Genomic DNA, 105,464 nt, shown 5'->3' with positions numbered 1-105,464 from the left:
CAACATTGCACGACAGGGCCTATGTCAAATGGTCAAATTACCGGTGGCTCAATCACGAAGCGTTAGTACTGGTTAGGGGTGGAATGATTCGCCTAATAGCTGTGTATTAGGAATTAATGTTTTGCAGTCACGAAAGCTTCAAATCTAGAATTAATGTTTGGTATTTGTCGTATCCAGTGGGTTAATGTCAGCCGTGTAGTCACTCCAGGTGCTACCATTGACCACAACGTTGGCAAAATAACGAATTCCTGCATTCAGGAGCGACCCCGACTCGTTGCAGTGAATCACATCGTTCCATGTTTTTCTCTCTCTCTCTCTCCAAATGATTAACCAATATCTTCCCAGCTCTTTGTCGCAAGTCAGATGTTTCGTGTGAGCGAGCGGGTTACCGCATTGCCCAAAACAAATACAAATTGATTAGACCCATCGGTGAACACGCAAGGACACGTGGCAGCTGGGCCCTCTCGTAAATCGGTGACGCCGCCGCTAACTCCGAGACCTCGGTGAGTCCGTGGACTCGGTGAGTCCGTGGACTCGGCGAGTCCGTGGGCTCGGCAACCTCGCGACCAAAAACAAATGCAATTGGAGTTTTATTTTTGTCGAGATTCTCTGTATTCGTGACAACCACTGTTCCGTTTAGCCAGTTGGTCGCCCCGTTATCCATGGCGGTGCGTGAGCGGCAGCAGCATCAGCAGCAGCATCAGCAGCATCAGCATCAACAGCATCAGCAGCGACAACATAAGCACGCAACAACATCCTGCGTCAGCAGTTCTCCTGCTGCGATTGTCTCACCTGATGACGGTTGCTTGTGTTGCGATCGAAACGTCGTGATCTATTCATTTTCTATCTACGTGACTTTACCGAAAGAACCAAAGAATAGGGATTTCCAGGCGAACATCTTCAGGTCAGAGAGAGAAAGCTTTCTCCCCATCTTCAGGTGAGAGAGAGAAAGTTTTCTCTCTCTCTCACCTGATGCGGTTGCTTGTGTTGCGATCGAAACGTCGTGATCTATTCATTTTCTACCTACCGAAAGAACCAAAGATCACGACATCCGAATCTTTTTTCGCTGCGTGTCTCACGCCACCGCGGTTCGCCTTCTGCCCCTTCCGCAGCCGACATCTTTGCGCAGAACATTGGGCCTGCCTGGAGGGGCGAGCAGGGCACCTTCTTCGGCATGTTCTCCATCTTCTTCCCCTCGGCCACGGGGATCCTGGCGGGGGCAAACATCTCCGGCGACCTCAGGGTGAGATCCGTCTCGGCGGGAACTCCGGCGCACCGCGCTCGATACACGTGCACGGACGAACGCATGGACGCGCAAATGTACGGACGCACGGATGCATGAACGCGCAGATGCACACAAGAACGCATGGAAGCGTGAACGCACAAATGTATGGATGCACGGATGCATGAACGCGCAGATGCACACAAGAACGCATGGAAGTGTGAACACACAAATGTATGGATGCACGGATGCATGAACGCGCAGATGCACACAAGAACGCATGGAAGTGTGAACGCACAAATGTATGGATGCACGGATGCATGAACGCACAGATGCACACAAAAACGCATGAAAGCGTGGACGCACAAATGTACGGATGCACGGATGCATGAACGCGCAGATGCACACAAGAACGCATGGAAGTGTGAACGCACAAATGTACGGACGCACGGATGAATGAACGCACAGATGCACACAAGAACGCATGGAAGTGTGAACGCACAAATGTACGGACGCACGGATGCATGAACGCGCAGATGCACACAAGAACGCATGGAAGTGTGAACGCACAAATGTACGGATGCACGGATGCATGAACGCACAGATGCACACAAGAACGCATGGAAGTGTGAACGCACAAATGTACGGACGCACGGATGAATGAACGCACAGATGCACACAAGAACGCATGGAAGTGTGAACGCACAAATGTACGGACGCACGGATGAATGAACGCACAGATGCACACAAGAACGCATGGACGTGTGAACGCACAAATGTACGGACGCACGGATGAATGAACGCCAGATGCACACAAGAACGCATGAAAGCGTGGACGCACACATGTACGGACGCACGGATGCACCGACGCAGTGTCAGTTTTGTCATCGAAATTAGTGGCAACAAAATTTGGCAATTAAGGGGGGGGCGGGGCTTTTATTTTTCTTCGTCAACGATGGCTGTGACGACGACTTACGACTGCTAACCGTCGAAGAACAACTCACTGTGACGGGATGACGTTTCACTGCAGTATTCTGACTGGAGATGCAAACTGAGATAACTTAGTTACGTCGCGAGAGACACAGAAAAGAACACATTCCTGCGGAGGGAGCTGGTAGGAACGTTGGGTTGCTCGGTCAATGGCCAGGGTCAACGGCGGCGTGGTGTATTCCGCAAATATGGCCGACTGTGAGGGCGGGCACAAGCCGACGTGAGTAGGTTAAACGTTGAGTTTTCTAAGGGCACCACGGGGTGACCAGCCCCTCCTCACCCAGCCCCACCCCACCCAGGCCCACCCCACCCAACCCCACCCCTCCCACCCCCACCCCACCCAGCCTCTCCCCACCCAGCCCCACCCCTCCCATTTTTGGATGCACGACGGACGGACGGAATTGCACGCCACTCTCACACCAAGATTTTATGACCAAAGGGGTTTGAGTCGAATGTTTCACCGCTGTAGTCAACGAGTCTCGGGGATAATAAAGGCTTTTTTGGGTTAGATCGCGTAAGTATAGATGTTATCGTCGCCCTCCAACACCCGACACGGCCAATTAGTACGGGATTTGTCACGTAAACAAAACGCCAATTAGCTACTACTTCAGCCCACCGGCGTGTTGGAGAGTAAATCCACAACATTTACAATTTGAGTTGTCCCGTGACGTTTCGCTGGTAATTACATCCAGCATCATCGGGCGATTTGCCAGAATAGTGAAGCAAGCCACGTGCTTCCAGTCTCAAACAGAGATGCAGGGTGACGTCATCACTGAACCCATCAGGTGCAGAGATCAGAGGCGGAGGAGGGGGGTTATTGTAATCATATAATAGATTAGCAATCAGTTCATTAGTATGTGTTTACTCTATAAGGAATTGTAATTGTAAGATGTATTGCTTCATAATACGCTTCCAGGCCGCACTAAGCCTGTAGCTGTCAGGGCGGTTAAAATTATTGATATTTCTCTGTTTCAATGGATTCTCGAATTAGTCTTGGCCAGTAGTAATTAGTTTCACACGACACTTTCAAGTTATCAAAATTAATTGAGTGTCCTTGTTGGCAAGCATGTTCTGCAACTGCCGACAGTTGTGTTTGATTTAATATATAAATCTTGATGATGATATCAGCTACTTCTGTGAGCATATCATCACGTGTCACCTCTGAAAAAGAGCTCATAGTGGGCTTTACATGGTTAGTAAAATTGTTTAGTTCAGCAACTCAATTAAATTCACAGACTAAGACCCGAGGACAGTCCCGGATTGGCGTTGACTCGACTAAGTCTCTGACTGAAATAAATATTTCTAATTATTACTTCACATTCGCCTCCCAATTAGAATGTACACTGTTCTGCAGCTTGAAGTTGTGGCCGTGGTTGTAATTGGCAACTGGTGTTACTCCATTCTTGTCAACCCATACGCTTTAGCCGTATTCTTGCACAGGGAAATAGAATTGTTAGGTCTACACGGCGTACTGCAGTTTCAATGCGGGCAAGAAAGGGCACGGGGTGACCAATAAGGTCTGAATTTGTCTGCAATAAGGTAGGCACTGGTCAGGGTTTTACAGGTGTGTGATCGCTAACGGAACTTCACCCTAACAATCTGTATGGCTACAGAAGGTTGGGGGGGGGGGTCATCGGCGTTGACAGGTATGTGACGTTGAACCCCGATTGTGGCTTTTAAGGAGCCCAACATCGCCATCCCCAAGGGGACCATGCTGTCCATCTTCTGGACGACCATCTCCTACCTGGTCATATCCGCAACCATCGGTGAGATGCGCACACGCACACACACACGCGCGTACACCGGTGTCATTGTTCCACAGCAAGGTTAGTGTAAAAATGGAATGTGCTGGCAGGCACATGCCTTCTTATGTTACGACGTCACGGGGGGCATCTGTACACGTGACCGCTAATGCGCGTACCCCTCGTCTCCAGGTGTCTCATCTCGTTCACGTCACTTTCTTCTTCCCCACAAGCTGTTGACCGCCACGTCAACTCTCTTCACCTGTAAATGCGAGTTACTTAACGATCGGGAACGGGGCCGAACGGCGTCGTTTTGGCACCATTGGCTTCCCCACAACGTGGCACTAATTGTTTGTGTTTAGTTCGTTGTCCTTTCCCCGCACCTCCGATTAGCACGGTTGGCTACGTACGGTGCGAAAGAAGTTCAACACGCGTACGTGCAGGGTCACCGCGGTGGCGAGATGTTAACTACCTCGCCTGGTATACAGGAGGTCGTGGGTTTTGAAAAAGAGCCATACAGCTCAGTAAGCCATACTGCTCCCTCGTGTATTTCGCTTATCACATCGCTCTCAAAATTATTCGTGTGTTTTTTGTTTCTCTGATGTATCTATTTATAATATCTTATTCTTTAAATCTATATATTTTTTTTCTTGTTGTGTAAAACGTTCCGAGGCAATCTTTTGGTGTAAAGGCGCTAGAACAAAAAAAATGAACGCAGGTAGATTTACGTCCCGTTGAGCCATAAACTCAGCGGACCCTTGCGCTCAAACCCCTAGGTCGACTCAGCCTAAAATAACAACCTTGTGCGCTGCGTAAACATCGCCCACTGGGGAGACAATGGCGGCCGGGTGGACGTGGTAGGCTGGCCTTCATGGGTGCTGCTCGCTAACAGTCTGTAAAGGCTACATGGGGGATCTTTCTCTTTGTAGTGAATGCATCTGCGATCGCTGGGCACTGCTCACTGTTCTGGCCGGGGGGAGGGCGGCGCTGTTTGATGTCCAGAAGGTCGTGCACCTCGTGGAAGTTGAGCCGCAACTGGCTCAGCAGTGTGACCATGCAACAACAGGGACACGCGGGCACAGAGAGAGAGATAGAGAGACGGAGAGAGACGCGCCAACGCACAGAGGAAACGACCGTCACTTTGTGTGGTTCTAGATTTGAAGCTTTCGTGACTGCAAGGATTCATACTCTTAGGTTTTTTCGGTAAAGTCACGTAGGTAAAAAATAATAAAATTAAAAGTTAATAATGGGAATAAAATAAAATAATAAATCACGACGTTTCGGAGGCAACACAAGTCTCCGTCATCAGGTGGGACCGTCACAGCTAAAATTACTGCATCAAGCTTTCGTGACTGCAAGGATTCATACTCTGTGACGGTCCCACCTGATGACGGAGACTTGTGTTGCCTCCGAAACGTCGTGATTTATTATTTTATTTTATTCCCATTATTAACTTTACATTTTATTATTTTTTTACCTACGTGACTTTACCGAAAAAACCTAAGAGTAGTTTGCGTGGTCTCTTTTTCTTTTTGCCCCTCGCGCAGCGTCGTGCGTGATCCGCGACGCGTCGGGCAACGTGAACGACACCCTGCCGGAGGGGGTGCCCCCGGTGCCCTGCGTGGGTCTCGGCTGCGACCACGGCTGGAACTTCACGGAGTGCACCCTCGCACAGAGCTGCCCCTACGGACTCATCAACAACTACCAGGTGCGGGGGGGAGGGGTGGGGGGCCCTGACCAGCGGCCAGGTGCAGCCTGGGGCACACTCACTCTCCCACCTGCGTCGTCGCCGTTTGTATCCCATCCCGTTGGCCTTGATTGATTTGGAGTAAAACATGTAAAAGGTAAAAGGTGCATCCCTGCAATTCCCTGCACGCGCGCGTGTGTATGTGCGCTCGTCGGGAGCGGTAGTGTAGCGGGTTCGCGCGCTGCGCTACGAACCCGGCTACTCAGAGTTCAATTCCCCGCTCACGTGCCCCTTATGTGAACCAGACCCGGGCCTCCCCTAGGTCGACTCGGCCTCAAATGAGCACCTGGTGCGATGCGTCATCATCAACTACTAGGGTAGAGACAAAGGCGGCCGGGCGAGGTTCTGGCCACGCAGCCCCTTTCGTGTGCCGTGCCGGCCTTCATAGGTGCTGTTCGCCGCTAACAGCACCTGCCCCAACAGTCTGTCACACGGGGATCTTTGTTTGTGCGCGTGCGTGTGGACCCCGTGCGCGCCCCACAGACCATGGGCCTGGTGTCGGGGATCGCGCCGCTCATCACAGCCGGGATATTCGGGGCGACGCTCTCGTCCGCGCTGGCCTGCCTCGTCAGCGCTCCCAAAGTGTTCCAGGCAAGAGCAACGGGAAATGGGCGGTCGGCAGCCAACGCGCACCTGTTGATGCCCCGTGTTCCATCGGCGCATCCGAGCCGAGCCAGGGCCACGCGCGAGGCCAAGCCAACGCGCGGGTCTGGAGGCGCGGGTCGTTTTTTTAAAATCCTTTATATTAAGTTCGCTTGCTTGCTTGCTTACGACCGTGCAAATCTTTCAGCCGTTTTCTAACCCACTTCCCGTGATCCAATCGAGCTGACATTTTGCACACAGACTCGTTGTGCGTGACAATTAATGTTCGTGAAAAATTTTTTCAAAAATTTTACACTTTTTAGGACAAAAATATTATATTTAATTACCAATTGCTTAATGGTGCAATGCAATCGTCTGACCCATAGGTGGCAGCCATCTCAAGCCAGAGGACGAGAGGAATCTAGCCGCCACGCATATAAAGGATTTATAGTGAAAAACTTTGTTTTTACGAGTTATACTTGTTTCCCCTGCTGCAGAAGCTGAGCCCGTGCCGTTGGTTCATAGTTGGCAATGTCACCCTCCCCCACTCTCCCCTCACTTGCAGTGCCTGTGCAAGGATCAACTCTACCCGGGCATTGGGATATTTGGCCGTGGCTACGGCAAGAACAACGAGCCCATCCCAGGCTACATCCTCACCTTCATCATCGCCGTCGGCTTCATCCTCATCGGTGATTCCTCCTCTCCGCAGACACCGTTCGCGTTTATTTCGAAGGCTCGTCAACCGGCGTCGAAAGGGGTCACGCATTAGCACTGTCCGTCCGTCTGTCTGTCTGGTGGCAGTGCCGGATTAAGCTAGTGCGGGTCCTGTAGCCTATGATATGAAGGGGCCCTAAATAAACAAATAAAAACACAGAAATATTGAAACACGTAAATGTTTTACTTGCATAGTAAAGAAATTGTATTGTTTCATTTGCTATACAACCAGATAAGTCGTTCATAAAAGTTGAAGGCGGTATAGTACTATAGTAATAGAGCAAGTGCAGAATCGCTGAACCGGAATTGATAGCTTGAAAGCATTTAGCGCGGGGCCCTTTGAAGTGCGGGGCCCGTAGCTACATGTGTAGCTACTTTGGCTACTGGGATAATCCGGCAATGCCTGGTGGGTAACTTGAGGTCATGATAACTCTGGTAAAGATGATCCAATACAAATTAATTTTACCATGATGCGCTGTTGCTAATAGGGACTCGCCGTACAGAAAACTGGTCAAATAGATATTCTTAGGTTTTTTCGGTAAAGTCACGTAGGTAAAATTTTTTAATAAAAATTAATGAAAGTTAAATAAAAATAAAAATCACGACGTTTCGGAGGCAACACAAGCTTCCGTCTTCAGGTGGAACCGTCACAGCACGATAGCTGTGTTGCCTCCGAAACGGCGTGGTATATTTATTTATTTATTTTTCCTTTTACTTTTATTAATTTACATTTTTTACCTACGTGATTTTACCGAAAAAAACCTAAGAATATGAATCCTTGCAGTCACGAAAGCTTCAAATCTAGAATGGTCAAATAGATCCCAAAAAAAACCTGCGGGCACAAACGAGCGCTGAGAGGAATATTTGCAAATGTGCAAATGGTCGGAGGCAATGAGATTAGATTTGTGTCGCGTCACCAACTGTGTCGGAGCCCTGAACAATCCCACCTCCAGTGTGCAATGACATGTTGATGATCGAGTCATGGTGGCAATACCCCGGGCGCACGGCACAGGTGTCCCTCGCTCTACGCGGGTTCGTTCGGTTTGTGCGATTTCGCTTACTCTATTCGCCTCACATATTTCTACCCAAATGTTGCTCTACGCGGTTTTAACTCACTCTACATGCGGTCAGACGTGGGAGAAAATTGCGTGTGTGCTGTGCGTGCGTGCCGTGTGTGTGTGCTGTGTATGTGTGCTGTGTGTGCTGTGTGTGCGTGCTGTGTGTGCGTGCTGTGTGTGCGTGCTGTGTGTGTGTGCTGTGTGTGCGTGCTGTGTGTGCGTGCTGTGTGTGTGTGCTGTGTGTGTGCTGTGTGTGTGTGTGCTGTGTGTGTGTGCTGTGTGTGCGTGCGTGCTGCGTGCGCTATTTAGCAGGCAGCTGTCTTGCGCAGTTCCGCTTTGTGCACCCTTTTCTTAGAACGCATCTGCTACCGCATACTGCAGTGCAAACCTGCATTCATGAGGTTATCAGGACTGTTGATGTATGCATGTATGTTGAACTTCTTTCGCACCGTACGTAGCCAACAGTGCAAATCTGAGGTGCGGGGGAAGGACAACAAACTAAACACAAACAGCAGTTCTAAAGAAATGAGTTTTTAATCGAGATTTAAAAGTGCCATAGCTCCAGTTGCTTCCTACTATCGGAAGAGCGTTCCAGACGGCCGCAGAAGGGCATTTGAAAGCGCGCGACGCGGCGACCCGTCTTTGTTCGATGGGGCCAGCCAAAAGCCGCTGCTGCTACTGCTGTTGCTGCTGCTGCTGCTACTGCGAGGATGGCCGGAGCTCGCGTGACATTGTGTCCCGTCTCACCCTGTTCGCTGCCCGCCGGGGGGTGTCCCATACAGCCGAGCTAAACACGATCGCCCCCATCATCTCCAACTTCTTCCTGGCCTCATACGCACTCATCAACTTCTCCTGCTTCCACGCCTCCATCACCAACTCTCCCGGTGAGATGCGCAACGCAACACAAAGGTGCCGCGGGGTCACTTTGCGACGAGTGCTTGTTGCGTGCCGTGAGCGCGAGTGATTTCTGTCGCCAGGCTGGCGCCCGTCGTTCCGCTACTACAGCAAGTGGGCATCGCTGTTCGGCGCCATCATCTCCATCGTCATCATGTTCCTGCTCACCTGGTGGGCCGCGCTCATCGTCGTGGGGATTGTCATCTTCCTCCTGGCCTACGTCATCTACAAGAAGCCAGGTGAGCGGGGACCGTGGCGGCGCGGGCAATCTGCGCGCGTTTGTTTGCGTGTGTGTGCGTGCGTAGCGGGGCCAACTGTAGGAGGCACAGGTGGTGCATCGGCCATTAGTCATCTCAGTCAGTCGACCCGGGGCACCTGGGTCTGCCCCGTGGCCTCCTGTCGGTGGGAGCGTTCGACACTTCACGTGGCCTCAACGTGCACATAGCCTGGCACAAGCCACTAAGTGGCGGTGACTGAGACTATCAACGCTTCGTTTCATCACAGCCGCCTATTTATTCAGAGGTGCTTGCCTGATTTGCGGGATCTCAGCAGCGTCGGCTCATTGCTCTGACCTCTGAACCCAAACCCAGCCACCTCTCAAATACTCCCAGTTGTGTTTTCATTCCCCAGCCTTGTGGGTCTATAGACCATCACATAATCATCGAAACATCCCCAAACGAAATATTCGCAGAGTTAAAAATGAGAGAACTCACCGTACGAATGAGGAATTTAAATGAACGACGTAAGAAGATGATTCAAGCATCACTCCTTTTTTGATGGAATCGGTGCTGTTGTGATGCGCTTGGCTTGTGTTATAAGCGGTATGTTTCCATCGGGGTTAGCTGATGTGCAGTTTCCCACCGCCGCTGTCTCCTCCCGGCAGCCGTGAACTGGGGCTCGTCGGTCCAGGCCGGATCCTACAACATGGCGCTGTCTTACACCGTGGGCCTCAACCAGGTGGAGGAACACATCAAGAACTACCGGTACGTTGTTCGGGGGGTGTTCGTGCTGGGGTTGGGTTAGAACAGCCGTGGTGGGATACACTGAGCGTCCAAATCACCATCGTATTATCTTCTCTTATCGTCTATAGAGTCATATAGAGCCATCATCCTCATCATCAGTCCCTTAACTATGGGGGTCGTAGTGGAGCCATCAATTACTTTTTGCAATCGACCCTCTCCTCGTCTCGTGGTCTTTCGCGAACTGCACAACGTCTGCCTTTGGTCTCAATACAACAAAAAAAAGCCGCTTGGGAAATAATTTCTGCGGCAAAATCAACTCGCACCGGCCAACGTGGTGAAGTACGGTGGAATCATCCCCCGCAACCCCCTTGCATTGCGAAGGGACAACCCTGGACGCCACTTGCGTGTCGCCACCTACCAGGCCTGAAGCCACCGCACGCCACTGGGCCTCTACGCCTGTCCAGCAGCAGCAGCAACAGCAGCAGATAGAGACTGGCTGATGCACGATTCTCTGCCCTTGCCGCAGGCCGCAGTGTCTGGTGCTGACCGGGCCCCCCAACTCGCGGCCGGCCCTCGTGGACTTCGTCGGGACCTTCACGAAGAAGCACAGCCTCATGCTGTGCGGGAACGTGGTGTCGGTGAGCGTGCGCGGGGCCGTCAGCTGTGCGAGCATTTAAATAATCAATCGAGCAACTGCGCAGACAAAGGCAGGTGTTATAGGCTGCTTTGCAGGGCTACCGTGGCGGCCAGCGGAGGGCAGTAGCAGCGAAATAAATCGCTAGAGAGCGGCGTTCTTCATTGCAAGGCCCCGCGGGTCACTGGCGACCCATGGTGGCCTTTGCTGCGACCCCCTGACAATGCACAAATGTCATCTTCTTGGTTCTTTCGGTAAAGTCTCGTAGAAGGGAAATAATAAAATAATAAAAATAAAACATAATAAAATAATTCTCACGACGTCTCCCCGACAGACCTGGTCTTCACCTGAGGACGGCTGTTTGCGTTGTGGCCGAAACGTCGTGAGAATTATTTTATGATGTTTTCTTTTTATTATTTTATTATTTCCCTTCTACGTGACTTTACCGAAAGAACAAGAAGATGAATCCCCGCAGTCACGAAAGCTTTAAATCGAAATGCACAAATGGTGAAAACAGCCCCCCGCCATTATCGTGCTGCTGCTGTCAAACTCCCAATGGTTTCAAATTGACGTGGCGGCCCTTGCACACTGACGATGTTTGATCGGCGAAAGTGACCCTCTGAAAATGAGTGAAGAACGCCGCGTTATGGAGTACAGCACTGAACTGTGTGGCAACGTGTGCAGTACTATGTAAGGCGCCACGGTGGCGAGATGTTAACCACATCGCCTGATATACAGGAGGTCGTGGGTTCGATCCCGATCCCGATCCTTGACGCTTGTTGTATATTTGGAGTTTGCGTGTCTCTCTCTCTCTCTCTCTCCTGGTGATCGCGTGGATTTTTATCCGGATCCTACGGTTTTTCCCTCCGCATTTAGAATCAACATCACAAGTTCAGAGTATTTGGCTGCTATAAATGTCCACGTGGTAAGCAACTTCGTTGAGCTATCATTTGTGGCCAGGTCGCGTTTGAGAAAGAGCTACATAGCTCGGTGGGCCTTACCTGGTCAAATAAAATAGTAAATATTGTTATATATTCTTCCCGCCGTCGCGAAACTGCACCGACCAGCGCGGTAAAATAAAACCACATGACCCCCCGGTGGTGTGGGGGAGGCCCTCATCCAGCAGTGGAGTGACGAAAAGGCCCCCCCCCCTCCCGTGTGCCGCGTGCACACGGACAGCTCCCGAGGTGGCTCGGCAGCGGGAGAGCAAGCGGATCAGTAGCACGGCCCGGATCCGCGTCCCCACACTCCGCTACAAAGACAAAGATTCCCCGTGTAGCCTTAACAGACTGTCGGGGCAAGTGCTGTTAGCGAGCACCTATCAAGGCCGGCACGGCACACGAGGGGGGTGGGTGGCCAGCAACACGCCCGGCCGCCTTTGTCTCCCCAGTGGCGACGTTTTACACACCGCACCAGGTACTCATTTGAGGCCGAGTGGGCCTCGGCGAGACCCAGGACCGGTTCAGATAATCGTCACCGGTGTTGGTGGCCGCGAGCGGTAATCGAACTCGGGGGGGTCGGCCCGGTTCGTAGCGAACCGCGCCTCCGATCGGCACGGTCAGCTGCGTACGGTGCGAAGAAGCTCGACGCACGCACGTACATAACCGCTCGACACACGCACGTACATAACCGCTCGACGCACGCACGTACATAACCCCGCTGCACCGCCGCTGACCCCCACAGGGTCACGGCGGCCTAAAGCAGAAGGAGGCGAGCGTGGAGGGCCAGGTGCGGTGGATGGCCAAGCGCAAGATGCACGCCTTCTACCACACCGTGGCCACCAGCAACCTGCGCACCGGCACGCAGATGATGTTGCAGGTACGAGCGACTGCACCCCACCGGGCGAGTGCTCTAAACCCCGAGGGCTCACTTCATCGTTGTCCGTGATCTGTCCACTGCCGGACGAAGGCGTCCCCCCGCAAGCCGTCGACGTCTCCCACGGTGGCGCGACGCAACGGTCCATCGAGTTTCCTGCACCGATTTTGTCGATCCCCCTCCGTACCGCATCAGATGCGCTTCTGCGGCCGTCTGGAACGCTCTTCCTTCCGATATTAGGGAGCCACTGGGAGCTATTTACTTTTAAATCATCATCTAGATTGAAAACTTTTTGTGTTTAGCTTGTTGTCCTTCCCCTGCACCCCCGATTAGCACGGTTGGCTACGTATGGTGCGAAAGAAGTTCAACATACATACACTTGGGCACGCTCCCTCGTTAGGCTGCCACTCCCATTATGAGTCTTGACCACGGGCCACCATCCTGTGTGGTGACGCATGCTGTGCAAGCCGCAAGGCCACTTGCGTCCCTTGACAGACAGACAAACACGATGCATAGCCTGGGGCATGTCGTCCCCTCGTTTGCCTCAATGCGCGTGTTAACGCTTGTCAACGATTTTGCCACTTTTTCGGAGGGAATGTGCCGATAAATGATTATTTCGCGAATATCCGAATCTGTTCCAAAAGTGAACCAAAGGTGGAGCTGTTCGGGTCAGCGGTTGGGCTGGGGTTTGGAGCAGTCCGCCACTTTTCCCCATTGCAAAGTGTATGTTATATATGTTTTATATACAGGGTGCATAATTTGTTTTCTGGTAATTTGCAACATCACAAGAAATGTGCCTCTGGGCTCTGGAGACCACCTGGAGAAGATTCCAGGCACGCGTTGACAATGAAGGCGAACAAGTGGGAGACTTTGACTTTTTGAAGCTATTAACATCGCATTTGTTATCATGTTACAGTGTATTATCCGTTCTTTTTCCATTAATAACGATAGTCCCATACAAGTATTAACATTTTTTTGAAGGATCCTGTATATGTATGTTGAACTTCTTTCGCACCGTACGTAGTCAACCATGCTCATCGGAGGTGCAGGGGAAGGACAACAAACTCAACACAAAAATCAGTTCTCACGAAATGAGTTTTCTATATAGATTATATAAAAGTGCATAGCGTCAGTGGTTTCCTAATATCGAACGCAAGAGCGTTCCAGACGGCCGCAGAAGCACGCCATGCAGTGACCGTCTTTGTTCGATGGCTAGCCAAAGGCTGCTGCGAGGATGTCCGGAGTTTGGGTGATGATGTATGCTCCTTGATGAAATCAGCAAGGTGCTGTGGTTCATTTGTGGCGAGCAGTTTGCGCGTGACGAGTGCGACCTTATGTGATGTGTTCGTTCGGAAAGCCAGAAGCCTCTCGCGTCTCGCTTGCGTTCTCACTTCTAGTGGCTATGACACCAAAATGGGGGGAGTGCGGGGAAGAGTGGCGATGATGATGATGATGTCTTACAAAGTTATGGATTTCGTAGACGTCAAAATGTTGGCAATTGTGACGGAATCTCGCTCAATTTGCAGTGAAATCGTCTTCTGTAGTTTGCGGGGGGCAGGGGTTCGCTTTGTCCCTCATCATTAGGAATCGCAGGTGCAATAAGGAAATGTATTTCTAATCTTATTTGGAAACTACTAAAAATAAATGAATAAAGGCGTCCAGTTTGGGTGGGCCATTGCCCCCTCCCCCATGCCCCCCCCCCCCACAAACTCCGCACCATGAGTGAAATATCCTCGTGGCTGGCGCGGCAGGCCGCCGGACTTGGAAAGTTCAAGCCGGACGTCCTGGTGATGGGCTTCAAGAAGAACTGGAGCTCCAAGCACCCTCAGCAGATGGAGGATTACATCAACATAGTCCAGTAGGTGCCGCGGACACGCAACGCCCCGTGCGCGTTTGTCACCGCTCGGAGAGAGGGGATCGGGTCCACGTTTTCCCGCTGCGTCAAAGCGGCTCTTCCCCCCCCCTGCCCATCCCCTCTCCCTGTGTTCCGCAGTGACGCCTTCGACTTAAACTTCGGGGTTTGCATCCTGAGGCTGAAGGAGGGACTGGACGTGTCCCAATCCGCGCAGGCGCGAGGTGAGACCCACGAAAGCCTCTTGTCGACGGCTCCACGTTCTCCCTTCCTGCCTCTCCTTCGCGACGCACCCCAGCGGTCTGCCCCCCCGCCGCGACGATGCAACTCGGCCACCCCACCCCCGCCCCACCGCGTGCGCGTGTCCTGCCGGCATCGAGGGCCGGCGTAAAATTGACGCCCCCCAGCGCCTTTCAAGGTGCTTAGCGCCGACGACTCGGCCTGTTTTGGTGGGGAGAACCTCTGCGGCTCTTGCCAAGCCCGTGTTTGTGCTCGCCGACTCGTTTTTCACGGTTAGAGCCACACGGTGCGGCTGTGGCCCTAACCTTGTCCGTTGACATTTAAGGGCAGCGTTAGAGATATCATAACACCTTCGGTTCCGCCCCCCTCCCCCCCTGGTGAATCGGGCCGCCGGGACTCTTCTGCGGAAGCCATTTGGAGGGATGCAAGGATTCTTTGTCCTCTGTGCGTGCGTGCAGTCAACCCGGCGTTTAATGGGACGGAAAACGGACACTCGCACACCAACGGGGACGGCAGCGGCGCAGGTGGCGTGGCGGCTCGCACTCACGAGACTCGCGGCCACCCAGAAGGCACCGTCGTTGTGGTCGCACGCTCTCCAGTCAATGCACACGCTGCGCTCGGACCTTCAGCCGTGCTTCGCCGGCCAGTGCGCGGCTCGGGGAAGAGGGCGCCTCGGGACCGCTTGAGATGTCGCTCGACGCTCATGTGGCCGAAAAGAGAAAAAAAAGTAGCCGTATTTGTTCAGCAATAATAATAATTCGGCAATAACGATCGTGATTGTTGCCGATGATGATGATGACGATGCTTTTAGGGTTGGATTTATACAACCTCCAGGAAGAGGCAATGAATTGTCGAAATTCACGGTCAAGATTGATTCGATGTTATTTATAATCTCGCATCGCAGTGGAGGGGTGACATGGACCCCATTGGATACAGCATATACACATCTAAAAACACATGCAATTATAACCATGTTTCATGAGCTTCAGAATCGATATTAGTGAATCAATGCATCGTTTTACGAAAAACATAACGACGATGATCATGACGATGTTTGGGTGTCGTAGGAATTCACATTGCAATTTATGCACAGCGAGTGAAGCTCATTAGAACTGTGGCGTCCACAGTTCTAATCAAATTTCGATCCCTTTCCACAAATGTCACCTTATCGCCGCTCAGCAATGACTTGCGGAGACCTTCATCCAGCAGTGAATTGATCATGACCGATCACAATCAGGATGATGAGCGCTCACCCGGTCGTGAACCCAACCCCGAGCTATGAACAGCAAGGCACTGAGATCTCGCGACCAAATCGGGGCAGCCGGGTGAGCCACCATCAAACGTGAGCGAATTGATGGGTGCTGCAGTGGCTAGGAGATGTTAACTACCTCGCCTGGTGTACAGGAGATCGTGGGTTCGATTCCGACCCTGAAGCCTGTTGTATATTTGGAGTTTGCGTGTCTATCTCCCCGTGGTCGCGTGGAGTTTTCTCCGGGTCCTCCGGTTTATTTTTCCTCCACGTGTAGAAACGGGCGTTTGAGAGTATCTGGCTGCCTTAAATTTCCACGCGATAAGCCACTTTGGCGAGCTATCATTTGTGGCCAGGTCGCTTCTGAAAAAAAGAGCTACATAGCTCAGTGGGCATTACCTGGTGACGTAGAAAAAAATTCAACCGAAAAAATGAACCCTCTTTGCAGTCTGCCCGCCGCACCCCATTAACGCCCCCCCCCCCTCCCCCCCGTTGCTGTGTCCATGGGAACAGCCGATCCAGAGGCCGCAATCACAGACGCCCAAACGCCCAGCAGCTTCCAGGGCTCTCAGGGGAAGAAGTACGTCGACATCTACTGGCTCTTCGACGACGGAGGTACCGGCGCAGGGCGATCCGCGATCCGCAGCATCCCCGCGAGAGAGAGAGAGAGACGCGGCGACACAAAGGATGTTTCACGAGATAGCTTCATCAAGCTCGTTTCACCAATACGAAACGTCGTACTCAGATTGTAAATGTTGTGGCTTTTCTCTCCGACACACCGGTGTGCTGTACTAGTAACGAACTGGCACGTTCTGTTTACGTGACAAACCTTACTAATTGGCTGTGTCGGGTGGTGGCGGGTTTAACGACACATTTATATATTTACCTGATCTAACCCCAACAAAAACCTGTATTATGGATCTTTAGAGCTGTGTTTAGCGGGAGGTCCTTCTGCCAGCAGTTGCAAAGGCTGCGCCTTCACCCAATAAAGGCGGTGAACTGATCGGTGGTGGATCACCCTGCACCAACGGTTGCCGGCGGCATAGGTGTCGCCGGAGAGTTTGACCGTGCGCTCTGCTCGACGGGCTGCAGGACTGTCCCTCCTCATCCCGTACCTGCTGACGAGGAAGAAGAGGTGGCGGAACTGCAAGCTGCGGGTCTTCATCGGAGGCCAGATCAGCCGCGTGGAGGAGGAGCGCCGCGTGTGGGTTCCCGGCGACGGCACCACGACCGGACGCTCAATTTCCTTCGCTCGGTTTGACCTCGAGCGGAGACTCTTACGTCGCGCAAGCTCGAGCACCGGTCCTTATCCGGCTGCTAGAAATCCCGGCAAGTAGCCCGCCTGCTCCTTCCGCTGGGCTATGTGGAGACGATGACCAAATCCACCGGAATGCATCCAACCTCGCCAAGCCTCGCAGGGCAGGAGGCGAACGCTGCTGTGGTCGGGTCACGGTGCATGCGGCAGAGGTGGCGTGGGCCGCCGGGAGGCTACGGGGGGTGTCGGCAGATTTGGAGCGCATGAAAAAAATCCCAATTTGCTGCACTGACTTTCGATGCTCTGACACCTGTGCTCCCCGCCTTGGCCAACCTCACTGAGCAGTGTGGTGAAGTATGGTCAAACAACCACCGCCCCCCCCCCGCCCCATGACGCTACAGTATGCAAAGGCCTTTATCCAATAGTTTCGTTTTTTTGTGTTTAGTCCCACACTTCCGATTAGCACTGGTGGTTATGCACGGTACGAAAGAAGTTCAACATACAACAATAGTGGATTATAAATGGGTAATTTTTCTAAACCATTATTACAGTATTTTCAGCTAGTGATGCTCATTTTCTCTGTGTTGTTGGTGCGTCTCTCCCCATGTCTCTCTCTCTCTGTGCCCGCGTGTCCCTGTTGTAGCATGGTCCAACTGCTGAACCAGTTCCGGCTCAACTTCCACGAAGTGCACGTCCTTCTCGACATCAACCAGCGACCCCGGCCAGAACAGTGAGCAGTGCCCAGCGATCGCAGATGCATTCACTACAAAGAGATAGATCCCCCGATGTAGCCTTTACAGACCGTTAGCGAGCACCTATGAAGGCCGGCATGGCACACGAGGGGGTGGGTGATCAGCACCACGCCCGGCCGCTTTTTTGTCTCCCCAGTGGCGATGTTTACACACCGCACCAAGGCCCAGGACCGGTTCAGATAATCATCGCTGGCATTGGTGGCCGTGAGCGGGAATCAAACACGGGTCGCTGTGTTCGTAGCGCAGTACACTAACCACGACACTACCGCTCCCCACACACACCTCCGATTGAGCACGGTTGGCTATGTACGGTACGAAAGAAGTTCAACATTCATACACGCAAACAGCCATGTTGCCAGATCACACAAAGGGAAAAACTGCGAGACCCCCCCAATGAGCAAAACTCTCGAGATATTGACAACATCGGCACGTATATTGTTCAAAATCTACATTGACAGACTGGGTATATCAGTATTAAATAATTATAATTATTTTGCCAATGCAGTGATGTCGCGAAGGGGGACTCCTGTCCAATTCCCCCCCCCCCCCCCGCTCCCACCGCCCCCCCCCCGCCTCTTCATAGCGCATCACCTGGGCCCATCTGGTCCATGGGGCCAGGGGCAGTTGCACCGCCTACACACTCGATGGCTGTGCCACCGAGGCAATCGGTCACCCAAAAATGTTGTAACTGTCCAGATGGGTAGAAAAAACTATGAAGGTCGTCGTTCTAACCGTTACGTTTTCTTTCCCTGAATTTCACTTCGGTATTTGTATGGTGATGATGATGGTGGTGGTGGTTGATTGATGTTGGTGATAAATGACGATCACGATTGATGGATGTTTGATGACGATGATGATCATGATGAATGACTACTGATGACAAATGACGATAAGGACTTATTCATGATGACTGATGATCGGATGAATGAATGGATGGATGACGACGATAACACTCGTGCCGCGCAGCCAGAAACGCTTCGAGGACACCGTAGCCCCGTATCGCCTCAACGACGGCTTCCTGGATGAGCTGGCCTTGGAGGAGATGAGGAAGAACTGCCCCTGGAAGATTTCTGACGAGGAGATCCAGCGTCACCGCACCAAGGTACGCTCGGCATCCTCCATCCATGACCTCTGACCCCGAGAGTAAATCTCCTAATTCCGAATCCCTCATCTCCAGCACGTTGGCAATGTTGGTTGAGAACTTGACTCCCAATAGGAAGGTTAGGAGGTCAAAGCCTGGCTGGAGGTCAACTCGGCCTATCATCCTATCATCTCTCTGTGATCAATAAAATATGACTTTGTTTTTTAGCTATAACTCATCCACCAATCACTTTCCATTAACGTTGAACACTTACGGCTCCGATCTGCCATGAACCCCTGAGAACGAGCCGGACGGAGCAGGGCTTCGTATAGGCCGGGTCTCTCCGGCTCAGCAACCCAATAAAGTATTTCTGCACCCAGCAAACCGCATCCAGTATATCCCTCGCTACGGCCGTCGCTGCTACTACTACTCGTCACGTGCCAACTCCAGTCTACCAGCAAACATTTACTACATTTACTATGTCAGTGTGTAACGCGCGTGACGTCACTCCACGTCGACCAGCCCCCCTCATGAATAATCATGCGTGGGTGACGTCACTCCACATGGGGGGGGGGCGAGGCGCCTCCCCCCCCCCTCCTCAGCGTCAACTCACAACCCTCACTACAAAGGCAGAACCCTCACGTCACGCGATCTCCGTGACGCTATTGAGACATCAAAGTAAAAAGGACGTCATGATGAACAAGGGATTATAACCTTTAAATGAAATAAGTCTGTGTCACCGCGGCCTTACAAAATGCACACGAATGGATGCAATGCATAGGACTTCGCGGTCTGCTTTCGCTTGAATGTTTCAGATTTACTGCAATACGCCCGTCCTTGGACGGGGGCTATAGGCTCGTGAACAATATTCAGAGAGAAATTAAGCTCAGAGTGGAAGAAGCAGAAGTAAAAAAAACCCCAAAAATTCCGTGATCACATCAGTGAACTGATTTACGAATAACTTCCTTGTGTGTGTGGAGGTCGTAGCAGCATCCAGGGCATTCGACGGTTTGAACTTAAATCACAGTCCTGGAGCCGGGCATCATCAGCGTGGCCATAAAGCAAGTGTGTTGGTGTGTGTGTGCACGTGTAGCGGTTAGCGCGCTGCGCTACAAACTCGGCTACCTGAGTTCGTTTACCGCCCACGGCCAACACCAGTGACCTGAACAGGTCCTGGGCCTCACCTAGGTCGACTCGGCCTCAAATGAGTACCTGGTGCGGTGTGTAAACGTCGCCACTAGGGAGACAAAGGCGGTCGGGCGTGGTGCTGGCCACCCACCCAGGTGCTCGCGTGACAGCACTTGCCCCAACAGGCTGTTGAGGCTGTCCGGGGGGGGGGTATCTTTGTCTTTGAACGCGTGTGTGTTTGTTGACAGACGTCTCGCCAGATCCGGCTCAATGAGATTCTGCTGGATTACTCCCGGGACTCTGCGCTCGTCGTCGTGTGAGTGGCCACCACGATTTCTGGGTCTCTCTCTTTCTCTCTCCGCACCCCCCCCCCACACCTCAACCCCACTTGACCGCTCAGTAGGGAGCCATAAACTCACGGCAGGTCGCTTTCCAGTGGCATGGGACAATTGTTTTTGAGATGGAGAAACGCGCGCGGCCTCTTGACCCAGCTGAGAGAGGCTATTGTGGGGAATCCTCGCCGCGATGAAGAAATCAGTTTAATTTCAGTTTCATTTATTTGGTATAGCCCTGTGAGCCATTCGGCTCTTGAATCGGGTGCAACCGCAACAAATAAAAACATGAACAAGAAAACATCTTAAAGTGACTATGCGCAAACCGAAAAATCACGTGCCGAGGTGGAACGGGCACGTGTCACAACAACAACCGCCATGCGCCACTAAGTGGCGGTGACGACACCACGACGCTTGTGCCAGGCTATGTGCACGTTGAGGCCACGTGAAGTGTCACAAAGCACACTGCGGAGAGGGCCCGCTGAAAGCGGCAGGCGGCAGAGCAAGAATATAAGACGAATGTCGCAACCAGTCCTGGGGGCCCTCCCCTAGGTAGACTCGACCTTGAAACGACGACCTGGTGCCTGGCGTGGTGTGTACTCCACTGGGTGGCCCAGATGTCGTGATCCCCGTTTAATCCTCATTAATTTAACAAAAATTTGCACACCAATTTGGTGCGAAAAACAGAAATTAGTTAAGCAAAGGGATCCATTAATTAATAGATGCATGCGTTTAGACTACTTAAGATTGTTTTGCTGCTATAAATTTCCACGTGATGAGCCAATTCGTTGGGCTTAACATCTGTGGCAAAGTCCCTTCTGAAAAATAAGCTAATAGCTCAGTGGGCCTTATCTGGTTAGATTAAAAAAAGTTTAGTTTTAAAATGTTACTTTTCAGCGATTTGCTTACCGAACAGATACTTTGCACTCTTATCGTGTTGTTGTACTGTTTGTTGTTCTAACGTTCTGACCCCGTGCCCCCACTGGACATCTGTGAAAAATAACTTCATAGCTCATCGAATTTCTCCTCCAGTACAAATGTTCTGATTCTGAGTTTGGGGGGTTGGGGGGGCTCACGTCTGGACCACCCTGCAACACGCTTGCCGCAGACAATCTGTTACCAAGGCTCATATATACAGAGGGGGGGGGGAGTTTTGTCCGTGTCTTTTGCTGGGGGGGGCTCGCATCTGGACCACTCTGTAACAACCTGTTTTTGAAGCCTTCTGTAAAACAGGGAGAAAGTTTCGTCAGTGTCTTTTACCGGGAGGGCTCGCCTCTTCACCTCCCCGTAAATCGCTTGGGTGGGGGGCTTATTTTTCCTTGTCGTTTGTGTCTCTCTTGCGCTGTGAGCAGCAGCATGCCCGTGGGGCGCAAGGATTCGTGTCCCAGCGCGCTCTACATGGCGTGGCTCGACGCTCTTTCCCAGGACCTGCGGGCGCCCGTGCTGCTCGTGCGCGGCAACCAATCAAACGTGCTGACATTCTACTGTCAGTGAGGGCCCAACAACCAACCCAACGCACTGACATTCTACTGTCAGTGAGGGCCCAACAACCAACCCAACGTGCTGACATTCTACTGCCAGTGAGGGCCCAACAACCAACCCAACGCGCTGACATTCTACTGCCAGTGAGGGCCCAACAACCAACCCAACGCGCTGACATTCTACTGCCAGTGAGGGCCCAACAACCAACCCAACGTGCTGACATTCTACTGCCAGTGAGGGCCCAACAACCAACCCAACGCGCTGACATTCTACTGTCAGTGAGGGCCCAACAACCAACCCAACGCACTGACATTCTACTGTCAGTGAGGGCCCAACAACCAACCCAACGTGCTGACATTCTACTGCCAGTGAGGGCCCCACAACCAACCCAACGTGCTGACATTCTACTGCCAGTGAGGGCCCCACAACCAACCCAACGCGCTGACATTCTACTATCAGTGAGGGCCCCACAACCAACCCAACGTGATGACATTCTACTGCCAGTGAGGGCTCAACAACCAACCCAACGCGCTGACATTCTACTGTCAGTGAGGGCTCAACAACCAACCCAACGCGCTGACATTCTACTGTCAGTGAGGGCCCAACAACCAACCCAACGTGATGACATTCTACTGTCAGTGAGGGCCCAACAACCAACCCAACGTGCTGACATTCTACTGTCAGTGAGGGCCCAACAACCAACCCAACGTGCTGACATTCTACTGCCAGTGAGGGCCCAACAACCAACCCAACGCGCTGACATTCTACTGTCAGTGAGGGCCCCACAACCAACCCAACGCGCTGACATTCTACTGTCAGTGAGGGCCCTACAACCAACCCAACGCGCTGACATTCTACTGTCAGTGAGGGCCCCACAACCAACCCAACGCGCTGACATTCTACTGCCAGTGAGGGCCCCACAACCAACCCAACGTGGTGACATTCTACTGCCAGTGAGGGCCCCACAACCAACCCAACGTGATGACATTCTACTGCCAGTGAGGGCCCCACAACCAACCCAACGTGATGACATTCTACTGCCAGTGAGGGCCCCACAACCAACCCAACGTGATGACATTCTACTGCCAGTGAGGGCCCCACAACCAACCCAACGTGGTGACATTCTACTGCCGGTGAGGGCCCCACAACCAACCCAACGTGGTGACATTCTACTGCCGGTGAGGGCCCCACAACCAACCCAACGTGGTGACATTCTACTGCCAGTGAGGGCCCCACAACCAACCCAACGTGCTGACATTCTACTGCCAGTGAGGGCCCCACAACCAACCCAACGTGATGACATTCTACTGCCAGTGAGGGCCCCACAACCAACCCAACGTGATGACATTCTACTGCCAGTGAGGGCCCCACAACCAACCCAACGTGCTGACATTCTACTGCCAGTGAGGGCCCCACAACCAACCCAACGTGGTGACATTCTACTGCCAGTGAGGGCCCCACAACCAACCCAACGTGCTGACATTCTTCTGCCAGTGAGGGCCCAACAACCAATCCAACGCGCTGACATTCTACTGCCAGTGAGGGCCCAACAACCAACCCAACGTGCTGACATTCTACTGCCAGTGAGGGCCCCACAACCAACCCAACGTGCTGACATTCTACTGTCAGTGAGGGCCCCACAACCAACGCAACGTGATGACATTCTACTGCCAGTGAGGGCCCAACAACCAACGCAACGTGATGACATTCTACTGCCAGTGAGGGCCCAACAACCAACCCAACGTGCTGACATTCTACTGCCAGTGAGGGCCCCACAACCAACCCAACGCGCTGACATTCTACTGCCAGTGAGGGCCCCACAACCAACCCAACGTGCTGACATTCTACTGCCAGTGAGGGCCCCACAACCAACCCAACGTGCTGACATTCTACTGTCAGTGAGGGCCCAACAACCAACCCAACGTGATGACATTCTACTGCCAGTGAGGGCCCCACAACCAACCCAACGTGCTGACATTCTTCTGTCAGTGAGGGCCCAACAACCAACCCAACGTGCTGACATTCTACTGTCAGTGAGGGCCCCACAACCAACCCAATGTGATGACATTCTACTGCCAGTGAGGGCCCCACAACCAACCCAATGTGATGACATTCTACTGCCAGTGAGGGCCCCACAACCAACCCAACGTGCTGACATTCTTCTGTCAGTGAGGGCCCAACAACCAACCCAACGTGATGACATTCTACTGTCAGTGAGGGCCCCACAACCAACCCAACGTGCTGACATTCTTCTGCCAGTGAGGGCCCCACAACCAACCCAACGTGCTGACATTATTCTGCCAGTGAGGGCCCAACAACCAACCCAACGCGCTGACATTCTACTGTCAGTGAGGGCCCCACAACCAACCCAACGTGCTGACATTCTACTGCCAGTGAGGGCCCCACAACCAACCCAACGTGATGACATTCTACTGCCAGTGAGGGCCCCACAACCAACCCAACGTGCTGACATTCTACTGCCAGTGAGGGCCCCACAACCAACCCAACGTGCTGACATTCTACTGCCAGTGAGGGCCCCACAACCAACCCAACGTGATGACATTCTACTGCCAGTGAGGGCCCCACAACCAACCCAACGCGCTGACATTCTACTGCCAGTGAGGGCCCCACAACCAACCCAACGCGCTGACATTCTACTGCCAGTGAGGGCCCCACAACCAACCCAACGTGCTGACATTCTACTGCCAGTGAGGGCCCCACAACCAACCCAACGTGCTGATATTCTACTGCCAGTGAGGGCCCCACAACCAACCCAACGTGCTGACATTCTACTGCCAGTGAGGGCCCCACAACCAACCCAACGTGATGACATTCTACTGCCAGTGAGGGCCCCACAACCAACCCAACGTGCTGACATTCTACTGCCAGTGAGGGCCCCACAACCAACCCAACGTGCTGACATTCTATTGCCAGTGAGGGCCCCACAACCAACCCAACGTGCTGACATTCTTCTGCCAGTGAGGGCCCAACAACCAACCCAACGCGCTGACATTCTACTGTCAGTGAGGGCCCAACAACCAACCCAACGTGATGACATTCTACTGCCAGTGAGGGCCCCACAACCAACCCAACGCGCTGACATTCTACTGTCAGTGAGGGCCCAACAACCAACCCAACGTGATGACATTCTACTGCCAGTGAGGGCCCGACAACCAACCCAACGTGCTGACATTCTACTGCCAGTGAGGGCCCGACAACCAACCCAACGTGCTGACATTCTACTGCCAGTGAGGGCCCGACAACCAACCCAACGTGCTGACATTCTACTGCCAGTGAGGGCCCCACAACCAACCCAACGTGCTGACATTCTACTGCCAGTGAGGGCCCCACAACCAACCCAACGCGCTGACATTCTACTGCCAGTGAGGGCCCGCTGGAGTATGAATTATCGATAGAGGGGCGACGGGACCGGTGGGGGGAATCTGATATCGGAATGCAAATTATCTTGCGTACACACGCACGTACTTTAGCATGGTTGGCTGCGTACGGTGCGAAATAAGTTCAGCATACATTCTCAAAATTTAGTTATACTTAAAAAAACTGACGTCAGAATAACCATTGCCTTTTTGAATGAGCTCACACAGAATCGAGGCTATGAATGACAGAATAATCGAGGGGTTTAATCACCAAGCGAATCATTGATCGAGTAAATCCAAATTGGCTAGGATCACGTTACGTGAACCGCCTACCTTTTGCGGTTGGCCGATATCTGCATGATCGGCGATTCATCCCGCGCCCCAAAAAATAACTTAAATCAGCAGCAGCCCCGACCGCAATCGTGAGTGTATTCCAGCGTGAAGTATGGTAAAACGATCTGCACCAGCGCAGGAAAGCTCTCGTCTAGCAGTAGAGTTGCACAGATGGTGTGTGGGCACAACGCATTGTGCTATGAACCCGGCTTACCTGAGTTTGATATCTGCTCACGGGCTAACATCAGTGGCGAGAGATATCTGAACCAATCCTAGATGCACCTCCCTCCCCCTTCTTTGCCAACCTGCACTGACCATTGTGGTGAAGTATGGTAAAAAAAAACCACGTGCGTGACAGGATTGGGAGGCCTTCATCCATCAGCAGATTAACAAACGATTGTGAATTATAGCTGTGTATTTTCCGGTTGTGCCTCGTGTCCTCCAGCACAATGTTCCATTGCACGCGCTGGGAGCCTCTTCAACATCAGAATTTTTTTTATATTATGGGTAGTTAATATTCTGGATTCCAAAATTAAGTAGTTATTGTTTTCCCCATCACAGCAGTGTCTTTCAGAGCAGTGGGATTTTTCAGTACAGCGCCAATGCCAATCGAGTCCTGCCGAGATGGCCACACGTGTATCATGGTCGCAAGAAGCTCCCCCACATCTTGTCGCACGCACCACCACACGGGGGCTTTGTTCACGGAGAGCTTTAAAATGATGGTGCAGACAAAGAGAGACATTTATAGGTGTATGCTTAGTTTGTTTTGGCTTCAACTCTGCGTAGAAAATATAAAACAGATGGGCTAGCGGAACACGCGTCTTGGGGAAATGTGCCAATGCAAGCTGTTGGAAAACACGCTGCACCGTTTAGCAAGGCACAGCGTGGCTTTTAGATTGCCAGTACTGGTAGGTTTATGCTTTACAGCATTGAAGGCAAGCGCAGATGGACAAAATCCCCCCCCCCCACAACTCGACAAGTCAACTTTGGTGCCAACGTTGGCATGAGGTTGGAACCACTGAGCCAATGTTGGCCCAACGTAATTTCTAAATTTGAAAAAGCCAGCCAAGATCCCCGCACGAGACATCAGTTGTATTCAATAAATCACGGCACTGAATTAATGTGGGGTTGGTTCATACACAACCGGACGGTTCAACGTTTCGAGAACAAGTTACTTTATATTTGGTTCTTTCGGTAAAGTCACGTAGAAGGGAAATAATAAAGTAATATAAATATAAAACAATACAAAATTCTCACGACGTTTCGACTGCAACACAAGCAATCATCATCAGGTGTGAAATCCACAGCAAGAAAATGTTCTTACTGTGGATTTCACACCTGATGATGATTTTTCTTGCTGTGGATTTCACACCTGATGATGATTGCTTGTGTTGCAGTCGAATCGTCGTGAGAATTTTTATGTAATATTTTTATTATTTTATTATTTCCCTTCTACGTGACTTTACCGAAAGAACCAAGAATATGAATCCCTGCAGTCACGAAAGCTTTAAATAAAAATTTAAGTTACTCTATATAACTTCACCAAGCCTAACGTCACACGAGTTGAAATCACGTTATTTATGCAAAAAAATTGTAACGGAGGGGGGGGGGGGAATGTTTTTTGCCTTGTTGAAATGTTTTAGAATTACGTACAAGTTTGTCATGTTACCGTTGCTTTAAAGGACCACCCCATTGTAAACCCGCGGTGTCCACGTACACGCGAGTGATCCACCTGCCCTAATTTTGTGCGTTGTTGTTTTCTCGGCAGAATTAAATGTGATGAAAACCGCTGCATCATGTTGCTTGTGAGAAATGCATAAAAAAACACACGAAAAATAAAACGCAGCGAAGCTGCAACGTGTCTGGGTGATCTTGCCTCGTATGTATGTTGCACTTATTTCGCGATAAGAGCCAACCGCGCTAAAAGCTGTGGAGGGGGAAGGACAAACGAAGCACAAAACGCAGTTTGAAATAAATTATTTTCAATCGAAGTGATAAAAAAAAAAATTGCATAGCTCCTGTGGCTTCCTAATATCGAAAGAGCGTTCCAGACGGCCGCAGAAGGGCATCTGAAAGTGCGCGATTCAGTGAAAGGTTTTGTTCGAAAGGTTTGCCCGATGGGTTTATGCTTTGCGAGTTGAAACCTGGAGACACAAGTGTGGTTAGTGCGAGTGCTACAACCTCTGCGATGAACGACATTATTCCCAGGTTCATCTTCACAGCCGTGATCTATCCACTGCTTAACGATCGTCATCTCTCATGCCTCACGATGAAAAAAAAACAATCTGTTCAGCTCCTGCACGTTGGACGTTGTCTAAGACCACCTCTTCCAGTGATTGTGCTGCTCAAACCCACGGAAGCGAGATGTCGACTACCTCGCCTGGTATACAGGTCGTGGGGTTCCATCCCGACGCCTGTTGTATATTTGGAATTTGTTTGTTTCTCTCCCCGTGGTCGCATGGCTTTATAACCGGGTCCTTCGGGTTTTCCCTTCACATTATAATCATGCGTTGAAATGTACATATGCTCCACCACTTCGTTGAGCTATTGTGTTTCCAGGTCGCTTCTGAAAAAGAGCTATATAGCCAGGTGGGCCTTACCTGGTAAAACACATTCTTGCGAAGGGAGCTGGTAGGAACGTTGGGTTGCTCGGTTAATGGCCAGGGTCAACGGCGGCGTGGTGTATTCCGCAAATATGCCCGACTGAGGGCGGGCACCAGCCGGCGTGAGTAGGTTAAACGTTGAGTTTTATAAGGGCACCATGGGGTGACCAGCCCCTCCCCACCCAGCCCCACCCCTCCCACCCCCCACCCAGCCCCACCCTCCCCACCCAGCCCCTCCCCACCCAGCCCCTCCTCACCCTCCCCACCCAGCACCACCCTCCCCTCCCCACCCAGCCCCACCCTCCCACCCCCTACCCAGCCCCACCCAGCCCCACCCTCCGCACCCAGCCCCTCTGCTCCCATTTTTGATGCACGACGGACGGACACAATCATCCCCTGTGGGCTGGTGTAACCAGGAGGTTCCTAGCAGTATAAGTCAATAACTGGACTGTGTATGATCTCTAATCCACGTGTACCCCCCTTCCTGTGGCTCAGGAGTAAGCTCGAGGCACCTCGCCATGCTTGTCGGCGCACTCGTCAGCCATTCCCAGGCATGGCCAAGTGCATCAATTAAAATCGATTCTTGGGACTCCCGATACGCGTATCGAATGGTCCATGTGAACATTGATTTGTACACGTTGCGAACGGCCCAGGTAAAGCCTGCAGCAGCCAACGAGAAGCACACTAACATTCGTCACTTTGGCAAAACAAAATTATAATCTGCGAATCGAATCGAAGGCAGACCGTCACACTCGCCTACACCGACGAGATTATTTTTCCCATTCCATTGACATTCGGTTGAGCCGTAACCATCGTGACACGGAATAAATTGACAATTCAAGATTCGGTGAGCAATGTAAAGAAAGAACAGAGTCTCACACACCCTTTTACATTCCCTGCGAATAACCCATGTCAAACTGAAGCTTTTAATTCTTGAGAGATGGATTAACACCGAATTAAGTGGGGAAAAAACCGAAGCTAATGTCATTTTTTTGTGTGTGTGCGTGCACAGTCATTGGCGACGGGACTGATGAGACCATAAACTCACGACACTCGAGAGGCCGGTTTCAATCCACGCGCAAGCTGCCCGACTTTGACCCCAGAGCCTCGGCAACGCCGGCTCGGTAATCCGAGGGCAGAATTAAATCAGTGGCACAACAACAAAAACACCCACACTCCCCCCCACCATGTAACCTACATGGGTCTGTTGAGGCAAGTGCTGTTAACGATGACCTTAGTGACCCTAAAAACGGCGCCTAAACGGCACACGGCATAAACCACGAACAGAGCCGCCACGGTCTCTCCAGTTGTCTTCGCACCTGTGCCAACCTATGAGGATGCTCAAGTTCACATCGGAAATATAACCGACTTAAGCTTAACATGCAGGCTTTCGCGACCAATATCACCCATAGTACAGGTGTGGTTAGATCACGAAATGTCATTACACCCGCCACAACCAACTAGTAAGGTTCGTCACGTAAACAGAACGTGCCAATTCGTTACGAGTACAGCATCACCGGTGTGTTGGAGAGCCAAGCCACAACATTTACAGAGTACGACGTTTCGCCAGTAATTACAACTAGCCTCATCAGGCGATGGCCAGATTTGTGGAGAATTCCTCCAGTTTCCTCCAAACCCAAAAAACCTGTTGCATGGATGAATTGAGCATCATAATGCAGTCCCGTCGCCAAGGACAATGACCTCTCTTGCATCGGGAGTCAGTAATCACTTGGGTCATCTTACGGTGGTGGTAGCGTTTCATTCCTGTTGAGCTCCCTTGTGACGAGCAAGGGCTGCGTTTGAGCGACACCTTTCCGCATGGATTACATGCACAGCGGGGTGAGGGCAACTCCTGAGATTAAGATGCCACTGGTCGACACTGTAACCACTTTTAAGCTGCGTCTCCTTTAGCTATGGCCGGGAATTGAACCCCGGGTAGCTGGGTTTGAAGGAGTGTGCACAACACTGAGCCACGCAACAAGCAGTTCCCGGCTGGCTACGTACGGTGCGAAAGAAGTTAAACACTCAATTCGCAAACCTAAACTGAGAATTTTCCTACGTTCATTAATATGTAACAATAAGAATTCATTTACGCGAAAACGTTTTTTTTTTGCAGAATTGAAAAAGGATTAGCATAACCTTTTTACCCCCCACACCAAAATTGTATACCTGGAAACATTCTTAAACACAAGTGCCGTGTTTTTAATGCCGCACTTTTAATTCCCGAGGGAACAATCTACGTCCTGTTTTTGACAACAAAAATACTAGCCTTTACAAAAGCAGTGACATCAATGTGCAATTGAGCAGGTCACTTTGCCGACAGCAGCTCATGAGGCCGCTGGACACGAGATCAACACGGCAGATAACGAGGTCATTCGGCTCGCAAACGGCCCCCTGGTCTAGAACCGGTACGGCTTGGTCACAGCCAGTCGGGAAGAGTTCATACCAGAACACAGCCCTGCCATGCATGTCATGTGACGTTTCTATACGACGTCGTTTAACGTAGACACACTGAACTGCAGCAAATGTGTTCCGTCATCAGCCATGATGTATCCACTGCTGGATTAGGTCTCCCATCTCTCTCGGTCTTGAAATGCAACTAGCTCGCAGTTTTAATTCATGGATGCCCTCTCTGGTACAATATGCTCTACCCTTTGGCTGCCACTGCTCATCACGTCGTGATCTATTATTTTTATACCCACGTGACTTTACCGAAAGACCCAGAGTATGGATTCCTGCAGTCACGAAAGCTTCAAATCAAGATTGACACTGCTAAGTTTCAACCAGCCGGCTATCATCCGTTGATGCAATGTTTCTGCCCAAGTACACTTACTTTTTTAAGTCAACGATGCCTGTAAACAGGTCCATGTTGTGATCGGCGTTGCTAGTAAATGCGCAACAAGAAGAGCACGTACATCTCTGTGCATCGTTGTACACTTCTCAGCTTGTGGCTTTCTCTTTGCATGCCCATGAGGGAGGGTTGAACACAACTTTGGAGAAGTGGAATTCTTGGCATCTTCACAAACAGTCTCCCAGAGCACATCGCACAGCGTGGGTCCAGGTAACATTATGGCTCTCAAGCCTCTACAAGTTGACGATCCCAACACGTGTTACAAATGTGTCACTTCTGAAGACAGCCGATACACATGAACAGATGGACCATGCGCTTGAACACAATGACTGCTTGCATATACAAGTACGAGATTAATGCATCTAGATAAAAAATACGAGTCTTGTATTTACTGCCTTGATCTGCAAACAGAACACATATTTTGAAGGCAAACATCTATGCTCAAATCAATGTTGATTAAAGTTCAGTTTTACACAAACTTTTTGGTATTTCATGGCTTGCATACTTTAGCAACCAGAAAATGTAATCACCATCGCCAGTGTTTATACAACGCAGACATCTTTGGCATGGAGTAATTTCACAGCACTGAAACAGTGGAATCAAGCTGTGCATTAAAAAATATGCGGCCCTTTTGACAATCCACTGCTGGATTGACCAAGCAGCGTGAGTCATGGAGGTTGTTTGACCATGCTTCATATTACTGTTTCATTGCTTTTATGGCTTTATATTGGTGATTTTTGAAAAGTTTTTCGGTTTGGCCATGTTTGTTTGTTGTAGTACAGAGTTAGACTGATGGCCTTAATCTAAGTTGTCTTGTGGTTGTTGTTTGACTTGCATCCCACTGGGATTTTTGCACACAGCGTTGGTGTACGGTGCTTTTTATGCAATATTTTGCTGTCTTTTCTTGGATTTTCTGTTTGCACATAGTCACTTTAAGATGTTTTCTTGTTCATGTTTTTGTTTTTTAAATCCTTTATATTAAGTTCACTTGCTTGCTTGCGTGCGTGCGTGCGTGCTTGCTTGCGTGCTTACGACCGTGCAAATCTTTCGGTCGTTTTTTAACCCACTTCCCGTGATCCAATCGAGCTGACATTTTCCACACAGACTCGTTGTGCTAGACAATTAATGTTCGTGAAAAAAAATTCCCAAAATTTTACACTTTTTAGGCAAAAAAAAATATTTTACATATATTCAAATAGAACTCATTCATGGCTTTGGCTGAACGTCACAGTATAAGAGCCCAGAGCGTAACCCCTCCACAGGCCGTGGCGGAGTAGCGCAGTTGGTAACACCCTCGCTTCCCATGCCAAAGGTCGCGGGATCGATCCCCGCGTCCTCCACAGGCGAATATATTTTTAAATCCTTTATATTAAGTTCGCTGCCACGCATATAAAGGATTTATAGAGAAAAACTTTGTTTTTACGGGTTATACTTATTTGTTTGTTGCGGTTGCACCCAATTCAAGAGCCGAATGGCTCACAGGGCTATACCTAATAAATAAAACTTGAAAACTTGAGGTGAGCGTGGGACGACGGGAATTGGAGGTCCTTCAGGGATCAGTCGAGATATCACTCTTAGCCATTTATGTTAACCGTGGCCAGCAATCAAACTCAAGTCGCCAGGTTCACAGCGCAGTGTGCCAACCACTGCACCACTCCCAACAATCTGTATCACCATGATAAAAACATGTTAATAAAAGTAATGTATGCCATCTAAACATAACCAATGTACACTAAGCGGGGGATATTTGATATTGCCAGCTGAAACAAACTAAATCCGGTGGAAAACAAAATGAAAAATAAAAGAACGGCCAAACTTGTATTCCCCTTCATGCCATATTAATGCCAGAATTGCCTCCTATAGGTTTCAAATTGAGGATAACCCCGCCCCCCACCCCACCTCCCGCAAGGAACTAAACCATGAAAAACTTGACAGCCAAGGTCACCACGACTTTGCAGCAACCAACGAGCACTCGCGTTTACGGGTGTTGGCGAGTTCCGCGTGTGCGGTGCGCACATGACGATATTTTTCAGCTCGTTTACGCAATTATCAATTAAGGCAAGGGAAGCGCGCCTGCGACAAATTGAGCTGCTGCACCGTCAGGCACCAATGCTCAACCTTTGCCTTGGGGACGTTAAAAGCCAACAAAAGCTTGAAGCACCCTATCCAGATAACATCGGGCTCATTGCAAAACTGTTTACGACGTACACATTTTCCATAGCCCCTAGGCACTGACATGCCACAACAATTGCTCGTGACCTTTATACATCACCATTTAACATACGCCGAGAACACATGTACGGAACGAACAAGCCGGTGTTTATTTTAATGAAACACAGGACGCGCGTGTATTGTATAGTACAAAAGCACAACTTGATGCCGAACACAGATGTCACACATGCGCACGCTGCCCCTATTAAACATTTACACGCTGCGCTCCCCCCACTTTATAAACGATGGCAATCGAGTCATGAATTGTGCGGTGTCCCTATCCATTGCAAAAAACATGGCAAGGTCAATTAGGATCTGCGGATGTTTTCATGCCTGGCTGCCACAGAACGTGCCAAACGGAAAATATTTTATATATATCATATAAATAAACGCCTGTGTATTTGAACTCTGCATGTTCTCCACCGTGGTCGCGTGGATTTTCCTCCGGATCCTCGGGTTTTTCCCTCCTCCACATTGAGAAACATGCTTTTAGAGTATTTGGCTGCGATAACTTTCCACGTGATAAGCCACTTCGTCGCTTCTGAAAACTAACTTTATAGCTCAGTGGGCCTTATCTGGTATAATAAAAAAAAATAAGTAAATAAGTTGAATCCAGATTGGCATATTGTACATAGTGACCAAACTGAACGGGCCGCATCCGATCAAAACAACAGGCCCTCTGCCAAGTTAAAATTAAAAAATATTCACAATTTATGGAAACTGATAACAAGAAGATTAGTGGCCCTAAATGGATAACGCGGGTAGGTTGTCTTGATTGGGCCCCACCTGAATGGATCGTGTGTGGATGGAATGAAATGTCCAGGTTGGGTGGCAAACACGAAGCCAAGGGCTGGGTCAGCACTGGGCTGAAGTCAGAATGTGCCCACCGCCACCCAGCACGCACCAGGCCCTCCTCTGCGAGTGAACGCCATCACTTCCTCTTATACCTGCCAGAGAGAAATCCAGCACACGTTGACGCAACGCGGCAAACACACCCTATCGAAGCTGGACTCGGCAGGGTCAGAATAAGGGGTCTGCCAGAAAGACTCCGAATAAAATAAATATGCAGCCCGACCGCTGTTTAAGCGCAAAAGCAACCGTGTGCAGTAGGACACGGTGGTCAATCCGTACGCCACCCCACACCCCAAGGGCACGGGGATCACCGATCGTGCTCCCCTACAGCTGCTGGTACGTATGTAGAACCTTTAAGAGTGTGCTCCTAATCTCAGCTCGTTACATGTATAAAAGACACCTGGGAGCCAGAAATCTTTCTGATTGAGAGGGGTCAAATACTTATTTCCCTCATTAAAATGCAAATCAATTTCTAACATTTTTGACATGCGTTTTTCTGGATTTTTTTGTTGTTATTCTGTCTCTCACTGTTCAAATAAACCTACCATTAAAATTACAGACTGATCATTTCTTTGTCAGTGGACAAACGTACAAAATCAGCAGGGGATCAAATACTTTTTTTCCTCACTGTACATAGGCAACTGCTCTAAATCGGTGGGGGGGGGGGGGAGGACAAACTAAACGGAAAAAAGCAGTTTTAAAGAAATGAGTTTTCAATCGAGATTTAAAAGAGCATAGCTCCAGTGGCTTCATAATATTCGAAGGTAGAGCATTCCAGACGGCCGCAGAAACGCATCTGAAAGCGCGCAATGCAGTCTTTGGGTAAGCACGCACTCTCGTTTAAGCACATGAATTTGCTATAAAATTGTAAAAAATATGTTAATGGTTATAAAGTTAGTGTTCAGTTAATAGTTATGAAGTGTTAAAAACATCTAAGTGTTGATTGAGTGTAATTTTAATTTAATATGATCATTTATTGTAAAAAAAAATATTTGCAGTCGGCCAGAAAAACTCCCATCATTGGAAAGGGTCTCTCCACCCCCAATTCGTATTGTGCCCTCCTACAAGCAGGTTGTCTCCATGTTCTCCAGTTTCCTCCAACACGAAGCCACCCGTTAATGTAAATGGACAAACATTTCGGCGAGTCTTAAAGACGGGGACACTTACCGTCCTTTGGACTTGAACTTTCCGCCCTTCCTGCGGGTGTCCATCCCGAGCTTCTTGCGCTCGTCAAACGTCGGCCTTCAATGCGACACGGCAGAATATGCAGAGACGTTAGCTTCATTCAATATTACTCTTGTTGGTTCTTTCATTCAATAGAGTTTCAACGGCCGCCAGAGGTCGCAAACGGGTTTTGATTCCTTACACGTACCCGGCCGCACCAGGGTCGCAAATGGGTACCCGTACCCGGCCGTACCCGTACCCGGCCGTACCCGTACCCGGCCAGGTACGGCTAGCCGGGTATCGGGTAGGGTACGGGTATCGGGTACCCGGTTGTGACCTCTGACGGCCGCGCCACTGACCTCCAAATGGTAGCAAACATAGGAAAGTGGCAGGTGATTTAGTCTCAGGGCCACGTGATTAGTGTTAACGGTCACGCAGACGACAAACAACAATCGACAAATCAAAACGTAACCCCTGCAGCGTGGGTTTGTTTAAAGAGGAGGAGGGGGGCATTCAAAAACACAGGGTGGTGGCACGGCACAGTATATTTTCAAAAAGATAAAATTTTAAACAAACGTTCAATGGGCAAACAAAAACCATAACAATACATAATCTGCTTTTGTCCATCCTTGACTGATTTGAAGCAGATGTGTACACGGAATATATTGATAAAGCTATGGGTGTGTGTTTGTCGAATAATAAAATGTCAAAAGTGATTTCCTGTCCAAAAGTGCATTGAAATGGTGCTCATCTTCATTTGACGGCCCTGAGCCAGTGGTGAAATTTCCACATTCCTGTGGCAGGCGACGAGTCCATCCACAGGACAACCGCTGCCGACTTCCCCGCAAACAATGGTAACCCATTTCATCGAACCAATAACATCATGGAGTCAACCTTCAACCAGGAAGTTGAACTCGCAAACCTTCCAATTGCGAGTCAGATCAGAATCAGAATAATTCTTTATATTGGAGGAATCCCATGAGCAACGACGCTCTCTTTCACAGATGTCCAGTAGTTTTCACAGAAGTCCAGCATGCGTGAGTGCCGTGTGAAACGATCGCTCACCCGGCGCGGTACTGCTTGAGGGCCTTGCGGCTCGTGTTGGTCAGCTCCCGGTCAAACGTGGCGATCTTGGTGGGGCGTGTGTCTTCTGTTCACCGTTCGGAAATTAAACAACGCCGGGGGGGGGGGGGGGAGGAGAGGAACAAAGTGGGCGGGAGGAGGTGGGGGGGCGGAGGAGAAAGTGGACAAGATGAGAAATGGAGTCATTTTAAGTTGCTTGCATCCTGAAATATCGCACGCGACATCTTGTGAAATGCGATTCCCAGAACATGTGGCTAAACGACGAAACGTACTACATATCGGACACACAATGCTTATCGTGTTATTTCGAAAAAGAAAAAAACCTACGCATTGTTGGGAGCCAATGGCTAATTGGTTTCCTGCGTGTGGACATTTTAATAAGCCGCAAAATACAACCACCACTCCACGCAGCTCTGACGTCCGTCCATAAACCAGAAGCACAAGCCTCTTTAGGAAAGTGCACCCCCTGCTGTTCCCATCTTGCCTAGCATCACAACTTCACTAAACACTTTGAGTGAGGAAATTAACTATGGTTAATATGCAAATTGCACTCCACAGCGTCAGTCTACCTCGATCTGCCCGAACATGAAAACCAATTGAAATCATGGACACACGACTTTTATTACACGTCAAATCAATGTGCTGCGGTTGCTTTGAGCTCTCCAGATGAATACAACCCGGCCTAGCGACACGAAAACTGTAACACGTACAACTCTTCTCCGTCAATCCACTGCTGGATGAGGAGCCTCCCCATTCCGTACGGGTCAACCGCGGGGGTTTCTTGACCATACTTCACCACGCCGGTCTGTGCGGGTTTAGTGACGATGGGAAGTATGGATGATGTGTGAAGTACAGCACAAGAGTGCATTTTCCCACGCTGCCCTCTGCCGCACACCACAGCCCCAGACAAACCTCCCCCACCCCCAATCCCGCAGTCTAAAGCCTATAACACCTGGCGTCCGGCACGGTGAGCTTCTCATGCGAGCACCATCAAGGCTCAACCTTTATAACGGCGATCTATTTCATAACAGCCATCCCATTAGTCGCTGCGTAGGCTAATAATCCATGGACCAAAACAGAATCACAGAATCGGAATAAATAATTATACTGGAGGAATCCGATGAGCTATAAAGCTCTTTGTCACAGATGTCCAGTCAGTATGGGGGCGGGTAAGAACGTTACAACAAAAAATACAACAAACACGAGTAGTGCAAAGAACAAAGGTAAACAAATCACCCAAACACAAACAACACTAAATCATCCCCCGATCCTACCAAGCAAAGCCCACCGAGGCACCAACTTATTTTTCAAGCAACCTGCCCACAAATGACAGCTCAACAACAAGTGGCCCATCATTTGGACATTTATAGCAGCAAAATGATCTAAATCTCAATGCATGTTTCTAAATAAGTCCAGAGCATCGGGAGGACATGGAGACATGTAAACTCCAAATATACAGCAGGCGTCCGGGTCGGGATCTAAAGTAGGACTGGGGAGCGAGCGGGCACGAGAAAGGTGACCCAACTTGCTCCGAAACCACTCTGGGTACTCACTCCTCCACCTCGGTCGGCGTGCAACCCAATGCACGGAGATTCACCGATCGATAAAAAAACCACCTTCAAGCCCACGCAACGGTACACCTATAAATTTGCACGTGTGAAAAATCGACAAATGAAAATGATATGTTCGATGTGGCGTTGTATTTACACCGATGGAGTCAACGAAACCGTCCGAATGGTAAAGCGCTTCAACCTTCGCCCAATGTTCGATGTCCGGAAACCAGTGCCGTTCAACGACCACTTTCTCGATTAAAAAAAAGTGGGTCCCAAAACGCTAGCATCTGGGTCTGGCTGTATACGTGCGTCTGCGCGGAGAAATTATTTCGCACCGTTACGTAACCAACCTTGCTGATCGGAGGTGCGCGGGGGGAAGGACAACAAACTAAACACGATAAAGCAGTTGTAAAGACATTCGTTTTCAATCTGGAAGTGGCTGCTGTCCCCCCTTGCCCTGCCCTTCCCGTCTTTCCGCTGCCCTGCATGAGCTGAACGCGCGGTACCTTTGGGACGGGGCAGGTCTTCCGGCATGACGCGAGCCCTCTTGGGCTTGCGGCTGCGCTTCATCGTGCGCTCGGCGTACATCTGCGCCTTGACGATCTCAAACTGGGCCCGGTCCTCTGGCTGCTCACGGCGGCCAATGCACACACACACGCACGCGCACACACACGCACACACAAAGACAAACCTTTAACAGACTGTTGGGGCAAGTGCTGTTTGCGAGCACCTATGAAGGCCGGCACAGCACACAAGGGGGTGGGTGGCCAGCACCACGCCCGGCCGCCTTTGTCTCCCTAGTGGCGATGTTTACACACTACTGCACCAAGTGCTCATTCGAGGCTAAGTCGACCTGGGGGAGGCCCAGATAATCGTCACGGGTATTGGCCATGAGCGGGAATCGAACTCGGGTTGCCGGGTTTGTAGCGCAGCGTACCGCTAACCGCCACACTACCGCTCCCCACCATACACACACACATCGGCAGACGTCGTCAACGGTCGGCATAACCAACGCAACTTACAGAAATAAAACCGGCGACTTGCGAAGTGCCCCAAAACGACAACATCATTAATCCCCCCGCAAGGTCACCGCAGTAGACTCTGGATATAAGGACACTCACTTTTTCTTGGGAGCAAGGCCAGCTGTGCTTCTATCTGAAGTGTGCTTGTACCAGAAGTTGCCCTTTGCCTTCTAACCCTCCATCAATGTACGGGAAACATGTGTTGCTAAAATCATAACTCTAGTTCTATAAGGCGTGCTTATATCCAGCAAATCTATTATACCCCCAAAAGGAAATACGTGACAGGCACTGATATAATAGACAGAAGGAATTGTGCATCGCTAAGCAATGTCACCGCCTGAGGCCATGCCGTCACCATAACATAATTTTTAAAATTTACGAAAATGCTCCAAACGGACGTCGGAAGGACAACATTAGCTTCTGGCGCGTTCTAGCAGACTGGCTTTGGCAGCGGGCGAAAACACCCTGGTACCGCCCTCAGGGGTTGAGACAACCCTAGTCAGGATGAGCAAATCTGAGGCCGGAATTTTCTGCTTCTGAAACTCCCAGGGGGAGGTGAAATAAGACATGTACATCGGGCCCTCAGGATGAACGGATACTCTGACCGTACTATCCGCCAAGCTGTCTCTCCCACCACACAGAAACAGCCACTTGAAACTCCGACCAAAACCATCACGTTACCATACATAGCAGGCGTGACCAAAAAGATCTCCAAAATTCTAAACAAACATAAGATCCAAGTCCGATTCAGTACAGTACATAAAATCCGTGATCTGATTCCATCTGTGAAGGATGTCGTTCCTGACTTACAGTATCCTGGAGTCTACAAATTGAGTTGCATTTGTGGTGATTGCTACATTGGAGAAACGAAACGTCATGTTTCTGATCGTGTCCGCGAGCACAAGTCAGATCTGAAACACGGCAGAACTGATTCTTCTGCCGTTGCCGATCATTGCTACAACTCGGTGGGCTCTCATGAAATTGTCTTTTCCGAGACCAAGGTTCTCTGCAAACCTCCCGGCTACCATCAAAGGTTTGTACACGAAGCCATACAAATATACAAACACAGACATAATTTCAACCGTGATGATGGGTACAAACTTAGTAATCATTGGAAAGATGTTATCAACCACGCAAAAAAGACTTAATTACACTTTTTTGGACCATCTTATTTGACAGGCACTATTTTACTTTACTTTACCGAGTGTTAACATCCCCAGTTATTTTTTGGCAGTGCTCTCTTCATTGTCCAGCCAGCATTGGTATAAACATGGGCATTTTCGTTCTTTTGTCTATCATGTGTATCAGACCTCCCCTCCCCCCTCTCTGTCCAGTGTGTTGGCGTGTACAGCAGCAACCTCGTCCAAGCCGTAGTCCATTGTTTTTCATTGGCTACCACATTCTGATGAGCTCCCCCCCCCTTCTCCTCCCCCCTTCAACTTGCTTATAAGGGATTACTTCTTGAATCATTGCCTCACTTGATGCAGCTAATTCGGCTGTGACGGTCCCACCTGATGACGGAGACTTGTGTTGCCTCCGAAACGTCGTGATTTTTGTTTTATTTTATTTTCATTAATTTTGATGTTTTACCTACGTGACTTTACCGAAAAAACCTAAGAATATGATCCCAGGGGGGCACCTTGTACTAAAAATGATGGTGACCATGGCCACACACGGCACGACCGACCGACCCAATTTGTAAATTTTCACGTTCTTTTTCGATTTAAAGCTTTCGTGACTGCAGGGATTCATCTTCTTGGTTCTTTCGGTAAAGTCACGTAGAAGAGAAATAATAAAATAATAAAAATAAAACATAATCAAATAATTCTCACGACGTTTCGGCCACAACGCAAGCGGCCGTCCTCAGGTGAAGAACAGGTCTGTCGGGAAGACAGCGTCTGAATGAATTTGCATATCAAGAGGAATTCCTCTAGATATGCAAATTCTTTTGTCAAGGCTCTCTTCCCCCTTCAACCCAGCTTAAATATACGCTCCAAGCCTGGGGTGTTTCATTCAGACGCTGTCTTCCCGACAGACCTGTCTTCCCGACAGACCTGTTCTTCACCTGAGGACGGCCGCTTGCGTTGTGGCCGAAACGTCGTGAGAATTATTTGATTATGTTTCATTTTTATCATTTTCCTTCTACGTGACTTTACCGAAAGAACCAAGAAGATTTCACGTTCGTATTTGTGGATGCAAGGAGACACCGTGCGGCGGCGTCGTCGTCGTAGCGACGGGGGGGGCACCGGGCCTCACCGTCTGCTGCTTCTTGCGAAGCTCCTTCACGTGCTCCTGACGTTTCTTCTTCCCCATCAGGGCTGTGTCGTACTGCTGCAGCGCCTTCTTGGCTAGGGATGGGAGAAGAAAAGAAATACATTGCAAGGGCTTCTAGATTTGAAGCTTTCGTGACTGCAAGGAATCATATTCTTAGGTTTTTTCGGTAAAGTCACGTAGGTAAAACATCATTATTTTATTTTATTTTCATTAATTTTGATGTTTTACCTACGTGACTTTACCGAAAAAACCTAAGAATATGAATATTGCAAGGGCTGTTTGCGAGAATCTAAAAAGGCCAAAATGGCGCACAACGAGACTGGCGAGGCCAGCGTAAGTGCCCGACCACCGATGTCGATTCCGGTGTTGATGCACCGCACAAGGTACTCTTCTTTAAGGTACAGGACCAGTTCTGATGTCACTCTCCACTGGTGTTAGCCGTGACCGGCAACTAAACCCAGGTCACCGGGGTCGTAGCGCAGTGCACTAAACACTACGCCACTGCTGCGAGTGTGCGTCATTGTAATGCATTCTTGGCTACACAAAAAGATAAAGATCCCCGGTATAGTTAGCGACACAGTTGAGACAACTGCTGTTGGCTCGCATCCATGAACGAGGCGGTGCTTGTGGCCAGGACTATGCCCGGCAACCATCGCCTCCCCAGCACCGATGTTAACGTAACACATCAGGCACTGGTTAAATACGCACGCGCGTGCCCAACTCTAAGATGACCTGCCAAACGAATTAATTAAAGATCAAGAGGTGAAGCGGCACATGCCGCTTATTATTGAAATTCACTGTCCTCAATTCAAACAGGTGGAAGCGCACTGCGTGGTGGAGCCCGTTCGCTTGTGGTAAGCATGCAGCTCGTGTTCGAACCAGCGGTGGCTCTGACGTGCGCTCACCCTTCTCCTGCATGCGCTCCTTCTTGGTCTGGAACCAGGTCCTCGCCGCCTCGTCCTGCACCGTTCCATCCAGCTGCTTCTGCGCCTTACTGAGCTGCGCCACCACACCAATCATCGTAACAATAATTACACTGGTCACACTTTTTCTGGCATAAGGTATTCCAACGGTTATAATGTAATTTTGGGGTGCCGATTCCAAATCTGGCATCAATTTTTGTCTATCACATCAGGTTTTTGAGATATCAAATATTGCATTTTCAATAAAAACTGCAGAAGAAAAATATTAAATAAATGTGGATATCTACATAAATTTATATTGTAAACACACTATCCTAAAAAGACAGCACCATATTTTAACACTAAAGCAGTCACTGACTCGCAACAACTTGCAATCATAGAGTTAATTTTGGGTAAAATCAATTAAAAATGGGGTATGCCAATAGCATAAAAATGAGATGTGATAGAGCAAATCTGAGATCAGATTTGGAATCAGCACCCTGAAATTAGTCTAAAACAGCTGCAAAAGTCCAGGCCAGAATTTTTTTTTTGTTGACCAGTGTAATCAATCTGCTTCTTCTTCGTATGGCTGGTGTTGATGTAGGGCAACAACGATAATTTGGACATGGATGTGGTCGAGCCAGATAATTGCGTCAAAGAGTCGCGGAGTGGTGCATCGTTGTGATGATGCCTCCGTTGTATTTGTGAATAAGGAACATTGAGTCGTGAAATGTTCCATGGTTCTAGTCTGGGTGACCCAGTCACGAACGCTGGAGAGAGTAATTATTTATTTTACATTTGTGCAAGTATCCACGTTCGTGACGATGCGATTTAGGGTTGCCCATAGGCTTCCTGGACAATGTTGATCATTATAATAATTCACAGCCAGGAAGCTGCTGAGGTGTACGAATTGGCACAAAATCAAATCAAGAAAAGAAACCTAAAAGGCGCAAGTTGTGTTACGTCCGTGAGGTTTTGCAACAAAATCGACAAGCACAGGGTTCCCATTCAGTTCTCCATTTAGCAAGGTCGGCTACGTACGGTGCGAAAGAAGCTCAACACGCAGACGTTGTAACAAGATTCCGTACCTGGTTCTCGGAGGCGCAGAGCTCTTTGTCTTCTCGCTCCAGGCGTAGCACTGCGTAGATGTCCTTCTCCATGTTCTCAATCTTAACGCGGAACTTCTCCACCACCTCTGCAGGTACAGACGCACGTTGTTGGGGCGATGCAGCAGCAGCGGCGGCAGCAGACAACCTGCCTCGCTCTGGAACTCCCTCCCCAAGTCACCTCCACCTGGTTCCGCTCTCCACTTCCAAGTCCCCCCCCCCTCTCAACTCCTTCCTCTCTTCAACACCGTGCCTTCGGATCCCCTTAATCACTTCCTTTCCCTCCTTCCGTGGGTTGGAGGGTGAGCGGGTGGGTGAGCAAGTGGGTAGGTGAGTAGAGAGTGAGAGGGCAATCGAGTGAGATGCTTCCTTTCTCTCCTTCCCTTGCTCACCCCCCCCCTCCTATTCCTCGTTTTTATATTTACACTCAGAGACGTATTTCTTATGGGTGCATTACTAATGTACGGTGTTTTTGTTCGCAGCTAGACCGATGAATTGATAACACTTAAAACAAATAACCCTCGTCAGCTGATCGAATATTCTACGGAGAAAAAACTAATTTTATTAGTCACTAAACTAAGTCTGAAAAATCAGATTTTGGGTACTTTGCCAGAAAATTAATAAGATCCGTTGATCAAAATATATTAGGCGCAGTTGTTACTATTTTCTCAGCATACGACCTAAGATAATCAAACTCGTATGGCAATAATATCTGGACAAACCACACCACCAAAGCCTTGACCACTTAAGCTTAAATGACCAAACTTTCACGAAACAATAACAAATAACAATCGGAATGTGCAGCCCTCCGTCGATCCACTGCTGGATACGAAGGCCTCCTGGGTTCCAGCAGTGAGTGGATAATTGAGGACGTTCATAGCCATCGGATTTTGGCTGGCCATCGAACAAAGACGGTGACCGCATTGTGCGCTTTCAGATGTGCATCTGCGGCCGTCTGGAACGCTCTTCATTCCGATATTAGGAAGCCACTGGAGCTATAACACTTTAAATCACCTAGATTGAAAACTAATTTCTTCAGAACTGCATTTTGTGTGTGTTAGTTTCTTATCTTTTCCCGCACCTCCGATTAGCACGGTTGGCTATGTACGGTGCGAAAGAAGTTCAACGTACATAAAAATCCACAATGCAGGGGGACAGCGTTGGAGGTTGCGGGGGGAGGGGGGGCAGGGCGGCGCACCTGGGGGCAAAACGCGGCTCTTGACGGTGGACCTGGCCTGCTTGACGATGTCCTTGAGGACCCGGCGCTCCGTCTCGCCGACGAGCGAGATGGAGCGGCCGGCGCGACCGGCGCGCGCTGTGCGCCCGACGCGGTGCACGTAGTGCTTGATGGTGCTCGGCATCGTGAAGTTGATGACCTGCGAGAGGGCGGGGGTTCGCAACGTCGGGAAGGCTTATTGCGCGTCGTGCCGGCCCTTTTCTTTGGGACGTACACGCTCACTCGGTCAACGGCGATGCATCCCAATCATTAATATCATCAACAAAACGATCGATTCCTGAATGGAATTGGGGACCTTGAAGCGTAATACTGCTCGGAGGGTGACACATTACACACCACACATTCCGAGTGACAGAGGCTCAAGAATACGAACACAGCTGCGGGAAAGGTTTCACGATTTACACCCCTGTGTCACGTCTCCTGCTTCATTGGTATCCAAGCCCTTTGTCGATCCACTGATGGATGATGGCCTCCCGTACACCATGTCAGTCATGGGGGAAGTTTTTTGACTGTACTTCACCATGCTGGTCAGTGTGAGTAGACCAGTAGGAGGGAGAAGGGGGGGGGGGAGACCACAGGGCCGGTTCTTGATATAGCTCGCCACTGATGTTAGCCGTGACCAGGAAACAAAACTCATGTGGCAGGGCTTGCATCGCAGTGCACTAATAACTGCGCCACTGCTCCATGCACGCAGTTAGATTTGTCATGCACACTCACGATCTGTAATGAAACACAAATCTGATATTGTGTGCACGGATCGCATGCAAACATCCGCGACGAAGAATTTCCAAATCCGGCGTCGTAGTCGAGACACGGATCGACGTTCCTCTCCGCCAACCGAGCGTTAATGTGGCACCTTCTTTCCCCAGCCACGAAGCGGTAAAGCAGGCACGGCAGGTAACGAGGCTCAGGCGCAAAATCATTTCTCAACTGCAAGCTGGCAACTTGCCAGCGTGCCTGAAGAAACAAAATGGTTTTCAGCGGTTTTTTTATTTTATTGCCCGCTGGGTTGCACGGATCAGAAACATGGGACTTTCGGGAGGGGAAAATTGAACAAGCGCTGAAAATTGCGCCAAGCAGCGCGGAGGAGGTTGTGGCCGCTTGTAATTACGCTGAAGGGAAGAGGATATACTTGGATCAGAGCATGCATGTCAGAAACATCAAATTGACTGTTAAAACAATTGGGCTTGGGCAGGTGATCTCTCATAACAGTGGCGGCCGAATAAAATAAAGAGGTTACAGGCTGGAGAAATTGTCTGCTGCGGAGATGAAGTATAGTAGGCCCTAGATGATTTTTTTACATCACAAGAACTGAGAGACGGCAACAACTTGGGAGAAGCCTTCTTGCCGTCGTTGAGAGATCAAGGCCAATGACGATAGTGATCTGGCTGGCGAAAGGAGCCGAGTCAATGAAACGAGGCCCTTCGGCTACAACGTGCCGCCGTTCATCGCCGAGCGGGATTGCCGAGCGTGCAAGATTAACACCTAGGACTACGTACGGTTTTGACACCCTCGATGTCCAGACCTCGTGCCGCCACGTCCGTTGCCACCAGAATGTCAATCTGATCGTCCTTAAACCTCCTGCGCAGAGCAACAGTAACAACAGACATTCCACTTTCATCTTGAACAATGATAAGACATCGCGCCCTACTAGAAGAGAAACAACATTTTGCAGGCCAGCGCTGTAAAAAATCTACTAAATTATAAAATAAACAATATTTTTTTACCAATTAAGACCCAATGAGCTACATAGCTTTTACTGGTAGGAACCACCTGGTTCCACCAGCCCACAGGGGATTATTGTGTCCGTCCGTCGTACATCCAAAAATGGGAGGGGTGGGGCTGGGTGGAGAGGGGAGGGTGGGGAGGGGCTGAGTGGGGAAGGGACTGGGTGGGGAGGGTGCGGCTGGGTAGGGGGTGGGAGGGGTGGGGCTGGGTGGGGAGGGGCTGGTCACCCCGTGGTGCCCTTATAAAACTCAACGTTTAACCTACTCACACCGGCTTGTGCCCGCCCTCACAGTTGGCCATATTTGCGGAATACACCACGCCGCCGTTGACTCTGGCTATTGACCGAGCAACCCAACGTTCTTACCAGCTCCCTCCGCAGGAATGTGTTTCAGAAGCGACCAGTCCACAAAAGATAGCCCAACGAAGCAGCTTATCATGTGGAAATTTATAGCAGGCAAATACTTTAAACGCACGTTTCTAAACACCTTGAGCAGCATCGGGATAAGCCACCACTGGGAGTCCCCTTGGCTAGGCCGTAGCATGGCAATGAAATGGTCTAGATGCGATGGCAAGGCACTTTGAATTTAAGTGCCCTATAAATTCAAATTCTTATCCTTAGTACTGATAACCTATAATGGTGGTGGTGAGAGGCACGAGATGGGATTGTGGAACTAAAGGACCTGGGGGTAAATTATAAATGAGATAAACTGCAATTACAAATAACAAGAAATAGAGATTGCAATTCATTACGAACTACACAATTGCATCTGTAACCGACCCCAGGTCTTGAAGCCAAGATTGAACCTGTCTGTCAACCCAGTCTGTGTAAAATTGTGCCATTTCATCAATAAAAACCGAAGGTTAAACCCACACAATGTACATGTCGAACTCTGCACGGAGGAAGAGTATTTCAAATAAATGTTCATGCCGTGCATGATGAGCTCACTAACTCTGTAACCGCAAGAGGAGTTGCATTCACCGAAAAGCAACAAACGCCCCCCCCCCCCCCCAATTCGTGATAATTCATCGGACCGCAAGGGGAACGTAATCGTTGCACATCCATTGCTCAATTGCGAGACATTTCTATCGTGTTTGTGTTTTTGAAAAAGGACAGGGGGTGCAGCGGTGCTGCAGTGGGTAGTGCGCCGTGCGACCCGAGTACGATTCCCGCTCACGGCCAACACCGGTAACGAAATTCTGAACCGGTCCTGGTCCTCCTCTAGGTCAACTCGGCCTTAAATGAGCACATGGTACTGTGTATAAACATCAGCATTGTGGAGACAAAATGCGTGCTGCTGACCACCCACCCCCTCATGTGCCGTACTGGCCTTAACAGGTGCCCGCTAGCTAACAGCACCCGTACCCGAACAGTCTGTTAAGGGCTATTCGGGGGTCGTCGTGAGCACGCACGCGCACGCATCGTGTACACGCGTTCGCACCGCAAGGCCTCCAGTCGCTGCGTCTGGGACAGGTTCCCGTGGAGCTCGCCCACACGCAGCCCCAGCAGCCCAAGCAGGATGTGCAGGCGGTGCGCCTGCTTCTTGGTCTGCGTGAACACCATCACGTGGTCCTGGAAGGTGCGAGTCAGCAGCGCTGCAAGCGGAAAACACCCAAAACATACAACACCAGCCACCGCTGTGATCACCCCTCCCATCCAATTTTAATTTACAATTAGTCGATGGAATCTAACCGAGGACCGGTAGTCGTTGACTCGCTCCATCAGATATAACCCAGCTCTACAGTCACGACGTTCGAAATGTTGAGTTACACGCACAAGAGCACAGAGCCCACCGCGTGGCCTCCAGGCCGGGCGACAGCAATGGACCGAGTCGTCAACCACGCCTGTAAATCAGCGAGCATTGAGCGGCACCTGACACGATGCCCTCGCGGTCTCCCTCCCGGTTGGGGCGGATTCGCACAAACTCCTGCCGCAGGTACGGGGCCACGTCCGTGTTGCTGTTCACGAAGATCTTCACCGGGTGCTTCAGCGACACCGCCGCCAGGTCCTGCACCTGGCTCGCCGAGACGCCGGGTCGGAGAGAGAGAGAGAAACGACACAGATCGTCAAAAAAGTTGTCGTTACGGTGGGCCGGGTGGCCGAGGGACGGGTACCGACGCCGCGTGGCACGGCGGAGTTGCCAAGTCGCAGAGTTGCAAACTTCAAGTGTATCTTAAATTTCTATTTAAAGCTTTCGTGACTGCAGGGATTCATCTTCTTGGTTCTTTCGGTAAAGTCACGTAGAAGAGAAATAATAAAATAATAAAAATAAAACATAATAAAATACAATTCTCACGGAAAGACAGCGTCTCATTCAGACGCTGTCTTTCCGACAGACCTGTTCTTCACCCGAGGACGGCTGCTTGCGTTGTGGCATAAACGTCGTGAGAATTGTATTTTATGTTTAATTTTTATTATTTTATTATTTCCCTTCTACGTGACTTTACCGAAAGAACCAAGAAGGTTCAAGTGTATCTTGTTCAACCGTGTGAGAACTCCAGAGACCAAGGATAGCTTAATTTGGAAATAGTGACCTGCGACCATTAGTCTGTCAGTAGCGGGCGACGATTGCTGTAGAATCCCAATTGAGTCATTTGCAAAGTCATTTTAAACCTGACGCCGGCACGAGATCGCCAGTTCTACGAGAACGACGCCGATCATTAGGATGCGGTGACGGTGGCCGGCCGCGTGGCCGAGATGAGTCAGGGCAGCAATGGAGTCAGCACTGCCGAGACCCTGGATGTGAATCCAGGTGCGATCCGTCCAGTGGTAGTGCAGCGGTAGTGTAGCGGTTAGCGCGCTGCGCTACAAACCCGGCGAACCGAGCTGGATTCCCGCTCACGGCCAACACTGGTGAGGATTATCTGAACCGGTCCTGGGCCTCCCCTAGGTCGACTCAGCCTCAAATCAGTACCCAATGCGATGTGAAACATTGCTACTAGGGAGACAAAGGCGGTCGGGCGTGGTGCTGGCCACGCACCGCCCCTTCGTGTGCTGTGCCAGCTTTCATAGGTGTTGGCTAACAGCACTTGCCCCAACAGCCCTATGAAGGCTATACGGGGATCTTTGTGTTTTATCCGTGATTAAACCGGGTTGTGAATTGTAACCGGTCGATGAAGTCTCAACCTGGCCGCCAACGGTTGCACGCAAAAATGAGGGCATTTTGCTTAATTTCGGATATTCCGGTATTCTCAGGTTGATTGTAAGGCAATTGACACTCTTTGCAAAGCAATTCTAATTACAATTAAGGCAGCATTAAGCCCGTAAATTATAATTACAATGTGGTTGCAATTCATTCCGTATTACACAATTACAATTGCAACCATCCCCAAATCTAATGCAGGATATAAAAAAAATGGTGCACCACCTGGTGTGGCATAAGATGGGATTTCAGAGGCACTTTTCTGACACCATGTTCTAAAAGTTGTTCTCGGACAAGGCGTAATGTTACACTGCTTCAATGTGAATATTCCGAAAAAATATAACTCTCATCATCTCAACACATGGCACCGATTGAGCACTTGGAATAAAAATTTGGGGAAGAAAAGAACCCACATTTAAAAAAATAAACCACTGCAATACCACCGACCCCACACATAGACCCATTTACTTGCAACAACAACAGCAGCAGCACCACCTGCTCCCCACCTGGTCGGTCATCGTCGCAGAGAAGAGCATCGTCTGCCGCTGGTGCGAACACTGCCGGATGATCTCCTTCATCTGCTCTTCGAAGTACTCGTCCAGCATCCTGCGCAAAGGGGGCGAGAACATCTCGCGATTACACCGGGGTGTGGGCTGGACACGCAAAACGGTGTCCGTGACTGCAATCCCCCACGACGCAAAGGCCGTAGTACTGCAAAACTGGGGCCAATTGCAACTGTGTAATTTAAGCGACAATACCGGTCAGCCTCGTCCAGGATGAGAATCTCGATGCTGCTCAGATCAAAGGACGGGCAGTTTTGCAGATGGTCAATGAGTCGGCCCGGCGTAGCGATGAGGATGTCGGGGCCTGCACGCAGCGCCGCCTCCTGCGTCTTGATGTCGAGGCCGCCTGCGTGCAGTGCAGAGGGGGGGTGGGGGATTGATCACAAATGCGCACTAGTCACACGTGGCCATCGCAACAGCTGCCGCCGACGACGGCGCCGGGGAAAAGAGAGCAGAGTCACGGGGACGAGAAAACCCGCGAACAAGAGAACCACACGTTCACACACGCAAAAAGACAAAGGTGCCCCATACAACCTTAACAGACTGCTGGGGCAAGTGCTGTTAGCGAGCACCTAAGAAGGCCGGAATGGTACACGAGGGGGTGGGTGGCCAGCACCACGCCCGGCCGCCTTTGTCTCCCCAGTGGCGATGCTTACACTGCACAAGGTACTCATTTGAGGCCAAGTCGCCCTAGGAATGGTTCAGATAATTTGTCACTGAGGTTTTCCGTGAGTGGGAATTGAATTTGGGTCGCCAGGTTCGTAGCACAGTGGGCTAACCGCTACACTGCCCACACACACAGTCAGCCTCATGCACGCACGAGATGCATGCACACACACCTTCTCGGTCTCATTCACAGAAGACGATGCATGTACCAGTATACACACACACTAGGGCAGTGGTGGGAAACTTATTTCCCAAGACTTCACTTCACACAGCATGCGGGCACACAGCTACCACTTCTAAAGGCTGCTCATACATTACAAATTTCTGTCAGTGTAAGAATCACAGCGACACTTATTAGCTCCTGGGGAAGGGTGGGGGGGGCTATATTCAACCTAGCAACACCGTTACAACTTTTAGCGTGTTTAGCCACTGAGGTCGCTGCAAGCTCATGCTTACACTCAGGTCGACACGCACATTATTTTTTAAAATTATTATCGGAAAACGCTAAGGTGCGCGTGTTGATGTGTCGCACTCCAAAGGTGTTGTAAAGTCCTGCTCGAGCCCTCACTCAAGGAAAATGTTCCACACCCCTGGGCTAAAGGTTTTTACATCAAGTATATTGCCGTGGTGTAATGGTCAGCAGCACACTGCACTTGCAATCCAGAGGTCGCCAGTTCATCCAATCTCCCAGCATGGCTTCATCTTTATCGCTTCTCAACGTATGTATGTATGTATGTTAAACCTTTGTGGCACCGTACGTAGTCAACCTTGCTAATCAGAGGTGCAGGCGAAGGGCAACAAACTAAACAAGAAAAATCAGTTCTAAAAGAAATGAGTTTTCAATCTAGATTTAAAAGTGCATAGCTCCAGTGGCTTCCTAATATCGAAAGGAAGAGCGTTACAGACTGCCGTAGAAGCGCATCGGAAAGCGATCGATGCAGTCACCGTCTTTGTTCGATGGTTATAGCCATCAACACACTTCCAAAGCACGCGTGCTAATAATGCGCAGGCCACCACAAAGTTATTTGAAAGGTCACAATCGGTGCTCAAGAGAGGAAGGAAGAGTTTCCCGGCCCCCGTCGTGTGAGGTCACGCACCCACGGCGAGTGAGCTCTGCACGTTGCAGAACTGCGAGAGCTGGCGCGTGACCGAGTGCACCTGGATGCCGAGCTCCCTGGTCGGCACCAGCACGAGCACTCGCGTCACGGGGGCCTGCCGCGGCTTGTACACGAGCCGCTCCAGCACCGGCAACATGAACGCCGCTGTCTTGCCTGCGCGCGGTCGGTGTTGGGCAGGGGAGGGAGGAGAGAAAGTGAGCGAATTGGCGGATGCATTATTGCACGTACCTGTGCGTGCGTGTTGGTGGGTGTGTAAGCGGGCGTTCGACACTTCACGTGGCCTCAACGTGCACTTGGCCTGGCACAAGCGTCGTGGTGACGTCACCGCCACTTAGTGGCGAATAGCGGTTGTTGTTGTTGTGTAAGCAGTATCCGAGAATGCAGACATGTTCCAATATTATCGGCCTGATATTTTTGACGCATGTCAAAAATATCAGGCCGATAATATAATGTACGTTGAACTACTTTTGCACGGTAGGTAGCCAAGCATGCTAAATAGGAGGTGGGGGGAAAGGACAACAAACTAAAACGAATTATTTTTATTATAATAATGACCAACGGCCGCTTTGTCAATTGACTGCACGATGACGGCCTCCTTGCGTCATGCGGGTCACGAGGGTTATTTGACCGTACTTCACCACGATGAGCCGTGACGTTTGGCGAAGATGGAGGACCACTGATGTTCGGAGAACAGTACAATGCAACAATAGATCAGGCTACACTGTCCTCTGTTGGCAACAATGACGCATCCCAAAAACAAGCTCAACAAAACAACAATTAGAATGTTCGCAACGCTCGCCCGCGCTTACCGGTGCCTGTTGCAGCGCAGGCACAGATGTCTTTGCCCAGGAGCCCCACGGGGATACAGGACTTCTGGATGGGTGTCGGCTGCAGGAACCCCATGCTGGATATCGCCTACGACACGCACACACACACGCGCACAGAGGTGCGAGACAAACGCAGTTGAACGTGGGCGTTTTGTAGGGAGAGGTTGTGCAGTGGTTCCCACTCTGCTCTACAGAGCCCGTGACCCCAAGTTCGACTGCCAAACACGGCCAGCATCAATACCGAGTCAGATCAAAAACTTATCCTGGGCTTTCTCCACGTCGACTCGGCCTGCATTGAAAAACTAGCATAGTGTGTAAACCTCAGCACCGGGGAGACAAAGGTGGTCGAGTGTGGTGCATGTGACATGCCGGCCTTAATAGGTGATCGCTAACAGCAATGCGCCAACAGTCTGTATGGCTAGACAAGGAACTTGATTTTTGTCTTGACACGTGAAATTGACAATTATACACCCTTAAGGATTAATTAAACACCGGCAACAAAGACAAAACAGCATGCCTGTAGCCCCATGTGTGTTGTCACAGCTCAGCATGCGGAGGTGCCTCTGACATAAAACAAATATTGTACGCGTGGATGTGAGATTGAAATGCAGCAGCAGGGGGCTCCGCGTGCAAGTGACAAGGAAGCACCTTAAGAAGAGGCCGAGAGAGGTTCATGTCCGGGAAGGTGATGTTTTTATCAACGAAAGGCGCATCTTCGAAGAAAGGCTTCTCTTCCTGCCAGGGCGCAACAAGAAAAAAAAAATCAGGTCAACCCAAGCGCGCAGATTGCATGACGTGCACCACATTCGAGCGCGTCTCTTCGTCGCTGTCTTTCCCTTTTTGTGCACAGTGAGGGTGCGAGACTGAAACATAAAACTAGGTCAGATGGCAAACTACCAAACGGAAGGGGTCCGTGTGCGGTTAATAAAATTGCATTCGTACAAACTCGGTGTGCGTTTATGTAAGTTTGCGTCATTATGGCTGTCACGCTGACATGAAAAGACCAGAACTCGGGTTCAAGGTTTGCTTGTTATGTACGTCACGTAAAACAACCGATTAAAAAAACGTTCAGTTTTTTCTTTCATAATTTGTAGAGAATATACTAATAAAAATGTAGTCAACTCAATTATCTGGGGTAATCGTGGGATGGGTGCACCAGATAAAACACGATTAATGCTAAACACATGTAAATTAGGATATGAAAATGAACTTAGTGTTTTCCTTAAGATGTAGAATTTGTCATTGTTTTTGTTTCTTAACTTGGTTACTTGCCAACGTGAGCATAGTTTATCCACAATGTAGATAATCCACCCAAGAATAACCGAGTTACCTGTAGTGTGTGATCACATAATATACGCTGTAATTAAGTGCAATGCACGCACAACGCGCTATGGATGTACTTACGCCTTTAAGCTTCTTTTTCTTTTTCACCTTCTCCTTTAAAACGTCTAAAAGAGTGAACAACACAACGAGAGCAATTAAGGTATTTCAACATCGGTTTTTCTCATCACAGTATTCAAGAATGAGCCTCTCCCAGCCACCTAACAGCCAAGCTGCTTGGGCAGTCTCGCAAATCACTACACATGAACCACCAACCGTCATTGGAAATCAGTAACTCGCTCCCATCTTCTCTTTTCCCAAGTTCTTATAATCTAAACTATTTTTTATTTTACCCGTAAAGGCCCACTGGGCTATATAGATATTTTTCGGAAGCGACCTGGCCACAAATGACAGCTCAATGAAGTGGCTTATCAAATTGAAATTTATAGCAGCCGTCAAAATACTCTAAACACATGTTGATTCTAAATGTGGAGGCAAAAACTGGTGGACCCAGACAAAAATCCATGCGCGACCAGAGGGAGAACACGCAAACACCAAATTTAAAGACATCAGGGTCGGGATCAAACCCACAAACTCCTGCATACCAGGCGAGGTAGTGCACACATGCCTAGCAGTGGCACGCTTGTCACCCGCTGCAGATGTTTACGGTTAGAAGTCAGCGGCCGCCCCGATTATCACTTTGGGTGTAGTAACATGAATCATACTGTGAGTCATCTGATTCACAGTGGATATTATAGATCCCCTTATGTCATTTGCAAGCGCAAGTCATTGCGTGCTGCTGGCATCATGGTCCGAATTTGTCAATTTCGAAAATTATCTACACATTACTCAATTGGGATTATAAGCGTGTAGATTGAACTTCTTTTGCACCATACTCAGCCAATTGTACTAAAGCCCCAGGTCGCTTTTGCAAAGTAGACTATTCGGGTCTCTTGAATTCTCACGTGGTTCAACAAAATAAACTTGCTCAAAGAACGTGCTAACTGTTACGTATTACAACTTTGCTCGTGTTGTTAGTTGCTGGCCACGTGACATTTTGGCCCTCTGCTCAGCAACGATGTAAAAAAAAATCTTAAGCCGGCGAGTCTTATTATTTTTAAAACACCCACCGGATTTCTGAACGTCATCGTCCGACGAGGATCCCGTCGCTTCATTGCCGCTCTCATCGTCACCCTCTTCGCTGCTTTCTGCTTCCTTCTCTCCGTTCTCCACATCCTTTGCTCCATCCTCTTTGCCTTCGTCTTCATCTTCCTTCCCTTTGTCGTCGTTTTCGGAGGTATCCTGAAGACAATCACACATTAAGATTTTTTTCACCCAGTATAATTACTTCAACGTGTAAAAAAAAAATCCAATTACAGAGCGCTGTAATTTACCTTTGCCATAACATTGCAAGATTATCATGTTACATCAATTGTAATAACACTGCAAATTTAAATTGCATCAAATATAAAAAAAACAATCATTCCATTAAAGAACATCACATTTGAGTAGACTTCGTTGCTATTGTGAATACCATTTAATGAGCTTACCGCTTTCTTTCTCTTGCGCCTCACTTCCGCAATCTTCTCATCCAGCGTGGTTGCGTGACGCTGTAACAGACACGCATATCACAAAACAATCCAAATATATTCAGGAAAACTGATTAAACAATTTTCACGACAATAAAGACGACTACTGACGTAGCATCAGAAGTAGTTCTCTAACGTCATTGTCAGCAGCCCGTTCTCTGACAAAAGCTGGTGTGCTACAAGCTGCCAACATGCCCAATGGAAGTTTGTTGCGGTACAACTGAAATTATTCGTAAAATAAACATCAAGAGACTCGTTGCATCAATCGACAAACAAGAAAAATGTGAAGAAATGTTTATTTTATTCAACTTTATAGTGTTTTTCTTAAAGAAAAATGTTACAGTGTATATTCCTTGCTGTAACGTAGGATCAGAAACACGGTAATTTATCAATAAAATTAAACCAAAGCTAAAAGGTATGGAAATAAACATTGATAATTGCATGCTTGGTTGGAATCACACCTCGAGACAAGATGAGGAACACTGCTTAAAGAGCAAATATGAATCACACATCACATTGACTTATGAGATGGAGCATCAAAGGCCGGCCACACACAACGCTCGAAGAGATGACTACTGGTGGTCGAGACTCGTAAAATAATAACAAAAGGAGAGAACGACGCCTGATACGACTAGCGTGGAGGAATGAACTTAACTCGAGTGCAATTTCTGAATGGATCGTTGCCTTCAAGACCGTGAGAGATGGCACCCGGCTTTGGAGGAATTCACTCAGCAGTGCGAAAGGGCATGGCCAACGATATCGCACATCGCTACAGCTTACATTCACTCGCAACGTAACACCTGAGACTGTGCGCAAATGCTCACCTTCTTTACTCTTTGGTTTTTTCGGTAAAGTCATGCAGGTGAAAACTAAATAAAATAAAACTAAATTGAATTAATAGTTGTTTTATTTTTATTTTATTCAATCAATTTAGTCGTTTCATTTTTATTTTATTTTCACCTACGTGACTTTAACGAAGCAACCAAAGAGTATGGATCCTTTCAGTCACGAAAACTTCAAATCTAGAACTCACCTTCTTCTTGGCCATCAGCATGATGTCCCGCTCCCAGTCAATGGCGATCTCCCCGTCGCGCTCCATGAACGCGAAGTCATCGCTGAAGTCGGCGCAGCGGCCACGCACCACCGGCTGGGCCTTCTTCTTTTTCTTCTTCACGACGGTCCCATCCTGGCCGGGCGAAGAAGGTGACAGGGCATGACAAGACAGCATTGCAGCATTCGATGCGCGCTTGCAAAAAAAGACAAGGGAGGTGCTTCACGCGGTCATGCAAAAACGACGTGATGTGTGCTGCAGGTGGCGCATGCTCGCCATCCCGTCACTTTGGAGGCTGCGGATTCGATTTTGTTTTTATTTTGATTTTGCTTCATTGCGGTTGCTGAGCACGGGCCCCAAAGGGGCAGAATGCCAAACAGAGGCATTTAAGTTGCGCAATTAGTTGAAGAGTTAATGCATTCCTTGAATTAAGCAAGGTACAATAAGAATTTGGGGAAATAGATTTGGAGGAAAAACCCAAAAAGAGCAATTAGAAAAAAAAATCGCTGGATATCACTGAGATTCGCGAAACTCCGAAACCTGCAGGACTGCGAATTGGCCGCGAGATGGCTGTGAAGCAAAACGGATTCGTGAATTCGTCTGTGCAGTTCTTTGAGCGCTCGTTACATTCCAGGCCACGGCTGTCGAGTGATAATTATATCCGAGCCGATTCTGCACCCCTCAAACCGGCAATGACCAGCGTGGTGAAGTATGGTTCCCCTTTGATCGGCGTGGTGTGGAGAGGCCTACGAAAGACCAGTAGCGACGATATAACGCAGAGTAATACTGGTAGGAACCTCCTGGTTACACCAGCCCACAGGGGATTATTGTGTCCGTCGTGCAGGGAGGGGCTCGGTGGGGAGGGGCTGGGTGGGCTGGGTGGGGAGGGGCTGGGTGGGGTGGGGCTGGGTGGGGGGTGGGAGGGTGGGGAGGGGCTGGGTGGGGATGGGAAGGATGGGGCTGGGTGGGGAGGGGCTGGTCACCCCGTGGTGCCCTTATAAAACTCAACGTTTCACCTACTCACGCCGGCTTGTGCCCGCCCTCACAGTCGGGCATATTTGCGGAATACACCACGCCGCCGTTGACCCTGGCCATTGACCGAGCAACCCAACGTTCCTACCAGCTCCCTCCGCAGGAATGTGTTTAAGATGACAAATTACGTCCGACACTCAAACGACGATGTAACTAATCATCTCGTGACAGATTCCCAACTTTACTTTGGCCTATATCCTCAACTAACGCAGCATCAATTATCGGTCGGTTACATGAACATTATTTTTGACTAACATGATGCGTATTACTGATCCGCTCAAACGAGACCATTTTCATTCTAGATTTGACCATTTTCAATAAGTGAACATTGCCAGCTTTACCACTAACCATATGGACACGCGTCCACGTTTCAGAGGCCTTACAGTAGCAAGCAGTAGGTCATGAAGAAGCCAAGCACTTGTGTATACTGTATGTTTATATGTAGTGTAGCGGTTAGCGCGCTGCGCTACGAACCTGGCGACCCGGGTTCGATTCCCGCTCACGGCCAACACCGGTGACGATTATCTGAACCGGTCCTGGGCCTCCCCTAGGTCGACTCAGCCTTAAAAGAGTACCTGGTGCGGTGTGTAAACATCGCCACTGGGGAGACAAAGGCGGTCGGGCGTGGTGCTGGCCACCCACCCCCTCGTGTACCGTTCCGGCCTTCATAGGTGCTCGCGAACAGCACTTGCCCCTACAGTCTGTTAAGGCTACACGGGGGATCTTTATATGTACGTTTGTGCAGTGTGTGTGTGTTGATAGGGTAACAATATGCGGTTGTATTTAGGCGCTATGCAAAGTGAAACTCCGTTAGTTTTTTTCTTCACCATCAGGATCGGCATACACACGAGAACGATGGGAGAAATCCACTCAATCGCGCAGTACGTAGGCCCACGCCAACCCAGTCGTGGTCTATCCACTGCTAGACGTTACCGCATTAAAAACCAAGTAACTCGTACAGTATAACCAACACACTAGCTTCACTAGTGGCTATGAGACGTTAACTACCTCGCCTGGTAGTACAGGAGGTCGTGGGTATCTATCTCGACCCTGATGCCAAGTATATTTGAAGCTTGTATTCTCTCTCTCTCTCCGCGGTCGTGTGGATTATTCTCCGGGTCGTCCGGTTTTGTTCCCCCTCCACATTTAGAATGAACATCACGGGGTGTTTTAGAGTATTTGGCGCTGCTTTAAATACTCACACAACGATGAGACCACCTCCGTTGAGCGCTACCACTTGCGATAGCCGAAACATAATCTACGGCAGCTCAGCGGCGCTTTTACTGGTACATTTTATTTTATTTTAACTAGTTTAGTTTTAGTTTAACACCAGCTAGACAAACCACCGCCACGTGTTTAAACTCCCCACCACGTGCATCCATCACGGGCCTTGCCGAGCCGCGAGCTCTCCCGCCGCCCGCCGCAGGTTGAAGATGACCGCAGTCTGCCTGCCCCCCTCATCACACGCACCTCGTCGTCGCCAGAGTCGCTCTCCTCCGAGGCGACTTTCACTTCGTCGTCGTCCTCGATCGTCGCGACGAGGTCCAAGTCGGCCATGGCCACCACTTCTTCGCGTTCACGTTGGGTGCACACCACGTGGCCTCGAAATCTATACAGCGCATAGGCGGGTCCCGGAACACACCTCCCCCCCACCTCCCCCCAGCCCCCACCAACCCCCACTACCCCCCAGCCCCCACCCACCACTACCCCCCAGCCCCCACCCCCCACTACCCCCCAGCCCCCACCCACCACTACCCCCCAGCCCCCACCCACCACTAGCCCCCACCCACCACTAGCCCCCACCCACCACTAGCCCCCAGCCCCCACCCACCACTAGCCCCCACCCACCACTACCCCCCAGCCCCCACCCACCCACCACTACCCCCAGCCCCCCCCACCACCCCCCTCCCCCCCACCGTGATTTGCTCAGCGCCGCGCCTCTAATTGGTTGGCGCTCGTCACGTGATCGAAAAAGGTGACCAACCGGTTGAGGCGCGTGGCGAGCGAGAGCGCGCCGCGCTTGTCCGTTGTGGCAAATGTAATCGGTGTGCAGACGGGTAAAAGTTCCCCCCTCCCCGCCCACTCTCACTGGAAACGCTGCATAGCAGGGGGAGGTGTGGTGGTGGCTTTTTTTAGTTCCGCGTGAATTAGTTCCGTCAACATCACGTTTGAGACATCAGTAAGGGTGGGGAGTTGTTTTGGAGGCTTGGATCGCGTAAATGGTTATCGCTAAAATAGCTATCGTTAAAATAAAAGCCAAATGCAGAAAACCGCCACTGTGGACGCATGCGCTGTGGAGCACGCCTCCACTTTTACCGCGAGAAATCTACTTTAGATCAACACACCGGCACACGAGATCGCATTGCCACATATCATCCACTTGCTTGACTTCCCGGCTTCGCCCGGGACTTGGATTCACCACGCCCGGCCGCCTTTGTCTCCTCAGTGGCGATGTTCACACACCACACCAGTTACTCGTTTGAGGCCGAGTCGACCTAGGGGAGGCCCAGGACCGGTTCAAATAATCGTCACCGGTGGTGGCCGCGAGCGGGAATCAAACTCGGGTCGCCGGGTTCGTAAACGTTGAGTTTTATAAGGGCACCACGGGGTGACCAGCCCCTCCCCACCCAGCCCCACCCCTCCCACCCCCCACCCAGCCCCTCCCCACCCAGCCCCACCCCTCTCACCTCCCACCCAGCCCCTTCCCACCCACCCCACCCAGCCCCTCCCCACCCTCCCCACCCAGCCCCACCCCTCTCACCTCCCACCCAACCCCACCCAGCCCCTCCCCACACTCCCCACCCAGCCCCACCCAGCCCCTCCCCACCCTCCCCTCTCCACCCAGCCCCACCGCTCCCATTTTTGGATGCACGACGGACGGACACAAGAATCCCCTGTGGGCTGGTGTAACCAGGAGGTTCCTACCAGTGTAAAGCAGCAATGCTGCGCGAAGAACGCCTTAGACCTGCAACACATTTGTTGTATTTCACTTTACCCGCGATCAGCAGCAGGCACACTCCGTTACGCTTCCGCACACGGGTCACACGACAGATGTGACGTCACAGCTCACTGGCCGTGCAAAATCTATGCATTATTGCGCTCCCCCCCCCCCTAAAAAAATACAAAAGTCTATTTTTATAATTTTTGCATGGTGTACAGTCTGGAAAGTATCCACATGGCAAATTTCAAGTTTGTTGCATGTCGGGAAGTACGCTAAACATTTAGGGTTAGATTGCGTAAATATAAACGTGTAGTCAAACCCGTCACCACAACCCGACACAGTCAGCGAGCAAGGGTTTGTCACGCCAACAAAATATTGCCAATTAGTTACGACTCCAGTACACCGGTGTTTGTGTGTGTTGGAGAGTAAACCCACAACGTTTACAATTCGAGTACGACGTTTCGCTGTTGATTACAGCCAGCTTCATCAGGCCAAACTGTGTATTTTCCCATTCCAATTTGACCCATGGGTTGTATTTGCTGAATGTTGGTCTCAATGTAAGTTCCTTCGCAAACAGCCCCACATATTTTATTGGCGCAGACGTCGTATCGAGGTTTTGAGTGCACGGCTCAAGGATCGCTTTCAGTTGAAATACCTTCACTCAAAAATGGGAAATGAAAACGAAAATGTTTTTTTTTTATCTCCGCACAACTCTAGCTTGTGAGTAACACACAGTGTTACTATACCCCGTGTCGGACAGGCACAAAGTTCCAAGTTCATTTATAAAACTGTTAACCATTTACTTTGAAAGGACACAAATTAAAACATCCACGCATCCGCTCACCTGCAGTTGCGAATTTTGAACGGCTGTGTTGTCAGCGAAGAACAGGACAGAAAAAAGCATTGCATCCATAGTTGCACTGTATATCCCCCCACGTCTATGCTCCCTACCATCACCAACCCACACTGACCGGTATGATAAAATATGGTCAAATAACCCCCGTGACCTCTAAGACATGGTGTGGGCCCTCATCCAGCAGTGGATTAACAGAGAGTTAGTACGCATTTTGGCGTCATCTGGTCCAACACCAATGGAGACTAGGCTCTAAGAAAAGCTGTCTCGGGTGTGAACCAATCAACTTCAAGGACAGTGCATATCATTATCATTATCAGAGTTGTTTCTTTTTGTTTGCATTTTGACTGCTTGTGGTGTGGTTATTGCAAACATGATGCCTTGTATAAAGGTGTCAGTTTTTTGTACCAGTTGAAAGAGTAAAAACCTATTACTATAACAGAGGCTTGTTGCGTGTACATGTGCTGTGATATGGAAGTGATGCCATGTCTACTTAAACAAGATAATTATTTTGCACAGGTTCTTTTCGAGTGGTTTTGCAAACTGAATTTGCTTTGGAGAAGTGACCTTGGTGCAGCGTACTGAAAAAGGAACCAGTGATCTCGTATTGTCGAGATATGATTGGAACAGGCTTAAGGCAACTTGAACTGCCGTGCTTGCATCCATTGTGACCAAGACATCAACAATACACATTTGTAGGCACTGGTAAGAGGTGACAGTAAGCTACATGCGATCGTTCCGATAGCTATCACACATTAATACACTGATTGTAACGATACAGTACATAAGTTATACGCATATCATTTTACACAATTAGAATCAATGCATTAGTATTCATGGTTTTCTTTAACGTCAATATCTATTCTTTATGGCAGCGGCTATCCAACTTTACGACAGACATCAGTGTACTTTTACAAATGCAGCTATTAGGATGGATGTTGTCTTCTTGTCTATACGTTGTGCTTTCAATTCCATACACATTCCTGTAAAGGTAATGACGGGTCTAAAGGTGTATAACATGCAGTGAACACATTGGGTGTTTCCCTAATAACCCTGAATAGGTTGTTTTTTTACTTTTCTATAAGCGTCTGTAAAATTTTGTACAAAAATCCCCAACCGTGTCACCTCAAGGTCATGGGGAAGAAGAAACTGGAGTCTGCTCCTTATCTGTAGCCCCAAAAAAGTCAAAGCAAAACTATTTTCAAAACAGCACAGTTTGAAAAAAGAGGTAAAACAAAAAGCAAAGCCAGGCATTTTAAAATTCACACCGTGTCCCTGTGCAAAGTGCACACGTGTGCAAACTACTACCCACACAGACAACTCAGTTTTGCCAATTGTACAAATACAATGAGGGCTGAGTACACGTTACATTTGAACACGTAGGCTTTCGCGACCAATATCATCCATAATAGAGGTTTGTTTGGGTTAGATCGCGTAAATGTATAAATGTGTCGTGAAACCCGCCACCACCCGACACAGCCAACTATTAATGGTTGTCACGTAAACAGAACGTTGCCAATTCGTCACTAGTACAGCACTAGTGTATAGTGTAGTGTACAGTAGTGTAGTGGATAGTAGTGTAGTGTATTATAGTGTATAGTAGTGTATAGTAGTGTAGTGTATAGTAGTTTAGTGTATAGTGTAGTGTATAGTAGTGTATAGTGTAGTGTATAGTAGTGTATAGTATAGTGTAGTGTATAGTAGTGCATAGTAGTGTAGTGTATAGTGTAGTATACTAGTACAGCACACCGGTGTGTTGGAGTGCCAAGCCACAACATTTACTCAGTTTGTAAATGTTGTGGCTTGGCTCTCCATTTATATATTTACGCGATCGAATCCAAAAACCTCTATTATACACAATCTTGATTTGAAGCTTTCGTGACTGCAGAAATCCATACTTTTTGGTTATTTCGGTAAAGTCACGTAGCTAGAAATAAAATAAATCACGACGTTTCGGGCGCAACACAAGCGTCCGTCATCAGGTGGGAAAGCATGATGCTCTATTATACACGTTACATGTTGTATTTACAATCTTAAGCCTCAAGACTTCAAAACAATGAACATACAATTTAAGCAGAGACCTTAATACCACGTCTATGCAAGTACAATTGTGCTTTCTGGCGGTGTGTATATAAAACTGCCTACTGCAAGTGATCAGCTAAATATGACGATAAATAAGAGGTTAAATTAAAGGATAGTTATCATTAACGTATTCTGGATTTAAAAAAATATGCAAGAGAAAAGCAAGATCTCAATGTTCCGACAAATACAGTGTACAAGTGCTGTACTGTTTTGGGAGTAAAGTGGGTTTGGTGGTGATGGTGGTGAGGGTTTGTGGTTGGGTTATGGAAATCCATCTGGAGTGCAGTCCACCAAAGTGTCAACAGCTAAACGTGAACAGGATATATATTTTGTGAAGGTGGAAAAGACAGTGCATGTTGCAGGTGTAGTCTCCTGTATCTGGTATCAGACTGGACCTGTGTGGAAACCGACAACAATTACAAACGCACAAGAGATCCCTGACGTGATACTTTGCATAACTTCCTTGTAAACGTTATTTTTTTGGTTTTGTTTGAGTGGAGAGACCCTATTTCTCTTTCCTCGAAAAATGGAATTCCGTGTGGGCTTTACAAAACCACAGCACGTAAGGTCACACAGAGCAAGCTGCACATATAAACTTTCACTCACATGTACAGGAAGATGTTCTCAGGCTGCAACACACATATACCGTACACAAGAATTACACGTGCCTTGGACACAGGAAAGATATTTGTTGGACACAGAGGCACAAGGGGACATATTGCACTGGTCGTGGAGACACAGAGGGGACGTCGTGCTCTAGGCCCACATGCAGCATCCGCATTTTGAGACACACACACAGAGACCAGGGGGCAGACAACCTTTGTACAGGTGACAGGGACAGACAGGACAACATCTATAGCGGAGTTTAACACGTAGGCTTTCGCAACCAATATTATTCATAATCAACGTTTTTGGGTTTAGATCGCGTTATTTATAAATGTGTCGTAACCCTCCACCACCCGACACGGCCAATCAGCAAAAAAAGTGTCACGTTGACAAAAGATAAATAGTTCACTGCTGCTGCTCTATTTAAGACCGGGAGCCAGAGCAGAGCCTCGCCATTCTGGCGAATTGCCAGATGAGGCTGGATGCAATTACCAGCAAAACGTCGTACTACTCAAAAAATAATAATTGTTGTGGTTTCATGCTTCAACACACTGGGTGGGCTAAAGCAGTGAACTATTTGTCTTTTGTCAACGTGACACTTTTTTGCTGATTGGCCGTGTCGGGTGGTGGAGGGTTACTACACATTTATAAATAACGCGACCTAACCCAAAAACGTTGATTATGAATCTATAGCGGAGACAACAAGAACCGCCAATTCGCCACCAAGTGGCGGTGACTTTGCCAGGGCGATCGCGCCAGGCTAGGTGCACTCTGAGGCCACGTGAAGTTGTCGAAGGTTCGCTGGCAGGAGGTCACGGTGCTATGGGTTGACTGAGGTGACTGGCAGAGGGCACATGAAGTACACACACAAGGCACAGCTGGACTGGACAGAGGTTACACAACCGTGCTGTAGAGACACACACACACAGATGGCCCAGTATAATTCACTGGTCAACAAAAACAACATTTTTTTCTGGCCTGGACTTTTGCAGCTGTTTTAGACTAATTTCAGGGTGCTGATTCCAAATCTGATCTCAGATTTGCTGTATCACATCTCATTTTTATGCTATCGGCATACCCCATTTTCATTGATTTTACCCGAAATTAACTCTGTCACTTATGATTGCAAGTTGTTGCGAGTCAGTGACTGCTTTAGTGTTAAAATATGGTGCTGTATTTTTAGGATAGTGTGTTTATAATATAATTTAATGTAGATATCCACATTTATTTAATATTTTTCTTCTACAGTTTTTATTGAAAATGCAATATTTGATATCTCAAAAACCTGATGTGATAGACAAAAACTGATGTCAGATTTGGAATCAGCACCCCAAAATTACATTAGAACCGTTGGAATACCTTATACCAGAAAAAGTGTGTTGACCAGTATAATCTTCCACGTAAAATTTGACAACCACTCACAACGTTAACGAAATTACCACGTTTTAAAAACAAAAACTAAGAGCAGAGGTTAATGAATAACAATGGAAAAAAGTGAAACTGTGGGCCAGGAGAGTTTACAGGTGATGTGTGTGTGTCTGAGTGGGGAGCGGTGGTGTAGCGATTAGCACTGCGAAACGTGGGCCACCAAACGAGCAGCGAAGGTTTATCTGAGCCGGGTCCTGGGCATCTCCCCTAGGTCGACTCGGCCTTAAATTAGTACCTAGTGCGGTGTGCCAACATCGTCACGAGGGATACAAATGGTGATTATTGCCCACCCTTGGCACTTGTCCCCCCCCCCCCGCAATAGTCTCAGCAAAGGCTATGCGGGGGAGCTTTGTCTTTGTGTCACCCGTTTCGCTTATCCATAATTTGTAGCAATGTGTCCTGCCCAAGCTTACTTTTATTTGTTTAAAAATAAATACCGTGTGTCAATACGCATGTCTTCTCTTATCCATACATGAACACTTTAATGATAATACTTCCAAGCATGCGTTGTCATGCTTTGCGCAGTTTCCTGCTTTTGTTCCATTTTTTTCTGTTTTCAATCCATAGTCGTGGAAGGTAATACGCACGATAAAAAAAACTTTCCTCTAAAAAGAGAGAGAGAGAGCGAGAGGAGAGTGGTGATGGTTGTGGTGATGGTGATGATGATGGTGGTCGTGATGGTGGTGGTGATGGTGGTGGGGAAAAGAGAGAGAGAGAGAGTAGGGCGAGGGGGGCTAGAGAGATAGGGAAGGGGTAAGGAGAGGGAGCAGAGCATGCTTCTTCGTGTTGATGTTTGTGTCTACGAAGAAAGTCGCACAGATTGATTTGGTTGCGCAATAGTAAAACACGTAAAATATTTCATTTAATAAGTAATATGTGGCACATTAGGAATGGATCACTTCCTAATGTGTGAAGGCCCTGATGTGCTGTGCATTGCATCAATGCATGGGTGTACAGCAGCATGTGATGACTGAGTCGGGCCTGTAGGTGGCTGGCAGGGTTAATGAATAACCGCACGTGTAGACCAGCCACGTGGTTAATGGCGTCTCGGAAGAAGTGCTGCGTCTAACACGCGCTGTTGCATTTTACAGGTAAAGGACCCAAAGGTTGTTTTTGATCGTTATATAAATGTTCTTTACTTGTTCTAGACTTGTCCTAGACTTTAAGCTTGGCTTTGAATTGTTCGTTTGTGATATATGCAATTAGAGGCGGTTTAGCACTGCATTGTAAAGGGATGATGCACTGTAATTAGTTACTGTCATTGTAATTCTCTAACTCTAATACTGTTTAGTCTATAACCATGCCCATGTACCCACAGTATGACTACTTGTAATGCTATTGAGAATAGAACACATGTAAAGTAATAAGCTGTACAATGGTGAGATACAGTACGTATACTGTACACATACAGTACATATAATGGGTGTAATATACCTATAAAAGTGGATGGTATAGATAGACATACAGCTTAGGATTAAAGTAATAGTCGAATAGTGATGTGCAAATGTGATTGTCAAAGACAAGGATGGTTTATAAGTAGTAGAATTTGGTTTAAGACAGAGGGTTCATGTATAACCGCACGTGTAAACCAGCGACATGGTTAATGGCGTCTCGGAAGATTTGCTGCGTGTAAACAACACGCTGTTGCATTTTACAGAGTGACGGTGCGGTTCTTCACAAGATTAATATTAACTACAGTAAATAAATGTGCTTGCCCTCGATTTGGAGCACCTGCCCACGTCCTTAATTTCGAGTGTGCAACAAATATTTAAAAATACTTTTCTTTTTTAAACACGCTTTAATGAAATGTACCGTACTAGTAGTAATGGCAGAACTCCACGACTACAAGTGACCCCGACGCTTGCCACAACGTAATAGACCGTGCTGATTCACAGCCAACGTCAGTTGAGCGTGGGCAATTAGAGCCAAGGCGAAACATAACATGTAAAAAATATTGTTTTACATTTCTTTGATAGAATATAGTATTGTCATCAGTATGACATAAGTATATAACGTTTGCAGTCGATACCACATTGGGAAGTGGCTTAAAATTGAGTTACAAGATTTGAGGAGACGACAACAACAGAGTGAGTTAATAGAAAGCGTGTAAAAAGATTGTTTAAAAAAATATTTTAATGATAGAATATAGTATTGTCATCAGTAAGACATAAGTATACGAAGTTTGCAGTCGATACCACATTGGGAAGTGGGTTAAAACTAAGTTAGAAGATTTGAGGATACAAGAACAACGACAACAACAACAGACAGAGTGAGTTAAATAAAAGCGTGTAAATAAAAAAAAGGGGGGGGGGGAGAGCACGTAAAGCAATGAAAAAAAACGAAACGATGAACGAAGCAAAGTGCCGACTAAAACCGAGCATCATCTTGTTTCCTCTGATCGTAAAAAAATAGAAAAAAAATAGAGAGGTGAGGGGGTGAGAGGGAGAAAGCGAAAGAAAGGAGGAGGAGGAGGAGGAGGGGGAGGAGGAGGAGGGGAGGAGGAGGAGGGAGAGGAGGGGGAGGAGGAGGAGGGAGAGGAGGGGGAGGAGGAGGGAGAGGAGGAGGAGGAGGAGGGGGAGGAGGAGGAGGGGGAGGAGGAGGAGGGGGAGGGAGAGGAGGGGGAGGAGGAGGAGGGAGAGGAGGGGGAGGAGGAGGGAGAGGAGGAGGAGGAGGAGGAGGGGGAGGAGGAGGGGGGGGAGGAGGAGGAGGGGGAGGAGGAGGAGGGGGAGGAGGAGGAGGGGGAGGAGGAGGAGGGAGAGGAGGAGGAGGGGGAGGAGGACGAGGGGGAGGAGGACGAGGGGGAGGAGGACGAGGGGGAGGAGGACGAGGGGGAGGAGGACGAGGGGGAGGAGGACGAGGGGGAGGAGGACGAGGGGGAGGAGGACGAGGGGGAGGAGGACGAGGGGGAGGAGGACGAGGGGGAGGAGGAGGAGGGGGAGGAGGAGGAGGGGGAGGAGGAGGAGGGAGAGGAGGAGGAGGAGGGGGAGGAGGAGGAGGAGGGGGAGGAGGAGGAGGGAGAGGAGGGGGAGGAGGAGGAGGGAGAGGAGGGGGAGGAGGGAGGAGGAGGAGGGGGAGGAGGAGGGGGGGGAGGAGGAGGAGGAGGGGGAGGAGGAGGAGGGGGAGGAGGAGGAGGGAGAGGAGGAGGGAGAGGAGGAGGAGGAGGGGGAGGAGTAGGGGGAGGAGTAGGGGGAGGAGGGAGAGGAGGGGGAGGAGGGGGAGGAGGAGGGGGAGGAGGAGGAGGGGGAGGAGGAGGAGGGGGAGGAGGAGGAGATGAGGAGGAGGGAGAGGAGGAGGAGGGGGAGGAGGAGGAGGAGGGGGAGGAGGAGGGGGGGGAGGAGAAGGAGGGGGAGGAGGAGGAGGGAGAGGAGGAGGAGGAGGGGGAGGAGGAGGAGGGGGAGGAGGAGGAGGGGGAGGAGGAGGAGGGAGAGGAGGAGGGGGAGGAGGAGGAGGGGGAGGAGGGAGGGAGGCTCCTCCCAGCCACCCTCTCCACTGCGAGCCCGTGACGTCGTGGGAGCTTTAAATGCCCTCGCCACCGCCTCCGTGACGTCCAGACAAGGCAAAGACACCACCGGCCTTTACGTCGCACAAAGAAGAGGAGGAGAACGAAAGAACCATTATCGTCACATCCTCGTCTATTTGTTGTGTCCCACATCATCGTCGTCGTCGTCGCCGTCACCAACCACGACCATCACCAAATCCGACGACCTCGCGCCGGTGTTGTCGTCTCGTGTTGTCATCCTCTCGGCTGCCTGCTGCTCTGCCCCCGCCCCCACACACACACAGCCACACACACACACACAGCCACACACACACACAGCCACACACCACCTCATCTCTCGTCGTCACTGCCACTTGGAGAAGCAAGCGAGCGAGCGAGGGAGGGGGGGAGGAAGAGACGCGGAGTGGAGCGGAGGGGGGGAAGTCACAACAAGCCAGGCCGGGAGGCAGCAGCAGCAGCAGGAGGAAGAGGAGGGAGGGAGGGAGGCTCGAGCTGACAGCACTGTAAGTGGCCCCTTCGGGCACACACACACACGTACAGACACACACACACGTACAGACACACACTGACAACACACACATACACACAGAGACACACGTACAGACACACACACTGACACACGTACAGAGACACACACACACATACACACAGACACACGTACACACACTGACACACGCACAGAGACACAAACAGAGACACACGCACACAAAGACACACACACACACAAAGACACACTGACACACGTACACACACTGACACACGTACAGACACACACACACACAAAGACACACTGACACACGTACAGAGACACACACACACACACACTGACACACGTACAGAGACACACACAAAGACACGCGCACACAGACACACACACATTCACAAAGACACACACAAACATACACCGGCACAAAGAAAAAACACACAAAAACATACACTGGCACACATACACACACATACACACACAAAGACACACTGACACACAAATACACACGGACACACATACACGCGCAGACACATACACACAAACATACACTGACACAAAGACACACACGCATTCACAAAGACATAAACATACACTGGCACACATACACACGCACAGACGCATACACACAGACACACTGACACACACATACATACAAAGACACAGTCACACACAAATACACACTGATACACACGCATACACAAAGACACATACATACATACAAACACACACAAACGCAGACACACAAACACACTGACACACAAAGACACATACATACAAACACACCGACGCAGACACAAAGACACATGCATACATACAAACACACAGCCGCATACACAAAGACACACACAAACAAACTGACACAGAGAGACACGCATATACACAAAGACACACTCACACGCATACACAACGACGCATACACACAAACAACAAAGACAAAGATACACTGACACACACACAACGACGCATACACACAAACACAGACATAATACACACGTAGAAATAGACACATACACAGACAAGCATACACTGACAAAGACACACATACAAAGACGCACACTGTGACATACATAGAGTACAAAGACATACACAAAGACACGTACACAAAGACACAGACACAAATATTTGTAAAACACACACACACAAAGACGACGTGTACTAACTAGCACAGTACACACACAAAGACACAGGACAGGCACACAAACACCAAGACATCAACAGAGACGTTGCACTCTCACACTTACCACAGACGCACATTTTTTTGTTTACAATAACAACAACAACATGCACGGATGATGGTGAAAGTGCTGTTGGCGAGCACCTATTAAGGGCCTTGCCCACAGCGACACACAACCCCGAACACCGCCTTTATCTCCCCGTGGCTGATGTGTCTCTACGTCGAGGCTGAGTGTGTGTAAGTCGAGGCTGAGTGTGTGTAAGTCGAGGCTGAGTGTGTGTAAGTCGAGGCTGAGTGTGTGTAAGTCGAGGCTGAGTGTGTGTAAGTCGAGGCTGAGTGTGTGTAAGTCGAGGCTGAGTGTGTGTAAGTCGAGGCTGAGTGTGTGTAAGTCGAGGCTGAGTGTGTGTAAGTCGAGGCTGAGTGTGTGTAAGTCGAGGCTGAGTGTGTGTAAGTCGAGGCTGAGTGTGTGTAAGTCGAGGCTGAGTGTGTGTAAGTCGAGGCTGAGTGTGTGTAAGTCGAGGCTGAGTGTGTGTAAGTCGAGGCTGAGTGTGTGTAAGTCGAGGCTGAGTGTGTGTAAGTCGAGGCTGAGTGTGTGTAAGTCGAGGCTGAGTGTGTGTAAGTCGAGGCTGAGTGTGTGTAAGTCCAGGCTGAGTGTGTGTAAGTCCAGGCTGAGTGTGTGTAAGTCGAGGTTGAGTCTGTTCACTCGCCACCGACGTTCGCTCTCCTTGGGCCGTGGAATCCAACTCAGGCTGGGCCGGGTTCCTTGTAGCGCAGCGCAGCGCCACCGTCGATTTACCACCAGCGCACATGAACGTAGTATACGCGATGTGATAATTGTTTACACCACGAATACTACGCCACTCGACAGCCTTAAAAGACTGTTGGGGCAAGTGGGTTGGGGGTGGATGGTGGCCAGCACTGCGCCCGGCCGCCTTTGTCTACCTTCCCAAGTTGGCGATGTTTACACCACCGCCACTAGGTACTCATTTGAGGCTGAGTCGAGCTAGGGGAGTCCTGGGACCGGTTCGGATAATTGTCGGCGGTGTCGACCGTGAGCTGGGATCGAACTGGGGTTGAACGGGTTCGTAGCGCAGCGCGCTAACCACTGCGCCACCGCTCCTCAATTGTCCACTAAACATGCACTACCTTTAACAGTGTTTTAACTGCTTCGATCACACACAAAGACACGTCTTACGAGGACAGGCTATACACATGCATGCATGCAAACGTTACAATACAACATTATACACGGGTACACACACAACACACGGTATTACCCATCCATGTATTGCAGACAAACGTACACCGAGATGAATTCACGTCCGGTAAGTGCATCGTTTGTTTTGACACAAGTAACCCGTACACGTGCCACCACATGTTTCTGTTGTGTATTCGTGTCCGTGTTTGTCCACGTGTGTCAAGTCAGTGTGTGCCGGTGTGTGGTGAGCATGGCACCTCTGCCAATGCTGCTATATGTTTCAAATATCTACGCTTGGTGTAGCACTGAATAATACTGTACCGGATTCAATGTCAGATGCAAAGCAATATGTATGCCAAACATGCACACGCGTGCAGTATATACAAGAATCGCACCTCCGGTTTGCACGGTTGGTTACGTACGGTGCGAAAGAAGTTCAACATACATGCACGTACACAACAACAAGACGACAAATACCGTACACAAGGACCCAAACAATACACAAATGCCGATGACAGCACAGCTGCTTAAGCACGGAAATAGACACAACACGTGCCATACACACACACACACGGGGAAGAACACATACTCATACCTGTCAACCCCTTATCACAGACCAATTCAGACCGTATTGGGTCACCCCGTGCTCCTTATAAATCTCAACGTTCATCCAACAAAATCCCATCACGAGAAAGAGAAACACAGACAAATAGACAACACATTGTTTTTTGCCCGCATTGAAACGGCTGCATGTCCCTGTAACACGAATACGGGGTGAACCCGTACGGGTGGTTGACACGGTACGTGCACACACGCCAACAGCATACACTGCCGACACGCAGAAGTGACGCGTACATGGCGTCACAGTCTCACCCAACACGTGCACTTGTTGTTGTTGTTGTACACGCGCGAGGAGACACGTGGGTCCCACCCCACGGGTCCACCCCACGTGGGTCCACCCCAGTCTACATCGTGTGCCAACGTCGAGACAACGTTGGCACGCGGTTGGACCAACGTTTTTCATGTTTGCAGGGGACACACGCGCACACACACATACAACATACGTCCACATACAAACATGCACATGGTAACATGCGCACGCATCGGTGCCATTGTGTAAACGACACAGTGGCAGATACACGCACTGACATGCACACACCGGTAAAGTGACATGACGACGTTACAGCTGTAGAAACTGACGCAACACACACACACACGAGGAAGCAGGCGTGTTCTTTGTTACACACACACACTTCTGCACGTGAACACCTTGACACATTGAAACACGCGGACACACATACACGGCCACCTACACAAAACCACATACACTGAAAACAGCTCTCCTATACAACAACACTGCCGCATACACCGACTCGCATGTATGCCACTCACCGTCGACACACACACGAGCACAAAGACCCATTGCCACATACAATGCAGAGTAAGCGCAGCTACTTACACACGTACATGTGCACACACAGCACCCAGATATACGAACAAGGAAACGGCCACGTCGATTCATAAGTGTATTGTCTACACACAAATACATGAGCACAAATACTGACACACATACACACCCAAACACACACACACACACGATCATAGCCGAGAGGAAGCAGCCGCGTCCATGCAGTAGTAACATATACACGTACATTTTTACACACAGAGAGACACAGATGTAGTCACAAAGCCACGGACTCCACACACACAAAGAGATGCTGTATATAGCCTGTAACAGTATCGTGGCAAATACTGTTATCGAACATTTGATGCTGAGTCGACCTAGGGGAGGCCCAGGACCGTTTCAGATATTCGCCACTGATGTTGGCCGTGAGCGGGAGTCGAACCCGGGTGGCCGGGTGCGTAGCTTAGCGCGTTAACCGCTGCACCACCGCTCCCCCTGTGTACCACACACACACACCACCACACGTTTAACACAGATATGCATGAGGAAACAGTCATCATACTGGCATACACAGTATACCCTCTCGGATGCATGTCACCCATAGTCCTCACACTCAGAAATATAGCCACAGACACACACACACTATGTATCACACACACACTTCCTAATACACACAGACAGCCACATATAACATGCTGGCCACAGACACGCACACTATGTATCACACACACACTTCCTAATACACACAGACAGCCACATATAACATGCTGGCCACAGACACACACACTATGTATCACGCACACACTTCCTAATACACACAGACAGCCACATATAACATGCTGTCCACAGACACACACACTATGTATCACACACACACTTCCTAATACACACAGACAGCCACATATAACATGCTGTCCACAGACACACACACACTATGTATCACGCACACACTTCCTAATACACACAGACAGCCACATATAACATGCTGGCCACAGACTACACACTTTGTACAAAGAAGCCCTGTATTGTCTTACAGACTGTCATGGGCAAGCGCTGATAGTGAGCACGTATGAATGTGTGTGCGTGCACACGCACGAAAGCACAATCACACACATCGCACACACACACATCCATACTCAGAAATGCACACGCTTAGCACATAACCTACGGGGAAGCAAGCACGTAGTGACATACACACATTATACTGTAGATTCCATGGGCCACAGCAGGAACTGGTACCACCTAAGAAAGCAAAAACTTCAATCGTCCCAGTTGATCTATACGGCTAACTCGAGTTAATGTCCCAATAGCTCCCCACTAATTCCAAGTGGTTATCACGATTCAATGTTGCTGGTCACGTTCGGAAAGTGGAACCGCTAAAAAGTTGTGCCACCTTTGTGTTGTACTGACAAGTGAAACATCTGGTCTGGGCTCATTGACTAATGCTGGCCACAAATGGGCGCATTCACGTCACCCATAATCCCAAAAAAAGGCAAAAACCCCCCGTATAGTCTTAACAGACTGTAGGGGCAAGTGCTGTTAGTGAGCACCTATGGAGGCTGGCATGGCACACGAGGGGGTGGGTGGCCAACACCACGCCCGGCTGCCTTTGTCTCCCCAGTGACGATGTTTACACACCGCACTAGGTACTCATTTGAGGCTGAGTCGACCTAGGGGAGGCCTAGGACCGGTTCAGATAATCGTCACTGGTGTTGGCCGTGAGCGGGAATCGAACCCGGGTCGCCAGGTTCGTAGCGCAGCGCGCTAACTGCTACACCACCGCTCCCCATAATCCATGCACACTGATACACACACACGCACAATAATAGCCGAATACACACAGTCACATGCAACCACTGGCCACAGGGAGCATGCACAACAAATAATGGCCACACACTAAGACAAAGAACTATAAATGTTACCCATAGTCCACACACAAACACACTAATAGTCTAAAACTCACAGATGCGCAGGCAGTCATTACAACCACTGACCACAGGAAGCATGCACACATACACTGACTAGCCACACATTCACACTGACACACACACACCATGGCTCCCGTCACCCATAGTCCACACCCAACAAGCACACGGACTCGCAGATAAGACACACATGCGGAAGTTGCTCAAAAGCTCGATTTTTACATTATTCTGTACCATATCGTCTACCACACTCCTAATGCAAACCTACACATATTCGCACCTCGCACGCGTAGTATATGTACATTAACATGTGTCGGAGCCAATTATGAAGTGTTAGTTCGGTTTTCTCATTGCTCCCAGGCCAAGAGTGTAGCGTTGTAACTTTCCTAAGCATGTACAGAACACACACTTGCTGCCGACGTCAGCTTCACATATACCCACACAAACCAACAGGATGTGTGTGCGTGTGTTTGCTTTCGTAACGCCCTACCAAGACGAGTTAAGGGGATTCCTACCGTGGTGTCACGGTCAGCACACTGGACTAGCGTTCCAGAAGTCACCGGTTCAACCCCATCTCACGACACGGTATTTGGAACGATGGCACGAATGAAGTTATTTAAATCCTCCCCACCTCTGTCCACCCACGAGTACAACATGGGCACACTGCAGTCATGCGAATGGCAAGTCGTGTGTGGTGGGGCAGAGTGTGGGTTATTCTACCCCTTCCAAGATGACGGGTTGATCAAGGTACTCTGTGGAGGGGGGGCAGCTCTCTAAAGTTACTCGTGGATGCCCTTCTGCTAGCAGAGGCATGAGCGAACAATTGCAGGGCTCCACATTTACCAACAAAATTTAAGAGCTCTAACCCTTAAGTCCAAAATACTTCTTCCTGTGTACACTGTAGTCCTGTGGGGGTTTAACTTGAACTGTAGCACTGCTGAGGCAGAAACAATTCAAGTTATATTTATCACGAAAAGGAAATACACATGCTGAAAATAATAAGCAACCTATTGGCCAACATGCCTTCAAGGTCAATATTTCTCATTGACATTCGAGCTGCACAACAGTCTTGGGCCAGATTCTCGTTCTTAGCAATCATCACAGAGCCGTAGGCATTCACACAATGCTCATCAGTAACACAGTTGTCATCTGTGACACATGTCATCTGCTGAAACAGCTATTTAGCCGGTCAATCCACTGCTGGATTGAGGCCTCCCGATGCCGTGTCACTCATGGGTGTTTTTTTTAACATACTTCATCATGATGATCACCATGGGTTTCGGGGATGATCCACCACAGTTCAGATATCGCTAGCCACTGATTTTAACCGTGGCTGGGAATTGAACTCGGGTTGTCAGGTACACAGCACAATGGCCTAACCACTAACACCACCACAACAACATTTTTTCTAGATTTGAAGCTTTCGTGACTGCAAGGATTCATATTCTTAGGTTTTTTCGGTAAAGTCACGTAGGTAAAAAAAACCTAAGAATAACAACATTTTTGGTACAACGCTAGTATTAATGACATTAACAGTAACAGTACGTTTGACTGAGTGTAGGTAGATATTTATTCATATTAAGATACACATATACATGTGTTCATGTATATGGGGCGGTTATAATAGGACATATATCGCGATATCTACCACCAAATACAGCCGGGGGAAAATGCGGCTGGATTTTTTTTTCTACAATGACCCCAAGCTGATAATGACCCAGCAGCAAAACATCCAATTTGTGTTGGTCCTGCATACGTGTGCGCGTGTGCCTGTGTGAACATCATTACGTAACCACTGCATTCCCCCCCCCCCCCCCCCGGTACTAACACGGGCTGGTGAAAGCGCCATGGTGTGCGTGTGTGTATGTGGTTGAGAATTTAAAATGGTATGTGCTCTATATGTGGGGAATGGTGAGAGAATGAAACGGAGTTATACGCATTTATCTGCGGGGAGTGGCGTCAAATGTCGTGACATTGTGTGAATTATTTATGACAAAATTAGACGTGGGATTTCATTGCAAAAATATTTTACTCTCCCCCTTGCTGGAGCTGCCATGCATTTAATTATTCATGTTCATCATTTGTACGAGTTGGGCATCGTGAGACGGAATGTCACATATTATTGTCATTTTAAGCCTCTCATAAAATCACCCAGAATGCACCCGATCTGAACAGATCTCGGGAAGTTAAGCAGGTTGAGCCTGAACAGTTCTCGGATGGGCGACTGCCATGCTAAATCAGGTGTTGTAGGCTACTGCAGGGCTACACGTTTGGCAACAGAGGGCCAATGCAGCAACATCCACTGTTGCACTATACTCTGCTAAAACGTCTATGCTTCTCCGCCTTCACCAACCGACACTGACCATCGTGAAGTGTGGCCAATTAACATCCATGCACACACCGACACCAATCTGCACTGTCCTGCATGGTGACCTGCGGTCAAATAATACCCCGGTGATCCGCTCGGCATGGGGGAGGAACCTCATCCAGCAGTGGACTTCCAAAAGAGCTGGACATTTCACATTGTGAGGCACTGCATGGGAGGCACGGTATGAATAATAAATTCTGATGAATTTATTATTAAATTATTGTCCTGCATGTCACAGTCAAAGTAGGTCTCCATCACAACAGGCAGACCATTTAAATGTGGCTATAATCTGGTTACGTGAAGCAAGTAAGATGTACGCATGCACCTCACTTGGTTGGCGTATTTTATTTAACAAGATGGAATGCAAGAATCTAAGCGAGGCATGTGCAATATGCATGACAGCCAACCAAACAATACAAACAATGAGAGACATGCGACCTGGCAGGATAAATCGAACGACCCAAATGTCATACCATACATGATACGTATCGCAACACAGACGACGATAATGAGTTAATGCACCGTATTGTAAAACTAAATAATTTCTCAAAAAACTTTGACCACCCCCATTTTCAGGCACAATGTAGATTGCACTTAATGCACATCGTCACGTCATTAAATGGTATGTCATCGGTGTTGAACTGTGTAGGATCATTGAATAAATGGCTGCCTCGAAATGCAGTACGGCAGTAGTACATTTTTGTATTCCGAACATGACATTACTCTAAATTGAGTAGGCGGCGGTGAGCGGGAGAGACAAAGCTTGCGAGAGAGAGAAAAAAAAACAACATCCACAATCCGTATTTCTTCTTAAGTCTTACGTAAGCCACAGAATGCTGTCATCCTCTGCGCCTGCGAGTCACGTGCAGCTCTTCGCATGCAGAGTTAAATAATATAATCGGAGTGTTAAATTACGCAAAACATTTTTTTCAAGAACACCATCCTTCATGTATTGCAGCGCACCTCGTCGCCTGTGCACACGTTCAACACACCGACTGTTGAATGTGTACACGGCGTTGAATCTTGGAACGTGGTGCTCTGGCAATGCCGGATCATTATAATCAAAGCCACCTGAGTCCATCCATTCTGCACTGCGCTCTGGGCTGGCCTTACGAGCGCAAAAATTCACATCTGCCAACGTGCAAGGCCCCTTTCACCGATTGCAGATGCGCGTGGCAGTCCTGTCAGGATGTCCCCCGGACAGCTGCTCTTTGTCCGTGCGCTGCTAGACGAGGGCATCCCCATGTCGCGCAGGTCGTGCAGGTCGTGCGTGGCGGTTGTCTGACCATACTTCACCACGCTGGTGAGTGCGGGTTGGTGGAGGCGTGGAGCTTCGACACGGGAGAGTAGAAGTACAGGAGCACAGTAGATTTTGCCACAATGCCCACCGCATATCCCTTGTAAGCATATCGTACTATCAATTCTCTCCTCTCTGTGTGCCATCTATAATACCTACACATCTGTGGCTATAGCGGTTTGACGGCGCATTGGTTTTAACACCGCGCTCATGAACCTGACTTACCCGAGTGTGACTCCCGGCCACAGCTAACATCAGTGGTGCATGGCATCTAAAGGGGTCCTGAGTGGCCCCACTCCACCAACTTGCGTGATATGGTCACACAACCCCCTTGAGTGACACAGCATCCAGCAGTGGTGTGACAATGCGCCAGCTGATTTACGTTATGGGTTATTTTTGTTTCGTGCAACCACATACCGTGCCGCAGTAGTTTCAGTGTGGTGTTAAGATCTGTTTTCCCACCCTCCCACCTTTGATGACTTGTTCAGCAATCTGCTTTGAAGTCGTCACAGCATGTGCTGCTGCTGCTGATCTACACACACACACTATATGCAGACAAAGTGAAAAGCCCATTCATTTCGACGTAAACCTACTGATTTTGGTAAGGACAAGTGCTGTTAGCAAGCATCTATCATACACAAGCCTAGACATGAATAATTGTGTCCTTAAAAGCTTGACACAACTACACTATCACGGTTCACTAGTCATGTACACTCGGTCAAATACAGGGTTATTTCTTTATACACGTGTGTGTGCCATCACACCCACCCATCTATGCATTGTGAAAAATGGCGTTTTTTCCACTTTTTAAATGAAAAACCGGTTTGTCAAAATACTTCCTGGGTCAAAGGCAAAGCCCCACTTGTTAAAATCATGGAAATATACCAAAGAGTACAAGCTGGGCGAACCAGTTTGTTAAAGTTGGCAATAATAAAGATATATATATAAAATTGGGCTTGAGTTCGTGTCGCAGCAAGTCGATAAAAGGTGCATTCGATATTTTCTGCAGGTAGGAAATAAAATATTAAATCGGAAAAAAACTACGGATACATTTACTTTTTGGTTTAAAACTCCGTTGCAAGTAGTACATTTGCATGGCTGATTAAACAAAGGGTACCAAAGCAAAGGGCATCAAACATCACTCAAAGTGATCTCAGAAGAGAGTTTTTCGATAAAATAATTAATTTAAAATCCGTAGCCGACTCTCTCGCGCACATCCTGGTTTGAATTTCACTCCACAATGGACCGCGGCACAGACTCAATTCCCAGTTCCTCATCTCCCGCAACCTCCTCCTGCATGCCCGTGACGACCCAGGGATTTTGAGAGTGGCCTCTGGACAAACGTAGGGTACGGAATTGGGGGTCAAGAGATATGTGGTGCAGTAGTCAGAAGTTCGGTGGTCAAAATCATTTGCGTCACCCTGGCAATGTGTCACCCCCGTGAGAGGGCCACACTCTCCCATGGCTATCAACATAAGGAAGCTTCAACTTATCATAAAGGTAAAGCTCTAGATAAACCCCCCGAGAGAGTGTTTTTTTCCCCTAACCCAGCTTAAATATACGCTGCCAAGCTTGGTGGTGTTCATTCAGACTCTGTCTTTCCGACAGACCTGTTCTTCACCTGAGGACGGCTGCTTGCGTTGTGACCGAAACGTCGTGAGAATTGTATTTTATTGTGTTTTATTTTTATTATTTTATTATTTCCCTTCTACGTGACTTTACCGAAAGAACCAAGAAGAGAGTGTTTTTGGCTAGTCCTCCACGCTGGCTGGATATCTGAGAAGAGGTTGGAGTTACCCACACTTTACGCCGCTACGTGTTACCTGCCGATCGACTGACTGATTACCCACGTATACTGCTGGACGGACAGATGCGGAGAGATTCAGGAAACTTGTCCATCTGAAACGGATTGCCTGTCCGGTGTGCTAACCTTACGTCATAGCAGGAGCTTTTAATAAAATACGCCTACAATTATGACGTGCGAGTCGGATGAACACAGCAATTCGAAGCTGCGTCTTTTTAAATCCTTTATATTAAGTTTGCTTGCTTGCTTGCGCGCTTACGACCGTGCAAATCTTTCGGTCGTTTTTTAACCCACTTCCCGTGATCCAATCGAGCTGACATTTTGCACACAGACTCGTTGTGCGTGACAATTTATTTTCGTGAAATTTTTTTTCCCAAAATTTTCTACATTTTAGGAATTTTTTTTTTATATTTAATTACCAATTGCTTAATGGTGGCAGGCAATCATCTGACCCATAGGTGGCAGCCATCTCAAGCCAGAGGACGAGAGGACTCTAGCCACCACGCATATAAAGGATTTATAGTGAAAAACTTTGTTTTTACGAGTTAATTTTTTTCCTCATCCACAGTCGTGCTCTCAATGCTCATGGCCCCTTCAAATTCTACCCTGCAGCTCATCTCAGGCTTCTCAAGCCAATGAATTCAGACATCTTTCACCCAATGCTGTGAGGCTCTTGTGTTTGGTATCACATGTGCAGGATTACCAGTTCAAGGGAACATGTCCCCCATTTGACCTTTTGGGTCAAGCAAACAAAATACATTGTGCGACCGTGGAAATCCCTCCCCCCCCACACACAATTAGCTGGATAACACACAACAAAACCACGGCCAAAGATACCCCATATAGACATAACAGACTGTCAGGGAAAGTGCTGTTAGCGAGCACTTATGAAGGCCGGCATGGCACACGAGGAAGTGGTTGGTTAACACCGCGCCCGGCTGCCGTTGTCTCCGTCGTGGCTGTGTTTACAAATCGCAATAGGTACTCATTCAATGCCGAGTTGACCTTAGGGAGGCCCAAGACTGGTTCATATAATCATTACTGGTATTGGCCGTGAGCGGGGAATCGAACTCGGGTCGCCGTTACACACAAGTTACTAGACAACACCACCTAGTGTAGCAGACAGATGGGATGTTTGTACCACTCACAGCATGAGCATATCCATCACTTGGGCACCATGAGGCATCCAATCCCTAGCAATCCAAGATTCTCCAGCGCAGAGAGTTAATATCATACAACGGTGCATACAGGACATGATGCAAAGGTCATCAGGGTTTTCTAAACGTATGTAATTATTCTAAAGCCCGTCTGGCCAGACTTTAGTATGATTCCGTCTACAGATTGAAAAGCCTCTAGCCCTAGTGCATCCCTGCAAAAATTCTGTGTTTCAATACAAACTGAAATACACAGGTTTTAAAGGTTGTTTCCGTGTTAATTCACGATTTTTTTTCTTTCACACCGAGTTGACGGATGTTTGTATTACCCCTCCATCGCCACTCGGTGTTTTACACAAAGAATTGGGGAAGATCCTTCCCACCCATGGCTGTGAAGACTGGGGGTGGGAGCGAGGCTGTCGTCTTGACCAGATGACGAAATCATTTTGTGTTATCAGAACATTCTGTTTTCCTGACACACTGCCAATGGCTGTTGCAAGCATAGAACATGACACAATAATAAATGGTGCTCTCCTAGACGTAAAAAAAAACTGGTCCCGCACTCCTTTCGGGGATAGAAGTCGCCATTCGTCAACTTACGTACAAGGCAGACGGCCTGCACGGCAAAATAATTTTTTAAAACGTCACATTGAGCACTCACAACACATTAGTGGCAAATGGAACACACATGGCCACTTGTTTCGAGGCAAAACTGCTTCGAGGTCATAGGCACCTGCTTCCTTGTCCACACCGAGTGGGAGGAGGGAAATGAAATTGTTGGAAATGTTGGCTTGGGGCTGGGATTGAACTTGCGTCATTGGTCTGGGTTGCTTATCGTGGTGACCGCCCCTCCCCCCCCCCGTACGCCTGCAGGGGTGGGCGTTGGAAAATAAAAACACACACGGGGCAAAATGGCAGCCGGCAACACTGGTCACATTGTGCTTTTGGAATGGTTTGATTGAAATGCAGCACACCGCACCTTACGTGTGGTATTCAGACGGACCAACCAGGTGTTAATGGGTTTATATTGGGTAATTTTAGGAGGACAGAGGAATCTGAAAAACCACGATTGGTCATTCTGTGTCAACCGGCCAAGTGCTAAAGAAGTCCTATAACCTGACCATCTGAGATGTTCTTGAAAAAACGATTCCAGTGATACAGAGGAAATATGAATGGAACGAAAATTGTCCCTGAAGGAAATGTTTGGCTGAAATGTTCATGAGCCATGGTCAATCCACTGCTGGACGAAGACCTCCCCAACCCACCGGCCATCCATCCCTCGTGGTCCTGCGATGTTACATTTCCTGAGATATGGCCCTTAAAAGTTGACCCGCAGCCTCCAAAATACAAATGGCGACGAAAGTAGTGGTTTTAACATCACAATTTAAGTGCTTTATAATCAAGATATTCTGAAATGTTACGGTGTAATTGAGGAACACATTTTTTGAGATTTGACAGTAATTCATGTATTAAAGATAAGTCCGGAAATATGTGAAATCGTTCAGGTATAGTAGGTGCATTTGTGTTCTCTCCCTGTGGTACATTTTTAGCGCATTTATTTAGGAAATTATGAGGTAGCTGTAAGACAACATATTTTTAGAAATCTATTCAACATTAAAAAAGTTTAACTTTTATTATGCTTTTCAAATTGCAAACAATATACAGCAATTTGGAAACATTGAATAATAATTTTCTTATAAATGTGTACAGTAATATAATTTATAAACATGACAGATTTGTTTTATGATACAATTAGTCAGTATGCAAATTTTCAAGGCTCTGGCTTAAAAATTTCAATTTTCAAAATGGCAAATTTAATCTCAAGCGGTGTTTATCCAGATCAAAGGTTCACATTTGTCAAGGGCCATATCTGGCCCAAAATGTTTCGCGAGGAACTGTCATTTTGGTTTAGTGTTCAAATTTCACAAGAACGTATCTCAGATGTTCTTGGAAAAAAATGACAACCAGAATTTATGAGGTGTGGACCGTCTTTTAGTCCAGTTGAAATGGAATGACCCCTTCCCCAATTTAAGTAATTTCCCCAAAACACTCCAACAATCGGTGGCATTTTCCATGATGATCAGCCCATGATTGTGGCTGCTGTGGTTGAGTGGTGGAGTACTGGAAGGCACCATTTTTACAGGGGGTGTTTGCAGTGCCGGTTTTTCTGAATTGAACTCCTACCCATGTTATTATGGACTGGCAAATTAAAAGAAAGCACCATTACCAATCGTGGCCAAATTGTCAGCATTCACAATCCACATACAATCGGCAATATTGGAAACACACTACGGTGTTGCATAACCACCCCCGATCACAAACACCGGAGCCTGGGTGGTGTGAGCGGATTATAAACACCTTCCCTCATGCGAAGGAGAGGAAAAGTACAAGAGAAAAAAACAAACTAACCACGCAAATGCTGCGCGATAGCTGAATTCCCAGTAAATTCCCAGAGACAAATCCACTTTCTCTACAAAAACATGCCTACCATATAATGTCACGTGGCTTTTTTTTTATTGGGGCAGTCTCCTATACATAGCTTTGCTCTGTGCTTGTGAAGTGTTATGCATTTAAACAATGTTTGTTTATCTTCTTGGTTCTTTCGGTAAAGTCACGTAGAAGGGAAATAATAAATATAAAACATAATAAAATAATTCTCACGACGTTTCGGCCACAACGCAAGCAGCCGTGTTGTGGCCCAAACGTCGTGAGAATTATTTTATGTTTTATTTTTATTATTTCCCTTCTACGTGACTTTACCGAAAGAACCAAGAAGATGAATCCCTGCAGTCACGAAAGCTTTAAATCGAAATTTAATGTTTGTTTATGTCTCTTTCTCTGACTTGCAGGGCCCAGAGGGCCCAAGATGGCCTGGCAAGGACCGACCCGGCCCTGGCGGGGTGGTGGCCGGGCACGGGGGGGCGGCCGGGGCCACAGGGGCGGCCGGGGCAGGGGGTGGGGGCCACCCACGTCGTCCCCCATTGCATCCGACGCGAGCGGTACGTACACCACGGAGGGCAAGGGTGGCCGCCTCTAGAGGTACACACAAACAAGAAATGGGACATCGCGGGGAGAAGAATTGATAACGATACCAGAGGAGGGGATGAGAACGACATGTAAATGTGTTGTCTTGAGCAGTGTATTATTTCAAAACCGACAAAAACATGTGACTGTTAATGTGTGTACGTATGTTGAACTTCTTTCGCACCGTACGTAGCCAACCGCACTGATCGGAGGTGCGGGGTAAAGGACAAAAAACGTAATGTCCCAGGAAGGCATTACAGATTTCCCAGGACAGCGACTATCTCAACATGAGGTCGATCATGGGAAAACCCAGACAGGTGTGGCCCTGGAGGGGCCCCGATGACAATGGCAGATGTAGGGAGTCATTGCAAACGATGAGCAGGAGGAGGGAGGGAGAGTAGGCGGCTCTGACTGATTGCTAAGCTGATCTTTTTTAAGGATTTATTCTCCCCATTCCTCTATTTTTATATCAGCAAGTACTGTTTTATGTCAATATGGGAAAAAAAAAACACAGAACAGTAATGTCAGAGCCAGCTGCGTATGTAAAAAAAAATGCCAGAGGAGACCACAGCACAGTTGCCGTGCTTCTGTTTTCTTATCCCTCTTTACGTTTCCCAGATAAGTCGTCCGCGTGGCCCTCCCAGTGCTCCCTGTGGGGGGAGGACCAAACGAACGTGGGGCTGGAGCGCGGCTGCCCGGAGAAGCCCTTCGTGATGCAGCCGCCGGCACAGAGGAGATGGTGGCCCGGGGAGAGCGCGAAGACCGGACCGCTCGCGACCACCGACGAGTGGCCGTGCCTCTCCCGCAACAACACGTGCCCCGACCACACCCGGAGGCGGCGCGGGGACGGGCCAGGTCGTTACAACAGCAGCGGCGGCAGCAGCAGCCGGGAAGACAGAGATCTGTCGCTCGAGGCCCTCGGCAGAGGGACATCCGGGAAGGCCCCACAGAGAGGCCCCAGGTGGCAGGATGACGGCAATGGCGGCAGCGGTGGTGGCGGCGGCGGTGGCGGGAGAACGTGGGGGGGGGTCCCCGCGCGACATCAACGACAGGGGGCCCAGGACTTTCCAGGAGCGGGCGATGGGCACGCGGGCCCTGTGGGACCTCCTGGAGAAGGAGCCGTCGGAGATCGTGATGCGCCTGGCGTCTCCGATCTGCGGGCTGCGTCCGCTCCTCCAGAAGATGGAGATGCAGAGGGACGTGCTGGTGCTGCTCGTGCAGGTGCTGGCCAAGGCATGCGCCTGCCAGGGCAACCGCAAGAGCCTGCAGCACATGCTGTCCACCGTCAAAGAGTCGCCCTTCTTCCGCAGGGTGCTGCCGTTCTTCGTGGTGCAAATGAAGCTCGAGAACGCTCCGGAGAAGCTGGGCAAGCTCTCGGCGCAGATCGCGGACATCCTGGTGCTCCTCTCCACCATCATCGGCACGTTCCCGGCGAGCGCGATCGCGGACGTGTCCCTGCTGCTGAGCGCCGTGGAGGGCAGCGTCAACTACCTGAAGCTTTGCGGCGTCGCCCTCGACGCCAAAGCCGAAAAGGCCTACGAGGAGCTGAAGAAGCTCACGGACTTCCTGCTCAACAAGAAGCGCGAGGGCAACCTGCGGTCGGATGCCGCGGCGCTCAGGGGCGACCCGTCGTCGCGCCCGCCGGAGGACTTCCACACGCTGTCCATCTACCCGACGTACGCCGACATTCACGAGAAGGCCGAGCCGTTCATCCGCGCCAACGTGGTCCGCGGCGGCTACCCGGACGTGGCCACGTACCTCGACACGCAGTTCCGGTTGCTGCGCGAGGACTTCCTGAGGCCCCTGCGCGAGGGCATCGCGGAGCTGCTGAGCGTCGCGGGGCGCGAGCAGCAGCAGCAGCAGCGGCGGCGTCGCTACGACGACATCCGCGTGTACCACGACGTGCGGCTCGTGTCGCCGTCTTGCTCCTCGGTGGGCATCATCCACAACGTGAGCTTCGACGTGCGCCCGCTGCGCTCCGTGCGCTGGGACAACTCCAAGAGGCTGCTGTTCGGCTCGCTCGTGTGCCTCTCGCGCGACAACTTTGACAGCATGCTGTTCGCGTCGGTGGCCAACCGCGGCTGCGAGGACCTCCGCCAGGGCCTCGTGAGCCTCTGCTTCAGCAAGGAGAGCCGGCGGGAGCTGCCCGACGTCAAGCCATCGGACGTCTTCCTCATGGTGGAGACGACGGCGTACTTCGAGGCGTACCGCCACGTGCTGGAGGGCCTGCAGGAGGCCGAGGAGGTCGACTTCCCATTCCGACGCTACATTGTCGAGTGCCAGAAGGACGTGGAGCCGCCCGACTACCTGGCCACTCTGCCCAGGTGAGGGCGAGGCCTTGGCATGCGGCCACAGTGTGGACCATTCCTCGACACTCGCCGATTGATCCTCGCCACTTTCTCAGCAGCGTTCGGAAGCTTTCTTGTCGCTCCTTCATGGCCGCTAGCAGAGTCGTTGTCGTCGTGAACTTTACACCTCGACCTTGATAGCCGCGCCAATGTAAAGCACACAACGTATTTATTCTCTCGCACTGGTCGACATTGGAGCTCCCTCCTGTCAGTTATTTTTCCCCCCAAGTTGCTCAATTAAAAAAATACATTTTTACCTGCAATATAACCGCAGGGGTGGAGGGGTCGTGCGGCGGTCGGTGCAAATTGCATGTTCCCAGTGACCTGAGTTTGACCATGGCTAACGTCAGCGGCGAGCGATATCCGAGCCGGTTCACCGGCCTGCGCTGACGAGCATGGTGGAGTATGATCAAACGCCCACCACAAACAACACGGTATGGAAGAGGCCTTATTCAGCAGTGACTTAACAAAGGGTTATAAGTTAATATTTAAATGACATTAATGCTCGTGCTTCCTGCTGCTAACTGCTTTATGTAATTGAGCTCAGCAACTATGATTTATAAAAAAAAATAGGGTTCAAGGAAATGACATCGAACCAATTGGCCAATGTGACCTGATGTCAGATTCATGTCGCCCGGTTGGCTTTGTCAGTTTCAGCTTCACGAGTCTCATCAAAGTTGTCGTCTGTTGAATCTTGAAGACGACCGCTTGCGTTGCGATCGAAGCGTCGTAGTTTTCTGTTATTTTTTGTTATTTTCTTTGAACCTATCTACGTGACTTTACCGAAAGACCCAAGAATATGTGTAGTCTGTTGATCGAATGCCACTGGCTGTCCTGATGTTATAGACGGGCCAAACACCCAGAAACAATAAACAAACCGCTTAAATCATCACCAGCCAGCCCACAGACTTAAAAGTCATGCACGCTGTTGCACAGTACCCTCACCGCCGACTCTCACACACCACCGTTAGCCAATCTCACATCGTGCTCAGGTGCACGCCTGGACTGGCCACACTTCGCCAAACCCTCAATACTTCGCTGCCGCTGCTGCTGCTGCTGCATCGGGATCGTAAAGGTAAAGGTGCAGCCCTGCAACTATTTGCTCATGCCATTGCTGGCAGAAGGGCCTTCACTATCGGGGGCTTAAGAGAGCCCCTCTCGATAGGGTATTTGGCCTATTCTTCCATGATGGCCAGAATCTTGGAAGATGTATACGTATCCGCACATTAGCCTTCCACATGTGACCTGCCAATAGGCTGTGACGTACACCCATCTTTATCGCTGGATGGACAGAGGTGCAGGGGATTTTTAGAAAGTTGCCGCATTATTTTAATTGCCACGCCAGGAAATCAAACTCGCGACCTCTGGATTGCAATTCCAGTGTCGAAACCATTACACCATTGATTGTCCGATACGCGCCCGTATTTGCGATGTATAAAACATTCATTATTGGTGTTGGCAACACTCCCAAATATAGGACCACAGAACTTGGGCAATTTTGTCTTCGGTTCTGGCTGCCTTCCCGCATGTCCTGTGGATCCCCTTGCCTCCAAGTCATTACGTCTTTGAAAGGGAAAGGAAACTGTGGGCATTACACATTTCAAAATAAAAAGAAGAAAATAGATGAATACCATAACACTGGGTTGACACGTGGGGCATGCTGGGATGTTGGGGTCCGGCCGCCACACAGTACACGAGCGAATGGTGATGTTCACACATTTGCCGAGCCCATTGCGCTCACCATTACACCACGACAGCAGGAAAGTGTGAAGTCCCGTTGGCGATGGCTTTGGTTAACGGCGGTTCCCGCGATCCGCAGACCAAAGTACGACTTCAGCCCCGCGCTGCACACGGAGCTGCCGGACGACTCGTACCTGCACCTGCTCGAGCCGCGCCCGATGGTGGACGTGGTGGACGCCCGGCAGTGGCCCAGCGCCGACGACCTCCGGCTCGACGAGTCGCAGGCGGAGGCTCTGAGGCTGGCGCTCAGCCGGGAGCTCGCCATCATTCAGGGCCCGCCCGGCACCGGTACTCGTCTCTCTCTCTCTCCGTCGCTCCTCCTTGTGCCGGCATTTCCTTTTCGATCCTTCTCTCTCCTTGCACCCCCTCCACCTGGATATTAAGAGGTCCCCGTCTCCTTAGCCTCCTTCCGATCTTCTCTCAAAGTCCACCTCTTCTCCATTGCCCATTCTTCTCTTCCCCTCCCCTCTCCTGCCATTTTGCCACCCCATAATGCCCTCTGTTATGGTCACTCATTCCTCGACCCTTGCACATCCCTGGCGGCTAGATCACTGTGTTTTTGCGAGTGCTTTTTAAACCGTGTCACGTGCCTTGCGCTAAGGCGCTATTCAAATATAAAATAAGATAGGGACGAACAAACTGATGGGCGCAGGTGCTGTTAGTGAAAACCAACACGTCACACAGAGGTGGTGTGGCTAGTTGCACACCCGACCACCTTTGTCTTCCCAGTGTCGACATCTACGCACCACACCATGTACTCGATTAACGATGGGTTGACCTTGGGCGGACCCAGGAATGGTCCAGATATTTGTCACTGATATTGGCCATGAGCGGGAAGAGAACTCAAATCACCGCACTCAAGGCGTGTCACGCTAAAGACTACACGACTCCTCCCAAATAAGTGTGCGCACAAACAAAGACAAAAGATCCGTATAGCCTTTAACAGACTGGAGGAGCAAGTGCTGTTAACGAGCACCTATGAAGATCGGCACGGCGCACGAGGGTGGGTGGCCAGAACCACGCCTGACCGCCTTCGTCTCCCTAGTGGCGGTGTTTACACACCGCACCAGGTACTCATTTGAGGCTGAGTCGACCTAGGGGAGGCCCAGGACCAGTTCAGATGATCGTCACTGTTGGTGGCCGTGAGCGGTAATCGAACCCGGGTCGCCGGGTTTATAGCGCAGCGTGCCAATCGCTACACAACCGCTCCCCACACGTACACACACGCACTAGGGTTGCCACCTCTCTGGGCCCGTGCCGAACACGCTGCGCGCTACTTGACCCGAGCCGTGTCTGAAGGCCGATCTCGCCCAACACCAGAGAGCGCCTCTCCATCGTAGTGCCGCCCCCCGCCAAAGCCCTTCCCGACTCTCTGCAGGTAAAACGTACGTGGGGTTGAAGATCGCTCAGCTGCTGCTCCACAACGCACCCGTGTGGCAGAAGGGCCAGCCCAGCCCCGTCCTCGTGGTGTGCTACACGAACCACGCCCTCGACCAGTTCCTGGAAGGTACGCGCCGGTGGACCGAGGAAAGCGCTCGCCCGTGTGGCTTCGTGTGCGCGTGTGTGTGTGCGGCTTGAGACCAGGTACGAAGAGCCTGTTGACAGAAGTTCGTCTGATGCTCGAGGGAGACTGAAATAATGAATACATTTGCAACAGCGGAAATCTTCTCGTGCAATTAAATATTAAACGTCACGAACGTAATTTTGCGACTTCGTTTGGGTTACGACGACTGCGAATGTGACTTTGTGACCAACTGTTGCTCGAGTTGCCCCCTCCGCCTCTCTTCCCAACCTCCGTAAACCATGAAGACGAACGGTGAATTGGGAGTGGCGATGTACCACGGCGGTTAATATTACCAGCGTGTACAGATGTAACACTCGCAGGCTGCGACTCTGAACGAACCGCTTGCCGTAGCCTAGGCGGCCTGTTGCAGCAGCAACAGGTGGCTACTGTACAGCAGCATGCAGGCACGCAGGGCAACACCAGCAGCAGCAATCTGTTTTGTGAAGCCCTGTCTGTCATCACCTCCGATTAGCACGGTTGGCTATGTACAGGTGCAAAAGAAGTTCAACGCACACACGCACACATCACAACCCGTAATCGGGCTCCCTCCGCGCTGTCGGGTTTTCCCTGCAGGCATCGCGCGCTTCGAGAAGGACCTCGTCCGCGTGGGCGGCCGCAGCGCCAGCGACGTGATGAAGAAGTTCTCGCTCAAGGAGCTGCGCAACTCGGCCGACTTCCGCCGGAAAATACCACCGCACCTGCGCACCACCTTCTCCGCGGTACACGTGACAGCACGGTGGCGATGCGGCCACGCGGGGCAACCGCGCGGGCCGTGTCGGTCGGAGGCGGCGGTGGGCTTGGTGGTGACTCATCGTTCAGAGCTGGAGTGGGGGGTGGGGGGTGGGGCCGGATCCTACTCGTGAGATGAGAAAAATAAAACCTTAAGCAAAACTTACCAGCTCATTGTCAAGATTGTTAACTGCACCGCCCTTTCCACGTTTCTCCCCCCCGCTCCCCGATCATGGTGGTGGTGCTAATGGTTGCAGTGTGGTGATAATGCCCGGTGGTGGTGGCGGTGGTGGCGGTGTGTAAACATCGCCACTGGGGAGACAAATTTGGTCAGGCGTGGTGCTGGCCAACCACCTCTTCGTGTGCTGTGCCGGCCTTCATAGTCGCTCACCAACAGCGCTCACGGATGATCGTTGTCTTTGGTGGTGGTGGTGGTCGCAATGTCATTAGCGGCGGTGATGACGCCCGGCCTTGACGCCGGTCACGGGAACGGGCCGTCGAGGGCTGCGACGGCGCTGACGCTCGCCTCGCGCGCTGTTGCAGATCTCCCAGGACATGCGGCGCCTGCGGCAGCGGATCGAGCAGGAGGCGGCTCACCTGCGCGCGGCGCAGCAGGGCGTGCTGCGCGAGCGTGTCCTGCAGCCCTGCATCGCCAGCGACCACCTCGCGCAGCTCATGGCGCGCCCGGTACGCTGCTCGGGGGGTGACGCTTGCAACGTCAGAGTACGGCTCGGTCTTACCTCGTTTTATATTCATAGATCGAACTCGCGGCGGCTCGAGGCGCTTTGCGTAGTTTCACAAAAAGCGGTAAGGAAAGAAGAGTGATTTAGATGCGGTGTAGGGGCCGAGGAACGAGTGACCGAAACAGAGGGGGTCACGTGGGGGTCACGGAAGGGCTCTCAGGGGAGGGGAGGGACGGGGAAGAGTGGAGGGGCGAGGGGGTGGAAGAGGAATGAGATTGGGCAATGGAGAAGAGGTGAGCTTTCATCAGAATCTTAGTTTAGATCTGCCTATGAAGCTCTTGTGTTCAGTAGAGAAGAACGAAAGGAGGTTCAGGAGGGGGGGGGGGGGTGGAGGACTGCTCCATGTAAAGGGGAAGTTGATCCCAGTGGAGGACTGCAAGGAGGGAACCGAAGACGGGATTGGGGTACGGGGAGAAGGAGGGACGGAGAGAGAGAGAGACAGAGAGAGACGAGATTGGGGTCATACGAGAGAGCGGCGAGATGAGGTGGGGGCATCTTGAGACGCTCCGCAAAGACTCGAGAGCCACGCCAGCCCGGGGCAGGTGCCGCTCTCTCCGAGCCAGGCGGCCGGGGTGGTGCTGCTGCTCTCTGGTTTTCTCCCTCCACTTTTATAATCAACGTCACGCTTGTCAAGAGTGTTTGGCTCCCGCTTTACATTTCCACGTGGTGAGCCACTTCGCTGAGCTATCGTTTGTGGGGTGGCCAGGTCGCTTCTGAAAAAATGCTGTATAGCTCGGTGGGCCTTACCTGCTAAAGTAAAAAAAAATTAACCCGTAAAAACAAAGTTTTTCACTATAAATCTTTTATATGCGTGGCGGCTAGAGTCCTCTCGTCCTCTGGCTTGAGATGGCTGCCACCTATGGGTCAGATGATTGCCTGCCACCATTAAGCAATTGGTAATTAAATATAATTATTTTTTTCCTAAAAAGTGTAAAATTTTGGAAAAAAATTTTCACGAAATTAATTGTCACGCACAACGAGTCTGTGTGCAAAATGTCAGCTCGATTGGATCACGGGAAGTGGGTTAAAAAACGACCGAAAGATTTGCACGGTCGTAAGCGCGCAAGCAAGCAAGCAAGTGAACTTAATATAAAGGATTTAAAAACAGTTTAGTTTGGTAAGATAAAAACGAGTTTAGTTTTACGGGTGACCGTCAGAGCCAGGCCGGCCCGGGTTGGCGGCGGGGCAGGGGGGCCGCTCGCCGGCGGTGTCGGCGGCCGCGGCGGCGAGTGACGGCGCTTCGCGGTGTCGCCTTCGCAGCAGGAGAAGGCCGGTGGTCGGCGTGCGCCCGGGCGCCAGTCGTCGCGCATCCTCGAGTGGCTGGGCATCGGCGGCTCCGTGGCAGAGGCGGCGCTGTCCGTGGAGACGCTGCTGGAGGAATCCGACGACGTCATCGAGGAGACCTCCACCGACCCGTCGGGTAAAACTCTTTGTCTTCTTGGTTCTTTCGGTAAAGTCGCCACGTAGAAGGGAAGTAATAAAATAATAAAAATAAAACATAATAAAACAATTCTCACGACGTTTCGGCCACAACGCAAGCAGCTGTCCTCAGGTGAAGACCAGGTCTGTCGAGGCGACAGCGTCTGAATGAAACAGCACACGTGCTTGGAGCATATATATAAGCTGGGTTGGAAGGGGGGAAAAGAGCGCCTTGACAAAAGAATATGCATATCAAGAGGCATTAAATATGCTAAATGCCTCTTGATATGCATATTCTTATTTTATTACTTCCCTTCTACGTGACTTTACCGAAAGAACCAAGAAGATGAATCCCTGCAGTCACGAAAGCTTTAAATCGAAAAATAAAACTCTTTGATTACGACGTTTTTTTTTAAATCAAAATCGGAGCCACTATTTCGACAGGCTGAGTTAAATATATTTTTATTATAGCGCGCACGATGTTTTTTTTTAAACCACTCTCGAAGAGACGGAGGAACCACAGAAAGCAGACACGGGGCGAGCAGGCGCAAACAACTTGCCCAAGATCTGCGGTCCTCGATATATGAAGGTGTCATCGGCCAATCCGTGTTTACACGTGTGGGAGGGACACCGCAGTGTTTATTGCTGCTCTTCATTCTCCCGGCGAGCCAGGGTCTGGCACCCCAACGCCCACGGGAAGGAAGTTTCACGACCTTTGAACGATCCACAAACGGTCGCTGTCTCCGCAGTGCGAGATTACGGGTGCGCATAGCCACCACCTAAGAACTCAAATTTAATGTTGAGTTTTTTTTTTCGTGTCGTCATTGGTGACTGGGTTAGGATTGGGATCTCGCAAGACTTGAGGACCCAGTTTAACCACAGGTGGCTGCCCAGATTTAGAACCCACGATCTCAGTGGTACCAGCTCAGTGCTCCGATCCCCAATTCACCGGCCACGTCTCATCCGACTACCGCGTAAGTTTCGCTCCGCGTTGCTGAGAAATCTCCGAGCGCGTGGCGCGAAACGTCGGACATCATGCCAAACAATACACGGTGAAAGCGGAAAACACATCCGAGAGCTGAACCTCTCATTCTCTTTCCTAAACATTCACACCTGAACTGCTGCCTAATTCTTTAGTTGCATGCCACCATGTTATGTTTGTCTTTTCTCTTTCCCCTCCAATCAGACGATGAAGGCGAGTGGATGGGCAGCGGTCACCTGCTCGCCAGCGAAAAGCACGGAGCGGCAGCGGCAACGGCGGCTGCGGCGGCAGCGGCAGCGACGAAGGCCGATAAACACGGCCGTGGCGGCACCAGAAGGGAGCGGCCGCCTCCCACGGAGCACAGGGAGCGGCCGCACGAGAGGGGCGACCGGCCACCCGGGAGGAGCGACGAGCGCAGGAGGGAAGCCGTCGCCACCGAGGACGGCATCGGCGTGAGCGACGGCAGTGACGAGGGCGACCTGATCCGCGTGTCGGGCGAGGCGGAGCTCATCCAGGACTCGCGGTTGATGGAGGACGACATGGAGGCTGCCAGGGGCCGCGGGGTCGACGGCGAGGCCCAGTGGCTCGCTCAGCTGCAGCGGAACATCATGGCCATGTCCCTGCAGGACGACGAGCAGGGGGCGCAGCAAGCGGAGCAGAAGCACAGGGCCCGGGACGGCGGCGGGTGGCAGGTAAGGCGCAGGTCGAACGCGCGTCTCGCGTTCGTGCCGCTACGATATCACGAAGCCCGAATCCCGGCGTCGCTCGCCGCCGGCGTCGTCGCGTCTCTCCGCTGACGTGCACGGGGGGTTCGGGGGTGGGGGGGTGCGTGCGCAGGTGGTGTGCAACCCCAAGCGCCAGCGGCACGCGGCGCGGAGGGAGCTGCGGAAGACGAGCTGCATGACGCAGGAGGAGGAGGCCAACGTGCACGACATCTGGGCCCTGACGCTGCCGCAGCGCTGGCAGCTCTACAGGTGCGCCCCAGGCAGGGAGCGCGCCGGTGCCCGTCGTCTAGAGGGAGGGGACGTTCAATCAGACCGTCCCGTAATCATTATTTTATTGGGAAGCCACTGGAGCCGTGCACATTTAAATTGAAAACTCATTTCTTTAGAACCGCTTTTTGTGTTTCGTTTGTTGTCCTTCCCCCGCACCTCCGATTAGTACGGTTGGCTACGTACGGTACGAAAGAAATGCAACATACATAGTACATCATCGTCGTCATCGTCGTCATCATCAGCATCAGCCAGCGCCATCTCATTCCACTGGATTTACTTCCCTAAACGTTGTACACATTTTATGGACTCCTTCGGGATGAAATAATGAATTCAATCCCTTAAAACCCAACGTGAATGCCTTTGTTATCGGTAGCTATTATTAACATAACTAATTATCACGTTAAATAGCAACAATACAAATTCAAATAAATTCTTAGCTTTAACCGTGACCATGAATTGTGACAATTAATTAAATCTCGGACATGGAGGCGAATCTTTCTAAGTCTGGTGATTGTGCTGGAACCATGCAGCCCACTGCGATCTGGGCGTTGTTATTGCACCAAGGGAAAAGAGTCTCGGGTTGTTTAAAACTTCGCCTCGAAACATTCTTTCCATGATGAGCGTATATGGACACACGGACATTGTATTTGTCGGGCAAAACAATAGAGAGCTTCCCAGGAAACATGCCAACGTTGGGCCAACGTTGGCATGCAGTGAGAACCGCTGGACCGATGGCGGTCCAACGATGACAAGAACCTTCCACGTTGTCTGGGTTATTGGTGCCCTTCGCAATTTCATCGATGGGAACATGAATGCGATTACATCACAACATTGCGGTGACACGGCCAAGCGGTGGGTGGCGTGTATTGCCGCTCGTTGCAGAGATTTTCTGCCCGAGACCCCAGGAGGTCATTGGGTTCGATCCCGAGCCTGGCGCCCATATAATTGGAGTTGGCGTGTTCTCCCTGTGGTCGCGTGGATTTTTCTCCGGTTTTTCCCACCACGTTTTGAATCGATGTGCGTTTAGAATGTTTGGCTGCTACACGTTTCCACGTGATAAGAAACTTCGTCGAGCTATCATTTGATGCTAGGTCGCTTCCGAAAAAAAGCTACTTAGCTCAGTGGGCTTTACCTGGTCAAATAAAAGTTTATTGAATTCTGAGCGTGTATTAACCTTAAAATTACACACCGTCTCCAACACATTGGACGTTAAAGATCCCGTGTCGCTTTCCGACAAAGAGGAGGTCACGTGTACCGGCGTCATGGTCCAAATTTGCGTACATTTTTTAATTACTCACAAACTACTTAATCGGGAAAAGGCAAAGCAATCATCAACCGCCCCCCTGCCACCCGGCACGACACTTAGCAGGACCCCCCCCCCCCCCTGCTGAAAAAACAGGAGCGTCGAGACTTACCGAGGCTTTCCCAAGTTCACAGACGCCATTGATCGTCGCCAAAACTCCGTCAGACCAAAACGCTCCGCCCCCCGCCCCCCTTGCCCGCCCACGGGGGCTGTGACGCGGCGGCGAGCAGGCGCTGGGTGCAAAAGTACCAGGCGGAGATCCGCTGGCAGATCCAGACCCACGAGAGCGAGTACCAGACGGGCGCCGAGAGGCTCGCGGATGTGCGGGAGGAGGAGGAGCTCGCCATCCTGCGGCAGGCCCGCGTCATCGGCATGACCACCACCGGTACGCGGGCCCCCCCCCCCCCCCCTGCACCGTGAAGCCACGACAACCGCAAGCCCGACGTGAAGGCGCAGCGCTGCCGATTTCATCAACAGCGGATTTTTGTTCGAACGCTTGGGCAGTTGTTTTGTGCACAAAGTCTTTTGTTCTTTCAAAGATAATGTGCTGATCAATGGAGCTGGACAGGCTTTGATGAGTCTGTGTGTGCCAGTGGAGTGGTAGTGCAGTGGGATGATGTGTGGAGTGGTAGTGCAGTGGGATGATGTGTGGAGTGGTAGTGCAGTGTGGTTCACAACGTTGTGCTACGTTCCCAGCAACGTGGGTTCGATCCCCGGTCACGGACACCAAGAGTGGCCAAGTAGTCTCCGAACCCATCCTTGGCTTCCCCTTAGGCGAACTAAAATAATTCCCGGTGCAGTGTGTAAACAACAGCACCGGTGAGACCGGCAGTGGTGCTGACCACAACACAACAACACCTCCTCTTCACGTGCCGATCCAGCCTTTGCTCGGCACACCTTGCTCTAGCCGCCCGTGCGTCTATACAGGCTACCTTTGCCTTTGTGCGCGACCGCCAGGCGCGGCCAAGTACCGGCACACGCTGCAGAAGATCCGGCCTCGCATCGTCATCGTGGAGGAGGCGGCCGAGGTTCTAGAGGCGCACATCGTGACCACGCTGAGCCCCGGCTGCCAGCACCTGATCCTCATCGGAGACCACCAGCAGGTAGCGGCGCATTCACCCGGCCTCGTGGTCATCCTCGCGGCAGCGGCTTTTATCTGACCGTCGAAACAAAGACGGCGGTCACCGCACTGCGCTGCGCTTTCAGATGCGCTTCTGCGGCCGTCCGGAACGCGCTCTTCCTTGACGATATTAGGAAGCCACTGGAGCTATGCACTTTCAAATGGTCATCTAGATTGAAAACTAATTTCTTTAGAACTGCTTTTTTGTGTTTAGTTTGTTGTCCTTCACCCGCACCTCCGATTAGCAGGGTTGGCTACGTACGGTGCGAAAGAAATACGTATATGCGTACAGTCACCGCAGCTTCTGTCGCTATTACCACCAACAGGTCCATCACTAACACCACCGACACCACCTCCATCACCAACACCGTCGACACACCCTCCATCACCAACAGCACCACCACCACTCCACCAGTGCCGCCACCTCCGTCGACCACCAAGAACCACCACTCTTACCATCTTCATCACCGACACCACAAACGCCACCTCCATCGCCAATACCCCCACCGACATCAACTCCATCGCCAACACGACAGCAACCAACAATTACCGTCCACCCACTTCCTGCTTCAAGATCACCATTCCCAGGTGTACAATGGTATGGCTTCTTCTAGAGCCGATCCCACGTGGCGCTCACTGCTCCGGGAACGCATCTTGAAGCGCTAAGCGAGGTCTGCCTGTGATCGCACCCTGCTAAGGTTGCTCCGTTGTCGTTGTCCGGTGGCGTGCGTTGTGACGACCGCAGCTGCGTCCGAGTGCCACGGTGTACGAGCTCGCCACGCACTTCCACCTCGAGGTGTCTCTCTTCGAACGCCTCGTGCGCAACGGCCTGCCCTTCGTGAAGCTGCAGTACCAGGTGACACATCGTCATCATCATCATCATCACAATTATCACGACACACTAATAATTAATCATTCGTGTCTGATTTAGCGCCCCTAAAACCAGGGCATCTCAGGTCCATTTACGTGCGATAAAAAGTAACAGATTTTAAAAAAACTAATCTTAAGAACGGGCACTTCCAAAACCATCATCAGCCATGATCTATCCACTGCTGGGTGAAGATCTTCCCAAGCCGTCACAGTCTTTCGCGGTCTCACGATCCGCCTGGCTGCTGCAAGTGCACCGATTGCATTGCTCCGTCTCAGCGGTGCTCATGCTCACGAGCTTGTTCTGTACCCAAGCAGGGAAGAGCAATGTAGTCACACACACAGACACGTACGTAACGAACACACGAGACGGTGAAAGATGATCTTGCATATGCATGGATTCTGTATCGCTTTACCAACTTGCAAAAGTCCTCGGAGAAGCATTTCATTCAAAATCACAACAAGATGACGTCGCGAATCGACGTCACGGGGAGGCGTCTCAACACGCATTTGCGTGCAACATCGTCACCTTGGCCGATCAGGCTTGTCTATATTGAGCACTTGGTGAATTCATCGGCATCATCAGTCGCGTCATGCTGGGCGTGACCTACAGGGGGTTTCCTGCCTTCGGGAGGGCAGGATGTCGGGGTGGCCACCATTTTCCAAGGGGCCACGAGCAATCGACGATGTCAAAAGTTGCCGTTGACAATCCTTTACTCGATTAATCGACGAATCGTCCCAGCTCTGGTAACACCGCGAGCTGAACATCGCGACTCCGCTCCCTCCCACATCCCACACCCCCTCCCCTCCCTCCCACATTCCACATCCCACACACCCCTCGCCTCCCCTCCCCTCCCTCCCACATCCCACACCCCTCCCCTCCACTCTCACAGCACCGCATGCGGCCGGAGATCGCGCGGCTCCTGGTGCCGCACATCTACACGGAGCTACGGGACCACCCGTCCGTGCTGGAATACGAGGACATCAAGGTGAGTTCTGTCCTTGTGTCACGATTCCTTTCTCCCACCTCTCCCCCCCCCACCCGCAGGTTTAAAACTCGTCTCGGCATTCCAGTGACATTGGCTTTGCCATCCGATTGGCATCAAAGCGGCACTTTTGTGCCCATGCTCAATCGTAAGCTCCGTGTTATAATATCGCTACGTGGGTATTGGAAATTATAGTTGGTAAATTCTACAATTAAGGTGGTGGCGCTAGTGCCCGTTAATGTCGATGACGACGATGATGATGGTGGTGCAATTATGGTCATGATGATAATGATAGTGATGCGGATGATGTACCTGTACTAACGCATGCGCATGCGGTGAGTGGTAGTGTCATGGTCAGCACACTTCGCTACGATCCCGGCAACTTGAGTTCAAAATTCCTGGCTGTGGCCAATTTCGGTGGCAAATATCCGAAGTCAACTCGGCCTTCCATGAGTACCCGGTAAAGCGTGTAATCACCAGCATTGGGGAAACGGGAACATCCGGTCGTGACGCTTGCCATGCCACCCCTTGGTCCGTGCGCCGCTCCAGCCTTGACCGGTGCTCGCTATCAGCGCGCGCGTCCACCGCCCCCCTCACCAAAGGGGGGTAACGCTTCGTCTCTTGCACCCGCGCAGGGCATGGGCACCAACCTGTACTTCGTGGAGCACTCCGAGCTGGAGGAGGAGGTGGCCGACTCGAGGAGCCGCCACAACCGCCACGAGGCGCGCTTCGTGGTGGCGCTGTGCCGCTACCTCATCCTGCAGGGCTACCGCCCGGCGCAGATCACCGTGCTCACCATGTACGCCGGCCAGCTGCTGGCGCTGCGCCGGATGATGCCGCGCGACCCCTTCCAGGGCGTGCGCGTGTGCGTCGTCGACAAGTACCAGGGCGAGGAGAACGACATCGTGCTGCTGTCGCTCGTGCGCAGCAACGCCGAGGGCCGCCCGGGTTTCCTGCGCAACGAGAACCGCGCGTGCGTGGCGCTGTCGCGCGCCAAGCGGGGCCTCTACGTCGTGGGCAACGCCGCGATGCTGGCGGCCACAGTGCCGCTGTGGGCGCGCCTCCTGCGGGCCCTGCGCTCCGAGGGCCGCGCGGGCGAGGGCCTGCTGCTGCGCTGCCAGGCGCACCCGGACCGCGAGGTCGTGGCGGCGCGCGACTCCGACTTCCGGCGCGCGCCCGAGGGCGGCTGCACGCTGCCGTGCGAGTTCCGCCTGCAGTGCGGCCACGTGTGCACGCGCGCCTGCCACCCGTACGACCCCGAGCACGTCGAGTTCCTGTGCCTCAAGCCCTGCCAGAAGGTGCTGTGCGCCCTCGGCCACCGCTGCCCCAAGGCCTGCTGGGAGAAGTGCGGCGAGTGCGAGGTGCCGCTCGAGAAGAAGATCCCGCGCTGCGGCCACGCTCAGCGCGTGCCCTGCCACGTGCCGCCGGAGGAGTTCGCGTGCCAGGTGCCCTGCCGCAAGACGCTGCGCTGCGGCCACCGCTGCCGCCGGGCGTGCGGCGTCGCCTGCGAGAGCAAGTGCAAGGAGACGGTGGAGGCCGAGCTGCCGTGCGCCCACCGCAAGGAGGTGGCGTGCCACGCCGACCCGGCCGCCGTCGCGTGCTACGCGCCGTGCCCCGCCGCGCTCGACTGCGGCCACCCGTGCCGCGGCAGCTGCTGCGAGTGCCACGAGCAGCGCTTCCACAAGGAGTGCGCCCAGCCGTGCCAGCGGGCGCTCGTGTGCGGCCACCGCTGCCGCGAGCCCTGCACGCGCGACTGCCCGCCCTGCGCGCTGCCCTGCGAGAACCGCTGCGTGCACAGCCGGTGCCGGCGCCCGTGCGGGGAGACGTGCGCGCCCTGCGTGGAGCCGTGCGAGTGGCGCTGCCCGCACCGCGTCTGCGGCCGCCTGTGCCACGAGCCGTGCGACCGGGGGCCGTGCGACCGCCCCTGCGAGCTGCCGCTGCGCTGCGGCCACCCCTGCGCGGGCCTCTGCGGCGAGCCGTGCCCCGACAAGTGCCGCGCGTGCGACGGCGCCGAGCTCGCCGAGATCTTCTTCGGCAGCGAGGACGAGCCCTCGGCCCGCTTCGTGCAGCTCGAGGACTGCAAGCACGTGCTCGAGGCGTCCGGCCTGGACCGCTGGATGTCCCAGGACGAGGAAGGCAAGGAGGGCGACGCCACGTCCATCCGGCTCAAGGTCTGCCCCAAGTGCCGCACGCCCATCCGGCGGAACCTGCGCTACGGCAACGTCGTCAAGAAGACGCTGCGCGACATCGAGGAGGTGAAGAGGAGGATGCGCGGCGGCGACAAGTCGGCCACGCGCGGCCAGATCGTCCTCCTGCAGGACAAGTTCCGGAGGAACCACAGCATGATCCTGTACTACTACAAGGAGACCAACAAGCTGCAGGAGATGCTGGACGGCAACGACGCCTCGCCGTCGCGGCTGCACACGCTCGAGAACGTCATCGTCATGTTCCAGAAGGTGACCGAGCTGAAGCTGCAGCTCGAGACGCACAGCGTGGCCGCCGCCGAGCGGAGCCGACGGGTGGACGGGCGGCTCAAGGAGTTCCTCGGGTGGCTCGTGCAGCCGCGCAGCCGCCTGGGCGAGCAGGAGCTGCGGGACCTGCAGACGGAGCTGCTGCGGCTCACGATGCTCGCAGAGCTGTGGTGCCGCTACCAGCGCGTGGCCGCGGCCGGCGCCGGCGGCGGCGGCGGCGGCGTCGTCGCGGGGACCCTGGCGGACGCCCAGGACGCGCTGCGGCTGCTGGAGGCGCGCGGGAGGTTCTCGGCCGAGCGAGAGGCGGCCGTCAAGGCGCTCATGGCCAGGGTGCGCCAGCGGCTACCGCTGTCGGGGCTCGGCGTGTCGGAGGGCGAGCGCGTGGACATCGTCAAGGCCATGGGATTGGCTCAGGTTGGTTCGATCCGCCGTGGGCCGTCCACCGCCAGACGGCCTCCCGAAATCACCGCCGTCGCTCACGATCCTGCGATGTATTCATCCAGCTACGAGCCGCACGCAGATATACATCTTCATTACCCGCCACTCTTTATCATTGCTGACCAGTGGTCGTTGTATGAGAATACTGCGGTGTTGGCGCCAACCTGTAATCCGGCACTGTGGAGGTGAGGGTTGGTGTCTCTCACAAAAGTTGTGAAAGTCCTTTCTCGAGGTGCAGTATACCCCAGCTTGCCAAGAGAAGGCCGCACGAAACCTGTGCACTCATCTCGCTGTTCCATCTGTACGGGATAGGCTGCTGCCCCCTCGCATGCGTAATTGATTACGCCGGCTTCCTACCACACGTATGGACACTCATTGACTGGATGAAAGCATCTTAATATGTGGAGGACTGCAGAGCTTGGGCAATTGTTGACCGCCGTCCCGCTAGCCTGTGGCTTCTCACACCTCTGCGCGCGCGTGTGATGCGTTGCGAGGTGAAATTTGCATGAATAACGCGACGTGAACTGTAAACCAAACGAAACATTGCGAGCGAATATTGTGGACAAACGATTTAAAATGGGGCACGTGTGTCATGCATTCCTATGACCAATTCATCGGCATGCATATCCGATCTTGTCAGATGTCAGAAGCCAAGTCAGTGTGGGGCTGGGAAGTGCTTGGATGGGCGACCACTGTGCCTAAAACAAAAGGTGTTGCAGGCTTCTGTGCAGATATGTTTGTGAGCAGTGCAGCAAAATCCGTTGCTGTACTGTACTATACGCCAACGTCTATGCCCCCCCCCACCTTCACCAACCCACAACACGGTGAAGTGTGCTCGCCAGATGTCCCTCTAGTGGAGGGCCTGGACGAAATTCGGCTCAAGAAAGCCCTCTGTAGAGTGTAACTTGGCCTACTCTTTCACACCGACCAGACGCCTTGACAGAGATTGTGAGCACCAACACTTTATCCCGCCACATGCAGCGTGACCATCGATCAACTGTTGCGTGCCCATTTATACTGCCGGGCGGACGGAGGCGGGGAGGGGAGATTCAGGAAACTTGCGCTACCGTTTCAACCGCCACACCCCGGGGGAGATGGCGAGTCCCGTGTGCGAACCGCTACAACCACTTGCGGCATCCCGGCATTTTCACCTACGGGAACCCCAATGCACCTTAAAAACCACACACACACACGAAAAGAGCTCGCGCGCTCAGCTACCCCGCCGATCGACTAACTACCGAGCGCTCTCTCTCCACTCCCCCCCCCACCCACCCCAACGACACCACCACCACCACCAGGGCCACTGGTTCAAGTGCTCGCGGGGCCACGTGTACGCCATCGGGGAGTGCGGCGGCGCCATGGAGCGAGCGCACTGCCCCGAGTGCGGCGACGTCATCGGCGGCGTCAACCACCTGCTGGAGCGAGGCAACGCCCTCGCCTCCGAGATGGACGGCGCCCGCCACGCCGCCTGGTCCGACACCGCCAACGACATGATGAACTACCGCGACCTGCTGCGCCTGCAGTTCCAGTGATGCACCGGCGGGAGTGGTGGCGGGGTGGGGGGGGGGGAGAGTTCGGGGGGCGGAAGGGAGGGAGAGAAGGACGAGCGGAGAGCGGAGGTCATGAGGTCATGGGGGCGAAGGGCGTAGAAGAGAATTGGGGCGAAAGGATAAGTTGGCCAATGAAGAGATAGTGAAGTATACACCAGCGCCAAGGAGCCGACGCGTGCTAAGACGGGCGCGGCTTATCCGTATCGAGAGCTTTCTCCCCCCAGTGTGACGCCGCACCAAACACTCGTCTTCAGGCCAGGCGGATGCTAGGGGAGGCAGAAGTCATGGGGTTCAGGGCAATGGGCGTAGGGTGTGGGCTCGAGTGGCATAGACACTCCCGCAACGTTTGGTGCTCAGTCTTGGTTCTTAAATGTTATTATCTGTTATTTGTCATTTTTCTACAATGCAAAAAAATAATCCTACACATATGAACTTAATAACAATAAAATACTTGCGAGCGACAATTTAATATGGGGAAGTCACCGATGGCCATGTTTTCATGAACTCAAACGTTATTTCCGTAGGCGGGAGGGAATTTTCATCTTTTCGTTTTTAGATGGTTTATTGGTATAGATTTATTTTTCAGAGTTGTGAGAGCACGGTTAACGTTTATTCATCCGTATTTATTCAGGATGGCGGTGCAACCAGCAGAGATCGACTACGTAGTGGCGCGTGAATTAAGACTTTTACACTGGTGACAAACCAAAAGAAACACAACAAAATAAAATGCGAGAAGCATCAAAGGACCCTTTACATGTCAGTCACAGTGCTGGATTCACCGTTGAGCAGCGGCGACATCGGTGAGTGGTGTTTTTCTCTTGGCAAGACAGACCCCCCCCTGCCCCCCCCCACCCCGTGAGAAATAGTGCAAGTCCATTCCTTTGTGTACAAGATCCACAGGTGCAGCTGCGTTGTGGAGTCTTGCCAATGCTTACGGGGGAGGGGGAGGGGGTGACGATGGATGTTTCCCACTTTCCGTAGGAGGTGGGGAATTTCACTCTCTTGCAGATCGCTGACCTCATGGCCTGTACGAATCCTGGGGTGAGGTCAGGTTGACATTTGACCATATTTCTTAATGCTAACAATGTCTGCAATTTGTTTTCTTTGAACTACATTTACCCCTAATATCCTTTACAAAACAAACCATTTACTTCCAAGTCCTTTGGCTAAATAAAAGGACGTCTTATGTATGCTGTGAGCTGGATCTCATTTAACAAGCACTGATTTTCAACAGGGCCCCAAAGAAAACAAAAGTAAAAACTGGGTCCTCTCATGCACAGCTTTTTAAATTCCTTTGAAATCCTGCCAGGGATCTTTATGATAATCCCGAATGACTTTTTACAGCGCAACTTGCTTCCGGGAACACGCATTTTTTAAATCTAACCGTCGCTATATCACGGCGACGGACACTTAACGCGAAACTGGAGCCGCAAACCCCCTACCTTACGTTGCGTCCTCACCCTCCCCGCCCTCCAACCTCCTGCCCACGACAGCAGTCCTCTTCCTCGCCCGTAAACGACTCCCCCTATCCCCCCTCCAACCCGCTCTCTCCCTCCGCTTCCCACTCTCGCTGCTCACCCCGCCGTTGAAAGGGCAACCCCACATCATTCGCGCACCCAGGGCGTACCCGC

General features: G+C 50.6%; 3 protein-coding genes across 3 annotated transcripts in view; 2 read left to right on the top strand and 1 right to left on the bottom strand.

Annotated features, from left to right (window-relative positions):
• Nucleotides 1–22,133, top strand: part of LOC144936975 (solute carrier family 12 member 3-like) — a 31,822-nt gene extending 9,689 nt beyond the window's left edge. The window contains exons 9-27 of the mRNA XM_078864230.1: nt 1,113–1,243; nt 3,894–3,978; nt 5,502–5,662; nt 6,185–6,292; nt 6,849–6,972; nt 8,838–8,939; nt 9,033–9,188; nt 9,833–9,932; nt 10,438–10,549; nt 12,229–12,363; nt 14,112–14,218; nt 14,354–14,436; nt 14,911–14,976; nt 16,215–16,316; nt 16,794–16,905; nt 17,600–17,686; nt 18,675–18,810; nt 20,166–20,233; nt 21,602–22,133. Of these exons, the coding sequence (XP_078720356.1) occupies nt 1,113–1,243; nt 3,894–3,978; nt 5,502–5,662; nt 6,185–6,292; nt 6,849–6,972; nt 8,838–8,939; nt 9,033–9,188; nt 9,833–9,932; nt 10,438–10,549; nt 12,229–12,363; nt 14,112–14,218; nt 14,354–14,436; nt 14,911–14,976; nt 16,215–16,316; nt 16,794–16,905; nt 17,600–17,686; nt 18,675–18,810; nt 20,166–20,233; nt 21,602–21,743 (2,117 nt within the window). The 3' untranslated portion in view covers nt 21,744–22,133. The remainder of the gene's footprint in view (nt 1–1,112; nt 1,244–3,893; nt 3,979–5,501; nt 5,663–6,184; nt 6,293–6,848; nt 6,973–8,837; nt 8,940–9,032; nt 9,189–9,832; nt 9,933–10,437; nt 10,550–12,228; nt 12,364–14,111; nt 14,219–14,353; nt 14,437–14,910; nt 14,977–16,214; nt 16,317–16,793; nt 16,906–17,599; nt 17,687–18,674; nt 18,811–20,165; nt 20,234–21,601) is intronic.
• An 11,060-nt stretch (nt 22,134–33,193) lies between these two features.
• DDX27 (DEAD-box helicase 27) lies at nt 33,194–58,948 on the bottom strand. The gene is made up of 21 exons (XM_078864005.1): nt 58,804–58,948; nt 56,284–56,436; nt 55,212–55,271; nt 54,792–54,963; nt 53,746–53,789; nt 52,990–53,076; nt 52,324–52,429; nt 51,494–51,667; nt 49,926–50,076; nt 49,674–49,773; nt 47,898–48,039; nt 47,467–47,620; nt 45,799–45,880; nt 44,261–44,438; nt 43,045–43,151; nt 41,960–42,053; nt 41,037–41,128; nt 38,265–38,385; nt 36,188–36,272; nt 35,126–35,200; nt 33,194–34,053 (listed from the first exon to the last, which is right to left on the bottom strand). Exons 1-21 carry the CDS (start codon nt 58,888–58,890, stop codon nt 34,038–34,040), a joined length of 2,280 nt encoding a protein of 759 aa, XP_078720131.1. The 5' UTR covers nt 58,891–58,948; the 3' UTR covers nt 33,194–34,037.
• Nucleotides 58,949–68,736: 9,788 nt separating this feature from the next.
• Nucleotides 68,737–103,826, top strand: LOC144936838 (NFX1-type zinc finger-containing protein 1-like). Its single transcript, XM_078864004.1, is given in 17 exon segments — nt 68,737–69,245; nt 84,404–84,553; nt 85,197–85,600; nt 85,602–86,902; nt 88,746–88,954; nt 90,045–90,173; nt 90,804–90,949; nt 91,503–91,646; nt 92,963–93,122; nt 94,308–94,795; nt 94,941–95,077; nt 96,632–96,786; nt 97,359–97,504; nt 98,267–98,377; nt 99,282–99,377; nt 100,010–102,259; nt 103,582–103,826. Coding segments are annotated over 16 exon segments (6,243 nt in total). The 5' UTR covers nt 68,737–69,245; nt 84,404–84,420; the 3' UTR covers nt 103,816–103,826.
• The last annotated feature ends 1,638 nt before the right edge of the window (nt 103,827–105,464 follow it).

Source organism: Lampetra fluviatilis, chromosome 17, assembly GCF_964198595.1.
Source record: "Lampetra fluviatilis chromosome 17, kcLamFluv1.1, whole genome shotgun sequence".
In the NCBI taxonomy this organism is placed as follows: Eukaryota; Metazoa; Chordata; class Hyperoartia; order Petromyzontiformes; family Petromyzontidae; genus Lampetra; species Lampetra fluviatilis.
The sequence above is the reverse complement of the archived record's forward strand: the minus strand, read 5'-3'. Positions and strand labels throughout refer to the sequence as shown.

Bases quoted from the DNA above. Each gene is read 5' to 3' on its own strand.
- DDX27 (XM_078864005.1), bottom strand. From the start codon at position 58,890: ATGGCCGACTTGGACCTCGTCGCGACGATCGAGGACGACGACGAAGTG. The intron at 56,437-58,803 runs GTGCGTGTGATG...TCGCCCGGCCAG, and splicing joins GCGACTCTGGCGACGACGAG to GATGGGACCGTCGTGAAGAA. The intron at 53,790-54,791 runs GTGGGTGTTTTA...TCACTCTTTTAG, and splicing joins CGATGACGTTCAGAAATCCG to ACGTTTTAAAGGAGAAGGTG.